General features: G+C 39.6%; 2 protein-coding genes and 1 long non-coding RNA gene across 23 annotated transcripts in view; 2 read left to right on the plus strand and 1 right to left on the minus strand.

The window, feature by feature from the left end:
- XRRA1 (X-ray radiation resistance associated 1) overlaps positions 1-4,180 on the plus strand; it is a 61,623-nt gene extending 57,443 nt beyond the window's left edge. For 17 of the 18 annotated variants that reach the window (XM_023239436.2, XM_045038726.1, XM_045038727.1 and 14 more), the window contains 4 exons: positions 1,912-2,110; positions 2,873-2,988; positions 3,202-3,307; positions 3,699-4,180. In XM_023239436.2, the coding sequence (XP_023095204.2) occupies positions 1,912-2,110; positions 2,873-2,988; positions 3,202-3,307; positions 3,699-3,952 (675 nt within the window). In that variant the 3' untranslated portion in view covers positions 3,953-4,180. The remainder of the gene's footprint in view (positions 1-1,911; positions 2,111-2,872; positions 2,989-3,201; positions 3,308-3,698) is intronic. The other variant, XM_006936933.5, reaches the window with a different exon arrangement.
- Positions 4,181-7,342: 3,162 nt separating this feature from the next.
- On the minus strand, positions 7,343-115,609 carry RNF169 (ring finger protein 169). Of its 4 annotated transcripts, none has more exons than XR_002736219.2 (7): positions 115,071-115,609; positions 81,459-81,532; positions 45,636-45,782; positions 41,258-41,376; positions 14,694-14,793; positions 10,319-14,122; positions 7,343-9,991 (listed from the first exon to the last, which is right to left on the minus strand). XR_002736219.2 is itself a non-coding variant. In XM_023239437.2 (6 exons), the coding sequence occupies exons 1-6, from the start codon at positions 115,570-115,572 to the stop codon at positions 12,941-12,943; spliced, it is 2,124 nt and encodes a 707-aa protein (XP_023095205.2). In that variant the 5' UTR covers positions 115,573-115,609; the 3' UTR covers positions 7,343-12,940. The 4 variants fall into 4 exon arrangements, 1 of the variants encoding a protein (XP_023095205.2); XR_002736220.2 differs by having other exon boundaries at positions 7,343-9,449; positions 9,709-14,122; XR_002736218.2 differs by having other exon boundaries at positions 7,343-9,595; positions 9,709-14,122.
- Positions 71,991-114,593, plus strand: LOC109491963. Its single transcript, XR_002145634.2, has 3 exons — positions 71,991-72,063; positions 88,085-88,188; positions 114,226-114,593. It is a non-coding gene; the product is annotated as an uncharacterized LOC109491963 (long non-coding RNA).
- Positions 115,610-129,671: the final 14,062 nt, after the last annotated feature.

Consider the following 129,671-nt stretch of genomic DNA (forward strand, 5'->3'; position numbering starts at 1 on the left):
CTCCTAACAGAGGTATATTGCAAAATGCAATTCTGAGCTTCCTAGGAGCCAAAGTAGGACAATTAACTGTGGGTCATCGTGACTGAAAAGGCTTTATTTTCCTTGTCAAATTGCCCAGGCTGTGACCTCCAGTGCAGTGTTGAATAGAAGTGGCAAGAGCAGACATGTCTTATTCCTGATCTTAAGGGGAAAAGTTTTCAGTCTTTCACCATTAATTCTGATGTTAGTTGTGGGATTTTCATAAATGTACTTTATCAGATTGAGGAAGCTTCGTTCTGTTCATAGTTTATCGAGTGTTTTGTTTTTGTTTTTTTAATCACAGAGGGGCATTAGATTTTACCAAATGCTTTTTCTGTGTCTATTGAAATGATTGTGTGGGTTTTGTCCTTTATCTATTGAAATGGTGAATCACATTAATTGATTTCCATTTGCCTAACCCTTGTAAACCAGGGGTAAATACCACTTGATCATGGCATATAGTCCTTTTTTATATGTTGCCAATTTGGGTTGCTAGTATTTTTTGAAGATTTTTGTGTTACATTCATAGGAATGTTGGTTTCTATCGTCCTTTTGTGATGTCTTTCCTTAGTTTTGGTTTTGGGGTAATATTGACCTCAGAGAATGAGCTGGGAGTATTCCCCTTTCTCCTAATTTTTGTAAGAGTTTGTGAAGGATTGGTGTTAATTCTTTAAATGTTTGGCACAGGAGCGCCTGGGTGGCTCGGTCGGTTAAGTGTCCAGTTCTTGATTTTGGCTCAGGTCACGATCCCAGGGTCATGGGATGGAGCCCTGTGTCAGGCTCTGAGTGGAGATTCTCTCTCTCCCTCTATGCTTCCCTCATTCGTGTGCGTGCGCGCTCTCTCTCTCTCTCAAATTAAAAAAAACAAACAAATGTTTGGTAGAATTCACTAGTGAAGACATCTGGTCCTTGGCTTTTCTTTGTGGTAATTGTTTCAATTACTAATTCAGTCTCTACTTGTTACAGGTCTGTTCAGATTTTCTATTTCTTTTCAGCCACAGGCTTTAATGAAGGGCATAAACTATATCCCAACATTAAATACAGGTTTCATTAATGTTTCTTATAAAACCATTAGGTTAGGCTAAAAATGGGAGTTCAGATAATGTTCCCTCACTCCCTTAAAACTCTTTTGTGGCTTGCCATAGTGAGGATAAAGAAAATAAAAACAAAAACAAGGGGCGCCTGGGTGGCTCAGTCACGTAAGCATACGACTTCGGCTCAGGTCGTGATCTCATGGTTCCTGGGTTTGAGCCCCACATCAGCCTCTCTGCTGTCAGCATGGAACTTGCTTCAGATTCTCTGTCCCCTCTCTCCCCTGCTTGCAAGCTCTCTCTCTCGAAATAAACATTTTTTAAAAATAGAAAAAACAAACCCCCTCAGGTTGGCTTTTAAAAGTCCTTCCTGATCCGAGGCCTGCTTATTGCTCCAGTTGCCCGTCTCTTCACAGTAACCCCAACAATACCAATGTGGAGCTCCCCCAAATACACCTTACAGCGTCTTATCGGTGGGTCTCGGCCCCCGCTATTCCTTGCCTACAACAGCCCTCTCTCCTCATCACCTGTAGCTCACCCCTCTCCCCACCCTGCCTGGGGATGGCTCTCCTGCTTCTTCAAGACTTAGCGCAGGTTAAGGCATCTCTTCTTCCAGGGAGCTTCCCAGTCACCCCCCACCCCAGACAGGGTTAGGGCTTCCTGTAGGCTCCCCCAGAACCTTTGTGCTCCATTCTCCTACTGCACTTACCAAGGTGCATGATCATTGCCTGCTTTTGTATCTGCCTGCTCTCACCCCAGTCTTGGTTCTTGCCCTTAACGGGGCCCAGCATGGGGACTCGCACAGAGCTAATGCTGGCGTCTGTTAATGGCATGAATGAGTACGTTTTTCTTTTGGTCACAGGTGAGTGGGTTGCCTTCCTCCATCCACCAGAAGGATGATTCAGCCGTGAAGGAGGAAGAGCAAAGACCACCCCGCACAGCCCCCAGAGAGGTAAAGAGGGCTTGGAGGAAGCTCCCATCTGCCTCCCTCCCCAGCAAGTATCGTGGCTATGAGGAGCTGCTGACAGCCAAGCCTGATCCAGCCTTTATTGAGCCAAAGGGTATGTGAGGAGAATGGCTCCAGGGCAAGGGGCCCTCTCTGCAGCCTGGAGCAAGTTGGGGCAAAGCTAATGCTTCATTTCAGGACCGGGATGCTGTCCCCTCCGTGTCTGTCAAAGGGCCCCTGAGGATATCCTGGTTTGGAGCCTTACATATCAAGACCCCTGGCCTGGGCCTTCATTGGATTTTCAGGAGCCACAGCTCTTCCAATTCTAGCCAGTCCAGGCCCAGCTGCTCTGGTTGGAGAAGTGTCTCCAGGAAGGGTTTGATGAACAGACACCCAGACTGGCCAGATTCCTGAGTTCCTTCCCAGCCCAGCTGAGTCCCAAATTGAACATCCAAAATCCTCTCTATGTGACTTGAGGCAAGGGGGTAGTGCTCCCTCGGAGCCCCTGATTTCACACTGATGTGTTAGTAGTATTTGTGCTCTCAGAGGAACTAGCACTTGACTGTGTGCTCTCTTGGGTGCCAGTCCCTATGGCATAACCCACTGTGTTTAACGACGTTATGTCAGGGTCATTCCTTCTCTCCATGCCAGTGCTACTTTTCCATGAGGATCTGTGCACACAGGGGACAGTTATTCGGGGAATGGATGATGGAGGTCCGGGCACTGCAGATCAGGGAGAGATGAAGCAGTGTGTTCTTGGGGCCTCTCCAATCCTTCCACCCAGGGCTGCTGTGAGACTGGGGAATGAAGAAGTTGGAGGAGGCATTCAGTAGGTGAAGGAGGAGTGCCTTGACCCAACCATGCCTTTTTGCCTTAGGAATCCAGAAGAACACACAGGCCCTGCAGTACGTGCTGAAGCACCCGCTGCTGTTCCGCTCCTCCAAGCCCAGGCTTGACACTCTTCAGAAACGCTACGTTCCCAAGGAGAAACGGGTAAATGCGTAACCACCACCTTGTTGTGTGTGCCAGTGGCTCCTCGGGACCCCCAGTTAGAGACGTGGCTGTCACCTCAGGACATTCTGAGGGCTCTGCTTTCCCAGTGCCCCCAGGTGCCCTCCTGCTTGTTGCTGCATCTGCATGAGGGGATGAGGCCAGGAGAGGCGGAGCACTGGACTGTGGTGACACGTTCCTCTTACCTTATGTTAGGCCCAGAGGATCCCCATTCCACCCCCACGGAAGACTCGAGCCCAGCTGTTGGATGACATTCTCATTCGCATGAGGGATCCCCGGAATATTACAGAGGCTCCACTAGGTATAGCTGTGCCCACCCGGTCCCCATCCTCGGTGGCCAGAAGTTTACTCATCTGCTGGTGGGAGGCAGCCGGCATGGACATGTCAGAGCAGGAAGGGCCCTTAGCATCTGCCCTGGCCCTTCCCCATGTGCAGATGGAGAAGCTGGGGCCTGGAGTCACACAGCACGTTACAGGCCAGAACTAAGGCTTGAGGTAGAATTCAGAGGGGACGCCACTGGCTGCCTAATGCCCCAAGCTGGGGAGGCCATTTTCAGTCCCCGTAGCATCCTCCTCTCACACCGTCCCACTCTCTGGGGTGGGGGGGGGGGGGCTCTGGACGCAGTCCCCACTGCTTCGGGCTAGCTGGGACCCAGAGCGAGTTTGGTGTCCCTCTGGCTTCTCTCCCTGCAGGAGCTGTCCTGCGCCAGCGGACTGAGCAGAGGCTGGTGAACCAGAAGCAATACCTGGAGGCCAAGAGGCTGCTGAAGGAGTTTCGGGCACGCTACCGGCAGCTGGTGCGCTGCTCACTGCGGACAGTGTTCAGGGCCACAGCGCCACCCCCAGGCCACCCAGCACTGAGCGAGGGCCAGCCTAGGTTTGGCCGCTTCCTCAAGTTCATGGATGAGTTCTGCCAGGGTCCCACGGCCAGTGACTCAAAAGACTAAGGTCTGCGCACGGGGCAGTGCCCAGCCTGTGCCCCATACCCTCCCTGAGGGCTCCGCACCCTGGACCGCGCCTTGGGGCTGGGTGCGCCAGGTGCAGGCCTCAAACCTTGGCTTGGCCTCGCTCGCTGGCCACAGAGAGTGGGGAACTAACTGGTAAGGACCTCCCTTCCCCGGGCCAGGCAGGACCCAGTGCCTGGCTCAGCAGCAATAAAGAGTGGGTGCACAGAGCAAGGTAGTCCACGTGCTTTCTTGTAGATGGCCAGGCTGCCACACTGGAGGAGCACCCGGCTGACACACGCATCCTTTAGGAAACCTGCTTGAGTCGCACATCTCCAACAGAGCTGCAATCGGCACTGGGCTGAAAAAACAAGGGGGCTGATGGAACAGAGCAGCAGCACGGACTCTGAGGCTCAGAGAAGTTAACTAACCCATCCACAGCCAACAAAGTGTATGTGTGTTGCTGGGGTAGGGGGCAAAACTGAGGCCTCCAGGCCCCAGAAAAGGTGCTTTTTTTTTATGGGGCAGCTTTTTTCAATTTTGAGGGCAAATGGAGAGGAAAGGGAAGAGGGTTGGGAATTCCCTTATTGGATGGCCATGGCCACAAAGTTGGGACAGGCTGAGGGCAGGACTTACATGGAATTTCCTAAGGTCCTCTCATCCAGGACACAAGCTGAAGTCCCATATGCAAACACCGTGGCTCTAAAACAGATCCTGCAAAGTCAGCCTGGGCTCACAGTAAGTAAACTGGTTCTGGCCACAGCAGCCTGTGGGGCTGCCCCATTCTTCTGAGTGCCCAGGAGTCACCATCTGCTCCACAGGTGGATCTAGCGAAGGCCACTGGCACTGAACTCCAGAGATGTGCATTTGGGAATGGACACCGAGTGTGACTGGTCTCCTGAGCAGCCTTCGCTGCTAAGGCACTCTCCTGAGGGTACCTACAGTTCAGACCTGGGGAGCAGGCATGTAGGTCCCAGGGTCCAGGAATTGGTGGCACGAGGATTAAGGCTCCTCAGCAAGGCACAAACTCCTACAACTTCAGTTGCAGGTAAGGTGATTATTGAGATCTAATCTTGTCTTGCCGCCACAGGTCTGACAGACGCGTGGTGGAGTGTCTGCTGTATTGTGACTGTGAGACTCTGTTAGGACACAGAAATAGCTTTACTATCCTACTTGGCCACACAGTCTCACTCACACACGTGGCCAGTTACACAATTACACCTAGCTGTGGTCCTACCAGATGCATACATCCGCGTTCACGAAAGTCACACGGTCACGTACACATATCTAGTTACAGAGGGTGTTACGTCACACTTGACACAGGCACCTGGACATATACATGTAATACAGGGTCACCCACGGTGGCACTCACCTGCAGAGTGTGTTGCTAACTCGCTGCCTTGGGTCTCCTGGGGCCCAAATCCCCTTCCCCTAATGTTAGGAAGGAGACTCTACCCCAGCATTTACACTGTAAGCCTTGCTACGTTCCAGTTCTAGAGAAACGGATTGCATCTTTCAGCCAGAAACACTATCAAACCATAGGCCCTCAGGCTTGAAAGGCTCCTAGGAATGTCCTACCCAGCCTCAAGACAGGAAGCATCTTGCGGTCCCCCTAACAGATTGTTCAGCTCCTTCCTGCACCCCTAGTGATGGGGAACTAACTCCCTCCAAAGGCTGTCGCTTCCTTTGTTGGGAAAGCTATCTGACAGTTCTAACCACTGAGCTAAGCTGTGTGCTGAAGTCCCCCGGGGCTCCTAGCTCTGATTTTTAGCCAGGCATATATCTGCTCTCTCTGCCCAGCCAGGCCAGAGCCCTTCACCAATGTGAGAGCATCCTGAAGAGGCTTCACCTATCCAGGTCAAATGCTCGTGAACTGTTTTTACACATAGGATACCATCTGAATAAATTAGTTGCCTCTCCTAGTGCCTGTTTTAGGTATGAGAGGCAGCGTATCACACTGTCTACTCAGCCTCCCGTGCAGGTGAATTGCTGCATCTCTGGAAGCCATACAACCGTCTACCAGTTGTGTTCAAGTGAGCAGACTTCAGTTGCTTGGTTTCCTGAGTTTTGACTTCTTTTGAAGAGATGTGAACTAGTTGTCTCAATGAGTAAAGCCTCTGACTAGAATTGTCAAATGAACAGGAATCCATAACTAATCAAGGAAGCCTTTTGGGTGGCACCAACCCTCCCTGTTACCAGCACACTCTCCCTGGCACATCTGATCTGCTGCTAGATGATTCAACCCCCTGGGCTGCTTTCACCCAGAGCCCCCTTCCTTTGCCATAAGCAGATGGGAGCTGGCTGCCTTCTGAGCCTTCTCCAAACTTCTAACAAGAGCAAACCAGAAGAAATAATTTCTCCTACCACTAATTCTCCAAAACTAGGTAGGCCCAGCCTGTTCTCCTCGTCACTTATCCAAGATGGCCAGTAACTACCTGGAACTGGATGTGGCCACAGGAAAGCGAACTGATTTAGATACAGACTCACAATCCTTGCTACTGTAGGATACCTCCCACCCCTACAGTGGGTGCAGAGGGAAGACTGATTTCTCTGGCCCTGGCAGGCCCAAGTCCAGAAGATCCAACCCAGAAAGCAGCTGGAGCCCTAGGGTTAGCCAAGACCAGTGGCGGAGGATGGCACTACCCTCAGTTGATTAAGCCAGGGCAACAGGAAAAGATTGAATAATCAGTGGCCTTGGAGTCAGAAGACCCAGCTTCCAGGCTATGTTAGGGCCAGAGTCTCCCATCCTTTCACCAGACCGGGCTATCAGGGAATCCGTGAGCGTGATATGTAGTACATTTCCTGTTAAGGGCCAAGGGACAAATTCCATTCTTCTACCTCCAAGCAGCTGCTCTTTTGGAAGAGTCTGGGCCAGATTTCAAAGGACCCTTACGTGCTGGTTTACCATGTATGGCATTTCTTACATCAGTCCTTCAAGTTGGCTTTACAAGTTTAGATGAAACAGGGATATGTTTGTTCTGTGTTTGATGAGAAACTGGCACCAAGGGTATTTTGATGAATTTCTGCTTCCAAAGCTGATTTTAAAATCAGATGTTTGGGGTACTGCCCCAGTATGCAAGGACAGTGTCATCCTGTACATCTGTTCTTTACTCAGACTCTTGTGCCTTCATTAGGAGTAAGAATGGTTGAATCGGAGAATGACAGTTATACATTGGAAATAACTCCAAACTCATGCTCCAGCAGCATGCCATGGAAACCCCATCTCGCCTCCTAATTTCTCCCATCCCAGTCTGAATGCCAAAGTGAGACATTCCAGTGTGGGGCATCTCCCAGAGCAAAGATAGCACCAAAAGTCAAACACACGTAGTCTATTAGCCCAGATTTGTCTGAGATTACACGCTAGAGGTTAAAACTTTAACTAGAAACAGAACATTCACTTTCATGAGTTTGCTTTACTGTATTCTCAACTTGGGCCTCTCCTTAAGCAGGCAAACACACACTGAAGAATGCACCCTGGTACTGTTTAAATAAACAACACATCACCCCATTTGATTCTGTGCCATTTCTTTGTGGTCAGAAGCATCCCTGACCAGGCATGCCCCGTTCTGAGTCTTTGTCAAAATGCTCTTTATGATGAGCTGGAGAGGAGGCAGCCCGCAGTGGCGGTCCACAAGGATCCAGGCCCCTTCTCCAATTCCAGTGAAGACAGCAGGTAGAAAACCAATATGCATCCCATTTTCTGTTTGTAGGTGGGAAGGGGAAGGGCCCTAAGGACAACAGTGTCTGTACAAATTGAGAGTAACAATAAAACCATTAGATGGCATTTAAGGTAATTTTTTTTCCCTCACACAGTTATACATTCTCTCCTTAGGAATTGAAGTGTTCTGCTGCAGGCTAAGGGCCAGACCCAGGGCCCAAAAGCTTCTCTTGAGCTCTAATAATTTAATCTTTGAGGAGTGCATTGCCTGTTTTTACCTCTTATTAAATAGGAGGGAAGGAAGATGAATAAGCCTGGCCTTAGCTCAGCTCTGTCCAACCAGTTGATTTAAGACACCAGAAAAGGTAGAGAGGGAGCCTGCCACGCTTATTAACAAGACATTAAGGAAGCATTTACTCACAAAGCAAAGTGTGTAAATATTTTTCTTAGGAAGAATAAAAATACTGATAATACATAGAACAATGTGCACATTCAGTCTTGGCACTTTTTCTTCATCCAATTTAACCGATCTCTAAACTGGTTGTGACCTCTGCTTATGTCTCTTTTTCCTATAGAACGATCTTCTTCAGAAAGCTACAGTGGGTAACAATCACGTGTAAAGATGCATTTTCTGTATCATCTTTGGAGCAAAATCTATTCAACAGCAGCTTTCCCTAGAATCTCCCTGACCCAAAAAAAACATACCTGCTTTGTCACTAACTCACAAGAATTTATAAGCAACTATGTTCACTTCTAAAAACCAGGCTGAATACCACTCTTTTGGTTGACAGGGGAAAAGGCTGGCTGAGAAAGATTTAAGTCCCCAAGGAGTTCTTGATTTTTTCAAAGAAAAATGAAGGGCTGGCATGGTTTTAACCCTTGGTGGTTAAAATGATGACCATTCCAATCAAAATATATCACTTCCCAAGATTCCATATTCACATTAGTCACATTATGGGGTTTCCCCTATCTGGGTATGTATTCAGGGGCAGAGGCATATTTTAATTCTGAAAAATTTTAGAAGAAAAAAAGCTATTAAAACAAAAAGCTTCCTATATCATTTGGGTGTCCTCCTCGTTAGCAAATTGTGTGTGTGTGTGTAACTTAAAAAGACTATTTAGATCCTAGGAAACTACAGTGTCAACAGGGCATAAAGCACTGGACCTCAAGTTCCTTATTAGGAAGAAAAAAAGGGGAAGCAGATGGGTGAGTTTGATCTGAGTTATTTCCATGCCCTTTCCAGCTACAGCATTTTATGATTATAATCCAGCCTTCAGTTTTTCTTTCCTTCCTCTCCTGTTGGCTTTCCATCTCAATGAAAAGCCAGGCAGGAAAAAGGAAAAGACTCCAAAGTTGCTGCCAGCTCTGGTGAGAGGTCTGGTTGGGAGAGAGGTTAGATCAGTAAGGTGGGATGTGGGCCTCCTCTGACCATGTCAATGATCCACACCCTGCCTCATTTCCTGGAGCTTATGTAAAAGCAGCTCCTGACGAGAAATTATTGTCCTGTATCACTGGAGGAGAAAATTCATTCTCCTCTGATAAAATTACTTAGGAAATGGAAAGCAGTGTTGCAATCAAATTGAGAAATACTGATGGGGGTGTCTAAAATGTTCAGTGCAGCCTGTCAGGTGCTGGACAGTATCTCAAATGACTCCATCCAAGATCATCACTATGAAGAAGTGGCCTTTCACACGAGCATGAACAAACTCTCCAGCCACATATACCTTCAAATACATTCCATTAGAGGCTGAGCTTCTTAGGAGCAGGGACTGTCCTTTCCATCCTTGTATCTCCATGACCCAGCACAGGGTTGGCACAAGTTCGAACGAAGCTCAGGAATGTCTGAATGGAACAGAAAGAATGAACGGCACAGCCTTCGGTCATCAGCTTCACCAGTCAAGCACAGTGGCAGTTTCCCATCTTAGTTTGTCACTTTGTAATCAGACAGCAATTAATTAAGCAGCTTTAATCCTTAAGGGCATTTTTTTCTTTTAGGAAAAATGAGAAAAAAACAAAACAAAAACAGAAGGCATTCATCACCAGTTCTTCCTCCAGACAAAAGTCTAAAAATTAAATTAAAAAAATAAATGAAGCCACTTACAAAGGGTTTTCCTGGGAAGCTTCAGCCAAGGCGAATTAACCTTTTAAAAAGAGGCAATTATACGAAAGGGGCCAAGGACTGGATGCCTAATCGCCTGATTTGACACCAACCCAACAGGCCCAGATGACTTCTTCCAGCAGATACAATCAACGGGTCATGAGCATGTTCCCAAAGTGTCTCTCCCACTCTATGGAAAAGGGCTGAGCTCCCCCTTCCCAGGGCACCGCATTTCTTGGACTTCCCATCAGAATGACCTTGATCCTCCAACCTCTCAGAACTTCCCCTTTAATAAAAAACACAGAATGCATATACACAAAGAACAGAGTTAGTAGGGCATGGGAAATTTGTAGGGTGAATCAGATTCCAATGATTCATGAGAAATGTTTGTTTTGTGAAATGGTATTTCTCTCATTCTAGCCCACAAACCCTCCCATCGCTCTATTTTCCTTTTCTTGTCTTTCTCCATCTCCAAATAATTCACATTGACAACTCCATTTGTGACAAACTTCACAAGCAAGCAAGCGAGCAACAGGACACAGAATTCTTTCAGAAGCAAAAAGTGTTCAGGTTTTAGTTAAGTAAGGGAAGCATTTTAAAATACAGATAATACCTTAGTGGTTTTTTCCTCCTCCAAAGCCGAGCAGATCAGAGGTGAAGCCTTGTCGCTCCTTAACCTAAACCACTTTGCCTCTGTGTGAAGGGCTACTGCTCAGCTGGAAGTTTGGAAAACAACAATTGTTGATACCATTCCAGGCACAACAGTAGGTGCAAAGGGGAAAGTCAGTAAGTTGGATCCAGCGTCTGGAATGTTCACTTAACAGGAAGTAGCTTTTCACTCTGCACCTGAAACTAAAATTTGTTGCTACTGCTATGCAATTTCTTAAAATGAAAGTAGTACTTTGGGGGAAATATTTAAAATATATATCTTTTTCTAGTAAAAATATTTATCTTTTTTCCAAAAACAAAAATCAGTTCCAACCAAAATGTTTTTCAAATTACTGGAGATATAGAAAAAGGTGGCAAGTGGAAAAATAAGTGTCTTTGCTACTACCAACGAGACTAGCCTTCCGATATTATGTACTCCGAACCAAGGGGAACTGTGTGAAATGGCAGGAACTGATGATTTCTCTAAGGGCATTAAGTCACCCTCCTCTTACTCCGCAGACCAGCACCAGCACCAGCTCTTCTGTCTTGGGTACCAACCCTCCAGCAGCCTTTGGAGACATATGTTGCTGGCAGGGCCTAGAACTGAAGTGGTGTGAATATAAAGTAATGAGATTGGTGCATGTTTAAACATACATTTGCATGTGTGCACGCACACAGACACACAGAACACATACATTCGAGTGACACTCCCACCAACGTAGTCACTGAGGAGCCTCCACATATCTCCATGATGACCAGAATGCTTAAGACATCTCTGGAACGTCTCTCTGGGAACTGTTTAGGAGCAGAAGAAAATAGCTGCTTTATGGCTGTACCTCATCTATGACTCCAAACCCTCTTGACCTACCTTCTCTTCCAGAGGCTTCAAATAGCCTCTGACTAGTTTCAAACTTAAAATTCTCCCTTCTATAACCACAAAAGATTAAAGATTTGTCCAGAGAAGAAGGGGCAAATCTCCCGGGAGGAATCAAAAGAAGGTGATGTAGTAAATCCCTAGTAATCAGTGAGTCACCATTCCAAATCTTAGCTTCTGCCTCAGTAAGAGGAGGAGGTTGGAATAGATGACCTTTAAGGTCCCTTCCAATTCTAACATTTTAGGAGTCTATATTTCTAGACGTTTCTAGACTTTGAGGAGAGTTCCAGAAATGTTTTTGCCAATGGCAACATCATTAGAAAACTATGTGGTATCTTGCTGGGGCCACTCAAGGGAGACAACATACACTGGGATATAGAAGCTCTAAAGCCTTTGTTAAAATGCCAGTCGCATGACTTTATAGTAACAGCTCATACATGCACAGGGAACGCCAGCCCATCTGAGATTCCCTAAAATCATACCTTAATCCCTATTCTCAATGAGCCCAGACGGGCAGAAGCACCAAGCACCACCAGGGATGCAAAAGACACATGGTGTCAGCTGCTAAGGAAAATAAACCCCAAAGGTCCATGGGACTGAATTTACCAGCTGCATCCAGCTAGATACCTTGTTTCCATAGTATGGAGTTACAGCATTGCTCTTACCTGACTTCTGGGCAATTGTTTTGGATTTTAGATCAACATTGCAGATAACTCTTGGACACGTAGAGAGTAGTAAGGAAGCTCAACTGTACTTTGTCTCCCCCGCCCCACCCCCAAGAAAACAAAAGGGTAAACTGTGCCGGGAGAAGGGAAGATAACTGCATAATATTTGTTTGTACTTCCCGTCAATCTCAATGATCTGCCTATGGATTTTGCACAATCAGTATTCACATGCCCAGCCAGCTTCCCTAGGCTCCTTGGGTCACAATCCATTACAGCAACCTGTCAGTGTGGAAAATCTATGGGATTTCTTGTCGGGAGACCCAACAGTCAGTCTGGGATGTTCCACCTAGTAAATGAGAGAATCTGAACACGTGCCCTGCAGCTCCATCATCTAAAATGGGGCTCACACCGCTTACACGTTAGCACTCCTGAGAAGACCAAATCCAACAGTGACTCAATGTGGTCTGTCAACTATATAGCATTAATCAAACGTTACTTTTTAAACAGGGAAGGTAAATTAACTTTTGTAGAAGGGAAAAACTCAACCAATTTCAGTAGGTACATTTACTTGTGGCATGGATAAGGAGAAGGGGGAACACAATCATTTTGGAATCTGCCAAAACGCAGATCCACTTCTACGACACAGATGGAAGTAATGTTTATCTGCAAGGCTGATTTAAAATAACACCCTGTTGAAAGAAGTCAGGAGGTCTGTCGGTTTAAGAAGGTATCCCCCCTCATTCCTCTACCATTTGTAACTCTGGCCACTGTGCTCCTGAATCTCATTCCAAGTGGGTGCTGCCCGATTTGGCCCAGGAGCCCTCAGGGACAGGTCACTTTGGGGTGAGGAGTGCTTCTGGCCTCGGTCGCAGGGAGGCAGAGACACAGTTCCCTTGGACATGGACTACGAAGGCCCCGGAACCTCCCAGAACTGTATCAGACAGTATTTTGCCATTGAAAGAAACCCAAAGTGAGAACACTCAGCTCTTCAGGATAAATGATCAAGCCCAAAGACCTCTTAAAAATAGGTAACACTGTTCATTAGGTGCTACTTGGCCCCGGCCACGTTGCTGGACCGTAAGAGATACTGATCCACGGTTCCTTTTCGCCGACTCACAGTCCGCCTCTCGTTGTCAAACATGCGCTGCAGCTGCAGAGCCAGCCGCCGGTCCTCTTCCTCTTGCTGCAGTTTCTGCTCCATCTCCCGCAGCACCGGCTCTGCCGGGGCCAGGACCACCTCACCACCGCTCTGTCGCAGTTTCTTAAGGGAGCCATTTTGTTCCAAGTGCTTGGTCTTACAGTGTCTTTTCCGGCCCCGACGCAAGGAAGGAAGCGGCTCCTCACCTCGGCTGTCTGCCAGCACACCATTAGGCAGATCAAAATGATTTGCTGTCTTCAGCTGCTTCTTTGTTTTGAGGACCCCACCCAGAACACTATTTTTGGGTAGCGCTGAATGAGCTGCCGAGATTTTCATGGTTGCGCTTATACAGGTTTTGTCTAACTTGGCATCTGGGGTTGGCCCCGGCCCTTCACTCTGCTCCGTCTCCAAAGTACCACTGGCTCCCACTCTAAGTTCTGAGGAACAGCAGGTTTCCAACGGGATCTCAGAGCTCCTTTTACTATCGCTGCCCTGTTCCACTTTTGTTTGGCTAACGGAGGGGAAAAAATCAAGGTCAGTGAGGGTGGGTCCTACACACTCAGAGAGTACTTGCCCACTGGCCAGTCTTGTATTTAAAGCCTGAGGTGGCTTCTCCTTGTTAGAATGGGTAACTTCAGAGACCAGTGAGTCTTCCCCTGTTTCTGGAGCCAGGGAGGTGAGGGTGGCTTTCGAAAGGGTCTTTTTGATCTGCCGCTCCTGAAAGATCTGTTCCCACTTCTTGAGGATCCTTGGACTAGCCTCATAAGAAGTCTGCTTCTGCAGGCTTCTGTTTAGGTTGCGGGGTGTTGATTTGATGATGAGGGGACTTAGCACTCGGCCATCAGGGAGTCTCTTGGGAGGAGTACATGGTGAGCAGACAATGGGCTTGAAATGGTTTAGTTCTTCGGAGATGCTGTCATTGCTCTCAGGACTGATGGAGCGCTCGGGCTTATGCAGGGAAGTCAAGGATGAGAGGGAGCTGAAGGGTAGACGCTTCTCAACGGTTAAGTCAGGGGCTGAGAGGCAGCGGTTGTTCTGAGTGGACAAGAGGACACCGATGATGGGGTTGGAGGCTGGGGTTATAGCTGTGACCTAAAAGAAGTTAAAAAGATTATACATACATGCGTATATATTTTTTTTCTTCATAACTCTTTTATGATGGTAGAAGGGCAGTGGGGGAAGGGTAAGAAAAGGGATGGAGGGTGATGTGAGCCTAAGAAATGGGGAAAATCCCTAACCTAGAATATGCACCATTTGCAGAAATTCCTACACACTTGAAACAATTAATAAAATTGAAAACCTACAGGGGAAAAAAAAACCTCATCTAGAACTTTTAAAAAAGTTCTTCTACTGGCCCTCATTCCACCCTTCTGGCTACTAATTCAATGCAAACTCTCTTCCTTTCCATCTATTCGCAAACTTCTCCAACATAATTAGTATACCCAGGACCCATTCTGCCTCTGCTTGTCTGGAATAGTTTCTGGGGTACCTGGCTGGCTCAAGAGCACATGACTCTTGATCTCAGGGTCATGAGTTCAAGCCCCACATTGGATGTGGAGCCTACTCAAAACAAATAGTGTGCGCAATAGTTTCTGTCGTGGCCATGTGCAGGGAGCTACAGGATGGGAGTAGAGAGCTCCAGAAGCCTGTGTCTGAAATGTACCTTGGTTTTGCTTGTTGGGGCTGCTCTGAGTCTGCTCTTCGCTCTGTCCTGAGCTGTGTCACTGCAGCTCTGACTCCTTTCCACCTTGGAATTTAGGTTCCTAAATAAATAAATAAAAGACAAATAGTCAAAAGGAGCCCATATGCTAACTAAGGAAAAAAGAATAACAACCTCTTCTGTGCCCTCAAAGCCATCTACCAAGAAAGACAATTCCCTTGGCAAGCTACAGATAGGAAATGAATTGATTTATTAACAGAACACATTCTAAGAACAAATCCTGTCAAAAGAGAAAGAGCTCTCCAGAGAGGACATTCAGTGTAAGACTTTGTTTCCAAACTAGATCCTGCTTAAATATGAAAGACCAATCAATGGCTGTTCTGCTCGAGCTTAGAGAGATGTAGGGATACTTCGCCTTCTTTAATAGGGTGGATAGAGTATTAAAATCACCTTTATGAAAGATAGATTTTTTCCTTTTATTAGGCCCAACCCTCTCCTCAAGCAATCTAAGTCAGCCAAGAAACAAATATTTAAGTACTTACAAAATACATAGCACTGCACTAAATTTTTATGCGGGGAGTCAAAATTAAATGTAGTCTCTTCCTTAATTTATTCCATTTGAGCTTCCAAAGGCCTAAATCGGTTATTCAAGAGATTTCATGAACACGTGATTTTTTTTTTGTCTGACGCATGCAACATTATGACTTTACAACCCAATCCAAAACCCAGAATACCTGTATTATAACATGAATCTTATTGTGTAAGGATTATATGCAGGTGACTGTCACCTATCCCACTGACAAGGGGGAACTATAAGTAGGAGTTTTTGATTATCTTATTACTCACCTTTGTTTCCTGATCTCCAATTTGTGCCTAATACATGTCCGGTGAGAATGATGCCTTTACAAATATGTGCAGCTGTTATTTTCCCTGTGCTACAACTCTATTCAACAAACAATTATCATACTTACTATATGCCAGTCACTGAGGAGCACATGTGGGCACTGGGAATACTGAGAAGAATGAGACACAGTCTAGGGTCTTCAAGGACTCAGAGTCCAGTGGGGCAGGCAAATAAATCATACAATACAGTGAAGTGGTACCCAAAAAAGTATGCCTCGAGGGAGTTATTAATTACCTGGATGGAGTGAGGACAGGGTGGAAAGCCTCCCTATGGCACAGGTAGTCTGAAGGATAAATAAGAATTTGCCAGAAGTCAAGGTGGATACATAGCCATGTAGACGATCCCAAACAGAAATTATTTCCTCGAATGATTCTATTTAGCTTTGGAATGAAATACATCATCACAGCTACTCTTTTGTAGCAAAAGATTTACTTTTTAAGTTTCACTGTGCCAGGATTAACTCAGAAAACTTACAAAGGAAGTAATAAGGTGCATTCCCACAATGCCTTTCCTCTCCCTATGTCTCTAGCAAAGGCTTCTTTTTTAATATTTATTTATTTTTGAGAGAGAGAGCGAGAGCGAGTGAGCGCAAGCTGGGTAGGGGCAGAGAGAGGGAGAAAGAGAATCCTAAGCAGGCTCCACACTGTCAGTCCACAGTCCAAAGTGAGGCTCGACCCCACAAACCACAAGATCATGACCTGAGCCAAAATTGAGAGTCGGCTGCTCAACAGACTGAACCTCCTAAGCGCCCCTACCCACAGTGGCCTCTATTCCAGCATTTCTGTGCTATTCCTCCCATTCAAAACCCTCTAATCCTATGTCTCATGGCCACATCACCTTGCTATATGGTTCCAGTCTGCAGAACTAATCTATGCTACCGTATTAATAGGAGAAAGTGGTGGCCAACCTGCATCTCATGCCTGCACTTGACCAAGAAAATTCAACACTGAACCTAAGCAAATAATGTGAGAGTTGTACCTTCTAGTAGGAAATGTATTTGGGAACAGGTAGGAAACTTAGACATCACCCTATAAAGGCAGCTGCTTAGAAATCAGCGTGTTTTGTATTTTGCCTGGCATCGTATTGAAATTCACTTGCATTCCCAGAACTCACACAAACTGTCAGTGGTGTAAGCCACCCATAAGTAAAATGGATGACAGATTAAAATGCTGGGGTGAACAACATATACTTTGGGTCAGGAGGAAAGAACATAGGGCTGAAAGAGAAGGCATTATTATTTCAAATACATGACTTGTTTGGCATCATTCCACTGGAGAAACAGTAGACACTTAGAGAAAAAGATGTTCTGCTCAACATAAGAAAGAACTTTGTAACCTTCAATACAGCAGTTCATTAATAGCTGCCTTGGTATTCAAACTGAGGCTGTACCTATATTTAGGGGTCCAAATACTCCATAATTAAGAATTTGTTTAATATAATTTTTAAAAACATGCTAGGAATCCAATTGTCAGCAGTAGCAGAGTCAAATTTAAAGACACTGGCTACATGCCCAAATTATCAGATCTACAAATGACAGGTACCTATTGCTGGGGGGAACCTCTTCATATGCCCCCTAAATTCCATTTTGGTGAAAGAAAAGGCCCAGGGAAGAAACCCATACCTGTGGCACTCAAGCACAACAAGGTCACCCAAAGTAGTTTCTGACTATCTAAAACCTTTTTGGTAAACTTCAGTATAGCTGAAACTGTCACTGTCTGTCTCTTCCGTTCCCTTAGTCTTCTGACTTTACTGAGTACCAACTTGGTGCAAGGCATGAAAGACAGATTGATGAAAGATAATCTTGACCCACAGACTCATCCAGTCACTGAAGTCCACCCTACCATATCACAAAAGTGCTATAAGAGCAGTAAATCTACAGTTAATCTCTGTTTCCTTCTTAGAGTTTATAGCTATAGCCCTTACATTTAGGTATCTGATTCAATTTGATTTATTTGGTGTGAGATTGGGGTCCAATTTCATTTTTTAGTATATGGATATCTAATTGTTGTCCCAACACCATACGTGAAGAAACTATTCTTTTTCCCCATAGAATAGCCTCGGTACCTTTACTGAAAATCAACTGACCATAAATATATGGGTTTATTTCTGGACTCCCAATTCTGTTCCACCAACTGACATATCTACTTCTATTTCAGTACCACACTTTCCACTTATTTGTATCTTCAATGTCTCTCATCAACGCCTTAATGTTTTCAGTATATAGATCTTTCACCTCTTTGATTAAATTTATTCCTAAGTATTTTATTTATTTTTTGATGCTATGGTGAATGAGGCTATTTTATTTCTTTTTCAGATATTCCACTGTGTGTAGAAACACAAGTGATTTCTGTATGCTAATTTTGTATCCAGCAACATTACTAAATTCACTGATTAGCTCTATAGTTTGTGTGTGTGTGTGTGTGTGTGTGTGTGTGTGTGTGTGTGTGTGTGGTCTTTAGGATTTTCTACATATAAGTTCATATTGTCTGCAAACAAAGACAATTATACTTCTTGCTTTCCAACTCAGATGCCTTGTTTTCTTCTTTTTCTTGCCTGACTGCTCTGGCTAGGACTCCAAGTACTATGTTGAATAGGAGTGCTGAGAGTGGGCACCCTTGTCTTGTTCCTGACCTTAGAGGAAAATCCTTCAATCTTTTTCACCATTGAGTATGTTGTTAGCTGTGGGCTTGTCTTATATAGCCTCTATTATGTTAAAGTATATTCCTTCTGTACCAAATTTGTTGAGAGTTTTTATCATAAAAGGATGTTGTATTTTGTCAAATGCTTTTTCTGCACCTTTTGAAATAATCATATGATTTTTACCTTTCTTTCAATTAATGTGGTGTATCACATTTATTGCTTTGCCTATGTTGAACCATCCTTGTACCCCAGAGATAAATTCCACTTAATCATGGTTATGAGCCTTTCCATGTGCTACTGAATTCAGTTCACAAATGTGTTGGTGAGATTTTTTGCATTGATATTCACAATCTGGGATATAAACCTGTAATTTTCTTTCCTGGTAGTGTCCTTGTCTGGCTTTGGCATCAGGGTAAAGCTGGCTTCATAAAACGATTTTGGGAGTGTTTCCACCTCTACAATCTTTTGGAAAAGTTTGAGAAGGATTAGCATTAATTCTTCTCTAAACGTTTGGGAGAATTCACCAGGCAAACCATCTGGTCCTGAGCTTTTCTTTGTTGGGAGGTATTTTATTACTGATTGAATCTCCTTATTTGTTATTGATCTGTTCAGATTTTCTATTTCTTCATAATTCAGTTTTGGTGGGTTGTATCCTTCTAGGAATTTATCCATTTCTTTTCTAGGTTATCCAGCTTGTTGGCATATAATTGTTCATAGTAGTCTCTTGCGATCCTTTGTATTTCTGTGATATCAGTTGTGGTATCTCCTCTTGCAGTTCCAATTTATTTCTTTGAGACTTCTTTTTTTTCTTAGTTAGCCTAGCTAAAGGTTTGTCAATTTTATCTTTAAGAAAAAAAAAACCCACCAACTCTTTGGTTCATTGATCTTTTCTATTGTTTTTCTGGTCTCCATTTATTTCTGCTCTAATCTTTGTTATTTCCTTCCTTCTGCAAACTTGGGCTTCTTCTAGTTCCTTGAGGTGTAAAGTTAGGTTGTTTATTTGAGATCTTTCTTTTTTCATAATGTAGGTGTTTATTGCTGTATACTCCCTTTTAGAATGGATTTGCTGTATCGGACAAGTTTTGGTATGTCATGCTTCCATTTTCACTTGTTTAAAGATATTTTTGATTTCACTTCTTTGATCCACTGGTTGTTCAGGTGCATGTTGTTCAATTTTGTTATATTTGTGAATTTTGCAGTTTTCCTCCTGTTATTGATTTCTAATTTTATACCACTGTGGTCAGAAAGACATCTGGAATGATTCCAATCTTCTTAAATTTTCTAAGGCTTGTTTTGTGACCCATATTATCTATCCTGGAGAATGTTCCATATGCACTTGAGAAGAATATGTATTTTGCGGCTGTTGGATGGAATGTTCTGTGTGTGCCTGTTAGTTTTATGTTGGTCTAAAGTACAGTTCAACTCCAACATTTCCTTATTAATTTCTTGTCTGAATGATCTAGGCACTGTTGAAAGTAGGTACTAGAGTCCTCCACACTATTATTATATTGCTGTCTATTTCTCCCTTCAGATCTGTATTTCCTTAATATATTTAGGTGCTCCCAAGTTGGGTGCATTTATGACTGTTATATCCTCTTGATGAATTGACCCTTTATCATCATATAATGACTTTCTTTGTCTCTTGTTACCATTTTGGCTTAAAGTCTACTTTGTGTGACATAAGAATAACTACTCTGTCTTTTGGTTTTCATTTGCATGCAGTATCTTTTCCATCCCTTCAATTTGGGCCTATATGTCCTTAAAGCTGAAGTGTGTCTCCTGTATGCAGCATATAGCTGGGTCTTGTATCCATCTAGGCTCTCTATGCCTTTTTTTTTTTTTTTAATTTTTATTTTTTGAGAGAGCATGAGTAAAAAAATTTTTATTTTTTGAGGAGAGGGGCAAAAGTAGAGGGAGGGACAGAATCATAAGCAGGCTCCATGCCCAGTGCAGAGCTTGACACACAGGGCTCAATCTCAAACCATGAGATTATGACCTGAGTCAAAATCAAGAGTTGGATGCTTCACTGACTGAGCCATCCAGGTGCCCCTATATGACTTTTGATTGGAGAATTTAACCCATTTACATTTAGAGTAATTACTGATAGATAGGAAGTGATTAGTGCCATCTTACTTGTTGTTTGTAGCTGTTTCATACTTCCCTTGATCCCTCCTCCCTCTCTTTCAGCATTCCTTTGTGAATTAATGATTTTCCATAGTACTATTGCTTTGCTTCCTTTCCCTTTTTTTTTTCGTGACTCTACTGTTGGCTTTTGCTTTGTGCTTTACCATGAGGCTTACATAAAATATTTTATAGATATAACACTCTATTTTACACCAGTAACACTTTAACTTCCATCACATACAAAAGATTTACCCCTTTACTTTTTTGATGTCACGAGACACTTCATATGTATTCATTAACAAATTGTTTTAGAGTTATTTTTAATACTCTTAAACTTTATACTAGAGTTAAGTGGTTAATGTACCACCATGTTACAGTATTAAAGAATTCTAATATTACTATACATTTACCTTTACCAGTATGTTGTGTATTTTCATATTTTCATGTTACTAGTTAGCATTATTTTGTTTCAGTCTGGAGAGTTCCTTTCAGCATTTTTGTAAGGCTGATCTAGTGGTGATGAACTCCCTCAGCTTTTATTTGTCTGGGAAAGTCTACCTCTCCATTTCTGAAAGGCAGCTTTATTGGATAGAGTACTCTTGGTTGGCAGGTTTTTTTCTTTCAACCCATGAATATATCACCCCATTCCCCTGGTCTGTAAGGTTTCTGCTGAGAATTCCGCTGAGGGCATATGGGGGTTCCTTTATTAAGTTACAATCCTCTTTTCTCTCACTGCTTTTAAGATTCTCACTCTGTCTTCGATTTTTTACAGCTTTATTATGTGTCTTGGTGAGATCTCTTTAAGTTGAGTTTGGTGACCTATGAGCTTCCCAAATTTAGATATCCAAACCTTTCCCCAGATTTGAACAGTTCTCAGCTCTTACTTCTTTAAATAACCTTTCTGCTCCCTTCTCCATCTCCCACCCTTCTCCTTCTGAAATTCCAATAGTTTGAAAATTATTATTATTTTTTTTTGACGGAATCCCACAGGTCATACTGGCTTTCTTCACTGTTTCCCATTCTTCTTTCTTCTGCTTAGTCCACCCTGCTATTAATGCTTTCCACTGCATTTTTCTTTTCATTCAACATTTTCTTCAGCTCCAGAATTTTTGTTGTGTTCTTATTATTTCTCTTTATTAAACTTCTTTTTCTTTTTTTACTGTACTGTTGTCCTGATTTAGTTGAATTGTCTTTCTGTGTTTTGTTGTAGCTCATTAAGCTTTCTGAAACAGCTATTTTGAGCTCTTTATTGGGTACATCACAGATCTTCATGTCTTTGGGATCCATTACTGGAAAATTATTGTGATCTTTTGATGGTGTCATATTTCCATGATTTTTCATGTTCCTTGAAGTTTTGCATTGCTGCCTTCACATTTAAAGTTGCAGTCACTGGAACCACAAAAGGCCCCGAATAGCCAAAGTAATTTTGAAGAAGAAGACCAAAGCAGGAGGCATCACAATCCCAGACTTTAGCCTCTACTACAAAGCTGTCATCATCAAGACAGCATGGTATTAGCACAAAAACAGACACATAGACCAATGGAATAGAATAGAAACCCCAGAACTAGACCCACAAACGTATGGCCAACTAATCTTCAACAAAGCAGGAAAGAACATCCAATGGAAAAAAGACAGTCTCTTTAACAAATGGTGCTGGGAGAACTGGACAGCAACATGCAGAAGGTTGAAACTAGACCACTTTCTCACACCATTCACAAAAATAAACTCAAAATGGATAAAGGACCTGAATGTGAGACAGGAAACCATCAAAACCCTAGAGGAGAAAGCAGGAAAAGACCTCTCTGACCTCAGCCGTAGCAATCTCTTATTCGACACATCCCCAAAGGCAAGGGAATTAAAAGCAAAAATGAATTACTGGGACCTTATGAAGATAAAAAGCTTCTGCACAGCAAAGGAAACAACCAACAAAACTAAAAGGCAACCAACGGAATGGGAAAAGATATTTGCAAATGACATATCGGAAGGGCTAGTATCCAAAATCTATAAAGAGCTCACCAAACTCCACACCCGAAAAACAAATAACCCAGTGAAGAAATGGGCAGAAAACATGAATAGACACTTCTCTAAAGAAGACATCCGGATGGCCAACAGGCACATGAAAAGATGCTCAACGTCACTCCTTATCAGGGAAATACAAATCAAAACCACACTCAGATATCACCTCACGCCAGTCAGAGTGGCCAAAATGAACAAATCAGGAGACTACAGATGCTGGAGAGGATGTGGAGAAACGGGAACCCTCTTGCACTGTTGGTGGGAATGCAAATTGGTGCAGCCACTCTGGAAAACAGTGTGGAGGTTCCTCAGAAAATTAAAAATAGACCTACCCTATGACCCAGCAATAGCACTGCTAGGAATTTACCCAAGGGATACAGGAGTACTGATGCATAGGGGCACTTGTACCCCAATGTTTATAGCAGCACTCAACAATAGCCAAATTATGGAAAGAGCCTAAATGTCCATCAACTGATGAATGGATAAAGCAATTGTGGTTTATATACACAATGGAGTACTACAGGGCAATGAGAAAGAACGAAATATGGCCCTTTGTAGCAACGTGGATGGAACTGGAGAGTGTGATACTAAGTGAAATAAGCCATACAGAGAAAGACAGATACCATATGTTTTCACTCTTATGTGGATCCTGAGAAACTTAACAGAAACCCATGGGGGAGGGGAAAGGAAAAAAAAAAAAGAGGTTAGAGTGGGAGAGAACCAAAGCATAAGAGACTTTTAAAAACTGAGAACTGAGGGTTGATGGGGGGTGGGAGGGAGGGGAGGGTGGGTGATGGGTATTGAGGAGGGCACCTTTTGGGATGAGCACTGGGTGTTGTATGGAAACCAATTTGACAATAAATTTCATATATTGAAAAAAATAAATAAAGTTGCAGTCACTTCCTCCAGTCTTTATTAACTGCCTTTGGGAAAGACATACTTTCCATCTGCCTTGGTAGGGATTCTGAGGCTTCCTCAGATCTTCTATGGACATATTTGCTCCTTGTTTCTTGCTCCCTCTTATGGCAGAATTCTTAAGCTTGTATGACTTCTCTTGATCCTGCAGCACACCAGGCCATGCACTGACACAAAAGCACCCTTTTGCTTTTCCAAAGGTGGCACTAAAACTGAAGTTTGTGGGGGCGCCTGGGTGGCACAGTCGGTTAAGCGTCCGACTTCAGCCAGGTCACGATCTCGCGGTCCGTGAGTTCGAGCCCCGCGTCGGGCTCTGGGCTGATGGCTCAGAGCCTGGAGCCTGTTTCCGATTCTGTGTCTCCCTCTCTCTCTGCCCCTCCCCCGTTCATGCTCTGTCTCTCTCTGTCCCAAAAATAAATAATAAAACAAAAAAAAATACTTTAAAAACTGAAGTTTGTGGTCTCTCCCTTGCCCACAGAGTTTGGCTGGCTTTCTACACATGCTCACTAGTCATGGGTAGAAATGTGCAAAGTGAGCCACAGGGTGGAGGTGTGAATGAAGTGTGTTTAGTGCTGGGAGTACCTGTGACTCAGGTGGGAGGATCCACAGATGAAGATCTGGTTATTTATTTGAGATTTTTCTTCATTTTAAATATAGAAATTAGAATTATAAATTTCCCTCTAAGCACTGCTTTTACAACTACATCCCAAGTTTTAGTATGTTGGGTTTCATTTTCATTCCTCTCAAGGTATTTTTTTAATTTCTCTTGTGATTTCTTTTTTATAATTTTTTTAATGTTTACTTATTTTGAGAGAAGCAGAGCATGAGTGAGGGAGGGGCAGAGAGAGAGGGAGACACAGAATGAGAAGCAGGCTTCAGGCTCTAAGCTGTCAGCACAGAGCCCAATGCAAGGCATGAACTCACAAACCACGAGATCATGACCTGAGCCAAAGTCGGGCGCTTAACCAACTCGGCCACCCAGGTACTCCTCTTGTGATTTATGTTTTGACCCATGTGTGTTTTTTTTTTTTAATGCATTGTTTAATGTCCACATATCTGTGAATTTTCCAGTTTTTCTTGTTATTGACTTACAGCTTCATTCTATTGTGATCAAAAAAGATTTTGTATTATTCCAATCTTTTAAAATTTATTGAGATTTATTTTATGGTATAACATATGGTCTACCCTGAAGAATTTTCCATGTGCACTATAGTTGAATGTGTGTTCTGCTGTTTTGGGGTGGAATGCTTTATATATAGTAAGTCTAATTGGTATCCAATATTGTGCAAGTCTTCTATATCCTTCTTTACCTTTCATCTATAATATTACATCCATTATTGAAATTGGGTGCCAAAGTCTCCAACTATTATCATTAAAGTGTTTACTGTTCCCTTCAATTCTGTCAGTTTTTGCTTCATATATTTTATGCATCCATTATTAGGTGTATATGTGTTTACAATGGGGTGTGTGTGTGTGTGTGTGTGTGTGTGTTTTAAGTAATCTCTACACCCAAAATGCAGCTCAAACTCACAACCCCAAGATCAAGAGTCGCATGCTCTACTAACTGAGCCAGCCAGGTACCCCATACAATGGTTATATCTTCTTAAAAGACTGACCTTTTTATCATTATACAATGTCCGTCTTGTCTCTTGTAATAATTTTTGTCCTTAAGTCTACATTGTCTGATATTAGTTTAGCTACTCCAGTTCTCTTTTGGTCACTATTTGCATAGAATATCTTTTTCTATCCTTTCACTTTCAACCTATTTTTGCCTTTGGATCTAAAGTGAGTCTCAGCCTATATCTGGAACATATTTTTAAAAAATCCATTCTACCAATATCTGTCTTCTATTTGGAGAGTTTTAATTCATTTATATTTAATGTAATTACTGATGAGGAAGGATTTACTTCTGCCATTTTGCTGTTTGTTTTCTATATACCTTATACCTTTTTTTGTTCATCAATTCTCTATTAACGCCTTCTTTTGTGTTAGATATTTCCTAGTATAGCATTTTGAGTCTCTTTTTATTCCTTTATTAAATATGTTTTAATTATTTCTTAGTGGTTGCTCTGGGGATTACAATAAACATCTTATTTTACAACAATCTATTTCAAAATTAATACCAATTCAATTTCAATAGCATAAAAAAGCTTTTTTGTTCATATATAACTCTATTATCACCCTTTTACATTGTTATTGCTACATGAAGAGCTACAAAAATTATTGTAAAAACATCTTATAAGTCATAAACATATTACTGTAGTATTTGCTCAAAATAAGAGGCTTCAAAATACTGGCTGAGGGGTGAGTGGATGACTTAGTCAGTTAAGCCTATGACTTGACTTTGGCTCAGGTCACAATCTCACAGTTCATGGGATCAAGCCCCCCTTTTGGGCTCTGTGCTGACAGCATGGAGCCTGCTTGGGATTCTCTCTCCCCCCTGTCCCTCCCCAACGTGCTCTTGCTCTCACTCTCTCTCTCTCTCTCTCTCTCTCTCTCTCTCTCAAAATAAATAAATAAACTTAAAAAAATTACAGGCTGAGAATAGTCAAGACCAGTGAACTTGATGATGTTCTTAGGACTGAAAGAACTTAAACAACATCTTCACTAAAAAAATAAGTGAAGTAACTACTCCCATTACTTTGTGTACATCCATTTCTGTACCCCTAAACACCACCACACAATGGATATATTTAATAAATTTCATATTAATGAATAAAAATATATACAGAAAGGCCTCTCTATTATGAAAAAAAGAGAAAACTTAAACATTGATTAGGAATGTAATATCTGTCAGGCACTATGCTACTTTAAGTATTCTGTATCTCATTTAATCCACACAGAAACTCTATGAGATAAGCATCATCATCCTCACTTACAGTCAAAGAACTGAGGGGGGTGATCTTCCAAGGTCACACAGCCGAAGCCAAGGTTTAAACCTGTATCTCTATGATTCTAAGGCTTGTGCTCTTTCTACCACAAGATATTGATCTTACATTCTACTCTGCTGTGGCATAAAACAGACCCAGCACATCTAGAGAAGCTCTCTCTTCCAAACACATAATGAAGTCATAAACAAGAGAAAGCAGCATTGTCTAAAAGGCAACTGGCTTAAAATTTCCATTGCCAAGAGACCAGATGGTTTCTGGGATGTAGAGTTAGGCTAAAAATACCCACCAACACAATGAGTCTGACTTACAAAGAAAGAAAGGAGGGGCAGCCAGTATAAACATGCAGCTGGAAAACTAGAAGATTTAATGCTTATAAAATACTGCTTAAAGGGTTTTCAAATGGTAATACATGATACAAAAGATTAGATAGCTCATGCTCTGAACTGTTCAATCACCACTCTCACATATCCAAACCATAGTAGCTTATTAATTAAACTCTCAGGTCTGGCAGACCTGAGTTCCACCTAGAAGCTAAAGGCTGGAGAGGAGCCTTCTTCCAGGCCCTAGCCTGGGTGTATGAGCCCTCCCAAACGTCACCACATACACACATATTGAATGAAACCAGAAACCTTCTTTTAAATTTTTTTTTTTCAACGTTTATTTATTTTTGGGACAGAGAGAGACAGAGCATGAATGGGGGAGGGGCAGAGAGAGAGAGGGAGACACAGAATCGGAAACAGGCTCCAGGCTCCGAGCCATCAGCCCAGAGCCTGACGCGGGGCTCGAACTCACGGACCGCAAGATCGTGACCTGGCTGAAGTCGGACGCTTAACCGACTGCACCACCCAGGCGCCCCGAAACCAGAAACCTTCTTAGGCCCAGTTGTAGCTGCTGTGCACCCAGAAATGGGTGAGATCTTGTTATAATCTTTCCCTTGTGTATTTATGACCTGGGTTATCTGCCTTGTGTACACTAGTATTATTTCTTTTTTTAAGTGTACAGTTTAATGGTTTTTAATTCGCATAGTTATTTAACCATTACCACAATCAATTTTAGAACATTTCCATCACCCATAAAGAAACCTCATGCCCTTTAGCTATCACCCCTAAGCTCCTGCTTCTCCCCAAGCCCTAAGCAACCACTGATCTATTTTCTGTCTCTACCTGTTTGGCTATTCTGGACACACATCAGTATTCATTTGGTGATAGATGGAGGAACACTGCTTTCACAGCTATATTCTAAAAGGACTAGTATCATGCAAAAGGACTTCAGTCCCCTCAAAAATGAGGAAAATTGGACAAGTTCTTATTTACCTCTGTAGCAACCCTTTATCTTTTTAGAACAAGGCAGGGTATAAATTAAACAAAGAGAAGGAAGGCAGTTTTCCCTTACAAAGGTAGATCATTTCAAGATGAGGTTCCAAGTGCAGAGCCTTTGGTCACAGGGTTCCTTCAGTAGTTTGATAGAAAGTGCATAGGTTTGGGATAAAGAGAGACCTGAGTTCTAGATCCATCTCTGTCATTATAATGCGGTGAGAAGCTCTTGGGTGAGTTACTTAACCTCTTTGAACTGCATTTTCCTTAGCTGAAAAATGGGAATAGTATAAAAAATCTTGTAGGATTAATGTGATAACTAAATGAAATGAGGTGTGTAAAGTACTCAACACGACCGGAAGCACCGGAGAAAAGCTAGTTCCCCTGCTACCACTCACCATCCCACCCTCTGAAAACTACCCTGGTGTGGCAGAGAAATTACTGGCACCTATAAAACCTGCTGCTCTCCTTATGTTCCACATCACTTCTCCTCAAGCTATGTTCCCTTTGCAACCACATCCCACTACTTTTAACACGATTTGTCCTCTTAATAACCAGTTCATCTGCTTGATTTGTTTCAATTCCTTTATCCCTCCCCAACACACACACAAACACAAACACACACACACACACACACACACACACACACACACACACACACACAATGTGCCCCAGACCATCATCAAGTCTTGTGGTTTCTTTTAACTCATTACCTCATCTTTCTCTCACAGCCTCCTCTCCCTTATGGTTACCATTTGACTATTCCCCACACACAAACTTGCTAAATCTAATCCTTAGATTTTTATGGAGTTTTCTAACTCCCCTCACCCCTTTCTTTTCATGCCATGGCCTCATTTTCTCCACTCTTAAGAAGTCTGCTTTAAGCCACTTCGAAATTTTTTTTAAATGTTTATTTATTTTTGAGACAGAGAGAGACAGAGCATGAATGAGGGAGGGTCAGAGAGAGAGGGAGACACAGAATCTGAAGCAGGTTCCAGGCTCTGAGCTGTCAGCACAGAGCCCGACATGGGGCTCGAACTCACAGACTGTGAGATCATGACCTGAGCCGAAGTTGGAAGCTCAACTGACTGAGCCACCCACATGGGGCTCGAACTCACAGACTGTGAGATCATGACCTGAGCCGAAGTTGGAAGCTCAACTGACTGAGCCACCCAGTAAGCCACTTCCAGAGGCTTTAGTTGAGAGGTGGAAAGAATCTTAAGAAATTATCCAGTAGGGATGCCTGGGTGGCTCAGTCAGTTGAGCATCCAACTTCAGCTCAGGTCATGATCACACAATTCGTGGGTTCGAGCCCTGCATCTGGCTTTTGGCTGCCAGTGTGGAGCCTGCTTCAGATCCTTTGTCTCCCTCTCTCTCTGCCTTTCCCCTGCTTGTGCTCTCTCTTCAGAAATAAATGAACATCAAAAAACAGTAATCACACAGTAAAAGACCCTGCCCAGCAAGCAGGTAGGCCTAACAACCTGTCTTTTGCATAGATGAGACAGAAGTGGGTCCAATGAGTTTACTCAAGCTCACACAACGTCCCTACCATCTCCCTAGACTATCCTCCCCATCTCCACCTCTTTGGCTGTGCCTCCTTTCATCAATTCTGCAGCTAGTCCTCCAATATCATACCGCTCGTGTCTCTATTTGGTATTTGAAAGCATATGTATTTTCATTTGTTCACTTTAAGGAAAAGGGACAGGTCTGCATATTTTAAGGAAGAGGGACAGGTCTGCAACACTGACTGGGCATGCATTTATTATTGCTGAGTCTGTTAGTTTCTGTCTCTATCTCCCCTCAAACACACCTTATAGTAAGCATCTTAGGTCTCATTTGATGTGCCCCACCCTGAGCCACTGACTCAGGCTTAAAGTATTTGGACATTAGAAAACAAAATATGTGGTTAATTTCTACTTAATAAAGGCTTAATTACTACTCAGTGGGAAACAGTTTTCTTTTATAGAATCTCTAAAAAAAGTACCATCATAAGCTATTGTTAATGCATTTGAAGGCTAAAATCAACTTTATAATATATACACTTTATCAGTGTGGTACTAGACACCCCCACCCCGTATTAATCATATGGAATCTAGTCTATAAAAACAACCACCAGCCAGTGTGTGCCTCTACAGCGACCTGAGCCCTCCCTCCTATGTTGCAAGTTTGATAAGTCTGACAATCGATTTTGACAAAGCTCCAGTTTAACCTACCACAGCACAAGACTTACTCAAACATTCCCTAAGTATTTATTGAGTGGAGGCTCGATATGCCAGACACTGTACTAAGCAGAGCAACCATAATGGTGAACAAGATGCTGTCCTTGATTGCAAGGGGTTTAAAGTCTAGTGGGGAGATGGGCAGAGGCAGTATAGGGGTCTATAAAAAGGTGATAGGGGACAATGAGGTAAAGTGGAAAGAACCAAGAAACCTCAGTTCTAACTCAGATTCCTACTATTCTAGCTATCTACGATTTGGCAAACCATGTTCTCTCTCTCCGGGCTTTAGTCTTCTCATCAATAAAAAAAGAATTAGGTAAGATAATATTTAAGATCCTTTTCAGAGGGAGGGGCCAACATGATAGAGAAGTAGAGGGATCTGAAGTTCCCTCGTCTCTCAAACACAGCAGTGTTGAGGCCAAAGGACTTTGAATTCCAAGAGTCCATGTGGCAAAGTGACAGAGACTTCTCCAGGGACCCACCAGGACAACCTGTCAGGCCATAGATGCGTGGCTGCGAATTGGGAGAGATAAAATGGGCAGACGGCAGAGGAACAGGGACGGAATCCCCTCTGCAGAGACAAAGGGAAGAGAAAGAGAGGCTGGGGAAGTGTAAGACTGTATCTGGACAAGAGAAAGATCGAATCTCTAACTGTGGGGCTTTCTCCAGACTGGGGCCGACTGCCCCGTTCACACACCTGGGGAGGAGGGGAGCCAGCCCTGTGCTCACTAACTAGTTCAGAGGCACAGTCCACAGTGGGAGAAAGCAATCCCCTCCCTGGAGTGCTGTGGGAAGAAGGTATATATCCTTTCAAAGGACAAAGATTGCTTGCGCCTGCCAGCCAGAGACCCTATATCCAGCGGCGCAGAGCAGCACTTTCCCCAAACCAGGACAGATGGAGTGGGAACCTTAAAGACATAGGGGTTTAAGTCCCAGAAGAGTGCCAGGGAGGCTCGGGAACTGGTGGAACAGGACAAACCACCTCGTCTGTGCCCACGGCACAGTGAGGATAGCTTGAACAGAGTGATTTGGGACACCTGGTCCGTGGAGGAGAGCCTGGGGTGTCACCATTTTTCTCCCCACCACCAAGGTGGGGCTTCAGGGAAGGGACAGTGGGCCTACATCAAACCACGCCCCTCCACACCTGGTAACTGCTATCTCCTGGAGAGGCATAGACGCTGAGGACCAGACAGCCCCTCCTCCAGACTGATTGAAATTGCCTGATTAAATTCTCGGACAATTATATATATATTCTTCCTTCCTTTTCTCCTTCTTATGTCTTTCCTCCTCTAGTCTGGTTAATGTGGTTGTTGGTTTGTTTAATCAGAAATATTTAATCTATTCTCTTTATACATGTTCTACACCTCCTTCTTTATTTTCCTTTCTCTCTGGATTAAGCCGTATAGTTTCTCTGGTCAATTTTCTTTTCTTTTTCCCTGCCTCCTTTTTTATTTTTCTTCCTCTCCCTCTCTGGATTAAGCCGTATAGTTTCTCTGTCTGGTCAATTGTTATTTTATTTTATTTTTCCCTGCCCTGTCATTTCTCTCTTTGTATGGGATAAGGCCTCATCCATCAGCACTGCCTCCACCCTGTTTACTTGTAGCTGGTGTTTCTGTTTTTTTGCTTTTTTTTTTTGTTTGTTTATTTGTTGTATGTTTGTTTTTGTTTTCTGTTTTTTGTTTGTTTCCTTTCCAGGGCTACTTCAATGAACAAATCAAAACACACCTGGTGGAGGGTCCAAAACATCACCACGAGTAGGGAGAAAAGTAACCAAAGTCACAACAACAGAGAGCAAGTAACACCTCCAAAAGCACCTCCTGAAGGATGAGGCCCTGGAGAGTGTATGACCCCTCTTTAATATAGTGCTCGCAGGTGTAGGGCACATAACAAGCTTGTAAAACACATAAGGGACAGAAAACTAGCCAAAATGCCAAATTGAAGAATTCTCCTCAAAAGAAATTCCAAGAAAAAAATGACAGCTTAAAGAATTGATCAAAACAGATGTAAACAATATAACTGAACAAGAATTTAGAATCATAGTCATAAGATTAATTGCTGGGCTTGAAAAAAGCATAGAAGACAGCAGAGAATCTATTGCTGCAGAGATCAAGGAACTAAAAAATAGTCATGAGAATTAAAAAATGCTGTAAATGAGGTGCAAAATAAACTAGAGGTGATGAGAGTGAGGACTGAAGAGTCAGAGGGGAGATTAAGTGAAATAGAAGATAAAATTATGGAAAAAGATGAAGCTGAGAAAAAGAAAGATAAAACAATTCTGTTCCATGAGGGGAGAATTAGAGAACTAAGTGATTCAATAAAACAGAACAATATCTGTATCGTAGGAGTTCCAGAAGAAGAAGAGAGAGAGAAAAGGGCCGAAGGAATATGTGAACAAATCATAGCTGAGAACTTCCCCAATCTGGGGAAGGAAACAAGACATTGAAATCCAGGAGGAAAAGAGAACTCCCTTCAGACGTAACTTGAATTGATCTTCTGCATGACATATCATAGCAAAACTGGCAAAATACAAAGATAAAGAGAGAATTCTGAAAGCAGTTAGGGATAAACAGGCCTTAACCTACAAGGGTAGACACAGAAGGGTAGTAGCAGACCTATCTACTGAAACTTGGCAGGCCAGAAAGGAGTGGCAGGAAATTTTCAATGTGCTGACTAGGAAAAATATGCAGCCCAAATCCTTTATCCAGCAAGTCTGTCATTCAGAATAGAAGGAGAGATAAAATGTTTTCGCAGAGAAACAAAAACTGAAGAAATTCATTACCACTAAACTAGCCCTACAAGAGATCCAAAGGGGGACTGTGAGTGGAATGTTGCAAAGACCACAAAGGATCAGTGGCATCATTACAAGCATGAAACCTACAGATAACACCATGACTCTAAATCAATATCTTTCAATAATAACACTGAATGTAAATGGACTAAATGCTCCAATCAAAAGACATAGGGTCTCAGAATAGATAAAAAAACAAGACCCATCTATTTGCTGCCTACAAGAAACCCATTTTAGACCTGAGGAACCTTCAGATTGAAAGTGAGGGGATGCAGAACCATCTATCATGCTACTGGAGGTCAAAAGAAAGCTGGAGTAGCCATACTTATATCAGACAAACTAGATTTTAAACTAAAGGCTGTAGCAAGAGGCGAAGAAGGACATTATATCATAATTACGGGGTCTATCCATCAAGAAGAGCTAACAATTATAAATGTTTATGCACAAAATTCAGAAGCACCCAAATATATAAAACAATCACAAACATAAGCAATCTTATTGATAAGAATGTGATTATTGCAGGGGACTTTAATACTCCACTTACAACAATGGATAGATCATCTAGACAGAAAATCAATAAAGAAACAATGGCCCTGAATGATACACTGGACCAGATGGACTTGACAGATATATTCAGAACTTTTCATCCTAAAGCAGCAGAATACACATTCTTCTGGAGTGCACATGGAACATTCACCTAGATCACATACTGGGTCACAAAACAGCCCTCACTAAATATAGAAGAATTGAGATCACACCATGCACACTTTCAGATCACAATGCTACAAAACTTGAAATCAACCACAAGAACAAGTTTGGTAAACCTCCAAATGCATGGAGGTTAAAGAACATCCTACTAAAGAAAAAATGGGTCAACCAGGCAATTAAAGAAGGAATTTAAAAATATATGGAAACAAATGAAAATGAAAATACAACAATCCAAAACCTTTGGGATGCAGCAAAGGCAGTCCTAAGAGGAAAATACAATGCAATCCAGGCCTATCTCAAGAAACAAGAAAAATCCCAAATACAAAATCTAACAGCACACCTAAAAGAACTAGAAGCAGAACAACAAAGAAACCCCAAAACCAGCAGAAGAAGAGAAATAATAAAGATCAGAGCAGAAATAAAGAATACAGAATTAAAAAAGAAACAACAGTAGAACAGATCAATGAAACTAAGAGATGGTTTTTTGAAAAAATAAACAAAATTGATAAACCCCCGAGCCAGACTTCTCAAAAAGAAAAGAGAGAGGACCCAAATAGATAAAATCACGAATGAAAATGGAGTTATCACAACCAATCCCTCATAAATACAAGCAATTATCAGAGAATACTATGAAAAAATATATGCCAACAAACTGAACAACCTGGAAGACATGGACAAATTCCTAGACACCCACACACTACCCAAACTCAAATGGGAAGAAACAAAAAAATTGAACAGACCCATAACTAGTGAAGAAATTGGATCAGTTACCAAAAATCTCCCAACAAGTAAGAGTCCTGGGACAGATGGTTTCCCAGGGGAATTCTACCAGACATTTAAAGCAGAGTTAATACCTATCCTTCTCAAGCTGTTCCAAAAAACAGAAATAGAAGGAAAACTTCCACACTCATTCTATGAAGCCAGCATTACCTTGATTCCCAAACCAGACAGAGACCCCACAAAAAAAAGGAGAATTACAGGCCCAAATGCCTGGTGAACATGGATGCAAAAATTCTCAACAAGATACTAGCAAATCAAATTCAAAAGCATATAAAAAGAATTATTCACCATGTTCAAGTGGGATTCACTCCTGGGCTTCAGGGCTGGTTCAATATTCACAACTCAACCAATGTGATATATCTCATTAATAAAAGAAAGCATAAGGACCATATAAACCTGTCTACAGATTCAGAAAAAGCATTTGACAAAATAAAGCATCCTTTCTTAATAAAAACCCTCAAGAAAGTCAGGATAGAAGGAACATACTTAAACATCATACAAGCCACTTATGAAAAGCCCACAGCTAACATCATCCTTAATGGGGAAAAACTGAGAGCTTTCCCACTGAGATCAGGAACATGATAGGGATGTCCACTCTCACCACTGTTGTTTAATATAGTGTTGGAAGTCCTAGCATCAGCAATCAGACAACAAAATGAAATAAGAGGCATCAAAATTGGCAAACAAGAAGTCAAACTTTCACTTTTTGCAGATGACATGATACTCTACATGGAAAACCTGAAAGACTTCACCAAAAGACTGCTAGAACTGATACATAAATTCAGCAAAGTGGCAGGGTACAACACCAATGTACAGAAACTGGTTGCATTTTTGTACACCAATCATGAAGCAACAGAAAGAGAAATCAAGAAACAGATCCCATTTACAATTGCACCAAGAACCATAAAACCCCTAGGAATAAACCTAACCAAAGATATAAGAGATCTGTATACTGAAAACTATAGAAAACTTATGAAGGAAATTGAAGACACAAAGAAATGGAAAAAACATTCCATGCTCATGGATAGGAAGAATAAATATTGTTAAAATGTCAATACTACCCAAAGCAATCTACACATTCAATACAATCCCAATCAAAATTGCACCAGCATTCTTCTTGAAGCTAGAACAAACAATCCTAAAATTTGTATGGAACCACAAAAGACCCCAAATAGCTAAAGTAATACTGAAGAAGAAAACCAAAGCAGGAGGCATCACAATCCCAGGCTTTAGCCTCTACTACAAAGCTGTAATCATCAAGACAGTATGGTATTGGCACAAAAACAGACACACAGATCAATGGAATAGAATAGAGAACCCAGAATTGGACCCATAAATGTATGGCCAACTAATCTTTGACAAAGCAGGAAAGAATATCCAATGGAAAAAAGACAGTCTCTTTAACAAATGGTGCTGGGAGAACCGGACAGCAACATGCAGAAGAATGAAACTAGACCACTTTCTTACACCATACACAAAAATACACTCAAAATGGGTGAAAGACCTAAATGTGAGACAGGAAACCATTAAAACCCTAGAGGAGAAAGCTGGAAAAAACCTCTTTGACCTCAGCTGCGGCAATTTCTTGCTCGACACATCTCCAAAGGTAAGGGAATTAAAAGCAAAAATGAATTATTGGGACCTCATCAAGATAAAAAGCTTCTGCACTGCAAAGGAAACAATCAACAAAACTAAAAGGCAACCGACGGAATGGGAAGATATTTGCAAATGACATATCAGATAAAGGGTTAGTATCCAAAATCTATAAAGAGTTTACCAAACTCAACACCTGAAAAACAAATAATCCAGTGAAGAAATGGGCAGAAGACATGAATAGACACTTTTCCAAAGAAGACATCCATATGGCCAACAGACACATGAAAAGATGCTCAACATCACTCCTCATCAGGGAAATACAAATCAAAACCACACTGAGATACCACCTCACACTGGTCAGAGTGGCTAAAATGAACAACTCAGGAAACTACAGATGCTGGTGAGCATATGGAGAAATGGGAACCCTCTCACACTGTTGGTGGGAATGCAAACTGGTGCAGCCGCTCTGGAAAACACTGTGGAGGTTCCTCAAAAAATTAAAAGTAGAACTACTCTATGACCCATCAATAGCACTAGGAGGAATTTACCCAAGGGATACCAGAGTGCTGATGCAGAGGGGCACAGGTACCCTCATGTGTATAGCAGCACTTTCAACAATAGCCAAACTATGGAAAGTGCCTAAATGTCCATCAACTGATGAATGGATAAAGAAGATATAGTTTATATATACAATGGAATACTACTTGGCAATGGGAAAGTATGAAATCATGCTATTTGCATCAACGTGGATGGAACTGGAAGGTATTATGCTGAGTGAAATAAGTCAGAGAAGGACTGATATATGTTTTCACTCATATGTGGATCTTGAGAAACTTAACAGAAGATCATGGGGGATGGGAAGGGGAAAAAATAGTTACAGAGAGGGAGGAAGGCAAACCAAAAGAGACTCTTAAATACAGAGAACAAACTGAGGGTGGATGGAGGGGGTGGGGAAGAGGGGAAAATAGGTGATGGGCATTGAGGAGGGCACTTGCTGGGATGAGCACTGGGTGTTGTATGTAAGCGATGAGCCATGGGAATCTACCCCAAAAACCAAGAGCACACTTTACACACTGTATGTTAGCCAATTTGACAATAAATTATATTAAAAAAATAATAACTAATAAAAACAATTGAAAAAATAAAAACAAACCCCCTCCCCCTCAAAAAAGATCCTTTTCAGATCTAAGAGTCTACATTCTAAAAGAATATAACAAAATAGCAGCAGTAACAGTCACTGAATTATCATGTGGCAGAAATCTTGCTGGGTACTATTTACTTAAGATACAATTTTATATGGAATGGCAGTACTGGCATTACTGCATCACTTTCTTTCTTCTTCTTCTTTTTTTTTTTTTTTTTCATTTTTTAAACTGGAAAGAGGATAGATGGTTAAATTATATCCTTTTTACGGTTAGGCCCTAGTTCCAAGAAGAATCCAAAGTGACTTACTGCAAAAATACATAAAAACTGAGCCTTAACAGAGGATATAGATCACATTAAGTAATAAATATGGAAAAAGTATGCCAAAAAAATTTTTTTTATTATAGGCTATGTTGAAAGTCATGACGATTGAATTGAAAACTCTGTCCTAATCCTAAACTTCCAGATAGCAAAAGCAAAGAGGAAAATGCAAGTGGACATGTAGCCTTTTGAAAAGATACTATCTCAACAGAGAAAGTTTTCCAGGCTGAGCTTTTAGAAGAATTTGCAATCAGGTTTGGTTTGATTCTAGTGGGGAAGAAGGGAATGAAGAGTGGAGGGAAATAAATTTAAACCAATTTTTCAGGTATTTAAAATAAAAGTTTAACTTTTCAGATATTTAAAATAAAAGTTTAACTTTACAACTATATATCTTATGGTTTAAGTTAATTAAAAAAATTTTCTTAATGTTTATTTTTCAGAGAGACAGAGTATGAGTGGGGGAGGGGCAAAGAGAGGAAGACACAGAATCTGAAGCAGGCTTCAGGATCCGAGCTGTCAGCACAGAGCCCAACACGGGGCTTGAACTCACGAACCACAAGATCCTGACCTGAGCTGAATTTAGACACTTAACTGGCTGAACCACCCAGGCACCCCTCAAGTTAATTTTTCTCAATTAACATATATTTTGTGATTAACTTAGAAATGATCTTGGATTAACTATTACTCTGCCTACTTGAAAGAAGTTTCATTTTCAATAAGGCTCTAGAATTTTATGAATAATACTCCAAAGCCCTCTTTGCTTTGAATTTTTCGAATAAATGGAGACAGAGCTGTTGGCAAGACTCATAGCCAGAATCAACCAATGGATTCCGTCCAAAATAGCTATCCTATCAGGCTTACTCACTCTTACCTCCATGCCTTTGGGCTTAAGACAGAAAACTTTACAAAGTAGGTAGGTAAAACAAATACAGATTGATTTCCTTTAAATACAGTTGTAAAAACTTTGAAAGCTTTGGGGCACCTGGGTGCCTCAGTTGGTTAAGTGTCTGACTTCAGCTTACTTAGGTCATGATCTCATGGTTCATGGGTTTGAGCCCCGTGTTGGGTTCCACACAGAATCCCTGCTTGGGATTCTCTCTCTCTCTCCCTTTCTGCCCCTCCCAGAGACTTGTGCTTTCTCTCTCTCAAAATAAATAAATAAACTTAAAAAAACAAAAAAAAAAAAAAACAAAAAAAACCTCTGAAAGCTTTTACTTATGACCTCTCTTTAAGAAAAGAACTTACAGAGAAGACCTATTCTCTTGTTGTTTGTTTTTAACACATGGAAAAAAAATGCATGTGAAATATCCAGAAACGATTAACGATGCTAATACGTTTTTTAATGTGGTAAAATATATATAACATGAAAGTTACCATTTTAACCATTTTAAGTTTACAGTCACATTGTTGTGCAACATCACCATGCTAATTATTTTTTAATATATCCATATGCTACATCTCATTGTGTTAGAGTAAGCAGTTAGTTAGGCTTTAACAGGATGCCTGGAGGCCAACAAAGGAGGTGGGGCTCGCTAGCCTAGCAGGGAAGTTAGAGACCTTTGCTGGCAGCACACCAAAAACAAACCCACAGAAGCCAGATCAAATCAAACAGGCCCAAGATAAAGAAGGCCAGATAGAGAGGCAGACCAAGTAAGGGAGAAAAGGTGTGAAATCCTGCTCCCAAGAAATCCCCTCCCCAAGTAATAAATATTCCACTCCCTAGTTAACAACTGTCAATAAAAGAAACCCAAACCCCAGGGTGAATAGCTCTCCCTTGAGCTTGCCTCCTCTCACATCTTGGAGAGCATACTCTCACTTTAATAAACTTTTCTACTTGCACTGCTCAGCTGTTGTGTCTGGTATATCCTTGAATTCTTTCTTGCAACAAGACCAAGAGCCTTCGGAGACATCTTTGAGATGAGGGTTCCAGGTCTCCCCAGTTCACCTGCGACAATTTCAGCATTAACATGTCCAAATTGTTTTTCTAAGTATCTTTTGGAACTGAAATTTAAATATTTTCTTATCTAAGGAAAAAAGTATGTTGACTAAATAAGACAGGCAATTCACAATATTATGGTAATAGATTTTCCAACCTAAGTTTTCCAGGACATCAGCAAACCATGTCCTAAAAAGATAAGCCTACCAACCAAATCCAATGAAATATTTTAGTAACTGTACTTCATTAATAACTGAACTCAGCCCACAACCTTGGACATTTGGAAAAAATGAATGCTGAAACCCAGAAATGTGTAAGACAAATCATAAGCGTTTCTTAACAGTAAGATGTTAAGTGAATGTTTTCCTATAAATTAGTCCCATTGTGGCTCAATGATATACAGTAAGGGCAAGGATGGGCTGAGGAGCAGGAAAATAAGATATGTTACAGATATTCCAGAGCCACACATAACTGAAAGCATACCTCTGCATAAGGGCTTTTTACATTTTACCCTTTAGAGAAGAATTTTCTAAGTTCCTTGCTAGGCATTTCTAAGTAATGACATATTAACCTGCTACCCTCTTTAAAAGAATGAATTACAAGAGTAGAGACTAGAATTGGTGATAAGTAATTCAATGGCACAACTGATCAATATCCACTCCAACTAATTGGGGCAATTTGACCTTGGCATATTTGGATTTCAAGACAAATTTCTCTTTTTTCCAAGTCATTTCAAATTTATGAGATATTAATTAACTTATCACAGACTGCCTAAAAGCAACATTTATTTGTTTCAGTAAGTATTTACTGTGACTTGACTAAAATGAATGACATGATCTGTTTCTCTTCTCAGTAGACCTCTTATAATCATTAAAATATGCCTGCTATAAATGGGGGCAATCCATATATATACAATCAGCAACTGAAAAATCCTTAGTCAAGCAGTCTTGAATTTTTTAACTTTAGGGGGCATCTATAGTTCAAGCTCATATGCACAATGCAAGCATTTCATCTTTACCATAAATGGAAAGTAAACTGGCTTATATCTCACTTATTGGGTTCTGATTACATCAAACCTAAGTGGTTACAATACAGTGGCCATTAAATGTCAAATGAATGAATAAATACTCTAGGAAAGAGCCTTCCTGGAAGGAGTTGCCATTACCTGCAGAAGGGGAGGCCTTTAAGGGAAGGGGAAGGGGGAGGGGGGAGGTTTAATTAATTCTATTCTCAGAAAGAACAAGAAAACCAGACTGCTCCAAAAGAACACACACAAAAAGGATTTAGATATAAACATTACATCAGGAATCATAATAGTACATGCATTATACATCTTAAACTTGGTAGTTTTGGGGGACATATTTATTAGTGATTAGCAATAAAAAAACTTAAAACGGAACCAAGTATATGTCCATAGGGGCAGCAAAAAAGAGAGATCTACTTCACAGTGCTGCTGGGAAGAAAGAGAGGAACCCTAGATATAAGGGTGAACAATGCTGGTTTTAACCAAAAACAGATAACAAAATGGCATAAAGATTGTGTCTTTTCGTCTTTATATTAAAACAGAGTGCATGGCATATAGTAGCTACTCACAAAATGTCTGTTGAATGAATGATTCCTTCTTACTTCCTTCCCCCATTTCTTCTTCCTTTCTTCCTATTTATCACTCCTTCCCCCTTCCTTTCTTCTCTCATTCTCTTTTCTTCCATCATTCCTCCTTCCTTCCTTTTCCTTCCATCTAGCGCTTCATTATTCCCTCCCTCATCCAACATCCATCCAATTTCTCCCTCCTTTCATCTCCACAGCCTGCAAAGTCTAAAGGATCAAGAGATTTCTTGACAAGGTCTTAAAAACTTTGCAGTTTGTCTTCTTGAAACCTATTCAAGATATATTTTAGTTCTAGGCAGTGAAAATAAAATCAACTGTGGCCTCACTTCCTACTAAGAGAAAAAACTCCAGAGAGAGAATCGACAGATGTTGTTAGCAGAAGCTGACATTGTTGTTCCTTCCCAAGATAGAAAGATCACACTTTGTAGCACAGAAAGTAGCATAATACTACTCTGAGGATACCAGAAACGAGTAAAAATTACTTTTAGATCAGCCCCTTGTTCCTAGTCCATATTTGAAAACCCAATTCCCACATCTTTCCCCCATTCCCACCTCTCCCTCCCCAAAGTAGCTACAACAAATACTTTTGCTCCCCCTACCCCATCCCTTTAGTCTCATACTCCAGAATGGAAGAACCTTGACTGACTTCAGTATCAGTCTCTTACCCTGCCAGGAAAGCTAAGGAGTAGGAGTTGTTCTTGGAAACAAATGCCGAGCGATGTGTCTGTGTCATCTTGCCTCGGGAAGGTTCTTCGTTCTCTGAATCTGAGAGGCGTGCAGGACACTGGCAGGAGACAAGGGAGACAACATTGTCTATTTGTGTTCCCATGGAATCTCCCATAGCTATTGTTCCACATCTATTATATGTCATTTCTCTCTAAGCACCAATGTTTCCAACCGCTTCTTGGAGATCCCAATCTGGATATCCCAAATAGTTCAAACTTAATATATCCAAAATTAAATTCAGTATTTTCCTCTCTAAGCCCCACTACCAACACAGCTAGAAGCCTCAATGTCATTATGACTCTTTCCTTTCCCTTTCTTCAAAGTCACAGAAACACTGCATAGAGGTTTTGAGTACCCCCAACACTTCTAAATATTTTATTTCATTTATGCTTTATATCGGTCCTATTAAGAAGGGATTACCTTTCTTCTACAGATGGCAAACTGAGGCCCAGAATAATTAATTTGCATAGGACTGTAGAGTTAATAAGTAGCTAACACTATTACTTAAATCCAGAGTGTCTGTCTCCAAGTGCCTTCATGCTAGTTCCACTCTACCCCATTCTACTCCTAAAATGCCTTTCAGACAGAACTCCTCCATGTATACTCATTGTCATTGCCTTTCCTTAGATTCTCATCCTCTTTTTCCTGGACTGTTGCAATCATCTACTTACTGGTCTTGTTCTCTCCAGCCTTTTTCCCTCTAATCCTACCATACTATTAAGCACACAAATATAATCCTGTTACTCCCCTGCTTAACTGTTGGTTAAAGGATAAAGTGGAAACACCTCAGTATGATACAATAATCTTCAAAAACTAGACCATACCTTCTTTCATAATTTTTCTCCCAGCAGGTCTCATAAAGGGAACTCCTTGAGCTCCAGTACAACCAAACTACTTTCTACTCTCCATGTACCATCAAAGACTTTCAAAGGCTCTATTCTGAACATGCTACTCCCTTTGCCTAAAACTCCTATTCCACATTCTCTGCCTAAAAGAAATACTCACTGGCCCTTCAGAGGCATCTGAAATGTCACTTTCTCTGCAAGGGGTTCTAAATACCTCTAGAATCAGATTTTTCCATCTTGTTGATACTCATTCAGTTACCTTCATTTTATTTTAGAGTCTTATTTTGAGTCTTTCAATTTACGTTTGAAGTTTCTTTACACGTACTTAGAAAAGAGGTCTGGAAGGTTATTTACCAAAATGTTTCTAAGAGTTACCTCTAAATTGTTAGATGACAAGCAGTTTTTCACTTTTTGCTTTATAATCTTTGATAAGACTAAATTGCTATACCAGATTGTTTTCCAACAATTCACATTATTATTGGTATTAACTATACCATAACAAATCATAGTAGATTGTCATGTCCATTTTATTTCCACTCCACATTGATAACAACAGATGGTAATATCTTCTAGAATAAGCACTTTCTTCCCTCCATTGAATTGAATTTGATAAACATGTACCCAACACCTATGATGTACAAGACAGTGTAGGAGATTTTAAAATAGCTAACTCAATTTTAAAGATTGAGTTAGATTTAAAAATAGATTTTAAAATAGCTTACTCAACAAACTTATAAATCTAGTAGAGAAACACAAATACACAACCATAATCTAAGGGAGAATGAAATAAATCCTGTAAAAGTTACAAAGTTGGGAGGGGAAAGAGTAGATGATAGGAGTAGAGAAACAAGTGAGGAATCCCTAATAGGTACAGGAAGGTGACAGCTTTGGAACTAGGCTTGGACAGATGAATAGCTTTCAAACAGGTAAGCAGGGTGGCATTTCAATTAGATGAAAATGCAAGAGCAAAAACTCTTAAGAAAGAAAAGCATAAAGCTATATATTTGGGGGGAAAGTAAACAGGTCTGTTCTCTAGAATTTGGGGGTATGAGCAAGGATGGAAGATAAGTTAGAATTACACTAAGGACTTGAATGTTAGAGTAAAGAATTCTCATTTACTTTCAGAGGAAATGAGGTGTCACCAAGTCTTTGGGGGCAGGAAAGCAAAATGATCTGTTCAGCTCTAATCATAATGTTCTCTCTATAAAAAACAATCCTTCAGCTGGCTTTCCACTGAGACCACTTGAGCTTCTCTTAGGTCCCCATTTGAACGTAGTCTTGGCTAAACTAAATGAAATTATTTTTTTAACACCAAAAACTCTTAAGACATATTTAAAGCAAAATCAGAGCCATGTAAAAGTCCTCAAAACAGACAAAAGCAAACAGAAAAAGAGGTAAAATAGCAAAAATCTAAAACTTTAAGTGTTCATAAGTGAGATTTTATTCAGTGTGTTTTTGTATATAAAATGTTTTGAAACTGGGGCGCCTGGGTGGCTCAGTCGGTTAAGTGTCCGACTTCAGCTCGGGTCATGATCTCACATTTTGTGAGTTTGAGCCCCATGTCAACCTCTGTGCTGACAGCTCGGAGCCTGGAGCCTGGAGCCTGCTTTGGATTCTGTGTCTCCTTCTCTCTGCCCCTCCCCCACTTATGCTCTGTCTCTATCAAAAATAAATAAATGTGGAAAAATTTTTTTTTTTTATGTTTTGAAACTGACTACTACCAATAAAAACAAGTCTGAGGATTTATACTTCTTGATTCCTTTTAAGATTACAATCAGGTTACAATTCCTTTTAAACTAACAAAATGCAGTTGATTTCTGTTTCAAAGTTGGTAGTGGCAAAAGAAAAAGCAATTAGAGCAATTTCCTGGCCTTGACATGAATTAATACTAGAGATCTTTTCCTGGATGAAACCTGAATCCGGCAAGGCCAAAAACAGCAGGTTCTTTCTATCAAAGGACCACAGTGAAGGGTAAGCTCTCTTTGTCAAGACTGGTTTGTCCTAAAGAGAAAGGTCCTTCTGGATCATTTTGCCTGAAGGCTCTAAAGGACAGTCCTGTTGGGGTAAAGAGGCAAAGGTTGCTGTCTAGAGATCACAGACCACAGTTGGGGCTACTAGTCAGAAAACATAATGTAGGCGCAAGACATGTTTTATTCTAGCCATCCTAGTTAAGCTGCATGCTGTCCAGTAGCAGTCTTTTTCCTTTTGTAGTTCCCAATGAACAGAGCATTAAGAGTACACAAGCATTTCTTATTTGTTAAATTGAATCTTATGGAAGAGTGAAACCCTCTAAAATGCAAGTGATTGGTTTTGATAAGAATTAAATAATAACGATTATTATTATAAATGGGATAAAAAATGCACATGCATGTTGACAGCAGCAATTACTATTGATCCAAGAAAGCTTAAGTAACTTCATTTCCTGAAGGTCAGGAAAAATACCTTTGCAAAGAGTAAAGCCAAAACACAGTGAAATTAAGTAACCTGGCCAAAGTCGTACAGTCCGTTACAATGCTGGGATCTGTTTAAGGAGCAGACTTCTGAAGGTGCAGAAAAATTTTTTTTCCTTCCATTCTATGTTCTCTGTATTAAATACAGTAAAGCTTTTATTAATTCCAGCTCATTGGGAAGCTAACCTGAAATACTAACAAGGCTAAATCACAAACTATTCTAAAAGATTATGACACTAAAGATATTGTAAGTACACACAGCAAGCAACAGAAAAAGGTCTGATCCAGTAAGACTTCACTAAAGAAAAAAAAACCAATTGTAATTATCCATTTGAGCATCCAGTAGGCCTGCCAAAAGTGCTTTCATACATACATTAAATATACCATTTACAAACTTTTTGAGTAATTTGCTTGGTAAAAAAGTGATGAAAACAATTCAGGCAAGATTTGCAAGATTAGAAGTCTAGAGTTAGTTTAAACTAAGGGTTAGCGTTAGTTTAAACTAAGTAACTTAGGGTTAGTTTAAACTAAGTAATCTGATATTGAAGTCCTACCTTATATCTAGCACTGTGTTGCTTAAGGCATTAAAAAGAATAAAAGGAAATCAAATACAAGCTTTAAGGAAACCTAGTTGAGAATATAAGATGTACAAAACTCAAAGGTCAAATCACAACACAGAAGTCAAAACGACAACACACATGTAAGTAGTATTGAATAGAACAGTATTGAATAGTAGTGAATAGTATAGAATACTCCACAAGTAGTATCCTGTACTAGGTTCTTCCCCTCACTCACCTTTTTTCCCCACTGTTCCTTAATCTTTTCACCCAAGTCTCAATTGTCTCATTCAGAATTATTTTCTCCAGCTGTCATCGAGGCACTAAGTTTTTCACTACTCTTAAACTGCATACTCAGCGACTCTTCTGGTCTCATAGCTCACAAACATAGGTTTGCAGATCCCCATCACCTGGGATAATTACTGATTTGGGGCCAGATGTCCATCAAAACGGTGATCTACTTACATGTTCCAGATTTGATTTCAGTACTAATGGCTCATCTCTCTTTTTCTGTTCATCCATTTTTCTTTTCCCTGTTTCTGTATCCTCTGATAACAGCTTGTGGATTTGATCTTCAGAGGTTTTCTCCTCTTGCAACTTTTCTTCTCTCAGCTAAAAATACAAATCACACCAAGAAGGAGAGTTTTAGGCAACTATAGACTTCAAAACATTTTTTACTCAGTAGTCTATCAGAACAAACATCACATGGAAGTTTGAGACTATTTTTCTTATTAGATATAGAGCCCTCTTAATTTTTAAGTAAGTCTGCTTTCACTTGACTTCTGCCAAACATACACTGCATGACTTAAGATTTAACTGCTCCGCATTCTTAAGCAATATGAAATGATAAAAGCTAAAATAATATGCGTAATCAAAAAATAAGATTTACTCACTTAGCCAAAAAAGGCTGAACCTAAAAACTTTCCACGTTCCCAGAAACTAGATAAAACTACATTAAGTGAGGAGAATAGCCAAGATGTAGGCCACAGAGGGCCAGGGGTCATTGGTCCTAGAGGCAATAGAAAAAATTATCACAGTTCCAATGTCCTGCAATTTATGCCGTTATCTTGTGGTCCAGAGGACAGGTCAAAATACATTGTTTACAAATAAATTTAAGGCAGAAGCCAATGCTCCTCATTTGGAGGTGGCAGGACATTATGAACATAAGATGAGCATTGGAATAAAAACTCGGGTTCCAGTGGGTCTGTACTTATTACCAGCTGTACCATCTTGGGCAAATGAAGCATCATATGCTCACCTACACAATAGGGATAGTGCTACTTACTTTGTAGATACTGTAGTAAGAAATGAATAATAATATAAAGGATTTAATGTAGTGTCTTGCTGTGTACTTACAGTACATTAAGAGTTTCCTTTTATTTTCCTTTCACTGCCCTAGGGTTTTCATAAAACTTAAATGACATAAGGTATATCAAGGCATTTACAGGCTACTAATTTTCAGTCATACTTGCAAAAAAAATAAAGCTAAAGAACAAATATTTTGCATTGGTTGTCGCCTCAGGGTTAAAAAGCAAAACCAACAATAAAAACAATTAAGATTTAGTCTTGGTCCCTGAAATGCAGCCAGATCAACACTAAACCAATCTTGCACAACTAGAAAACTGATTTGAGGATTAACACAACAATCTGCACAACCTGAACTACAGAACTTGGCAGGTGTGCAGCACAGAGAAGTGAACTGGGGGAGAGAGAAGCCGTGGAGGGGAGGAAACTATTTTTGCTTCTGGAGAGAGGATGGAGAAGGCAGGAAGAGTACAGGAAAGCATCCTTCCCCCAATCCCTGAAAGCAGCTGGAGAGAAAAGAAAGAGTATGCAAGGGACTGAACAAAAAAGGGAGAAAGGATAAAGAAAAGGGTTTAAATTCCATGAACACTTTATAAACAGGGGGAGTGCAGAGTCTCAAACTCCATAGCTAGATACCTGGTAGTGCTCTGGTGGGAAGGGCAAATCCCCAGGAGCAGAGAGTGAGGTCCAAGGGGTCCTCAGGCCACACGGGGAGAGCCGGTTCCCCGGCCGGGGGGACATTTCATAGAGGCTGTGAGACAACCCCACAGGCAAAGGTCCCAGAGGACCCTGGAGAAGAACCACATTCAACGGTGCTGGAACAAGGGCATTAAGGGGGAAGGCTGGTGCCAGATGTGTTGTGATTTACCATAATCCCTGAAACGCTGCTGCTACACAATCACATGAACTTTTTCTGCTGTGGGCTGGCACCCAGTTGCAGTCTCTGGGCATCAGCAGCAGCACAGTCCTGCGAATGTTCCTGGCAGGCGGGCACCCTATCATTGATTGGTGAGACCCTCCCCCAGAGGGTCAGAACAGGTCAAAGCTGCAGTCCCTCAGTAGTAAGGGGCCAGGAAACACAGCCACATCTGAGACAAAACTCAGGAGGGAAGTGCCTCCTGGCAGCCTGACAGCTTGGTCACAGTATAAAAGCAGAGAGTGGACGGAAGCCGGAGACAAAGGAGGGGTGCTTAACTGCCGGTCAGGGAGAGCACAGAGGTCTGATACTAGAGACTGGGTAGCTAGGTGATGCCATTTTCATCCCTCCCTCACATGCGCATACACACCTACTTGCACCACAACAACCCACCCTAGTAAGCTAAGAAGCGCCATCTAGTGGAGAATGGAGCCGTTACACTAAGCCCAGTCCAACTGGGCCAACCTCGCTCTTCAGGAACTCCTCAAGTCTCTCTACCTGCTTAGTTGACGGACTATAAAGCGCTTCATAGTTTGACTGCTAGGGGAAACAGTTTTAATTTCAATCCTATTTCAGTCTGTTTGCTAGTCCATCTATTCACTTTTTTTTCTTTTTCTTATTCCTGAATACAGAAAGAGAAAAAAATTATTTTTACTTTCCACAGTTCTTAAAAATATTTTTAATTTTTTTCTACTATATTTTTTACTTTTTTTGTAAATTTTTCAAATTCTATTTTGCTTCCATCATTTCATTTTATTCTATTCCGTTGTATTCATTTTTTCAACTTTTCAAACGTTTTCCTTTTTTTTCTTTCTTTTCTTTTCTTTCCTTTTTTTCTCTAATCTATCAAGGTCCTTTCAACAAAAAGACCAAAACACACCGAGGATCTAACTTCCATTATTTGATTTTTTTTTTTTTGGTGTTGTTTTTAATTCTTTAATTGTAATTTTTGTACCTTATTAATTCCTTTTCTTCTTTCAAAACGATGAAATGAAAGAATTCACCACAAAAGAAAGAACAGGAAGAAAGGACAGCCAGGGACTTAATCAACACAGATACAAGATGTCTGAACCAGAATTTAGAATCATAATATGAATACTAGCTGAGGTTGAAAATAGATTAGAATCCCTTTCTGCAGAGATGAAGTAAAAGCTAGTCAGGATGAAATAAAAATGCTGTAACTGAACTGCAAACTTGAATACATGCCATGGCAGCAAGGATGGATGAAGCAGAGCAGCGAATCAGCGATATAGAGGACAAACTTATGGAGAACAATGGAGCAGAAGACAAAGAAACTAAGGCAAAAGAGCATGATTTAAGAATTAGAGAACTCAGTGACTCATTATAAAGGAACAACATCAGAATCATAGGGGTCCCAGAAGATGAAGAGAGAAAAAGCGGTAGATTCGTGTGAGCAAATCATAGCAGAAAACTTTCCTAACCTGGGGAAAGACACAGACATCAAAATCCAGGAAGCACAGAGGACTCCCATTAGATTCCACAAAAACTGACCAACAAGGCATATCATAGTCAAATTCACAAAATAAGCAGGCATGGAAAGAATCATGAAAGCAGCAAGGGAAAATAAGTCCTTAATCTACAAGGGAAGACAGATTAGGTTTGCAGCAGACCTATCCACAAAAACTTGGCAGGCCGGAAAGGAGTGGCAGGATATAGTCAATGTGCTGAATCGGAAAAATATGCAGCCAAGAATTCTTTATCCAGCAAGGCTGTAATTCAAAATAGAAGAAGAGATTAAAAGTTTCCTAGACAAACAAAAATTAAAGGAGTTCATGACCACTAAACCAGCCCTGCAAGGAATTTTAAGGGGGACTCTCTGTGGGGAGAAAAGATGGAAAAAAAAAAAAAAACAAAACAAAAGCAACAAAGACTAGAAAGGACCAGAGAACACCACCACACCACCAGAAACCTCAACTCTACAGGCACCATAATGGCAATAAGTTCCTATCTTTCAGTACTCACTCTAAATATCAATGGACTAAATGCTCCAATCAAAAGACACAGGGTAACAGAATGGATAAGAAAACAAGATCATCTATATGCTGTTTACAAGAGACTCACTTTAGACCTAAAGACACCTTCAGCTTGAAAGTAAGGGGATGGAGAACTATCTATCATGCTAATGGTCAACAAAAAAAGCCAGAGTAGCCATACTTATGTCAGACAACCTAGACTTTAAAATAAAGACTGTAACAGAGATGAAGAAGGGCATTATATCATAATTAAGGGGTCTATCCACCAAGAAGATCTAACAACTGTAAACATTTATACTCCAAATGTGAAAGCACCCAAATATATAAATCAATTAATCACAAACATAAAGAAACTCATTCATAATAATACCATAATAGTAGGGGAATTCAACCCCACTTACACCAATGGACAGATCACCTAAACAGAAAATCAACAAAGAAACAATGGCTTTGAATGACACACTGGACCGTATGGCTTTAACAGATATATTCAGAACATTTCATCCTAAAGCAGCGGAATATACATTCCTCTCCAATACACATGGAATGTTCTGCAGAATAGATCACATACTGGGACACAAATCAGCCCTCAACAAGTACAAAAAGACTGAGACAATACCGTGCATATTTTCAGACCACAATGCTATGAAACTTGAAATCACCCACAAGAAAAAATGTGGAAAGATAACAAATGCTTGGAGACTAAAGACCATTTTACTAAACAATAAATGGACTAATCAAGAAGTTAAAGAGGAAATTAAACAGTCATGGAAGCCAATGAAAATGATAACACCACAGCCCAAAACTTCTGGGACGCAGCAAAGGCGGTCATAAGAGAGAAATATATAGCAATCCAGGCCTTCGTAAAGAAGGAAGAAAGGTCTCAGATACACAACCTAACCTTATGCCTTAAGGAGCTGGAAAAAGAACAGCAAATAAAACCCAAACCAGCAGAAGACAGGAAATAATAAAGATTAGAGCAGAAATCAATGCTATCAAAACCAAAACCAAACAAACAAAAAAATAATAGAACAGATCAATGAAACCAGAAGCTGGTTCTTTGAAAGAATTAACAAAATTGATAAACCCCTAGCCAGTTTGATCAAGAAAAAGGAAAGGACCCAAATAAATAAAATCAAGAATGAAAGAGGAGAGACCACAACCAACACAGCAGAAATAAAAACAATAGTAAAAGAATATTATGAGCAACTACACACCAATAAGATGGACAACCTGGAATAAATGGATAAATTCCTAGAAGCATATAAACTACCAAAATTGAGATAGGAAAAATAGAAAATTTGAACAGATCCATATCAGTAAAGAAATAGAATTGGTAATCAAAAATCTCCCAAAAAACAAGAGTCCAGGGCTGGATGGCTTTCCAGGGGAATTCTACCAAACATTTAAAGACGAGTTAACACCTATTCTCTTGAAGCTGTTCCAAAAAATAGAAATGCAAGGAAAACTTCCAAACTCTTGATTCCAAAACAAGACAAAGACCCTGCTAAAAAGGAGAATCATAGACCAATTTCCCTGATGGACATGGACACAAAACTCCTCAACAAGATACTAGCCAACTGGATCCAACAATACATTAAAAAAATTATTCACCACGACCAAGTGGGATTTACACCTGGGATGCAGAGCTGGTTCAACATCTGCAAAACAATCAATGTGATACATCACATCAATAAAACAAAGGACAAGAGCCACAGGATCCGATCAATAGATGCAGAGAAAGCGTCTGACAAAACACAGCATCCTTTCTTGATAAAAACCCCCAAGAAAGTAGGGATAGAAGGATCATACCTGAAGATCATAAAAGATCATATGAAAGACCCAACACTAATATCACCCTCAATGGGGAAAAACTGAGAGCTTTACCCCTAAAGTCAGGAACAAGACAGGGATGTCCACTCTCACCACTGCTATTCAACATAGTATTAGAAGTCTTAGCCTCAGCAATCAAACAACACAAAGCAATAAAAGGCATCTAAATCGGCTAGGAGGAGATCAAACTTTCACTCTTCACAGACGACGTGATACTCTATGTGGAAAACCCAAAAGACTCCACCAAAAAACTGCTAAAACTGATCCATGAATTCAGCAAAGTGGCAGGATGTAAAATCAATGCACAGAAATTGGCTGCATTCCTATACACCAACAATGAAGCAACAGAAAGAGAAACCAAGGAATCAATCCCACTGACACACCAAAAATCATAAAATACCTAGGAATAAATCTAACCAAAGAGGTGAAAAATCTATACACTGAAAACTATAGAAAGCTTATGAAAGAAATTGAAGACAACACACAAAAAAAATGGAAAAATATTCCATGCTCCTGAATAGGAAGAACAAATACTGTTTAAAATGTCAACACTACCCAGGCAGTCTACATATTCAATGCAATCCCTATCAAAATAACTTCAGCATTCTTCATAGAGCTAGAACAATCCTAATTTTGTATGGAACCACAAAAGACCCCGAATAGCCAAAGCAATCTTGAAAAAGAAAACCAAAGCTGGAGGCATCACAATCCCAGACTTCAAGCTGTACTACAAAGCTATAATCAGCAAGACAGTATAGTACTGGCACAAAAACAGACACTCAGATCATTGGAATGGAACAAAGAACCCAGGAATGGACGCACAAACACATGGCCCACTAATCTTTGACAAAGCAGGAAAGAATATCCAATGGAATAAGACAGTCTCTTCAGCAAGTGGTGCCGCGAAAACTGAACAGCGACATGTAGAAGAATGAACCTGGACCACTTTCTTACACCATTCATAAAAATAAACTCAAAACTCAAAATGAAAGTTCTAAATGTAAGACATGAAGCCATCAAAATCCTAGATGAGAAAGCAGGCAAAAACTTCTCTGACCTTGGCCGCAGCAACTTCTTACTCAACACATCTCCGAAGGCAAGGGAAATAAAAGCAAAAATGAACTATTGCGACCTCATCAAAATAAAAAGCTTCTGCACAGCGAAGGAAGCAATCAGCAAAACTAAAAGGCAACTGATGGAATAGGAGAAGATATTCGCAAATGACATATCAGATAAAGGGTTAGTATCCAAAATCCATAAGGAACTTATCAAACTCAATGCCCAAAAAACAAATAATCCCATGAAGAAATGGGTAAAAGACATGAATAGACATTTCTCCAAGGAAGACATCCAGATGGCCAACTGACACATGAAAAAATGCTCAACATCACTCATCATCAGGGAAATACAAATCAAAACCACAATGAGATACCACCTCAACACCTGTCAGAATGGCTAACATTAACAACTCAGGCAACAACAGATGTTGGTGAGGATGCATAGAAAGAGCATCTCTTTTGCACTGCTGGTGGAAATGCAAACTGGTGCAGTCACTCTGGAAAACAGTATGGAGGTTCCTCAAAAAATTAAAAATAGAACTACCCTACGACCCAGCAATTGCACTACTAGGCATTTATCCAAGGGATACAGGTGTGCCATTTCGAAGCGGCACATGCACCCCAATGTTTACAGCAGCGCTATCAACAATAGTCAAAGTATGGAAAGAGCCCAAATGTCCATCGATGGATGAATGGATAAAGAAGATGTGGTATGCATATACAATGGAGTATTACTCGACAATCAAAAAGAATGAAATCTTGCCATTTGCAGCTACGTTGATGTAACTAGAGGGTATTATGCTAAGTGAAATTAGTCAATCAGAGAAAGACAAATATCATATGACTTCACTCATATAAGGAATTTAAGATACAAAACAGAGGAACATATGGGAAGGGAAGCAAAACTAGTATAAAAACAGGGAAGGGGACAAAATATAAGAGACTCTTAAATACAGAGAACAAACAAAGGGTTACTGGAGGAGTTGTGGGAGGTGGGATGGGCTAAATGGGTAAGAGGCATTAAGAAATCTCCTGAAATCATTGTTGCACTATATGCTAACTAACTTGGATGTAAATTAAAAAATAATTTTTTAAAACTTTTAATAATTTTTTTCAAAGTACCAAGAAAAAAAAAGATTTAGTTTTATCTTTCCAATTTCTATACGTCTGATTGCTACAGGCTTGAACTAGTCTTTAATATGCTGAGTCTAATTCAAGAGGTTACAAATATTCAATGAACACCATACACAATGTTATGTCAGGAAGAGGCTCAAATGAAATAACGTACTCCTAACTCTGCCCAAGTCAAACAAAAAAACAAAAGGATGAAAAGCAAACCATGGCCAGGAAGAAAGTAAACCTAAAGCCTATATTAATTTCCCACATGAAAGCTCAATGTCTTTTGATGATATCAGATGAAAAATTCTTGTTCAACAGATTAACCACAGGCTACATAAAGGGGCAATTCATTTTTAGAGGATAAACAGGCAGAGTGGCAAAAAAGAGAACAAGCTTTAGCATCAAAGTAATTGCTATCATTTATTGAACTCCTGTGTGTCAGGTGCTAGGCTAAGCACTGTACATACATCATCTCATATAAGAAAACTAAGTTTTAGGAGTTAGGTATTGTGTTCAAATTCCCAGTGCCATAGTCCAGGAGCTAGAATTCCAATCTAGGCTTATCTCAGTTGTTCTCAAGCAAAGATGATTTTACATCCCAGGATACATCTAACAATGTCTGGAGACACTTTGAGTTGTCACAACTGAGGGTATGGGGGTGTGTAGGTGCTACAGGCAGACTGTGGGTGAGGCCAAGGATTGCTACTAAACCTCCTAAACGCATAAGATTGCCTCCAATAATGCCCCCCCCCCGCCACAGATGTTGCTATTAAAAAAAAAAAAAAACTGTTACATTTCCTATTTTATATATTTTAGTGTTATTTTGTTTACTTAACGGTGTTTATATACTATATCCTCTGGCTTTTCTAGTGTTTTAAAATGCATCCTTCTGCCTCCTACTGTTTATTATTGCTCTCAAAATTTTACAATGAACTTTGACATGGGCTGCTTCTGGCAAAACAACCTTTCTATTGTAATGTTGAGTCTCTAACACACTGTCATCTTAACACAGCTAAAAACTTACAAAATGGAAAAACCTACATGTGCATTTAAATCTTCACATGAATGATATTTGTGTCTTCTCCCTACTGGGTTCTGTAGCAGTTTTTTTTTTTAATGTTTATTTATTTTTGACAGAGAGAGAGAGACAGAGTATGAGCAGGGAGGGGGCAGAGAGAGGGAGACACAGAATCCGAAGCAGGCTCCAGGCTCTGAGCTGTCAGCACAGAGTCCGATGCAAGGCTCAAACTCACAGACCGCGAGATCATGACCTGAGCTGAAGTCAGAGGCTCAACTGACTGAGCCACCCAGGCGCCCCCTGAATAGTTTTTTATAAGGACTTGAGAACTTGGTGTCTAGGAAAGAGTTTTCACAGTCAGGGAAAATGACTTTGGGAGTGTCGGAAAGTAGCATATAAACTTGAAAAGGAAACATCAATAGCTGCCCTTTATTGAACTGTTCTTTGTGCCAGGCATTAAATTAGAGAGCTTACCTCGTTTAAACATTAAGGACTCCGTTTGATTCTATTATTATCATTTTATACACACAAAAATTAACACTCAGTGGTTATTCCCCAAAGTCGCAGAGACTGAATACTGAAGAGCAAACCGCTGGCTTCAGATAACAGGATTTCTCAACCTCAGCACTTTTAGGCCATGTAATTCTTTGTTATGGGGAGCTGAACAGAGTCTGAGAAGAAGGCTCATGCATGAATACTTTGGGAATAGGAGTTGAATACAGAGTAAACTTACCAAGGAAAGAAAGCCAATAAAAGTGGTATGGTGGTGGGTCCAATAATTGGCTACAAAGGCCAATATGAGAAACTGTATAAAATGCATGTCAAGACTGTCAGTCTGAAGTGAGAAAAAGGGAAGCATGGATCTATTGATTCCTACCTCCCACCGACCAAAGTTTGCTTCACGAGGCATGAAATACCCTTCACACTGGTTTGTACAACCTAAGGAAGTTCCCATGGTAGGCACTGGAGAGCGATTACAGAGAAGCCCTAATGCTAAAAGCAAGAGGCAAGCACTAGGAGCCTAAACAAGATCTCAGGCTGTACCAAAGTGAAGCTGCCCACTACTGTAAGTGGAATGGTTTTTACCACTTCCATTTCTGGATGCTAATTATTAAAGAAAAACTATTGACTTCTGTACATTAATCTCATATCCAGTCACACTACCAAAAAAACACCATGTAATCTTTTCCTGAAAATATCTTTACTTTGCCTTCACTAGTTTTTTAAAATAAAGTCTTTGGGTGCCCAGGTGGCTCAGTTGTTAAGCATCTGACTTTGGCTCAGGTCATGATCTTAGGGTTTGTGAGTTTGAGTCCCACGTCAGGTGAGCTCAAGCCCCGCTTCAGGTGAGCATCAGCCTCGCTAAGGGTGAACATAAGCCCCACATCGGGTGAGCATGAGTCTGCTTCAGGTGAGCCCTGCTTCTGTCTGTCTCTCTCTCTCTCTCTCTCTCTCTCTCTCTCTCTCTCTCTCTCTCTGTCTCTCTCTCTCTCTGCTCCTCACTCATTTCCACCCTCTCTCTCTCAAAAAAATTTTTAAATAAAAATAAACTCTTTAAAATCAAGGATTATAAACAGAGAAGTGTACAAATCATGAATGCAAAGTATGATCAATTATACAAAATAGGCATATCCATGTAACCACCACCCAGATCAAGAAACCAGTACTCCCGGTGCCTCTTTTTACCCAAAAGTAACCACAATTCCAGCTTCCAACACCAAAAACTCATTTTTACCTATTTGAATTTTATGTAAGTGGAATCTTTCATGGGTATTTTATCAGTCTTCCTTCAGTCAACATTCTATTTGTGAGATTCATCCATGTAGGTGCATAGAGTAGGTTGTACCTTCTCATTGTTTTATACTATTCCACTGTTTGACTACAAAACAATTTAACCATTCTACCATTAATGGATATTTGGGGAGTTACTAATTTGTGGCTATTCACAAATAAAATGCTATGAATATTTTTGAAGATGTATCCTGATACACATACTGTTCTGTGGTGTATATTGTAGAAGAGAAACTGTTTAGTCATAAGACATGGGTGCGCTGCCATAGCTTCCGAAATTGGTTGTACAGAGAACACTTCCACCCCCCAATGAGGCAGAATGACAGTTGCTCTCAGCCTTAACATTCAGTACCATTTGTCTACTTCAGTCATTGCAGTGAGTATATACTGGGACTGCATTATGACTAGATATGCGTTTCTCTGGTGACTAAAGATACACAGCAGCTTTTCATATGTTTATGGACTATTAGGAAATCTTCTTTTATGAGCTGCTTATTCACATTATTGTCCTTTTTTCATTTAGATATTTGGGGTTTTTTTCCCTAGTAATGAGTAGGAGTTATTTATACTTTTTGGATATGAAGCAATTTTCAAGAAAAAATATACATAGGACATATATATGTATATACATATACATTTTCATGTATATGAAAATCAGAAACTTTCAGACAAAAGTTTCAGGTTTTAAGGTAGTTTAACTTCAGTGGGTTTTTGTTTTTTGTTTTTTTTTGAAGCTTATTTACTTTGAGAGAAAGAGCATGTGAGCAGGGGAGAGGCAGAGAGAGAGGAGAGAGAATCCCAAACAGGTTCCGCACTGTCAGCGCAGAGCCCTGGCATGGGGCTTGATCTCATGAACTGTGAGATCATGACCTGAGCTGAAATCAAAAGTTGGACACTTAACCAACTCTTTGTGTATCCTGTTCAAGAAATTCTCCCATGTTCCCATTAAGAAAAAAAACTTTTTAATAAGCTGTATGCCCAACATGGGGCTTGAACTCATGACTCCAAGGTCAAGATTCACATGCTCCAGCCAATTTGAGCTGGCTCCAATTGAGCCAGCCAGGTGCCTCACCTCCCGTGTTATCTTTAAGGAGATTGTTATTTGACCTTTCATATTTATTTTATTTATTTTTTTAACTTACATTTAAGTTAGTTAGCATATAGTGCAATAATGATTTTAGGAATAGATTCCTTAATACCCCTTACCCATTTAGCCCATCTCCCCTCCCACAACCCCTCCAGTAACCCTTTGTTTGTTCTCCGTATTTAAGAGTCTCTTATGTTATGTCCCCCTCCCTGTTTTTATACTAGTTTTGCTTCCCTTCCCATATGTTCCTCTGTTTTGTATCTTAAATTCCTTATATGAGTGAAGTCATATGATATTTGTCTTTCTCTACTAACTTCGCTTAGCATAATACCCTCTAGTTCCATCCATGTAGTTGCAAATGGCAAGATTTCATTCTTTTTGATTTTCGAGTAATACTCCATTATATATGTATACCACATCTTCTTTATCCATTCATCCATTGATGGACATTTGGGCTCTTTCCACACTTTGCCTATTATCAATAACACTGCTATAACCATTGGGGTGCATGTGCCCCTTCGAAACAGCATACCTGTATCCCTTGGATAAATGCCTAGTAGTGCAATTGCTAGGTCGTAGGGTAATTCTATTTTTAATTTTTTGAGGAACCTCCATACTGTTTTCCAGAGTGGCTGCACCAGCTTGCATTCCCACCAGCAGTGCAAAAGAGATGCTCTTCCTCTGCATCCTCACCAACATCTGTTGTTGCCTGAGTTGTTAATGTTAGCCACTCTGACAGGTGTGAGGTGGTATCTCACTGTGGTTTTGATTTGTATTTCCCTGATGGTTGAGAATTTTTTCATGTGTCGGTTGGCCATCTGGATATCTTCTTTGGAGAACTGTCTATTTATGTCTTTTCCCCATTTCTTCACGGGATTATTTGTTTTTTGGGCATTGAATTTGATAAGTTCTTTATGGATTTTGGATAGTAACCCTTTATCTGGTATGTCATTTGCAAATATCTTCTCCTATTCCATCAGTTGCCTTTTAGTTTTGCTGATTGTTTCCTTTTCTGTGCAGAAGCTTTTTATTTTGATGAGGTCGCAATAGTTCATTTTTGCTTTTATTTCCCTTGCCTTCGGAGATGTGTTGAGTAAGAAGTTGCTGCGGCCAAGGTCAAAGAAGTTTTTGCCTGCTTTCTCATCTAGGATTTTGATGGCTTCCTGTCTTACGTTTAGGTCCTTCATCCATTTTGAGTTTATTTTTATGAATGGTGTAAGAAAGTGGTCCAGGTTCATTCTTCTGCATGTTGCTGTCCAGTTTTCCCAGCACCACTTCCTGAAGACTATCTTTATTCCATTGGATATTCTTTCCTGCTTTGTCAAAGATTAGTTGGCCATACATTTGTGTGTCTATTTCTGGGTTCTCTATTCTGTTCCATTGACCTGAGTGTCTGTTTTTGTGCCAGTATGAGCTTTCACATTTAGATCTACTTAGAACTGATTTTTTTTAAGTGAACTATGGTAAGGCATATCTACATCTAATAAAATGAACACTTACAGAATGTTTAGCTCAATGAGTTTTGACAAATGTATATGTCCATGTAATCATCACCCTGATCAAGATATAGAACATTTTTACCTCTGAAGAAAGTCCCTTCAAGCCCACTAGCAATCAATCCCCCTCCCTACTCAGTCCTAAGCAACCCCTAAATCTGATAACTGTGACTACAGATGAGTTTTGTCTGTTATAAAATCATACAGCATGTATTCCTTTGTGTCAGGCTTCATTCACTGAGCATATTTTTGAGATTTGTCCATGTTAATAAGTTTATTATTAAGACATTCCTTTTATGGATGAGTTACATTCATTCAGTTGTATGAATATACCAAAATGTGTTTATTCATATGTTGGATATTTGGGTTTTATTTAGTTTGGGGCTATTATGAATAAAGCTGCTAAGAACATTCATGTCTTTTTGTGGACAGATGTTTTATTTTGCCTGGCTAAGTGGCTACAAGCAGGTTCGCTGGGTTACACAGTAAGTATATGTTTAAATTTATAAAGCAATTGTCAAAATGTTTCCCATCATGGTCATACCATTTTATATTCCTACTAGCCTTGCATGAGAGTATCTGATGATTCACATTCTCCTATTCATTCTCATTCTTGGAATTGTTAGCCTTTTTAATTTGAGCCATTCTAAAAGATGTAAGGGATATCTCATTGTGGCTTTAATAACTATTTCCCTGCTGGCTATTTATGTTGAGCATCTTTTCATGTGTTTAGTAGCATATCTTCTTTTGTGAAGTGTCTGGTCAAACCTTTCACTCTCACATTTTTCTTTTTTTTTTAACTTATTGCTTGCTAAGTCCAAGAATTCTTTACAAATTCTGGATACAAGTCCATTGTTAGATACACATTTTGAGAATATTTTCTCCCACTATTTGTTTTGCCTTTTTATTTCCCTAGTATGTGAAATTTTTTAATTTTGATACCCATATATCAATTTTTTCTTCTGTGATTAGGATTTTTTGTGTTCCTGTCTAGGAAATCTTTGCCTACCTCAAGGCCAAAAATGTTTTCTTCTATGTTTTCTTCTGCATAGTTTTAGCTTGTAAGTTTAGTCTATGATCCATTTTGAATTAATTTTGTATATTGTATAGACATCAAGATTCACTTTTAGATACTCATAGGATATTCAGTTTGTTCTAGCACCACTGTTCAAAAGACTATACTGTTGCCACTGAATTACTTTTGTGCCTTTATGAACATCAGTTGACGATATATGAGTGGGTCTATCCCAGGTCTATATTCTACTCCATTGATCTATGTCTTTTCCTTATGCCAATACCATGTTGCCTTGATGACTAGCATTATAGCAATTCTTGAAATCTAGCAGTAAAGTCTCCCAGAAATAACATTATTCACAGACAACATAATCCTCCATGCAGAACATCCACTATAATCTACAAAAAAAACCTACTAGAATTACTAAATGAGTTTTAGCAACAGAATATCAAAATATAAAAATATAAAAATAAATTGTATTCCTATATACTTGCATGAACAATAAGAAATTGAAACTTTAAAATACCATTTACTATAACATCAAAAAATGTGAAATACTTTATATCTGACAAAAGATGTGGCAACTTAAAACCACAAATATTGTTGACAGAAATTTTAAAAGGTCTTAAAAAACTAATATATACCATGTTGATGGGTCTGAAGACTCAATATTATTAAGATGCCAATTCTCCTCAAATTGATCTATAGATTCAATGCGATCCCAATCAAAATCCCAGAAGCCTTTTTTTTTTTGTAGGAAATGGCAAGCTGATACTAAAATTCAGATGTGTATACTGAGAAGCAAGAATGCCTAAAATAACTTTGAAAAAGAACAATTTGAGGAATAACACTACCAGGTTTCAAGAGTTGTTATAAAGCTACAATAACCAAAGCAACATGGCATTGGTATAAAAATAAATAGATCAGTAGTACAGATAGAATATAGTTTAGAAATAAACCCAGAAATATATGGATAACTGATTTTTGACAAAGTTGCAAATGCAATCCAATGGAAAAAGGATAGTCTTTTCAACAGACAATACTCGAACAACTTAACACTCATATGCACGAAAAGGAACTTGGATCTATACTCACACCACATATAAAAATTAACTTAAGATGGATCACAGACCTAAATGTAAGGCCTAAAACTATAAAACTTCCAGAAGAAAACAGAGGAGAAAATCTCTGTGAACTTGGGCTGGGCAAAGAATTCTTAGATATAATACCAAAAGCACAATCTACAAAGAAAAAAGTTTATAAACTATTTTTCTTGAAAGATATCCAGTAATTCTACTCCTAGCAAAAAAAAAAGAAAACCTGAAAACAAAAACTCAAAACAAAAAATATCTTGCTCTTCAGAAGACTCTAAGAGAATGAAAACATGGACACAGACTGGGAGAAAAATATTTGCAAAGCATATGCCTGATCAAAGATTTGTATCCAGAATACACAAAGATCACTCAAAATTGAACAATAAGAAAATACATCACCCAATTTAAAAAGGCAAAATATTTGAACAGACATTAAACCAAAGAAAATATATAGAAGGCAAATAAACACATGAAATAAACACATGAAACACATGAAAAGATGCTCAACATCATTAGTCATTAGGGAAATGAAAATTTTTAAACCACAATGAGATAGATACCCCTACGCACCAATTAGAATTGCTAAAATTAAAAAGACTAATCATACCAAATGTTGGTGAAGATCAAGAAAAACCCGAACTTTCACACAGTTGGTAGGAATTAAAATAGTAAAACTACTTTGGAAAAGTTTGGCAATTTCTTAAAAAATGAAACACACACCTACCCTATGATCTAGCCATTTCACATCTAAACACTTACCTAAGAGAAAAAGAAATATATGTCCATACAAAGACATACATGAATGTTCATAGCAGATTTGTAATGGCCAAGAACTGGAAACAACCCAAATGTCTATTAAAAGGCATACAGGTAAACAGACTGTGACATATCCAGTCACAATGAAATACTACTCAGCAATCAAAAAATAAATTATTGATACATGCAACAAAGTGAATGAATCTTAACATAATTGTGCTTAATGAAAAAGTCAAACAGAAGCAACAAAAGAAAAAAGAGACAAATTGGTCTTCGTCCAAATTAAAAACTCTGTCCAAAGGATGTTTATCAATAAAGTATAAAGACAACCTACAGAGTAGGAGAAAATATGTGCAAATCATATATAAAGACTTAATATTCAGAATACATACATAAAGAGCTATTAGAAGTCAATAACAAAAAGACAGCCCAATTCAAAATTAAGCAAAGGACTTGAATAGATATTTCTCCAAAGAAGAGACACAAGATGGCCAATAAGTACACGACACAGTGCTCAACATCATTATTCACTAGGGAAATGCAAATCAAAATCATTATGAGATACCCACTAGAATGACTATAATAATTTTTTTTTTTTTAAGAAAAAGGAAAATAACAAGTGCTAACAAGAATGTGGAGGAATTGGAGCCCTCAGACATTGCTGGTAGGAACGTAAAATGGTGCAGCTGCTGTGAAAAAGTTTGACAATTTCTCAAAAAATTAAACATACAATTATCCGTATGACCCAGTAATTCTACTCCTACTCAAAAAAAACTGAAAACAATAACTCAAAACAAATACATGTACACCAGTGTTTATTGCAGCATTATTCACAATTGCCAAAAAGTGGGAACAACCCAGGTATTCGTCAAGAGATGAATGGATAAACAAAATGTGGTATGTCCATGCAATGGTATCCTATTCAGTCATAAAAAGAAATGAAGTACTAAAACATGTGACAGTGTAGATGAACCTTGAAAACATTATGCTATGTGAAATAAGCCAGACCAAAAGGACAAATACTGTATGATTCCACTTATATATCTAGAATAGGCAAATTTGTAAAAATAGGAAGTTAGTTAGAGGTTACCAGGGGCTGGGGGGATAGAGAAACGGGAAGATATTTATTAACGGGTACAGAGTTTCTGTTTGGAGTAATGAAAAATTTTTCAAAAAAACAGCAGTGATGGTTGCACAAAACTGTGAATGTACTTAAGGATACTAAGCTGTATACTTAAAAATAGTTAAAAAGGCAAATTTTTGTTATATATATTTTATAGCACTTAAAAAATTTTTGTGTCATATAGTATCATGAAGTTCCAGCTAGCTTTCCATCCTTTTAGATATTACAATAAATATCTTGCATGACAGTTCACTCAAGGCAATATTTTAGTAGCAGGATTCTGGTCAGAATCAGGTAAGTGAATTTTCCACTAACAGCTAAACACAGAGCCAAATAAAATTCCCAGCCACAGGGCAATGTTCCATAGAAGGAACAGGCTACAGAGCTCACTAGATTCTTAAATCCTATCATGCAAGGGCAGAAATGCCTGTAAAATATTTGTAGCTAAGCCACATCTTGAACAATACTCATTTCACCATGAAAAATTATTTATCTTCAAAATTGCAGAATCTGGGTAATCAGTATACAGGGGTTCATTTTATTGTTCTCTCCACTTTTATATTTGCTGGAATATTACAAAATTTAAAAATTTAGAAATTATTTCTAACATATGTTATGCTAGCTAATAAACCTTAGGTGCTGGATGATTATAGAAATAATTGAAGGGCTTATCAGAGCCTATACGGTGAAGGTTCTGACAATATAGTCTTTCAAGTGCTACATAACACTTCAAATGTTAACTAGCCATGCTTAGAGATTAAAATAAAAAACACATATACATACCACACTATTTCAAATGAAGTATTTTTTTTTAATGTTTATTTATTTATTTTGAGAGAGACAGAGAGCCTGAGTAGAGGAGGGACACAGAGAGAGACAGAGAATCTGAAGCATGCTCCAGGTTCTGAGCTGTCAGCACCCACCAACTGTGAGATCAAGACCTCAGCTGAAGTTGGATGTTTAATCGACTGAGCCACCCAGATGCCCCCCAAATGAAGTATTTTAAAGTATATTTCATACCATCCAGAGAGCACTTCTACCATGGATTTCTGAAATAAACTACTGGGGCGCCTGGGTGGCTCAGTTGGTTGAGCGTCCGACTTCGGCTCAAGTCATGATCTTCACAGTTCATGCGTTTGAGCCCCAGCTTGCTGCTGTCAGCATGGAGCCCGCTTTGGGTCCTCTGTCCCCTTCTCTCTCTGCCCCTCCCCTATTTGTTCTTTCTCTCTGTCTCAAAAGTAAATAAAACGCTAAAAAAATGAAATAGATTACTTGTGTCCAATTCCTTGTTTTCAAGTCTCTCTGCCCCCAGACACTATGAGCTTCTTTTGAAGGGGACCATGGAACTGTGTGTGTCCCATTGCTCCTTGATTTCCCCTCTCCTGCTTGAATTCTAGACTGGGATCTGTGTTCAGAAAGTTCAGTTCCACCAACAGCTACAGAACACTAGAGTCTATGTGTCAGGCATATTTTTGGTGCTGCGCATATACAGCCCTGATCAAAGATGACAAAGTTGTGCATGGAGCTTACTTTCTAGTAGAATACAGTTGAAGTGAGTAATAAGGTTGAGCTAAACAATTTTTAAAAGGTTCTTCCAACAAATATTCCCTGTGATACAAACCATACTGTTGTTGGTGACCGTACCCATCCCCATGCTTTGAGGGAGCTTCTCTCAATTCCACAGTAAAAAGTAACCAACCCTGATAGTACCATTTACACAGGGCTGGTGGGAGGAGTACTACCCCATGGCACTTTAAAGACAAGAAGCTCATTCATCTATAATTTTTCCATTTCCTTATCTGAGTTGGTAAAATGGTCCACTGCCCAATGATAGACTACAGAAATGGCTTGTGACAGCTGTAGGACCATACAGCATTATGGTGTTTCATTAATCTCTCCCCTCCACCAATAAGTAATAACAAATTTTTCCTATAAGAGGATGATATATGAAAACATTAAATAAATTCTATGAATTATACACATTTAACTCATTTTCTATATTTTCTAGTTATCTCTGGACCAAAAAGTCTCAAACTGGGACCCTAGACCCTTAAGATGTCCACAAAGCTGGTAATGGGAATCTTTAAGTTAATTTTCAATATATTTTTAACAATCTAACAAATCATACACTTAATAGCCCGTAGTTTGTACCCACTAAATACCACCATCTCAGTAAATAGGTTGAATACATTTTTGTTGATGTCTGGGCTTATTCTTTAATAGAGGACATTAAAAATATTTTAAACTCTTACAGAGGCTATGGAAGAACAGTACAGGCTGATAAAGTATATAATACCACTGCTTCAGAACCATTACTTCAAACATGATAAACCTGTTAATGAAATTAGTGTCAGAACATTTCAATTTACTATGGTATCTAGAGCAGTCAGTGCTTTGTATCTTCTATCTGGTTCCTAGACTCTCATTTGATACTAACAGTTACCACCTCTTTTGGTCTAATTGGTGATTATTGCTGATGCTGCCATAAAAAGAAAGTGTTTTGACTGGACTGGATGGACTTAACAGAAATATTTAGAACATTTCATCCTAAAGCAGCAGAATACACATTCTTCTTGAGTGCACATGGAACATTCTCCAGAACAGATCACATACTGGGTCACAAATCAGCCCTCAACAAGTACAAAAAGATTGATATCATACCATGCATATTTTCAGACCACAATGCTATGAAACTTGAAATCAACCACAAGAAAAAATTTGGAAAGATCACAAATGCTTGGAGACTAAAGAACATCCTACTAAAGAAAGTATGGGTTAACCAAGAAATTAAAGAGCAAATTGAAAAGTACATGGAAGCCAATGGAAATGAAAATACGACAGTCCAAAACCTTTGGGATACAGCAAAGGTGGACATAAGAGAGAAGTATACGGCAATCCAGGCCTTCCTAAAGAGGGAAGAAATGTCTCAAGTACACAACCTAACCTTACACCTAAAGGACCTACAAAAAGAACAGCAAAGAAAGCCCAAAACCAGCAGCAGAAGGGAAATACAGCAGAAACCAATGATACCGAAATCAGAAAAATAGAACAGATCAACAAAACTAGGAGCTAGTTCTTTGAAAGAATTAACAAAATTGATAAACCCCACACCAGATTGATCAAAAAGAAAAAGGAAAGGACCCAAATAAATAAAAGCATGAATGAAAAAGGAGAGATCACAACCAACACTGCAGAAATACAAACAATTATAAGAGAATATTATGAATAATTACATGCCAACAAATTGGGTGATCTAGAAGAAATGAATAAATTCCTAGAAACATAAAACTACCAAAACTGAAACAGGAAAAATAGAAAATTTGAACAGACCCATAACCAGTAAAGGAATTGAATCAGTAATCAAAAATCTCCCAAAAAGAGTCCAGGGCTGGATGTCTTCCCAGAGAAATTCTACCAAACATTTAAAGAAGAGTTAATACCTATTTTATCGAAGCTGTTCGAAAAATAGAAATCGAAGAAAAACTTCCAAACCCATTCTATGACATGACAAAGTAATCAAAAATCTCCTAAAAAAACAAGAGTCCAGAGCCAGATGGATTTCCAGAGATTCTACCAAACATTTAAAGAAGAGTTAACACCTATTCTCTTGAAGCTGTTCCAAAAAATAGAAATGCAAGGAAAACTTCCAAACTCTGTCTATGAAGCCAGCATTACATTGATTCCAAAACCAAAGACCCCCCCTAAAAAGGAGAATTACAGACCAACTTCCCTGATGAACATGGATGCAAAAATTCTCAACAAGATACTAACAAATCAAATCCAACAATATATTAAAATAATTATTCACCACGACTAAGTGGGATTTACTCCTGGGCTGCAGGGCTGGTTCAATATCCGCAAATCAGTCAATGTGATATGTCATATTAATAGAAGATAAGAAACACATGATTCTCTCCATAGATGCAGAAAAAGCATTTGACAAAATACAGCATCCTTTCTTGATTAAAAAAAAAAAAAAAAACCCTCAAGAAAGTTGGGAAAGAAGGAACATACCTCAACATCCTAAAGGCCATATATGAAAGACCCACAACTTATACCATCCTCAAAGGGGAAAAACTGAGAGGTCTTCTCCTAAGGTCAGGAACACAACAGAGATGTCCATTCTCACACTGTTGTTCAACATAGTACTAGAAGTCCTAGCCTCAGCAATCAGACAACAAAAAGAAATAAAAGGCATCAAAATCAGCAAGGAAGAAATCAAACTTTTATTCTTTGCAGATGACATGATACTTTACATGGAAAATCCAAAAGACTCCTCCAAAAAACTGCTCAAACTGATACATGAATTCAGCAAAGTCTCAGGATATAAAATCAATGTACAGGAATCAGTTGCATTTCTATACACTAATAGTGAAGCAGCAGAAAGAGATATCAAGGAATCAATCCCATGTACAATTGCATCAAAAAACATAAAATACCTAGGAATGAAACCTAACCTCAAAGAGATAAAAAGACCTGTACACTGAAAACTACAGAAGGCTTATGAAAGAAATTGAAGATGACACAAAGAAATGGGAAAACATTCCATGCTCATGGAATGGAAGAACAAATACTGTTAAAATGTCAATACTACCCAAAGCAATCTACATATTCAATGCAATCCCTATCAAAATAACCCCAGCATTCTTCACAGAGATAGAACAAACAATCCTAAAATTTGTATGGAACCAGAAAAGGCCCTGAATAGCCAAAGTAATGTTGAAAAAGAAAAACAAAGCTGGAGGCATCACAATTCCAGACTTCAAGCTGTATTACAAAGCTGTAATCACCAAGACAATATGGTACTGGCACAAAAAGAGACGCACAGATCAGTGGAACAGAGAACCCAGAAATGGACTCACAAATGTATGGCCAACTAATCTCTGACAAAGCAGGAAAGAATATCCAACGGAAAAAAGACAGTCCTTCAGCAAATGATGACAGGAAAACTGGACAACGACATGCGGAAGAATTAACCTCGACCGCTTTCTTACAATATACACAAAAATAAACTGAAAATAAATGAACGGCCTAAATATAAGACAGGAAACCATCAAAATTCTAGGGAAGAAAACATGCAACCACCTTTTTGACCTCGGCTGCAGCAACTTCTTACTAGACATGTCTCCAGAGGCAAGGGAAACAAAAGCAAAAATGAACTATCGGGACCTCATCAAGATAAAAATTTTCCGCACAGAGAAGGAAACAATCAACAAAACTAAAAGGCAACTGATGGAATGGGAAAAGATATTTGCAAATGACATATCAGATAAAGGGTTAGTATCCAAAATCCATAAAGAATTTATCAAACTCAACACCCAAAAAACAAACAATACAGTGAAGAAATGAATAAAAGACATGAACAGACACTTTTCCAAAGAAGACATCCAGATGGCTAACAGACCCATGAAAAAATGCTCAACATCCCTCAGCATCAGAGAAATACAAATGAAAACCACAATGAGATACCACCTCACACCTGTCAGAATGGCTGAAATGAACTCAGGAAACAAGATGTTGGCGAGGATACAGAAAAAGGGGAACACTTTTGCACTTTTAGTGGGAATGCAAACTGGTGTAGTCACTCTGGAGAACAGTATGAAGGTCCCTCAAAAAATTAAAAATAGAAATTACCCTATGGCCCAGAAATTGCACTACTAGGTATTTATCCAAAGAATACAAAAATGCTGATTCAAACAGGCACACGTACCCCAGTGTTCATAGGAGCACTACCACAATAGCCAAATTATGGGAAGAGCCCAAATGTCCATCAATGGATGAATGGATAAAAAAGATGTGGCATATACAAACAATTGAATATTACTTGGCAATCAAAATGAATGAAATCTTGCCATTTGCAATAATGTGGATGGAACTAGAATATACTATGCTAAGAAAAAGTCAGTCAGAGAAAGACAAATATCATATGATTTCACTTACATGTGGAATTTAAGAAACAAAACAGATGAACATAGGGGAAGGGAAGGAAAAAATAAGATAAAAACAGAGAGAGACAAACCAAAGAGACTCTTAAATACAGAGGGTTGCTGGAAGGGTGCTGGGTTGGGGAATGGGCTAAATGGGTGATGGGCATTAAGAAGGGCACTTGTTGGGATGAGCACTGGGTGTTACATGTAAGTGATGAATCACTAAATTCTACTCCTGAAACCATTATTACACTATATGTCAATTAAGATGGATTTAAATAAAATTTCTTTAAAAGTGTTTTGGGTAAACTAGGACTACTTACAGTTTCCATTTCATAGCATCCTGAATCATAGCAAATGATCTCTTGCATACAAAGTTAAAGCCATGATTTCTACTTGAGCAATCACATAAATAACACCAAAGCAATTGACTTGCTCTTATGATTCTTACTTAATTTTAAGGATATCATATTTATGATACTATGCTGTCTTCACTTTAATTCTCAAACACCTTTCAATTTAAATGTTACATTTAGAGCTAAGCATATATAAACTTTTATGTCAAGATAACATTTTACAAAATATCTCCTTTATGTAATAAGGTATTTAAAATTACTTTAATATAGGTTTTAAATTACATGCATTATGCAGAAATGCATATAAAATTAATCACAGGGATTCAAGTTTACACATAAATTGAACCAGCAGATGCTACAGAAGTCCTACATTTAATTGCCAAGCTAAAAGGCTGAATGAGGGGTGCCTGAGTGGCTCAGTTGGTTGAGCATCCAACATCAGCTCAGTCATATCTCACAGCTTGTGGATTTGAGCCCCGTGTCGGGCTCTGTGCTGACAGCTCAGAGCCTGGAGCCTGCTTTGGATTCTGGGTCTCTCTCTCTCAAAAATAAATAAACATTAAAAAAAATTTTTTAAATATATAAAATAAAAGGCTAAATGGACAGGAGGGAACTCACGTATCAGTAGAAAGAAAGATCTCTAAGTCATTGATTATGAAAAGGCAAATACAGGCCTTCTTCACTGTTGAAAGTTCAAGAAAATGGAGAATCCTTTGGTTCACACCACTAACTTTCCAACTTCCAGCTATGACTTTTTGAAGGTCAGCCATTTCTTACTCAAATGAACAAACAAATGGCAGCAATGGAGGAATTTATTTTGTGCTAGGTTCTTCAGGATTCCAAATTTTAGAGAATAATAATAATTCTTATATATGGATTACTATGTGCCAGGCACTATTTCACAATAGTGAAGGAAGATGACTGCATTCCTCTTAGAAAGAAAAGAAAAATGGTATCTGGAATTTATAAATAATTACTGAGTAGGTCTGAAGACCATCCTTGAGAAGGTTTGATTTATAAAGTGCCTGGCCCTCTGCTAAGGGTTGTATTTATGTTATCTTATGACTCTATAAGCCAGGTGCTATGGTGTTTATTTTACAGAGCCAGGATTTGAACTCAGACAGTGGCTCTTTCTCATTATAATAGAGTAAAATATCGACATCACACCTGTATTGTGATTTGAAGAACACCTGCATTTTTTTTAAGTTTAAGATAAATAAACAAAAAACTTCAGTCTCGGATGTAAGAAGCATGAGACTTTAACTCTCATTTGAATCCGGAAAAATATAACCAACCTTGCAATTCCACTGAAAGCAGATTACTTGTGAATTTTCACACAAATTTGGCTAGAGAGGAGAAATTTTAAAAATTTTCTTGTGGAATCTTTTTGAAATACTATATTTTTAGAAGTTATTTTTCATTCTTGAATGTTTTTGGCTTTTAAGGAAAATATTGGCATACATGTGATATATTACAATGATATTTTCTGTTATTCTATATAATCATTATAAATTTTGGCATGGATCTAAATTTATTGACATGGAAATTTCACATATGTTTAATTAAAAAATCAGTAAAAATGGTTTGTATAGTGTGATTCTTTATTCTGTAAAAAATCTTAAGCTTAAATTTATGATAAACATTTAAATTTGGCTATTAGATGACAAGATTACTGGTAATTTTCCTTTCTTCTTTAAATCTTTTCATTATCTGAACTTTTTTTTTCCTTTTTAGAATTCTGCTTACTTTTATAAGCAGGAAAAAATTTAATTTTTTAAAACCTTCACTAATCACATATTTCCACAAAATAAAATCGTTTTGTAAAAAGAGTTGCAACTGCTCTAAAAAAATTCCCTAGTTTGGCTTTCACGAGTAGCATTGAAATGATTTTATTTAAACTGTTCTCTAAACCATAAAAGGTACTATATTAATACAATAATCTTATAACTACTGATCCTCTCCTCTCATAAATCAGAGACAAGGAAAGATAGCACAATGCAGAAATAACTTGGAATAACCTTCTATTATAATTACATTTGATCAGGCTTTGAATTTCCCAAATGTGATATCTTTTTAATTTTTTTAATGTTTATTTACGTTTGAGAGAGAGAGAGAGAGAGAGAGACAGAGGGTGAGCAGAGGAGGGGCAGAGAGAGAGAGGGAGACACAGAATCCGAAGCAAGCTCCAGGCTCTGAGTTGTCAGTGCAGAGCCTGACCTGGGGCTCGAATCCACAAACCATGAGATCATGACCTGAGCTAAAGTCCGACACTTAACTGACTGAGCCACCCAGGCACTCCACCCCAAATGTTATTTTCTTTGAAAAGCCACTATATACTTGATAAAGCTGTTCCCCCTTGTCTGAATAGTTGTAAATAGCAAAAGAAGAAAACAACCAGGTTTAATATTTTTAGATTTTCAGCAACAGCTGTTTTTCCCTCAGGCAGTCAAAATTATAACTTACCATATAGCTTACTTTCTCTTAAAAATGTACTATGCGATTCTGTGTCTATTTTCTGGTTCTAGAAACAGGCACATCAGCACCTGCCAAAAAGCAGGCACTTCCTCCAAGATAACATGATAACATTACAGAGGAATAAGAAACAAAAATAACAAACATTGTAGCAAAAAGAACTCTAGAAATCTTAAAATATATCTAGCTTTATTGTGAGCCAGCTATACATCCTTACACCAGTCATTTATTTTAAAAGGAGGAGCTTTGAAACTAGACGATCAACCATTCAATCAGCATTCAGTGAATACCTATATGCAAGATACTACACTAAACTGTCTCCACTCCCTTCCCATCCATGATTTCGCTTTCTTCAGTGTCACTCAACTACAGTCTGGAAGCAAATGATCCTCCTCTAGACACATCATCAGGTCAACAGTAGCCTAGCACTACATCACAATGTCTACATCACTCGCCTCACCTCATCTCATTCACATAGGTATTTATTTTACCATCTCACATTATCATAAGAAGAGCGAGTACAGTACAATGAGGTATTTTAAGAGACCACATTCACATAACTTTTATTAGAGTATATTGTTATAATTACTCTATCTTATTATTAGTTAGCATTGTTACTCTCTTACTGTACCTAATTTAGAAATTAAGCTTTATCATAGGTATGTATGTGCAGGAAAAACCACAGTATATACAGCATTTGGAACTCTCCACAGTTTCAGGCATCTACTGGGGGGGGGGGTGGTCATAGAACATACACCCATGGATAAGTAGGGATGACTGTATCTTACATGCAGTAGAGAGTTGAAGAGACTAAATGAACAGATCCATCAGGAAAGATTTTACAATCTAATAGGAAAAAAAAAATTTAAACAAATAGTCTGCTGCTTCTGTGACAGAACATATTTTAAACTTTCTAGGTAAATAAGCTCCTTTTAAAATAAGTAAATTTTTTTAAAGGGAGGAGTGGGTAAGGCCAGCTCAACATTTGGTTCATGATGCATTGCATAGCCAAATAGATTTAAGTGAAATGTTCAAGTTTAAATAAAGTGCATTATATTTTAAGTTCATGGCATAAAGATAATAAAAGAGACTTTAAAGATTTATAATTTCAAAAACAATGAGGTCCTAAAAGTTTACTTACCTTCAAAACATTCCATCACAAAAGTTAGTGTCTGCCTCATAGAGACATTATTCACTTCAGTAACCCATTGACCATATCTGATTACACTGTGCTCTGGCTAAGGACTAAGAACTGCATGCTTACTACTTGAATAATTCAGCCAGCAATGGGGAGAAAATACTCCTCAAAAATGAGCCAGTAGGGAGAGAGTAAAAAGAAAATGGATAGGTCAGTAAACCAATTCAGAGAAAGCCTATACCACTCATGTGATCCACAGAATTACCGAAAGCAGTTCATCTTTCCCACTACAGGAACCAGGGAGATAAGCAGTCTAGAAGCAGAGGCTGTTTTTTTCTCCTACTTACGACCTTTCAGAGTCCAACTGATTGAAAGAAGTCAAACAAGAGCATGTGGATTATGTTTCTTAACTCTAACATAAAGCAACTATTTAACCTGGTGGTCAAAATTAAGCATCAAACAAACTGTAAGCAGAAGAAATAATGGTGTAAATAAAAAGCTTAATCCAACCAATAAATAGAACTTACAGAGATGAATCAATTATTTTAAAAGACAAAAATGACTAATAGTCTCATATAGCATAGAAACATAAAAAGATATCCATATTGAAATAATTTCTTGCTAAAATTATTTTATTTCAACAGACATTTACTGCAGACAAGACTATAACAATATTCTTATTTTACATAATATTGTTATAGTCTTGTCTACAGTAAATGTCTGTTGAAATAAAAAAATAATATATACATATATATATATTCTAAAATGAATACAACAAAATTATTTCCTCGGGCAATGTAACAAGATAGGAGACTGAGCACATGCTAATTTTCTCCTTCCAGTTAAAAACCCCATAAAATGTCAGGGAGAAAAAGAAGTTCGAAACTTTTTCAATAGAATACATCTACAAAGGCACAGGGGGAAAAAGCATCCTTTAGTAGTCAAGTTTACAAATGCTAAAAGATGGAACTGGTTTTCACATTCAAAGGTTGTGAACAAACAATGTACAGAAAACATATAAATTACTAGCTAGAGGAAGCATCTTAGGCTCACTGGTCATTTATATGTTTTCTGTACATTTTTTCTAGCTAGTAATCAGGTAAACGCAAAGTAAAACAATGAGATATTTTTATCTAACAGATTAGCAAAGTATTAAAAGTAATAAAAACTTGGCAAGGATTTAAAGAAAAGGGGCCTCCCTTTTACTGTTGGTGAAAGAGTAAGTTGAAAAAGTCTTTCTAAAAGGCAATTTGCTAATATCTACCAAAATACAAAGTGTTCATACCATTTGACCCTGAACTTTCATTTCCAGGAATCTAACCTAAAGGAAGTGTTTGCTTGCACATGTTCATGTGTATTCAGTGCAGCATCTCTTTAAAACTGGGAGAAATTGGGAAGAATTTAAATGACTAATGATAATGGAATAGTTAAGTGAATTATGCCTCATCCATATTATGAAATATCTTTCAGGATGAAAAAGTATCTATATGAAAGCCTTACCTCCCACAAAAAAAAAAAAAAAACACATATTGTTAGTGAAAGAAAGAGGAAGTTACAGAATAGATCAATTATTCCTCAAAAATCCTAGCTTCTTTGAAGTGTTTACTATAACCCCTCTTTGTGGTAGTCATCTACCTATCTCTCTGGCAATTCCCCTTATTCACAGAAAAACTCAGCACCTACGTTTCTCTCCAACTACTTCAATGATGATTCCTGAAGATTTCAACATCAGTATACTCTCTCAGTTCCTGTACCTCCTCCTAAATAAGTCTTTTTTTTTTCCATCGTACTTCAGTTATCTACTCCCTGATCATATTCTAAATCTCAACCTGTCCAATAACTAACCCACCTCCCAGTCTCACTTTTAAGCTTCTCACATTTAGACCAACACTTTCTAGCTTTCTAACATGACTTGCAGTCACTTGCTAGTGACCCTACTTTTACAGTTCTCTACCACCATCAAAACTTCTAGCCCACTGACCCTACCATTCTTTCACTGTCCATAATGTCCATCACCTTCTCAATTCCCTCCTTTAAATAACTTCAAAAACCATGGTCCAAAACTGTAACAACTTCCTTGTATACACTTGCCAGTTCATTGCATCTCTCCTTCTGTCATACTTCCAGCAAAACCCCAAGGCTGCTTAAACCCAAAAGTGCCTTAATTGGTCTTATTTTCATTCTTGTCCCATAAGTCACAGACTGCTAGCTACCTACCCAATATCCATTCTTTCTTTCCTTACCAAGAGAACCCATATTTTACTTGGGAGGTTAATGCACCTAGCTAAACCCCTGTACTTCCTAGCCTCCCTGACAGCTAGAGAGTGTCTATGACACTGGACCATAAAGCACAAGTGAAGTCACTGAATGAGCTTTGGAGAAAACCCTTAAAAAAAAAAATCAGCTGATATGTGCCTTTCTGCCTCTGACTTCTGTCTACATGTGATTCTAGAGAAGGATCAGCCATCTCACACAAGGAGACAAGCACACTTGAAGATGTCTAAACAGAAAGACAAAAGGAACCTGACTTCCTGATGTCACATAGCTGCTATATCAGCCCTAGGCTGCATACATCTGGTTTCGGTTACTAGAGAAAAATAAAACTCCTCATTTGTTTGGTCATTATTTTTGGGTCTCTACTATTTACAGTAAATACAATTCCTAACTTCTAGGCCCATTATAGTTTATTCCCTACACAGCAACCAGAGACCTTTTAAAAGTATAAATCAGATCACATTACTGGCTTCACATCACACTTAAAGTAAATTTAGGTTCTTTACCAGGTCAACTAGGCCTTCTTTGATCTGGCCCTTCTATTTCTTCCAATTCATCTCCTACCAAATCCCTATACCACCCTTTCACCCACCACTTGCACACTCAACTCCCGCCACACTGTTCCTTGAACAAGCCAAACTTGTTTCTATTTCAGGGACTTTGCATTTGCTGCTCCTCTGCCTAGAATACTCTTTCCTCATACTTTTACTTGGCTTGCTACCTCACTTAACCCACGTAACAACTCCAATGTTGCCTCTCTGACAGACCTTCCTGATTATCTAAAACAGTTTTTTTTTTGTGTCTCCTCAAGTTTCCTCTCTACCTCCCAGTAACTCTTCTGATCCTACTTTAGTAATATATATTAAGTATTTGTTTGCTAATTTACTGTCTTTGGCACTAGAATGGAATCTCCCTGGGCAAGGACCTCAGGTGTCTGCAGCACCATATCTCCAGTGCTTGGCACACAGTAGGAACACAAAAAATATCTGATGAGTAAATGACTATATAACATGAGCTCATTTATACTGAAAAAGACTAAAGTGTGTGTGTGTGTGTGTGTGTGTGTGTGTGTGTGTGTGTGTGAAAGTATATAAAGGACCTAAACTGATGTTACTAGTTGTTACTAGTTATCAAAGTTAACTATGGGGAGGATAATGAAAAATAAGGAAAAGAGGAATTTTCACATTTTGCTCTGCATATTTCTACATTATTTTTCTTTTCAAAAAAAACCCCAAAATTATATATGATACATGGCAGGAAGAAAGTTTTAAACATATTTGGAAATATAAATCCACTCACAGAATCATAAAATTTAGAAACTCAGAGTAACCTTAAGCATAATACTCCCCCCATAGGTAAGATAATCTATGATTACTAAGTAATAAGTATCTTCTAAAAGAACTAGAATTAGAAGAATAAAATTTCTTTAAAAAATTTTTTTTAATGTTTTTATTTATTTTTGAGACAGAGAGAGACAGAGCATGAGTAGGGGAGGGGCAGAGAGAGGGAGACACAAAATCCCAAGCAGGCTCCAGGCTCTGAGCTGTCAGCACAGAGCCCAACGCGGGGCTTGAACTCATGGACCGTGAGATCATGACCTGAGCTGAAGTCAGACGCTCAACCGACTGAGCCACCCAGGCACCCCAAGAATAAAATTTCTTATTAACTTTTCAAAGCCCTTATAAAATTTTTTACTATCCCTTAAACAAAATAAAATATACCAAATAAAAAGTATATCAGTAGCATGTTATGCATCAAATAGTAATGATGAGTTGTGTAGAACGAATTTCCACTTACCATCCCTTGCTGAGTGGAAACTTTTAAGGATCTTCCTTCTCTAGATATACATCCAAATAATTATATATTTACTTTGTTTTCTTTTAGAAAATAAAATATGCACTCTAAGAGACACCTTTTTCTCTATCAAATTCTCCATCCAGATGTCTAGCGCCTTTTAATTCTCCTTTACAACTTTATTAAGGCATATTTTACATGTTACATAATTTATCCACTTCAAGTGTATAATTTCAGTGAGTTTCAGTAAATTTACCAACTTGTGGAACACACCATAATCAATTGTAAAAATCTTCACCACTGCAATTAAATCACACAGGCCCATTTATTCTTACTCCCCATTCCCATCCCCTCCTCCAACAAACCATTTATCTACTGTCTGTCTCCATATATTTGCCTATCCTGGACATTTTTTGAAAATGGAATCATACAACGATGTGCATCCGTTATATCTGGCTCTTCCCACTTACCATCTTTCTGAGGTTCATCCAACTGGTAGCACGTTCCATTTTATTGCTGAATATTAGTCTACTGTACGGATATGCCATACTCGTGCCATTTGATTTTATGACTTGAATTTGCATTTTCCAGGTTGTACAATGGATGCCAGATAACTTGGGTACTTGCAGGTGGGTGGAGGGAGCTTTATATGTCATTTATTTAACCCAAAAGACATAGGTGAGCGTTTTTCAAGCCCAATCCAGTTTATATAGGGTGACACTGCCCTAGCTTCACTTAAAAACATTCTGCCATCAATCCCTTTTAAAACTGCTTTTCTGTCCCTCCTTCCTAATAAGAATAAAAGCATAGTTCCCCAAGGTTTCCTTCTCTCTCCCAAAGCTTATTAAAAACCTCAGCTCTTACTATGCATTGTTTAACCTTCTTTTTCTACCTCCAATCCTTGTTTTCTTTTTATCTTCAAGCTGATAGGTTTAAATTTTCCATATTCTTTGTAAAAAAAGTATATCAGAATTAAGTATCTGCAGATTCTGGAATTTTATTTAAAAAGAATCTGTGGTTCTTTTGATGTGGTCGCTAAAAATAATTTCTTCTTAAGTAGAAAAAAACTGTGTAAGTGATTTAAAAACAGAAACCCAAGTGGCAATCCCTATCAAAATAATACCAGCATTCTTCACAGAGCTAGAACAAACAATCCTAAAATTTGTATGGAATCAGAAAAGACCCCAAATAGCCAAAGCAATCTTGAAAAAGAAAACCAAAGCTGGAGGCATCACAATCCCAGACTTCAAGCTGTACTACAAAGCTATAATCAGCAAGACAGTATGATACTGGCACAAAAACAGACACTCAGATCAATGGAAGAGAATAAAGAACCCAGAAATGGACCCACAAACATATGGCCAACTAATCTTTGACAAAGCAGGAAAGAATATCCAGTGTAATAAAGACTGTCTCTGCAGCAAGAGGTGCTGGGAAAACTGGACAGCGACATGCAGAGGAATGAGCCTGGACCACTTTCTTACACCATACACAAAAATAAACTCAAAATGGATGAAAGACCTAAATGTAAGACAGGAAGCCATCAAAATCCTAGACGAGAAAGCAGGCAAAAACCTCTTTGACTTCAGCCACAGCAACTTCTTACTCAACACGTCTCTGAAGGCAAGGGAAATAAAAGCAAAAATGAACTATTGCGACCTCATCAAAATAAAAAGCTTCTGCACAGCGAAGGACACAATCAGCAAAACTAAAAGGAAACCAATGCAATGGGAGAAGTTATTTGCAAACGACATATCAGATAAAGGGTTAGTATCCAAAATCTATAAAGAACTTCTCAAACTGAATGCCCAAAAAACAAATAATCCCGTGAAGAAATGGGCAAAAGACATAGACACTTCTCCAAAGAAGATATCCAGATGGCCAACTGACACATGAAAAAATACTCAACATCACTCATCATCAGGGAAATACAAATCAAAACCACAATGAGATACCACCTCACACCTGTCAGAGTGGCTAACATTAACAACTCAGGCAACAACAGATGTTGGCGAGAATGCGGAGAAAGAGGATCTCTTTTGCGCTGCTGGTGGGAATGCAAACTGGTGCAGCCACTCTGGAAAACAGTATGGAGGTTCCTCAAAAAATTAAAAATAGAACTATCCTACGACCCAGCAATTGCACTAGTAGGTAGTTATCCAAGGGATACAGGCAGGCTGTTTCGGAGGGGCACATGCACCCCAATGTTTACAGCAGTGCTATCAACAATAGTCAAAGTATGGAAAGAGCCCAAATGTCCATCGATGGATGAGTGATAAAGGTGATATGGTGTATGTATGTGTGTTTGTGTGTATATATACATATATATATATATATATATATATGTATATATATATACATATGTATATATATGTGTATATATGTATATATACACACACACATACAATGGAGTATTACTCGAAAATCAAAAAGAATGAAATCTTGCCATTTGCAACTAACCACATGGATGCAACTAGAGGGTATTATGCTACGTGAAATTAGTCAATCAGAGAAAGACAAATATCATATGACTTCACTTATATGAGGAATTTAAGATACAAAACAGATGAACATAAGGGAAGGAAAGCAAAACTAATATAAAAACAGGGAGGGGGACAAAACACAACAGACTCTTAAATACAGACAACCAACAGAGGGTGGCTGGAGGGGTTGTGGGAGGCAGGATGGGCTAAATGGGTAAGGGACATTAAGGAATCTACTCCTGAAATCATTGTTGCACTATATCCTAACTTGGACGTAAATTTAAAAAAAAAAAAAAAAGGCAGAAACCAAAGTGCCCTCATAATACTAATATAAAAGAAGCATGAGGGGGGCGCCTGGGTGGCTCAATCAGTTGAGCATCTGACTTCAACTCAGGTCATGATCTCACAGTTTGTGAGTTCAAGCCCCGCATCAGGCTCTCTGCTGTCAGTACAGAGCCTGCTTCAGCTCCTCTGTCTCCCTCTCCCTCTACCCCTCGCTCACTCGCTCTCTCTCAAAAATAAATAAACATTAAAAAATAAATAATTAATTAATTAATAAAAAAAAAAAAAAAAAAAAAGAAGCATGAGGGGGTGCCTGGGTGGCTCAGTGGGTCAAGCATCTGAGTTTGGCTCAGGTAATGATCTTGTAGTCTGTGAGTTCGAGCCCAGTGATGGGCTCTGTGCTGACAGCTCAGAGTCTGGAGCCTGCTTCATATTCTATGTCTTCCTCTCTCTCTGCCCCTCCCCTGTTCACGCTCTGTCTCTCTCTTTCTAAAGGTAAATTTTAGGGGCGCCTGGGTGGCGCAGTCGGTTAAGCGTCCGACTTCAGCCAGGTCATGATCTCGCGGTCCGTGAGTTCAAGCCCCACGTCGGGCTCTGGGCTGATGGCTCAGAGCCTGGAGCCTGTTTCCGACTCTGTGTCTCCCTCTCTCTCTGCCCCTCCCCCGTTCATGCTCTGTCTCTCTCTGTCCCAAAAATAAATAAACGTTGAAAAAAAAATTTTTTTAAAGGTAAATTTTAAAGAACACTTACAAAAATTAAAAAAAAAAAGTTACTAGGTCATGATTTAAAAATAAATAAAAATAAAATAAAATAAAATAAAATAAAAGGGAGCATGAGGACCCAAGTCAACATTTGACACTCTCACTTAAAAGAGAAAGTCAAAAAATGTATAATAATTAAGCAGAGTTCTCTATTTTCTCCTTCATGTGACCTCCTTAAATACTGATTTTTCCATTCAATATAAAATGCCACAATAATGTTATTGTCTCACCTGTTTTATGATGATGTCTGATTCAGATTAGGTGGATTATTTACCTTTACAAAACATTAAATATCCACATGTAGAATCATTTATGGAGGTGTGTAAGGTATGGTGGTATAGGGAAAGGGCTGGGGAAGGATGATACAAATCTTGTAACATTCTTATTACCAGCCTTTTTGACATCTTAATTCTCTAAGTGATTCCCAGACAATTAGCTTGAGAACATCTAAAATAAGATGATGTGTTGGGGCGCCTGGGTGGCGCAGTCGGTTAAGCGTCCGACCTCAGCCAGGTCACGATCTCGCGGTCCGTGAGTTCGAGCCCCGCATCGGGCTCTGGGCTGATGGCTCAGAGCCTGGAGCCTGTTTCCGATTCTGTGTCTCCCTCTCTCTCTGCCCCTCCCCCGTTCATGCTCTGTCTCTCTCTGTCCCAAAAATAAATAAAAAACGTTGAAAAAAAATTAAAAAAAAAAAAAAAAGAAAAGAAAAAATAAAATAAGATGATGTGAACATCGCTAAAAGCTTTCCCAGTGGTAAACATTCTCCACCTAGGAAATTATTTCACTACCCTCTGAATGGCCTAAGTTACAGTTCTTCTGGAGTACATAACAGAGTAAAAGCAACAAAAGATAACACCAATTACACATAATTAGAGGAACTTTGCAAGATAAGGAAAAATAATACAAGCTATTATTATTAAAGCTTAAATGTTAACTTTTAACCAACATTTAAATGCCAAGAATACCCCCCTGTTGCAGGTGTAAGATAGGCTTGGTGAGCTACATTTTCATCTTTGAAAGGATAGCTAAAAAGAGGTTCTTAGTTAAGGTTTACTCTACTTCTATTATAGCTACGGTATAAGGTAATACAGAGAAAGGCTCTGCATTGTAAATTAAAAACCCACTAAGCATTCTTTAATGTCATTATTTCAATTTACTTTAAGAATATGAGTGATATGATAATGTGTGTACTATACCTTTCTCAGGCTTTCATATTCCTCACGAAGTTCCCCAGGCTTGCTTAATTTGATTGGTGCTCTGAATATAAACTCTGGAGAAAAGGGAAAAGAAACACTTTTTAACAGAAGTTTCTAGGAAAGAACCCCAAACCTTGTCCTACTGCTGTCCTCACATTATAAACCACATGAAAAATTGTAGTCATCTTAATTTGAATAGTCATTCATTCGTTAACAAATATTTATTAAAGGGTATAAATGAGGCAGAGTTCTAAGCACCAGTTCAGAAGCACTGAACACATAAAGCCCTTGCTCTTGTGGAGTTTAGGATCTTACAGACAGTAAACAAACAAGTGTGTACATAATACCACTGGTGGTACTGTTATGGAGGAAAATAAATGTAGGATGAAAGAAAAAGATTATTTTATATAGAATGGTCTGGAAGGGCCTGGTAAAATAACATGTTAAAGGACCTCAAGGAAAAACTATACTTAAAGGTCTTAGTTCAATGTTACTAAGTAACATTTTAAATGAGCTGAAGTTTTATTCATAACACTGTATCTTTCAATTTCTTTTTCAACATTGCCATTGCCAGCAGAGTATTTTCCTGTATCCAACCTGTAAATATTTTCAGTATATAACCTGATTTTTTTACCCTTAAAGCCTTTGTGGTTTTTATTGGCCTATAGAAGAAAGTCAAAACTCTTCGATCTGTCATTCAAGGCCCTCCAAAGGCAGATCACAACTTCATCTTTCTCCAGCATTGGATCTCTTAACCCTTGACTGTTTAGTTACAATAGATCCATGCCATATATTTTTAAACTTTCTACACTGTTTTCTTAGCTGAAATTCTGTTTTCTACCCTCATCTCTCTATATTTTTAAGTCCAAGCTATCCAGGACCACAGGAGACATACAGTACACACGGGTAATATAAATAGATGATAAAAATCCGAATTAAGAATAGGAATAAAAGATAGTTCTAGGGGCACCTGGGTTGCTCATTTGGTTAAGCATCCGAGTCTTGATTTTGGCTCAGGTCATGATCTCAGAGTTATGAGATCAAGCCCTGCATCAGGCGCCATGCTGGGCATGGAGCCTGCTTAAGATTCTCCCTCTGGAAAATGGGTGATTGGCACTGAGAAGGGCACTTGTTGGGATGAGCACTGGGTGTTGTATATAAGCGATGAATCACAGGAATCTACCCCCAAAACCAAGAGGACACTGTACACACTGTATGTTAGCCAACTTGACAATAAATTATATTAAAAAAAAAAAAATTCTCCTTCTCCCTTGTCTCTGCCCCTCCCCCGCTAACATGTGCGCTCACTCACACGCGCTTTCTCTCTCAAAATAAATAAATAAATAAGTTCTAAATGCTAACAAAAAGGAGCGGAAAAGTCCACATTTACACTCCTTAAATGTGACATTTCTATATAACTCTATGTATATGTAGTGGTCAAAATACAGTATTAATTTTAAGACTTTCTAAGAACTCTATATCCCACTAAGGTTGATAAATATTTGTTGTAGACAAGTAGGCTCCTCAAAAAAATTGACTTTTATCCTTTTTCAGTTGTCTCAACTATTCTGAAAGACTCTAGCATACCTAAGAAATATGGAAGATAGAAACACTGGATCTAATGCAGAAGCAGGGAACAGTAACTTAAAGGCCTACAAGTACTAGAGAACTGTTAGACTTTGCGTGTAGGAGGCAAACATTCCACCACCTTCACTCACTTAAAAAAAGTCCTGATGACTATTTTCATCATATCCCTTAAGCACATTTCTAATTATAGGCAAACAGTATTTAAAATCTGATGCTTTAATAGAGAAGGAGAAGCAGAGAGGTAAAAGAAAACCCTTAAGGCAATACAGTACTTTGAATCCATTTATGGAGAACCTATCACATGTAAAATACTTCATATATATTTTCTCAGTGAATCTTCACAGAAACTTTGTAAGGCAGGTATTATACCCATTTTACAAGAAGGAAAATGAGAGGTTAATGACTTGTCTAAGGCCACAAAACTAGTAAATGGCAAAACCAACAGAAAACTATTAATAGGAATAAAGAGGGAAATCAAATAATGATTAAAAAGGCAACCCATTCCGTTGGTTGCCTTTTAGTTTTGTTGGTTGTTTCCTTTGCTGTGCAGAAGCTTTTTATCTTCATAAGGTCCCAGTAATTCACTTTTGCTTTTAATTCCCTTGCCCTTGGGGATGCGTCGAGTAAGAGATTGCTACGGCTGAGGTCAGAGAGGTCTTTTCCTGCTTTCTCCTCTAAGGTTTTGATGGTTTCCTGTCTCACATTTAGGTCCTTTATCCATTTTGAGTTTATTTTTGTGAATGGTGTGAGAAAGTGGTCTAGTTTCAACCTTCTGCATGTTGCTGTCCAGTTCTTCCAGCACCATTTGTTAAAGAGGCTGTCTTTTTTCCATTGGATGTTCTTTCCTGCTTTGTCAAAGATGAGTTGGCCATACGTTTGTGGGTCTAGTTCTGGGGTTTCTATTCTATTCCATTGGTCTATGTGTCTGTTTTTGTGCCAATACCATGCTGTCTTGATGATGACAGCTTTGTAGTAGAGGCTAAGTGGGTGATGGGTATTGAGGAGGGCACCTTTTGAGATGAGCACTGGGTGTTGTATGGAAACCAATTTGTCAATAAATTTCATATAAAAAAATAAAAATAAAATAAATAAATAAATAAATAAATAAATAAATAAATAAATAAAGGCAACCCAACAAAGAAGATATAATAATCACGAACTTGTATGAACATATACCACAGCAAAAAAACTAATAACATTATAAGGAGGAATTAATAAATCCAAAATAATGGTAAGAAATTTTAACACACCACAACTAAAAACACATCAGGCAGTCAAAAAGGAAGTAAAAATGTAGAAAAACTGAACAAAAAAATTAACAAACTTTATCCTAATATATTTATATATATGTGTGCACTCAATGAATAGAATATATATTCCTTAAAGCAAACAAGGAACAATTAAAAATTCACTAGGTCACAAAGAACTTCCAAGGAATTCATATTATACAGACTTTGCTCTTGGATCCTAGCTGCTATTTTCCAAGCCAAGTTTTCTGGCTACTTGGCTGGTTATTCGGGATTACCCAATATTCTTTTTCAATAAATTCTTTTTCTGCTTAAATTTGCCAGAGTAGATTTCTGCTGATTAAAACAGACAACCGGCTGGTTGCATCTTTTAGGTGAAACTATGAAATGACCCATAAACCAAGCTCTAGTAAAACAGGTTAAGAAAAAAAAGAGAGAGAAGACAAAGTAATACCTAGAATAAAGAGAAGGACCAAAATACAGATATCAAGGTGGGGGGGGGGGGGGTGTTAAATCTCCAAAGGTTATCAAACAATGCTATAATGAATGATCTTGCATGCATATCATTTTGCAAGTATATTCATAGGTCCAAGTGTTGGAATTACAGTTACTGTGTCAAAGAATATGTACCTACGTGTTTTTGTAATTCTGACAGACAATACCAAGTCTTCCTTCCTTCCGGTAGCCTATACTGATTTAAGTCCCACCAGCAATGCATAAGAATGCCATTTCCTCATATCTTTTCCAACACAACAAGTGCTGAAACATTTTAGTTTTGCCAATCTAATAGGCGAAATTCTGTATCTTATATACATATTTTATGAGTGAAATTGAGTACTTTTCATGTTTGAGTAATTTGCATTTACTTTGATATGAAATGTTCTTTACTCCTTATATTAACTTTTTCTTCTTGATTTGTAAAAGCTCTCTTTCTATAAGGTAAATTAGCTTTATGTCACATAACTAGCAATACTTTTCCTAGTCTATCATTTGCCTTGACTTTGCTTATAGTGGTTATTTTTATGTAGTTATATTAATCAAACTTCTTTTATGGCTTCAGTATTTTTGTACAACTGGAAAGACCTTCCCCAGGTCAAAATATAATAGCAAATTCTATCATATTTTCTTCTGGTACAAAGTACCATTCTTCTCCTGTCTCCTTTTAAAAATTCCAAATCTTTATTTTCATTTGAGGAGCAACATGAGGAACACAGTCTTATTCAGGCTTATAAACTTACTATCTAACACAAGGGACCAAAAATATTTTAGTGGTGGCCTGGTGGAAATGATGACAATTTTTATTTACTGTTGGAGAATTTGTTTTCTTGAAAATGGTCTTGCTAACATTTAGAACAAAATGTCCAAAGAGCTTACCATCTTCATCACATAGTGTAAATAATACAAAGTTAAAAGCCTGATCCCCAACTTAGAAGTTTCCAGAGCTTTGGAGAACTCATCTCAACTACTTCCTCTTCTGTAAAATCAGAGTATTATGACCGGCCATTATGAGGATCAAATGAGTGTAATGAAAATGAAAACACTATAAACTATTTCAGCCAGTATAGTGGAATGCAATAAAATCTACTAACTACAAAATTGTCTCTGGTATTGGAGAGAGAAAGAAGTTGTGGTTTGGTCTGGTTTACTTGCAGTTACAACTTACAAGAAAAAAAATATAATTATTCAATTGCTTCGATAAGTATATTACATTGCAAGTTAAATTAACTTTCGGACACCTATTAATAGAAATCTCAAAGTTTATATATAAGGCCAAGTGGAACTCAGCATACTGACTGAAATCTGGGCCTTGACTTATTTGAGAGTAAAAGGTAATGGGTAGGGTAGAGGTGAAGTACCAATTTACATTCACCAAAATCAGTACTAATATAGATTAGCTTAATATCAGATTAAGATTAATAATGTTTAGGAGCAACTGGGTGGTGGCTCAGTCAGTTAAGCCTCTGACTTGGGCTCAGGTCATGATCTCATGGTTTGTGAGTTTGAGCATTACGTAGCACTCTGTGCTGACAGCTCAGAGCCTGGAACCTGTTTCAGATTCTGTGTCTCCCTCTCTGCCCCTCCCCCACTCACGCTCTGTCTCTCTCTCTCAAAAATAATAAACATTAAAAAAAATTTTTTTAAAGATTAATGATGTTTAATGCTTTAACAATACAAAATGCTAAATAGTCAAGATCATTTTTTGCCCCAACAGAACTGTGCTACATTAAATGGCATTGTGCCCCCAAATTCACAAATTACATAAATACAAAAAAACTGTGAATTGGTCCAACATGACACTAAATATTTAATCCTATTTCCCATTTTACTAATACCCTCTAGAAATGTCAACAAGGCAAAAAAAATCCCATCTTTATCCTATGGACTTGCAAAAAAAACCCCACATTAGATTCTAATACCTGCTCGGTCAATCAAGTGAAAGTATTTAGAAATGCCAAGGCTTCTCTTTGCCTTGGTCTCTTCATCTATCAAATAAAGATCAAAATACTGGCCAACCTACCTCCTAGGAATGCAGAAGATCACAATTAATAGAAGTAGGAGTAATCAATGAAGAATCCCTATAATAAATAAAAACAGCTAACATTTAATAAAAGTACACTATATACTAAATGTCGCACACACACACACACACGCACACACACACGCACACATACACACAATGTAGAAAAGAATTAACATAGCAGGCCTCACTGCCTATCTCAAAAGGCCCACTTACAAGGTTGGCCCTTGGCTGACTGGGGCCTAGGAACTTGGATTTCAGTAGAGTTTGCACCCCCACAACTGATTAGGTACAGGTTTACTACACCTAAATTATTTATAGAAACAATACAGTTATGGTGAATACCTTCTTTCAGGCTGGGAGTCTGTAATTTTGGCACATGCTAGGCAGAGGGTGCCCATCATCAGCCCCTAATAAAAACTCTAATGAGCTTCCCTAGTTGGCAACATTTCACATGTGTTGTAACAACTTGTTACTAGGGAAATTAAGCATGTCCTGTGTGACTTAACTGAAAGTGGACTCTGGAAGCTTTCATCTGGTTTCCCCTGAACTTTGTCTTATGTGCCTTTGCTGATTTTGAATTATATCCTTTCACTATAATAATTCATAGCCATGAGCATAACTATATGCAGTGTCCTATTAGTACTGCTGGTGAATCATCATAACTGGGTGGTCTTGGGCTTTCCTGAGACACACACACACACACACACACACACACACACACACACACACACACCATGGACTAAAATTAAAATCTCTTTAGATCTCATTTCTACCTGAGAGACAAGGGTGGCAACACACTAGATAACTTGTAAAGTTAATGATTCAGTAACAATATTTTTATTTCATTTTAATTTACTACTCAATAGGTTTCTCCAAATTCTGAAATACTCTATTAAAGTTTAACATGATGGTAAAAATGCTATTAGATTTTAAACTTACATAAGAGTAGCTATAATATCTAAATAATTTCTTTGAAGCTTTTTGAAATGTGGTGTTTCAATCTGCTTGAACTATTGAGAAATGGAACAGAAAAGGGCCAGAAAAATGAAAATCTCCCCTTTTAAATCACAATCTTTTACAATGTCTCTTAAAGCTGACTGGAAAACATGTATAAAATCAACATTATTAATTATACTAAGACATTTATCAATCATTATTAACCTTTCAGGTTCCCCACCTTTTAATAAAGAAAAAAACAATCACTTATAATACAAGAGCTGCTGTCTGCTGATGTGGGACTTTTTTCTCTTTATTTCCCTCTGCCTTTCTAGGGTCATAAGTCAGATTCCTCCACTCCAAAAGATGAAATTATGGCTGAAACACCTGCAATACTACCACTAGAGCAGAGCAACTGGAGAAAACCCAGATGACCCTGGTATGGTGATGCCTTTTCATATATAGTATCAAAAATATAATTCATAGACATCATTAAAATTAAAAATGTCTGCTCTGCAAAAGACAATGTCAAGAGAATGAGAAGATAAACCACAGACTGGACAAAATATTTGCAACAGACATAGCTGATATAAACATAAGACTATTACCTAAAATATACAAAGAATTAGGAGTGCCTGGCTGGCTCAGTCAGTAGAGCATGCAACTCTTGATCTTGGGGTTGTGAGTTCAAGCCCCATGCTAGATGCAGAGATTATTTCAAAAAAATTATAAGTTTTTTAAAAATATACAAAGAACTATTAAATTCAGAAGAAAACAATCTGATTTTTTTTTAATGGGTAAAAGACCTTAACAGACACCTCACCAAGGATATACACATGGCAAATAAGCACATAAAAAGATACTCCATATCATAGGTCATTAAGGAGTTATGAATTAAAACAAGATACCACTACACACCTATTAGAATAGCCAAAATCCAAAACATGGAGAAAACCAAATCCTGGCGAGGATGTGGAGCAACAGGAACTCATTCGCTGCTAGTGAGAATGCAAAATGGTACAGCCACTTTGGAAGACAGTCTGGCAGTTTCTTACAAAACTAAACAGTCTTACCATATGATCCACCAATTGTACTCCTTGATATTTACACAAAGGAGTTAAAAACTTATGTCCACACAAAAACCTGCACAAAGATATTTTTATCTGCTTTATTCATAATCACTAAAACTTGGAGACAACCAAGATATCCTTCAGTAAGTAAATGGATAAGTAAACTGTGGTACATCCAGAAAATGGAATATTATTTAGTGTTAAAAAGAAATGAGCTATTAAAGATATGAAATGACATGGAGGAAATTTAAATGCATATTACTAAGTGAAAGAAGCCACTCTGAAAAAGCTACATATTGAATGATTCTAACCACATGACATTCTAGAAAAGACAAAATTATGGAGACAAAAAAAAAAAAAAAAAAAAAAAAAAAAGACCAGGGTTTGCCATGAATGGAGGGGGGTAGGGATGAGGTGGCAGAGCACAGGGTGCTCTTACCCCAGTAAAAACACACTATACAGGGGCACCTGGGTAGCTCAGTTGGTTAAGCGTCTGACTTTAGCTCAAGTCATGATCTCACAGTTTGTGAGTTCAAACACCACCATGGCGCTCTGTGCTGATGCTCAGTCCAGAGCCTGGAGCCTGCTTCAGATTCTGGGTCTCCCTCTCTCTCTGCCCCTCCCCCGCTCCCACTCTGTCTCTGTCTCTCTCAAAAATAAATAAAACATAAAACATTAAAAAAAATTAATAAAAAAATACTCTGTACAATATTATAATGATGGATATATGTCATTATATATTTGTCCAAACCCAAAGAACATACAAGAGTGAACTCTAAAGCAAACTACAGACTGTGTGATTATAATGTGGCATTGTAGGCTCATCCTTGGTAACAAATCTAATATTTTGGTGAATGATATTGATAACGTGGGAGACTAAAAACACCACTACCCTCCTTAGTCCAGAGAAGTTAGTCCCAAGCCCAATTCCTCTACCAGCTTCTATAGGGATTTTCAAGTGTTTCCGTAGCATAGAAACAACCAGTCACCTTTCCTTCACTGCACAGAACAGACAAGCTAGAAACTACTTCAGGTGTCACTGAGGTGCTGAATATCTTGGTATTTGTAAATGAATCCAATGGTTGTAATGCTTTCTTAATGCCTGTCCTGCAACTACTACTACGTTTAACAGGAAGAGAAACTCTCTAAGGATATGATGCTTTAAGAATGACACATCCCTGTGGCTCGTGACCTAAACAGAGTATTGCATTCAGTCTAATGTGAACTGGAGGAGCAGCTATACTTCCTTGAAGGTCCTTCCTGAAAAGGGTTTTCTCTGGGGTGGGGTGACTGGGTTATTAATAAAGGCAAACAAACAAAACAAAATAGAAGACAGGCATTTTTCTAATTGTACCAAAACCTCAGGAATGAAGCATCACTGACAAATCATACTCAATACAAAATTAGAAAAAGAAACTCACTCAACTGTACTGGGAAGATGTTAACCCTAACAACTCCCAAATCCAAAGTTAATCATTGCTTGGTACCTGGCTGTGCTTGAGTTTTCACCCCTGTACATTCAAATTCTTATCAGTACATCAGAAAGAACAAGAACTTTGGACTCAGGTCCCAAGACCTAGATCCTAATTTGAATACTCAGACTTACTAGCTATTTATCCTTGGGCAAATAAAAAAAAAAAATTCTCTTTGGGTAATTTCCATCTCTATCACCACCTGCAGCACCATTATGATGGCCAGCAATTATGTAACACTTACATTATGCCAGGCTCATTTCTAAGCACTTTGTATTTATTAATTCATCTAATCATTATAATGACCCAAAGGGGACATACTATTATCCCAATTTTATAGAGCATTTAATTTGCCCAAGGCTATGCTGCTATCAGTGAAAGAGCTATGACTTGAACCCAAGCAATCTGGCTCCGGAATCTGTGCTCTTATCCACAATTCCTTATTACTTCTTTAATAATAATTTTTTTTAAAAAGCCTAAAATCCCTATAAAACAATAGGCAAACAACATGAACAGGTGGCTTATAGTAAAAATAAAGTCAGAGGTTGGCACCCAACTCTTGATTTCAGCTCAGGACATAGTCTTGTGGTTTGTGAGGTTGACCCCCTGAAGGAAGAAGCACGGAGCCTGCTTAGAATCCTCTCTCCCTCCATGCCCCTCCCCTGCTTGCATGTACTCTCTTTCTCTCTCTCAAAATAAATAAACATTTAAAAATAAATTCAGATGACTTATAAACATATTAAAATGTGTTCAATGTCACTCATATTTTAAGATACCAAGAACTTTTAAAACAAAACACTTCTTTTTATCAGATTGGCAAAAATCAAAGAGTTTGATAAAGACGAGTTAGCAAAGGTATCCTTTATCTTAAAGATATCTCACAGATGTGTACAAAGATGTTACGTATAAGAATGTTCACTGTGGGGGCGCCTGGGTGGCTCAGTCGGTTGAACGTCTGACTTTGTCTCAGGTCATGATCTCAGGTTGACGAGTTCGAGCCCTGTGTGGGGCTCTGTGCTGATGGCTTGGAGCCTGGAGCCTGCTTTGGATTCTGTATCTCCCTCTCTCTCTGCCCCTCCCCTGCCCATGCTCTGTCTCTCTCTGTCTCAAAAATAAACATTTAAAAAAAAATTTTTTTTAAATAATGTTCACTGTGGATCCTCACAATACTAAAAACTGAAAACAACCTAAATATCCTTCAATTAGAGACACTGAATAAATTATCAGATGACTGGGATACCATGAATCTATTACTATACTGTCTGCTTTAATTCCTGGTCTGGTTTCTTGGTTTACCCAGTAATTTTTATTAGAATGTCTTTCATTGTGTATGAAAAACTGTAGAAGCTCTGGATGATATTACATTCCTACAGAAGATTCATCATATTCTCCATAAGCATTTAGAATGAGGGCAGATCACCTCACAATACAATCAGGACAGGAGCTGATTCAAGGCTGGCTGCAGTCTTTGTAAAGCTTGTAAAGCTTACCCTGCTTTGTAGCCCTTCAGAGGTCCAACTGAGAGTCCGGGTGTTTACCAGGACTACTTCCCTTGGAAGGTCTTCAAATTTTCTCTCCACTCAAGAACTGCTACAAGAATCCTTTGCTTTTCAGTAGCTTTCTGTGAAGGTTCTTAGCCCTTTTTTTACCCTCCACAGTTTAAGAATCAACAAATCCTTAAGATAAAAAAGCAGGTAGAGGGAGAAAAGGGAGTGGGGAAATGTACTTCCCTTCTCTCTGGGATCTTGGCCTCTCAAGTTCTTGTTGCTCTGTCAGCCTTGAACTACAATTTTTGTATCCCCAGCCCCATGAAGAAAGCTTTGCTATCTTCCCACCTCTTAAAGTTACACTCTCCATTCGCCAAGAGACCACAAATGTCTGAAGTCCTGGCTGCTTTAGCAACGTATCAATGCCTTCATATAGATTTTTTTTTTTAATCAGGCTTTTCTAGTTATTCTCAACAGAAGTTTTGGTCTGCTACAATCTGCTCCATCATAGCCAGAATCAAAATCTACATTTTTCATAAGCAGTGGAAAAGACAAATTTTTATCATCAGACAACAGACCATTACTATAGAAGGAATGAGCAGTGAGGAAGAATACAAAAGTAGAGAATATTCCTTCAAGAAGATCAAGAAAGGGATACAGTAAAGGTAAAAACATTTGTGTTCCAAGTCCTAAAGAAACTTAAAATCTTTCTAGGGGAGGAAAACATACTTGGTTGGGTGAGACAATTATAGAATGTCAAAGAGTTATAAAACTAAACATTTAAGAGCTGCATAGAACAGGGGCACCTGGCTGGCTCAGTCAGTAGAGCATGTGACTCTTGATCTCAGCGTTATAAGTTTGAGTCCATATTGGATGTAGAGATTACTTAAAAACAAAATCTTAAAAAAAAAAAAAAAAAGAGCTGCATAGAACAGCAAGAGATAGAGGTGCACAAAAAGCAAAAGGAAGACAATGAATCCAAGTACATCTTCTATAACAAAACATATGTAAGTGCAGAGATCCACAGGATACAAGAGGGCATTATCCATATTAATTTCAAGGTTACCTGCTGGTACTATCCACCAAACAACCACTATCAAGTAGAGTAAGTGAAAAGAGAAATCTTAATGTTAAATTAAGCATATCATTTAGAATTAGGAAGGTGGAGACATGCAGAGTGAACCCCAAATCCATTCTAAAATGAAACTAAAGTGTTTTCTATTTTATCTACTATTTTTTGGTTTACTCCTTCTAACTCTAAGAGTTCAGATGACAGCCAAGTACTAACTGTCCAAGTACTAACTGTCTTAAACTAACGCAACTGTTCATTTCCCCACTTGCCCAAGACAAATAACAATTCATAGCAAGCAATATAAAGAGTGGTTACCTGGGGAAAAGAAGGGCAGAGAGAAAAAGTTAAAAGCTAATAAAATGTTAATACCAAGCTTTAAGACTGCTTACTTAAGTACTGTAATTAACACCACAGATTACCACTACATGAACTTATACTGCTTGTATTTTAAAACTATCCTTTGGCAAAGAACTAATCAAATCAAAATGTTACAGCTCACATACCAAGAACATATAAAATGCTTACAACTTTTGACCTAATAATTAATCTCCAGGAATCTAAGAAAATAATCTAAAATACATAAAAACTTTTACATAAAAAGATTTTCATTGCAACCTATTCATAATTGCAAAACAAAAACTGAGAATAACCTAAAAGTCCAATTTTGAGAGAATGGTTAGGCTAATTACAGACAGTCTATATAATGCATGATTATTCTGCCATTAAAATTTTATATAAAGACTTTTTAATAATGGGAGATATAAGAAAGAAATAATAAGAAAGATAGAAAACCATTTAGATTAAACGAGAGATGCAAGTTGCCAGACTCAATGCTTTATAATTTCAAACATAAAAAAAAAACAAAAAACATTAAGCAGGGGCATGTGACTGGCGCCACTGGTAGAGCAACAACTCTTGATCTAGGGGTCATGAGTTCAAGCCCCACACTGGGCACAGAGCCTGCTTAAAGAAAACAAACAAACACTAAGCATAGAAATAGCAATAAACAACTGGAAAAAGAAACAGCAATATAAATGTAGAAGTCACAAAAGGAACAAAAATATTAAGTTATCACGTAAAAAGTATGTAAGAATAATGAAAAAAGTTTCCAGAGATTAGGAAATTAAAGCAGGAATGACCAGTGAAGAAGAAGGGAGTTGCTGTGGGAAGAAAAAACACACAAAACAAGGCATGACACCTGAAATTAATACTACACTATATGTTAACTGGAATTTAAATAAAAACTTGAGGGGCGTCTAGTGGCTCAGTTGGTTGAGCATCCGACTCTTGATTTCGGCTCAGGTCATGACCTCACAGATATAAGATCCAGCCCCATATCGGGCTCCACACTGAGCATGGAGCTTACCTGGGACTGACTCTCTCTCTCTCTCTCTCTCTCTCTCTCTCTCTCTCTCTCTCTCTCTCTCTGTCTCTGTCTCTCTCCGTCTCTCTCTGTCTCTCCCCTGCTTGCATGCTCTCTCAAAATAAATAAACATTTTTTTTAAAACCCTCGAAAATAAAAAAAAAGTATGAGACCCTTTGCCCAAAGCATTTATAATATAGCTTATTAATGAAGACAAATTCATAAAGTTTTTAAAAAGATTTAAATAACAACAGAGATGATGACAGATGCAATATCACAAAATAAACAATTGCTTAGTGAAGCTTACAAGCCAATACTGCAATACTCATCCACCCACCCACAGGAGGAAGAGAACCAGGGCTGGGAAGGAGAGGCAAGACTTTAAGATGGGACGAAGCATGGGCGCCTGGGTGGCTCAGTCGGTTAAGCGCCCAACTTCGGTTCAGGTCATGATCTCACGGTCTGTGGGTTCGAGCCCCGCATCAGGCTCTGTGCTGACAGCTCAGAGCCTGGAGCCTGCTTCCGATTCTGTGTCTCCCTCTCTCTCTGCCCCTCCCCTGCTCATGCTCTGTCTCTCTCTGTTGCAAAAATAAATAAAAACATTAAAAAAAAAATTAAAAAAAAAAAAAAAGATGGGACGAAGCAGAGTCTAACCAGTAAAATTTAATTAAAAAGATGGGAGAAAAAGCAATTCATGCGAACAACAAAGCATGAAGTATAAAGGCTGGACAGTGAATAACTAAAACAGTGTTTAACTAAAACAGAAAGGTTGTACAGGCCAGAAAGGTAGGCTCGGGCTAGATTATGGAGAACCTTCAACAAGGTTCTCTATGAAGTTAAGCTAAGGAATCTAAACTTCACCCAGTTGGAAGCAATGATGATACTAACATATTTAATCTTATTAATATGGTACGACTATTAATAAACTATAAAACCTGTTATCCCACATGCTTGGGGAATAGGTTGTTCTTTACTTTTATGTGGTAACAATGCCAAATTTGGGCAGAATCCCCCCTACATACAGTATGAAGGAGGTACTTCTGTGATTCTATCAGCAGTGCTTGCCTGGGTTGGTCACTCAGTTAAATACTTTTTTTTAATATAGCACTTTACCAAACATATGAGTACACCTGATAACTTGTTAAGTACAAAATCCCGGGCTGTGGATACCACTCAGATACTCTCTGGGCACACCACAACATCTCTAGCCCTCAGTTTCCCCATTCCCAAAAGGGTAACAATAACTCCCTTAAATGAACTATTATGAATGATTAAATGTGATTTAATGTAATGTGTCTGGTACAGTGTTGGCTACATAACTGATATTGATTGAATGTAGAAACTTCCCTATAAGGATATAGGGATATATATCAGGGATATACATTTCTTGGAATTGTAGGAAAATATGAGAAATTCAATGAAAAAAAAAATGGCACCAAAGTGTTTTTTCATATATGTATTAGTGGGTCAACTTTAAAGTACTTACTAAATTAACTGCTAATAAAAATTAATAAATACTCAAATTTCAAGTTGCATCTTGCTCCCTTAGCTTAAAGAATTAACCTGATTTGTACCGTGATTTGGAAAGAATAATGAGTAGCCCAAGACTATAGGCTCGTGGCCAGAGAGTAAATATTTCAGGCTTTGCAGACCATAAGGTCTCTGTCCACTCTGCTACTGTAGCATGAAAGCAGCCATAGACAATAAGTATGGCTGTGCTCCAAGAGAAGCTTTATTTACAAAAATGAGCAGCAGGCTGGGTCTGGCCTTCTGGCTCTAGCTATCAATGCCTGGTGCTAAATGTTTGCATTACCACCTCTCCCCCCACCCCCGCCCCCCCCCCCAAATTCATATGTTGAAACCTAATCCCCAGTGTGATGGCATTTAGAGGTGGGGCCTTGCAAAGGCGATTAGGTCATGAGGGCTTTGCCCTCATGAATGGGATTAGTGCCCGTATGAAAGAGATGCTAGAGACCTCTGCCTTTCAACCAAGTGAGGACAAACGCAGCAAGAAAATGAGTCCGTGAACTAGGAGGTGGGCCCTCACAAGACACCAAATCTACTAGCATCTTGATCTTTGACTTCCCAGCCTCCAGGACCATGAGAAAATAATGACTGTTGTTTATAAGCCACCTAGTCCATGATATTCTGCTATAACAGCCCAAACTGACTAAGACACATGGATTGGAGAAAGACAAAGTAACAGAGATCAACAGAATTTGCAAACGCACATATTAAACAAAAGTAGAGTGAAAGCAGTAAGCTTCCTTGTTTAGTCCAGAAATGGCCCAAACAATTAGACATGGTTAGGCAGCCTGCATTGGATCAGCACAGTCAAATCAACAGGAGACACACAATAAAAGATGTCGTAGATGCAAATACAGGTATAGGAATGCTGCAGAGAGGGAGGCCCTGTAGATGTAGGCAGAACAAGACCACCATATGGTTGTCCCACTATATCCATCATCCTAGCACAAAATCCTTTGGATTTAATTTCTGCTCTGTTTGAGTCAAGGAATCATTCACACTAGTCCACAAGGTGGAATGATACCAAAATTAGAAAGAGTGCTGGATTTGGAGCTATACTACATGCGTTCGAAGCTACCACCCACAGGATAAATATTAATAGTCTTTACGCTCCCAAAGCCTGTGTTTCTTCGTCTGTAAAATGGGAGTACTACCTACCATAATAGGGTTGCTTTTCTCATCTAATCCTCCAATATCTAGGAGCGCCTGAGTGGTTCAGTTGGTTAAGCATCCAACTATGGCTCAGGTCATGATCTCACAGTTTGTGGGTTTGAGCCCCACATCAGGCTCTGTGCTGACAGCTCAGAGCCTGGAGCCTATCTAGGATTCTGTGTCTCCCTCTCTCTCTGCCTCTCCCCCCACACACAACTCTGTCTCTGTCTCTCTCTCTCTCTCAAAAATAAATAAACATTAAAAAAAATTTTTTTAATCCTCCAATATCTATTTGGTACAGATTCTGTGTTTATTAAATGGTAGCCTAATTGCTCTCTTGGACTCTTTGTCTTTCCATCTACCATCAACACTGCTTCTTTGGTTTTCTATAAAACACAGACCTTACCCTATCATCCTCCTGCCTTCTTTCTGCCTACAAGATTTATAAACAGTACCCAATCTACCACTCCAGCCACACTTTTCCATTCCCGCAATACCTCTCTCCTCCCCAGACTTAAGACATCTATTCCTGGATATGCCATACCCTGTCTCCTCTATGACTTTATATATGCCACTTCCTCTTTCCAGAATGGTTTTTCTCCTTCTCACTATACAGTGATTACTTCCAAAGCTGATCCATTGCTCTCTCCTTTGTGAAGCTTTTCCCGCTTAACCCAGAGAGAATTACATCAGCTTCCTGTAGGCCTCATAACATTCTGCACTTCTCTCAATGGTAGTAGCATTTATTACCCGTGTTATAATTATTTGTCGCTGCCTCTGCCTCCCCAAACTAGAAGATTTCCTTTAAGATAGGGATGGTCTCTAGGTATGTGTCTCAGTGTAAGACTCAGTGGCCTAAAACATTTTTGTAGAATGAACCAATGAGAAAGATCTTTAATACCATTAGCACCATTTTATACCAAAGTTTCAAATAATTTGTTGTCTGAAGGAAGCTGAAGTTAATAAAGCTTTTCTTTATAATTAAGGCAAAGGTAAACTTCAGTAAAGTCCAATCTTTTGTTGAAGTTTTACAGAACCAATCACAAGCAAAACACAAGAGAAATGGCAAAACAGAAGGGAGTCAAGGGAAAATAAGTCCACTGCTATTCAGAAAAATAAAAACCAAACCAAAATTGGAAATAAGTTATCTTCAAGCTTAAAAATTTTGTGGTAAATCATGTGATGAGGAAGATGTCTTGACAGTAATTCATGCCCCCCCCCAAAAAAAAAAACCAAAAAAAAAAAAAACAAAACAAGGAAAGAAACCAGTTTTATTGCTGACAAATTCAGTATGAGTAAGGCTACTGCAATCTTTAGCAGTATTAAGAATTTTACATCCAGGGGCATCTGGGTGGCTCAGTCATTTAAGCATACACTCTTGATTTCAGCTCAGGTCATAATCTCAGGGTCATGAGATGGAGCCCTGCCTCAGGTTCTGCACTGGGCGTGCAGCCTGCTTAAGATACTCTCTATCCCTCTCCCCCTCACTCTCTCTCGATCTAGAAAAAAAGAGAAGACAAGAGAAGAGAAGGAAAGGAAGAGAAAGAGAGACAGAGAAAGAAAAGAATTTAGCATCCAGAAGGAGGGACAGTAAGCCCCACCACACTTTGCATTAGTCAAGTATTATTTAAAGTATGAGAGTCATCTCTGAGTGGCATGTTTAAAGATGACCAACCAGAAGGAATCATAACATATAATCAAGAACTTTTAGGGATTTTTTTTTTTAGAAATCTTTTTCCTCCATTAAACATTTACTATGTATCTAATACATTCTAAGTACCATATGAAGTGCTGAATACATAAAGACATAATCTCTGACCTCAGAGAGTTCACGGCAGTGCCAGATACACAAATGAGGAACTGAAATCCAGTGACATGAGTGATGCATATGCTGTGTGGTGGCACAAAGGAAGATAACTGACTCCTGCATGAGTGTGAAAAAAATTTTACAGAGCACTTAATATTTCACCTGGGCCTGAGAAGATGAGTATAATTTGACGGGAAGATAGAGTCTTCCAGGTAGGATAATCATAGGGGACAAAAGGCCAAAAAGCATACTACATTACAAGAACTCTAAGTACTGTAGCATGATCAGAACATTTGGAAAGGGAGGAAGAAGACCAAAGAAATGAATTTGAGAAGTTTAACCTAAAAATTTAGATAGAAGTAATCATGGTCTTTAAATACTTGAATACTAAAACTAGGGAAGTAGATTTTAATTCACTAGAAAACTTAACTTTCAAACCATTAAAATTGTCCAATATAGAGACAGCAATGAGTAGTCCCCACAATGGGAGAAATATCCCTATTCACATATAAAATCAATCTCCCCTTGGTGTTCCAGGCCTCACCTTCTCTCACCTTAGCTCATCACTTTTCTCTACTCTCTCCAGCATCAATTTCTTCCTCTCTACTATGATAACACACAAATCTAATACACAAACATGACACAATATCAGCTATCTTAAAAAGAAACAACTCCTGAGCTCTTGCCCTCCAGCAAGTACTGGCCTGTTTCCCTGCCCCCCTTTACAGCAGACCCCTCCAAAGAGTAGTGTATATATTCACTGTTTCTCCTTTCTCACTTTAACTCATGCTATTAGGGCCTTAGTTTGTTCCACCGCTCTCCCAAAACTGCTCTTAATAAAGTCACCAAGAAGGACCTCCAAGGTTCCCCAGGGTCAGTTTACAATAGGCACGAAAGAGTTCAATGAATGGGGATAATCTGATAAACAAACAGAATCTTTACTTAGCCTAAGTACTAAGGATCTTTCAAATCAAAACAGCTAATAGCAGGCTTATGGAAAGTTATCAGTCTGGGATAAACCAGCTCAGCTTTTGCATACAACTATCTCCACAGTAATACTATCCATTTCTTCTAGAAAACCAGAAAGAAAAGTGAGATGTTGAAATTGGACAGTCTTGCACCATCTTTATCAGTATGACTAATCAGCACTCTTCTTCCCTTACATATCTTCATCACAATCGTCTGACACTTATTTTTAACCTAATCTTCTAAAATAGACTCAGGCACAGTTATTAAGTATGAAAGATAATTCTTCTTCCTTCAATGTTCCTCCTCTAAACATTCTTGCTCTCTTCAAGTCTACCCTTTTTAAGCACCTAGTTCAATGCCTTACACATCTAGATACTCTATAAATGTCTAGCAAGTAAACTATAAAACCTAACATATGGGACCTAATACAAAGTAAACTCCATAAATGCTATTTCCCTCTCCAAAACTATCCCAACTTTAAGAATGCATAAAATGATAAAACCTCCCTACCCTATATGAACAAGTTTATCTAGTTCTCTTTCTCAAAAGTACCTGCATTTTAAGAGAACCGCAAGAATAAGGGACCTAAAGAAAATATGTATTGAATTTCAGATACTACAGGATACATGTGAGTGATATCCTGAGGCAACAGAACCTTCCCTAGTCAATGAAGTGATTAAACATCAATTTGGCCCTTATATATCAAAAGAAAGTTAAACAATTTCTTTTTACTAATTCTTACCATTTTTAAAAAGCCATATATAATATTTAGGCATAGGTAAAAAGCTAGTAAAGTCTGGCAGGAAATGTATAATTATTAACAATAGTTCTCTCTAGAAAGATAAATAATAATTGCCTGAACCATAATTTATCCCTTTATCCCTTTTCCTATCAAGGACAGCTGTTACTACTCTTTCCAGTACTATAATGAGCATCATTTTTTAAAACTTTGTAATTGTGTATAGGTGTATATACATGAATGTATATCATAAATGTCATACACATTCATACATAGGGCAGACACCTATTAACGGAATTGCCACATGGCAAGAGATAAAGAATGTATCTCTTCAACCTTACTAGGTATGGCCAAACTGCTCTCCAAAATGGTTATACCGGGTTTTACTTCCCCAGCAGCATGTGGGTCCCCATTAATTATCATTAATTGATCATAAATTCTGCAGTCTGGTAGCCTCTCATCATTGGCTTAATTTGCTTTTCCCTAATTATCAATGATAGTGAGCATAACTCCAGATGTTTATTGGCTTTTCAGTTTTCCTCTTCCATGAAATGTCTATTCAAATAGACTATTTTTTCACTATTTTTCTGGTGAGGTGTCTGTCATAGCGATTTGTGGTTTCTCATATATTTTGGATATTAATCTTTAATCGGTTATTTCATTGAAAACATTTTCTTCCACCTTGTGATTTATCTTCTTACTTTACATTATCATACAGAAGTGTTTAATGTGTCCAAATTATCACTTTCCTTTATGCTGTTTATTTCTATGAAGAATCCTTCCCTACCTCATTTTCATAAAGATACTTCTAGTATTTTCTAAGTTTTGTGGTTTGACATTTAATCCATTTGGAATTAACTTTTTGTGTATAGTATGAGGTAAAGATCTATTTTTTTTCCTGGTTTTCTATAAGGTTAGCTAACTATCCACAACAATTGAAAATGGGTTCTTTGCGACACCGAATAGCCAGAGTAATATTGAAGAAGAAAACCAAAATGGGAGGCATCACAATCCCAGACATTAGCCTCTACTACAAAGCTGTAATCATCAAGACAGTATGGTACTGGCACAAAAACAGACACATAGACCAGTGGAATAGAGGCCCCTAGAATTAGACCCACAAATGTATGGCCAACTAATCTTTGACAAAGCAGGAAAGAACCATCCAATGGAAAAAAGTCTCTTTAACAAATGGTGCTGGAAGAACTGGACAGCAACATGCAGAAGAATGAAACTAGACCACTTTCTTACACCATTCACAAAAATAAACTCAAAATGGATAAAGGACCTGAATGTGAGACAGGAAACCATCAAAACCCTAGAGGAGAAAGCTGGAAAAAACCTCTCTGACCTCAGCTGCAGCAATTTCTTACTCGACACATCTCCAAAGGCAAGGGAATTAAAAGCAAAAATGAACTACTGGGACCTCATCAAGATAAAAAGCTTCTGTACTGCAAAGGAAACAATCAACAAAACTAAAAGGCAACCGATGGAATGGGAAAAGATATTTGCAAATGACATATGGGATAAAGGGCTAGTATCTAAAATCCATAAAGAACTCACCAAACTCTACACCCAAGAAATAATCCAGTGAAGAAATGGGAAGACATGAATAGACACTTTCCCAAAGAAAACATCCAGATGGCCAACAGACACACGAAAAGATGCTCAACGTCACTCCTCATCAGGGAAATACAAATCAAAACTACAATGAGATATCACCTCACGCTGGTCAGAGTGGCTAAAATGAACAAATCAGGAGACTACAGATGCTGGAGAGGATGTGGAGAAACGGGAACCCCCTTGCACTGCTGGTGGGAATGCAAACTGGTGCAGTCACTCTGGAAAACACTGTGGAGGTTCCTCAAAAAATTAAAAATAGAACTACCTTATGACCCAGAAATAGCACTGCCAGCAATCTACCCAAAGGATACAGGAGTGCTGATGCATAGGGGCCCATGTACCCCAATGTTTATAGCAGCACTTTCAATAGCCAAATTATGGAAAGAGCCTAAATGTCCATCAACTGATGAATGGATAAAGAAGATGTGGTTTATATATGCAATGGAATACTACTTGGCAATGAGAAAGAATGAAATCTGGCCATTTGCAGCAATGTGGATGGAACTGGAGGTTATTATGCTAAGTGAAATAAGCCAGGCAGAGAAAGACAGATACCATACTGTTTTCATTCATATGTGGATCTTGAGAAACTTAACAGAAGACCATGCGGGAGGGGGGAAAAAAGTTACAGAGAGGGAGGGAGGCAAACCATAAGAGATTCTTAAGGACTGAGAACAAACTAAGTGTAGAGGGGGGGTTGGGGGAGAGGGGAAAGTGGGAGATGGGCAGGGAGGAGGGCACTTGTTGGGATGAGCACTGGGTATTGTATGGGAACCAATTCGACAATAAATTATATTTAAAAAAAAAAAAGAAAAGAAAAAGAAAATCTTTGCCCCACTGATTTGTAATGCCATCTGTCATCTATCAAATTCAAATATATGAGGGCATGTTACTCAACTCTTTGTTTTTTGGACTTTTTAATTATTTTAATTTTTTTAATGTTTATTTATTTTTGAGAGAGAGAAAGACAGAGCACGAGCAGGGGAGGAGCAGAGAGAGAGGGAGACACGGAATTTGAAGCAGGCTCCAGGCTCTGAGCTGTCAGCACAGAGCCTGACGCGGGGCTCGAATCCACAAACCATGAGATCATGACCTGAGCCGACGCCGGACGCTCAACCGACTGAGCCACCCAGGTGCCCCTGGACTTTTTAATTATTTAACACTGGTTATCCAACTATCCTGACACCAGTACCTGTTTCAATTAATACGGCTTTATAATAGCTTAATATTTGATAAAGCAATGTGCTCCAAAATTGTCTTGAGTGTTCTTGGCCACTCACTAATCATCCTTATTGACAAGTTCCACTAAAAAAGAAAAAGTTCCCCTCTATTCCAGGTGTTCTAGCTTTTTAAATGAATGAATGGTAAATTCTTGTCAAATGCTCTTTTAAGAATCTATTGAGATGATCATATGGTTTTACTTTCCTTTAGTTCATTAATGCTGTATACTGAATTACATTAGATTCTTAATGTTAAACTGAACCCCTATTCCTGGAATAAATGCTACTTGGTTGTGAGGTTTTTTTTAATGCACTACTAGATTAGTGTATATTTCATTTTGGATTTCTTAAATCTACATTCATGAGATTGGTCTGTATTTTTCCTTTCTTATGCTGTCCTTGTATGATTTTGATATCAAGTTGTAAAAGCCTTCCAAAAGGAACCTGAAAAACACTTTTCTTTCCTGGAATAGTCTGCATCCTGCAATATTTGGGTAACCTGTAAAACCCTGTGCCTGGTGCATCCTAAGCAGATAGAATTTTTCTTCTGCCTTTTATTACAGAAAAGTCCCAAATATTACAGATACCTGTATAATAAACCCCAACCTATCCATCCCCCAGCCTCAACAATCAATTCATTGCCAATCATATTTCATCTATTCCCCCAATCATTACCTCTCCCCACTCCCCTTGAAGGAATGATTTTGAAGCAAATCCCAGACATCAAATCATCTTATCTGGGAACATTTTAGTATCTCTCTTGAAGGACTCTTACAAAATATGTAACTATTGTCACGTTGAACATTTCATAATCTTTAATATCAACAAACATCCAAACAGTGTTCAAATTCCTATCAAATGTTTTAACAGTTTTTCAAATCAGGATCCAAATAAATTCACGCACTTAAATTTGTTATGTCTTTTCATCTACAGGTTTCCCTTCTATTGCTCTTCCTCTTCCTCTTCTTCCTCTTCCTCCTTCTTCTTCACATTATTTGTGGTAATGGGCCATGTATCCTGCAGTTTCCCACATTCTGGATTTTGCTTATTTTATCTACATATTACTTAGTGGATAGATTTTACTATTCATTTTCTTTTTTAGTTACATTTCTGTTCATATTTTCTATTTATTCTTAAGCAATCTGTGACAGATTGCAGTTTTTAGTAAGTGAACTATTTTATGCAATATTTCAAATTCATGGCATAAAGCCCATATTCTATATTTACGGGATTTTTATATCTTTATCACATCTGTAGTTGTATTCCCTGTTGCATTCCTAATATCATTTATGCCTTCTTGTTTTTCTTCTTCTTTGACCAATCTTGCCAGAGATTTGTCCATAATATAAACCTTTTTTAAATTTTTTTAAATGTTTTTATTTATTTTTGAGACAGAGAGAGACAGAGCATGAGCAGGGGAGGGGCAGAGAGAGAGGGAGACACAGAATGCGAAGCAGGCTCCAGGCTCTGAGCTGTCAGCACAGAGCCTGACACGGGACTCAAACTCACACTGTGAGATCATGACCTGAGCTGAAGTTAAGACGCTCAACCGACTGAGCCACCCAGGCACCCCCATAATATAAATCTCATATTATGACCTTCAGTGAATTAGATTTTGGCTTTATTAATCCTCTTCACTGTTTATTTTTTATTCCATTAATTTCTGTTATTTTTATTCTTTCCTATCTCCTACTTCCTTTGGGTTTAATCTTTTTTTTTTTTTTAATATTTGTTTATTTATTTATTTAGGGAGTGAGACAGAGAGAGCATGAGCAGGGGAGGGGTAGAGACAGAGGGAGAAAGAGAATCCCAAGCAGGCTCTGCACTGACAGTGCAGGGCTGGAACTCATGAACGTGAGATCACGACCTGAGCCACCCAGGTGCCCCTCTGCTATTACTTCTCTAACTATTTCGGTTCACCACTTAACTCAATAATGTTTAGGCTTCCTTCAACTCAAATATCTTACAGGTTCTAGGACCTACATTTCTTCATATTAACATCTCTGAAACTGGGATGTTTCTTACAGTTGAAGTCTTATAATCAGTCAGCCAGGCAGCAGTGATGATGGCACTGTCATTGCTTATTTATGTATAAATGTACACAATTAAAGAGTAAGCTCACCAAAAAATGTATGATTTGGTGGTTATCCCTGGTGACTGGACAACTGTAACCTCAGTATTAGCCTATAAAGGCCATCTGAGGAAGAACTATAAATCTCATCTGAAAACATTTTGTTGATGCCATTTGGCAAGCTCAAAAAAGCATGAGCATCCAAACATGATGGGTGTCAGCAGTGCTAAAGAACAATGTAGATAATAGAAAACAAACTATGAATTTGACAGAGGGAGGGAGGTGGGAGATGGGCTAGATGGGTGATGTATACTAAGGAGGGCACTTGTTGTGATGAGCACTGAGTGTTAAATGTTAAGTGATGAATCACTGAATTCTACCCCTGAAACCAATATTGCACTGTGTTAACTAAAATTTAAATTAAAAAGTTCTTTTCCTTAAAAAGAAAAGAAAAATGTTAGAGCTGTGGAACACTCTTTTAAGAAATTCTGTATCACCAATGGTCTCAATGACACAGTAAACAATACTACATAGAAAAACACAACCTCTATGATTTAGAAGAATCAGGCTCTGAATATGAAGTCACAGGAATATTCTAATTTATCACTTCCTTTTATAAATATATGCTCAAGTGATACGTTAAATCTGTAATAAATTTATAAGAACTCTTTCAGTAAGTACAAAGTTAAAAAGTCTGAGTGACAGTAAAGCATTGTTTGGTAAATGACAGCACATGTTACAAATGATGGCATCTTAAGATTTAATGAAACATAATTCAGACACTTAAATTTTCCTTAGTTTTGCTTTAGTTATACTCCACAGATTCTGAGATAGTTGTTTACTATCTCATTGTTACTCAACTCTAAATACATTCCAATTTCCATGATTTTGTTCTTCACCATATATTATTTAGACGTTTGTTTCTGCTTTTTAAATTTCCAAACATGGACTGGGAGGGGGATTGGTTATATTTGTCACTGATTTCTAATTTTATTGTACTGGGATGAGATAACAGTTTATATAGCAATCTTTGGTATCTGTTAAAACTTTCTTTGTGCCTAATTATGTGCATGTTCTACATTTGTTTAAAAGAATGTAAAATCTTGGGGTGCCTAGGTGGCTCAGTCAGTTGGGCATCCAACTTTGGCACAGGTCATGATCTCACAGTTTGTGGGTTCGAGCCCCATGTCAGGCTCTGTGCTGACAGCTCAGAGCCTGGAGCCTGCTTCAGATTCTCTCTCTCTCTCTCTCTCTCTCTCTCTCTCTCGCTCGCTCTCGCTCTCGCTCTCACTCTCTCTCTCTGCCCTTCCCCTGCTCACACTCTGTCTCTCAAAAATAAATAAATGTTAAAAAAATTTTTTTAATAAAAAAATAAAAGAATGTATATTCTCTAATTTGGGAGGTGTATGGTTCTATATATATGCAGCAGATCAAATTTACATTCCATTTCTTTGGTGGTTACCCTTAAATTTTTAATATGCATCTGACCAAGAGCCTAAAGTTAATCAATATCTCTATCCTCCTGAACTATATATAGAACCTTAGAACTCTTCAATGCTGATCACCTTCCCTCCCAGCTTACATTTTATCCTTGTCTGATATTTTAGTCCCATTTTGGTTTTAACCGCCACATATTAGTCATAATTATTTTTGCTTTATAGAGTCAATATTCACTTCGTTTACCTACCCATTTCTTTGTTCACCATGTTTTCTTGTGTCCTATTTTCTCCCATTACATTTCTTTCTTGCTGATGTATATTCTTCAGTATAATAGTTCTTTCAGAAACAGCGTGGTAAATTCTCTGTATTTTTGTTTATCTGAAAATATTTTTATTTTGTCCTCACTCTTGAATTATAACTTAGCTGAATACAAAATTCAGATCTCTCAACACTGAGAAGACATTGTTCCATTTTCTTCTGGCCTCTCTTGGTTATAAGATGTCTGCTCTCAGTCTGTTGCTCCTTTGTTTTTCCTTTCTGGTTGCTTTTTAAAGTGCCTGTGGTGTTCTACAGTTTCATTGCAATGTGTTTAGTTGTGGGGGTTGTTTGCTTTGTTCATTTAATTCTTTCTAGGGCCTCATGACTCTAAAACCGAAGGATTCATGTCTTCTTATTAATTCCAAAATACTCTCAAGTCACCATCTCTTTAAATTCCATGTCTCCCACATTCTATTCTTCTCCTTCTGTAACTATTAGATGATGGGTCTTCTTGACCTTTCATTTCTCTTCACCTCTCTTTCAGATTTTCCTTTATCCTACTGTTCTGCATCCTCAGGATTTCCACATATCTAATTCCCAGCTTACTGATTTTCTCTTCATCCGTGTAAACTAGTGCTTACCTTATTCACTGAGCTTTTTTTAACCTCCCTGACTATATTTTTCATTATGTTTAGATCTTTTTTAAATGCACCTGTTTCAGGGGCGCCTGGGTGGCTCAGTCGGTTAAGCATCCGACTTGGGCTCAGGTCATGATCTCACGGTTCGTGGGTTCGAGCCCCATGTTGGGCTCTGTCTGACAGCTCGGAGCCCAGAGCCTGTTTCAGATTCTGTGTCTCCCTCTCTCTGCCCCTCCCCTGCTCATGCTCTGTCTCTCCCTGTCTCAAAAATAAATAAAATGTTAAAAAAAAAAAAATTAAAAAAAAAATAAATAAAAAAAATAAATGCACCTGTTTCATAATGTCCTTCTCACTTCTTGAGATTTCCATTAATTCTTTAATGTCTTTAGTCACTTAAAATGTGCCAATTTAAATTATCATTTAAGCTGCTATTCTACTATCCCAGTTCCTAGAGATAGAATCCCCTTGCTTGTTATATCTACTAAGCCTCATTTATGTTAGAAAATGGTTTCCTCGTGTGTCACATTCAATTATAAGTTCATCTTTGGTTGGGCTTATCTCTTCTTAAAGAATCTCTTCTGGAGCGAGTTGGGAGTACCTCTTAGAGTCTTTTTTTTCCTTTCTCCAGGTGATCCATGGGTATCACTAGTTTGGAGCCAGCTTTTATATTAATTTCTCAGCATGGTGATACTTAAAACCATATAATATAAAATCAGATCCCAAATATGAGCAAGGCACACATCGTGCGCTTCAACGTCTCAGGAAAGCTCTTTTCTCCATTTCCTCTCTGCATAGAGCCCAAGTAAATCAAGACAAAATTTCTTATTACTGGCTTGTACCAGTAGGAAGATTATTCTCTGCCCACCCCTTCACTCTGAATGCACATCAAGAATCCCAGTTTTATGCACAAGTCTTAGTTTTGGTTCCTTTTTCGGTGGTTAAAACTCAATCCACTAGGAATAGAAAACCAGAAATAGCCCCTCACTCCACCCCTTCACCCCCACTCTAGGGCAACATAGCAGGAGCTTACTAAAGTTTTGGGTTTTAGTTCCATTTTTATTTCTAGAACCTGGAGATTTTCCTGTCTTTCCTGCAAGCTCAGGAATTCTTTCAAAAGAATTGTTAGTTCAATATCATCTAGCTTTTCTGGATATCTGCAGCAGAAGCATCTTCTCATCTCAGCCCTCTTGCTAAAAGAGAATCTGGGCTCTCCAATCCATTTGCTACATTAACCCCACAGGAGTAATCACTCTAAAATGCAAAGATGGAACTCTTCTTTAAAATTCCTCAGTGGATCCTCACTCCTGAGCATGGCATTCAAAGTCCACTGTTATTCAGTAACTGCTTATTTCTGGAATTCCATCTCCTCCCACTCTCCCACATGTAGTCTATGCTCCAACCACTCCTACTTACAATCCCTGGAAGTCTCCTTGTTATTTCAGAGTCCTGTACTTCTGCATATACCGGTTTCCCTCATCTTCATCCTGCCCCCATCCACCTACTGAATACTCAGGGTCAAGTGTCTGCCTTTCACTGAAGCCATTTCTGACCCATCCAAGCTGGAAGCTCTTCATTGAGTTCTTTATATGACAAGCATTCTACTAATTATTTAGTCTTACCAACATTATGATTTTGCTATTACTATCCCCATTTGCAAATGAGGAAACTAAGGTACAGAGAGTTGAAGCAACCTACGCAATGGCACACAGCTATAAATGGCAGAGCTGGAATTCAAACACAGGCAATCTGTCTCCAGATCCTGCTCCATTAACTTGCCCCATTAACATATTCCTTACTGCCTTTTACAATGATATCTTGCATTACCATTATAATTGCATTTATTACACATTTCAGTTGCGTGTTTGTGCACCAATCTTCCCAACTACGCTGACTCAAAGAGAAAGAATCATGCTTTATTCTATATGCAGTTCCATTGCCTAGCACACAGAAGACCCTCAAATGATTACTAAATTAATGCATGACGGAAGGAAACATCCCCACAGACACTGCTTTAGTCCAGGCCCTCTTCATCTCTTGCCTGGACTACTAAAATAGTCCCCTAACTGGACTCCCTTCTTCATTTCTATTCATGTCTTTCCTCCATACCCCAACCAATATTCTTTCTAAAGCACATCATTATGATGATGTCATTACTTAAAAATCTGTAAGGGCTCTGTACTGTCTATAGGACAAAGTCCCAAATTATTTTATCATGACATACCATGCCCTTTGTGATCTAACTTCCCCAGTCCCTTCTCTTCTTTCCCACTTCAGTCCCACATTCCATCTATATTTAACTTCCTGTCAGTCCCTGAATGTGCCAAGAGACTTCATGCCTTTGTGCATGTAGGTTCTTCTGCCTGGAATGGCCATCCCCTCCTCTCTCACCTGATAAATTCCTACCTTTTCAGCATAGAGCTCAAATTCCTCAGCTCTCCTCCAGATGCTTAGTTATCCCATTCCTATACTCTGTTGGCTTTATGCATTTACCTCACTTACTACTTTGTAATATTTTTGATAAGGTGCTTCTCCAACCAGACTGTGGAATCTTGAACAGGGACCATGTCTTATTCCCCTTTTTTACTGTATTATCTTACGGAGCATGTGCCCCCAAAATGCTCATTGAATTAGTGGGATGACATTTGACAAACATATCCCGTATCCTACACTCAAAAAAAAAAAAAAAAAAAAAAAACCAAAAACAAAAACAAAAAGCAAAAAAAACCCTCAGATATAAATGAATTCAAGGGTAGGCAATTGTCCGGATTAACTGGAAGTTTGGAAGTGGATAAGAAGAAAACCAAATACCTCCTAAATTCTTGAGGCTCAACCCTGAATTCTATAGGATACAGATATTCCTTTAATGGTAATTAGTGTTTAGTTGGCGAGGTAATCTCATTCTGAATTGTTTCCTGCATTAGTAGAACACATAAGGACACTCTCAAATTCTGGAATATGTGTACGTGTCATTAAGGATAAAAAGTTGAGTCATTTTATACATTTTACAACAAATCCCTACAGTTGAGGGAAATTCTTATCCTTTTACACTACAATCACATGATTTCATTATTCATTAGTCCTAAATGCAATTTAGGCTGCACACATAGCAAACATTGTCTGCCAACTGAGTAATAAACCAGAACTACTTGTTTGTCACAGAAAGAGGATTTTTTTTAAATGTATAATGTTAACCCTAAGTGAACAGGGAGGTTGAGGGGTGATGAAAGGGATGGGATAAATGAGGTACTACTGAATTTTTGAAACGCGCTTTTAACACTAAAAAAATTTTTTTAAGTTTTAACTGCCAATTTAAAAGATTCATTGGTGGGGCTCCTGGGTGGCTTAGTCAGTTGAGAGTCTAACTCTTGATTTTGGCTTAGGTCATGATCGCAGGGTTGTGGGATCAAGACCTGTGTCAGAATTCTCTCTCTGTCCATCTGCCCCTCTCCCCGACTCGTGTTCTCTAGCTCTCTCCAAAAAATAAAAAAATAAAAAGGACTCATTGGCCTTTGTGTAGCTTTTCTCTTCAATTATTACCCAGGGTAGAAGAAAAAGAATTATCCTAAAAAGGTCTTGGTTTCAATTTCAGAAGCAGTATAATTTAGAATGGTCACTCTTGATTTCATATCAAAAGACTAAATTAATTCTTAAGATTCATTAATTATTATCAATGAGACTTAAGTATTGCTGTTGTATATACAGATGACCATTGAACAACACAGGGGTTAGGGGCACCGACCCTCAGCACTGTTGAAAATCTAGGGTAACTGCTGACTTTCCAAAAACTTGACTTGTAGCCCTTTGTTGACCAGATGCTTTACTAATAATATAAACTGCTGATTAACACATATTTTGTATGTTATATGCATTATATACTCTATTCTTACAATAAACTAAGCTAGAAAAAAGAAAATGTTAGGAAAATCATAAGAAAGAGAAAATACATTTACAGCACTGTAATGTATTCATTGAAAAAAATCCATGTATAAGTGGAACCCACACAGTTCAAACCCCTGTTGTTCAAGGGTCAAATGCAGTTGCAAAAGCACCTATATATGCCCATGTGCTACAGTTTTTATTTTTAATCAATGGACCAAGACTGCCTCTAAATTTAGTATATAAGCTCCAAGAAGAAGAAATCTTTGAACATTTCATTCACTAAGGTCTCCCAAGAACCTAGAACAGTGCCTGGCCCAGCACAAACATTCATTACATACTTGTGAATATTGCTCAAAATGGTTCAAATACTATGTCAATATACGCGATGAGCTATAACCTCAAGGAACATAAAGTTGAAGTAGACTTCACACAATGTTGCACAAGTCAACTGTGCAACAGTTTGCTATATCCAAAAGCAAACTGACAAGGCATAGAAGAATAAAACAAAACATGTTATACAGGAGTCCTTAAGGTTCTGAATTTTAAAGCTTGTCAGGAAACTGGTAAAAAACAAAAATGTCACCAACACAACCAAAATTTTCAACAAGCACAAACTCTTATACTTATTATAGACAATTCAATTCCAAAAGAGCCATGGGGCCTCAACAAAATTAAAAAAAAAAAAAAAAAAAAAAAAAAAAAAAAATATATATATATATATATATATATATATATATATATATAAGAATTTCACTTAAGCACCAGTGCATTTACTACAAAATTTAATTTCCAGTATTAAAAAGGAATTCTGACCTTTCTTTTTATCAATTAACCTAACTATGCCCCAAAAAAACTGCTAAGCAATATACTTCTGAATATACCTAAAATTGCTGGTTCTGTTGCTGTTTCCCACTCAAAAACACAATGTAAGTTTTTATAAAACTTTTCCCTATTTTTTAGTTTTCCCTATTACAAGTCATCATGAGCATTTGACTGTGAATTAAGCTATGTTTTAGCCCTTATTTATGGGTTATTGTTTTGGTCCTTGTTTATCTGCTACTAACTCATGATGACCATTAGCTGGTCACTTTCTACTCTCTTCTGGGCCTCAGTTCTCTCTTCTGTAGAATGAGAGACCTGGGTTAAAACAATGGTTCCTAGCTTTCTTTCTGCATCCCTTTGAGAATCTGGTGAAAGCTACAGGTGACCTCTCCATATGAATGCACATACACATGTATGTAACAATTTTATAACTGACTTTTTATAATAGCAAAAGATTGGAAACAACCTAAATGTCTACCGATAGACAGTTAATTGTTATAGCCATTCAATGAAATTCCTTGCAGCTGTAAGCAGAATAAAGAAACCTTCTATATACGGATATGAAAAGTTTTCCATCATGTATCTTTATATGGAAAAAAGCAAGTTACAGAACAATGTATACAATATACAACCTTTTGTGTAAAAAGATCAAAAACGAAAATAAGTATATTTGAATTTTTATGTAGAAGCATAAAGAAACTGTGGAAGAATAAATGAGAATCTTTGGTGGCAGTGGGAAATGAGTAAAGGGATAGGAGGAACCTTTCCATTGTACACTTTCTTACATTTGTGTTTGGATTATGTGAATGCACGGCATATTAAAATTCTAAATTAAAAAATTGTATATAACTCTAACAAGCCCAGACAACCCACTGAAGCTAGAAGATAATTCGCAAACCCTGTTCAGCAATATTCTCCTATAATGATTTGACTTAATAAGCCTGTAATTATATACACTCAATGATCCGACAAGAATATTTAAGGAAAAATATTTTTCATCACAGTCCTCATATAAACATATAAGTAATTGGTGGATACTCAGTAATTCAATAGATCCTAATTTGGAATCTCATTTTATATAATTTTCCTTAATCACTGATACACTTTATGACAAATTTCTTCATCAGAAAAAGTTTGCACAAATTATCAAGCCATACTCCTTCTCATGAATCAAAGTCCAGAACTGATATTTCACAGAGGAGTCCAGACTTTATAAATGAGAACAGACATCTCTATCTTATTTGACCATATAATCAATAGTACTAGTAGGAAGACCAGAGAAATTTTTACCATAATCTCAGAACTTGAAGCAAACTAAAGGGCATATGAGATCATCACTCAGCACCCACAAATTAGATGACGTTTGGGGAGGCCTCACCTACTCTGAACAAGGATCAGATAGAATTGGGGTTCACCCTTCGGCAAGTTACTTGACCTCTCTGGGCCTCAATTTCATCTCTAAAACGGAAATAAAAGTACCTCTCTCATAAGGATGTTGTGAAACTTACAAGGAAAAATAAGGAATATAGCCAAGTAAGACAAAGAAATAAAAGTAAGGTATCCTAGGACAGTGGCAGGTGTCTGCTTTAATCAAAACAGAACTGCATTCCGGAAACTGTAGTTTCTAGAGACTGCACTTTCATACACAAGCAACGCTTCCTTTTCCCTACTGAAAAAAAAAAAAAAAAAAAAAAAAATGGCAGAATTCCCAACACAAAAGGTGCAAATATCTGGCCTTTCCTAATTATGTTTCTTGGAAATCTCCTCCTAGGTAAGCATTTTTTTTATCAAAGAACATAGATGTTGTGTTGACTGGATGTGTCTCGGAGTCCTAAGTTACAAACAGTTCTGTTTTGTGTTTTTACAGGGCACTTTCAACGTCAAGCTCAGCACCAGAGGGGCAGGCTGTGGGAGGTATCGAAAGGCAAAGAAGTTGAAAGCAACAGTCCCGCAACTTTTAACTACCAGGACGATAGCAGGAAACCTACACAGCCATGGAGACAGAAGCAGCCCCTGCCAACCAATCTCCATTTACGAAACTTAACCCCCACCCAGTTTTGTGGTTGTTTTGTTTTGTTTTGTTTGTCGAGCACTACTGGACAGCTTATTCATTTTTGGAGTTATTACTTATAAATATAAATAACCCCGATGTGCGAGGCTCTGTCAAGATTTTGTGAAAATTGCGCTTGTGAGTTCATTCTCTCAACCCACTCCACACTCTAGTCTGAAAAGCTCTCTTCACATCCTCAAATTCAACCCGCCCCCTTAACTCCGGATACTCCATACCTCTCACTAATCCATTTAGGCCCAGGAGCCACTTCTCTACACGCAGTTCGACCCCAAGCTCTTCACCCAACACGAAACCAAGCACTTCTCTGATCCTCCAGGGCTCCTGCAAAGTTAGGAACCCTTCTCCCACACACCATTCCAACCTGGCCCTAACTTGTTCCAAGAATGCTGTTTCCCTCCAAACTTCTAACTTCCGTAAGGCGCGAGATCCCCTCACTGCCCCTCCAAATCCATCGTGCCCGTACTTCATTCTGAAGTTCAAAATTCAGAAACAGATGCGCCTGGACAGAGCCCAGTTCCAACCCCACGCGAACTCTACACAGCCGCTCGAGCACGGCCTGGGACCCTCCACCCCCCAACCAGGCCAGGCCGGGCGCGCTCGGCCTCGCTCCAGACCCCCAAAGGGAGGAGGGAAAGCTCCACCTGGCTCCGTGGCCGCGGCGCGCGGCTCCTGCTCCGGCCTGGACCCCGCGGCGGCCGCGCCCCCGTCCCGGCGCTGGCGGCAGCGCTCCGGCTGGCCGCGGCGGGCGCGCTCGCTCTGCACCTCCGCGTCGGCCTGGCCGTCGTCGCGGGCCCGACGGCGGGCCCAACCCGGGCCGCGGGCACGGCAGCGCGGGCAACCGGGGCCCGCTGCGTCGGCGGCGCGCTGGGCGCAGCCTCGGCACAGCGAGTGGCCGCACGGCAGGGCCGCAGCTTCGCCGAGGGTCTCCAGGCACCCGGCGCAGCCCGACTCCTCCGGCCGCGGCGGTGGCGGCGGTTGCAGCAGCGGCGGCGGCAACACCAGCAACGCGGGACCAGAGGCCGCGCCCGGGGCCCCAGTCTTGGCTGCCGCCATCTCGTCACAGCGGCCCCGTCGGCCCCGCCGACTCAGAGCTGCCGCTGCCGCCGCGGAAGAGGCCCGAGTACTCGGACCTGCCGCCGCCATCTTGTTTCCCGTTTGAAGGGAGAGTCCGTTGCGAGGGAGAAGAGTAGAGGGCGGGGCAGTGCGCGGCGGGCGGTACCGGCTACATATTTATGAGGGGGCGGGGCTCCAATGAGCCGGGAGAAGGTTCTCCCCGGGCCCGATTGGCGGGAGGCGAAACCTCATTAATATTTATTAGCTACCTTCTATGTCGTCCTCAGCCTCGCCTCCAGTTTTTGCAATTTCCTCTTATCGAACCTGGTGAAGTTGAGGACTGAGGGGATTTGGAAATTCTGAGCGATGTTAAACTTTATGAAGTAATTACATTTATCCTGCACTACCTTGATAACTAAGGCTAAAGTGAGTGGGGGGGGGGGGGGGGTATGTGAATTATCCAGAACCTTCCCTCAGTGCTTCATTTCATGAAAGGGTAGCTGTTGTGACCAGGCCTACTTAGTGACCAGCAACTAACTACCAAAAATAACAGCTTCTTGTCAGTTCTCATCTCCATATCTTCCCTATTCACGTCTCTTCCTGGAACTCCCCTCTCTTGGCTGGCAAAATCAGACTTTCCTGGTTTTTTCTCAACCCCTCAGCCCTTTCCCAGACTCCTTCGATCCCTCCCCCTTGTTGGGGGCTTAAGCCTGCGTTTTCTTCTAGGCTCAGTCCTCCTCTCTCTTTGGGTGTGCCCCCACTCTCACCTCACGCTTTCTTCCAGCTGAAACTCCCAAACTGATACCGGCCATCCAGACCTCCTGAGTCCAGCCCTGCACTTTCAACTGCCTGATGGAAACATCATATTGAATGTCTGCATCCCTCGTGTACAAAACCAAAGTCACTGTCTTCCACCCTCCTTCAAAAACAGCGTATTTCTTGTTTCCCTCATCCTGTTAAAGGTACTATCCTCCTAGTTCCTCAAGCTCTAAACCTAGGGTTCTTTACATTTCTCTCATCTACCACATCTGTCGGTTTGTTAATCCTGCCACTTCTCCCACCAAAGTGACTATTTTCCCACCTGACTTTTCCTATTCATTCCATTCCCACCACCCAATTCATGTCCCATCATCTCTCACCTAGATTGTTGCAGTAGGTTGTCTCCCTGCCCACAGCCTCTCTTCCTCCAATCCATGCTCCACAGCTCTTAGAGTTGCTTCCTAAAGGACAGCTCTTACCATGTCATTCCTACTTGGGCTAGTCACCAAGTGAGTGACTTTGATGCCAGCCCCCCTGGATGCAGAGGGTATGGGAGAAAGAATGGCTCCCTTCTGATAGATGGTTCTGCTATAGCAATTCTCCTACCCTTTGCTTTCTTTGCACTAAGGTAGATATGGAGCAGGAGGACATTAAGCAAATGGCATTTCCTGTTGGGAATCTTTATAAGAAAGCACAAGTTTTATAAGGAGAGCAAAATCAAAAAAAGCAACATAATGTAATGGAAGGCATCAGAGGCCCTGGGTTTCCATTGCCCAGAAACAGTGTCTGAACTGGTGGTAAAACAGTCCAAGGCAGAGTGATTGGTGGAAGTCAGAGAGCAGGAAAAAGAAAGAAGTAGATTCCCAAGATGAGAACCAGATGGCTAAAGAACAGTCAAGAATTGAAGAAGAGTCAATGAGTAATTGAAACAAGGTCTTGTGTGCACAGAGGCCCAGTCAGAATCCTGGCAAACACAGAAGTATGGCTTCAGCTGGACTGTCCTTTATCCAGGGATCCTCCTCATTTCACTCCCCACTTGAGGTTCTTGAGGGCGCTTTGCCCAGATTCTGACAAGGAGGCCTGTGGTCCAGAGATCAAACTAACTACCAGTAGGATTGGGGCTCTTGGTGTGGGCTCGTTCTCGACAGTTTGGGGCTCTTGATCTGAAGCCTGTTTACTGTTGGAAGAGCTGAACGAGAGACATGCAGCATGCTTCCTTAGATACAAATAAAGACGGGAAATTTCCTTTCACAGAGGGAAAAAACAAGAGGTCTGAGTAGCACTAGACCAAAAGCCAGGAAATCTGGGATTGGTCCTGGCCCCTTTACCTTTCTCGTTAACTCATTGTGTGATTTCAAACACCTAACTTCTCTCTGGGCCTCAGACTCCTCATCTTTAAGACAGGGTATTGGTGCAACACCTGGGTGGCTCAGTCAGTTAAGCATCTGACTCGATCTCGGATCAGGTCATGATCTCACAGTTCATTAGATGGAGCCCCCCTCCATGGAGCCCCATGTCCATTGAGCCCCACATCCATTGGGCTCCACACTGACAGTGCAGAACCTGCTTGGGATTCTGTCTGTCTGTCTGTCTGTCTCTCTCTCTCTCTTTCTCTGCCTCTCCCCTGCTCACACGTGCTTTCTCTCAAAATTAAAAAAAAAAAGGGGGGGGTATTGAAATTGAGCAGTTTGTGACCTGGAACACACCTCAGAAAGGTGCACACACACACACACACACACACACACACCAAAATCTCACCTCAGATCTACTGAAGGTGAGATACCAGCATGTGTATTTTATTAACGCCATAGGAATTCTAATGAATACTCCTAGATAAGACCACTATAACAGATAAGTTCAAAGGTCTCTTTTAGCTTTAACCTTCTAGGAATCTGACTCCCAATTTCTCCCAGTCTCTTCTCTCCTCTATGCTGTCGCCAGAGCAATCTTACTAAAGCCATAGCAGGGACAGAAGGTAAGGCAAACCTAAGAAATCTGGAGTTATTTACTGTGTGGGAAAATGAGAGCGATGGATGGTCCTAACATGTCAAGCCTAGGAACCCTACATGATGACCACAACTGACAACTGACAAAAACAGAAGTGGAAAGGAAAAGCAGTCTGAAAGATGAGGGCGTGGTGGATAATTTGTTTTATTTAGTTTACCATCAGCATCTGGAGTCCTTCTTACTTGGAGGAACGCCCCATTCTATGTTGTATTTGCAGTGTTGCTGAGACTAGGGAAGCTGAAGCAGGGAGGTATTCTACCTGCCCCCCAGCAGCTACAACGTGACTTATGACCCAGGCTTGGCCACCTGGCCACACTTCTCTGAACTTTGAATCTTCAGGAAATGAAATGTAACGTAGACAAGTTTAGAATTATTCAGAGCAACAGAAACAGTAGGTGTCCAATCACAGTGGGTCCCTGATGGAGCTTGGGGGTATGGGAGTCCCTACCATAGTGATGGTGGCCATTCCAGATCATTCCTGAGGCACAGACTTGGTTGTGGTGCCTGCTGCCTGGCTTTCCTAGGTTGAAACCCATTTTCCACGTCCAACTCTCCAGCTTCCCTGTCAACTCTGTATCCTGCCAGTAAATTCTCTTTTTTTTCTTAAATGTCTCGCAATTTCTGTTGTTCGCATCAAAGTACTCTGATTAAGATAATGGTTGTTTTTGAAGTGTCACCTGGAAACAGTTGTCAAGGGTGCTTTGTAAGTTACGAAACAGTCTAAGAAACTTAGCACAACAGCCTAGAGTAGAACGAGTCGGAGTTGTGTGTTTTTTCTAAGTCCCCACCTATACCACAGACCACTGAGGGAAGAGAGACTCACAGACTCACCTTAACGCAGTCATCAAAGACGCCAACTGGAGGGGCACCTGAGTGACTCAATTGGTTAAGCGTCTGACTTTGGCCCAGGTCATGGTCTTGCGGTTTGTGAATTCAAGCCCCGTGACAGGCTCTGTGCTGACAGTGTGGAACCTGCTTCAGATCCTCTGTGTCCCTCTCTCTCTTCCCCTACCCTGCTCGTTCTCTCTTTCTCTCTCTCTCTCTCACAAATAAATATTTCTTTAAAAAGATGCCAACTGGGACGAATAGCAGTGCGTCATATATACCAATACTCCCTCTCCAGCTGCTTTTGTTCTGTCACTCCTACCATATCTTCTGAGGATTGCGTTGCTGCCCAGATTACCTGCTATCTTTCTCATCGCGTGTCTATGGTTCCATACCACCACTAGCGCTTCAGAATCTCTCACGCACATCACTGCAAACCTTCCCTCTTCCTGGCATCTGGAGCCTCCCGCCTCTCCCAGCTGGACTGAAAGACTCCGATGTGAAGCAAGGCCATTCAGCCAAGTTCTGTGGGGCCAGGCTGTTTTGCCTCGCAGGCCCAAGAACCCCTTCTTGCTAAGCCAGCTGCTGAGTCCATCCTGAGACCTCACACATCTAGGAAGGAGAAGGATCAGACCATACCACTGCCCCCTCTCCTCTACCCTCCTCATCTCTTGGGATGACATCTTCTGCCTGTATTCTCTCTCCCTCAAGCCAGATTTCCCCCCCTTGAGATTTGGCCTCTTCCCTGTTGCTTTAAAGATTCTTGCTACATTCTTACTATTATTCATCTTCAGTTCCTTCCCTTTTGTGTCAGAGGAAGAAGCGATTTTTTTAAAGTTTTTACTTATTTTTAAGACAGAGAGAAAGCACCAGCTGGGGAGGGGCAGAGAGAGAGGGAGACAGGAACCGAAGCAGGCTCCACACTGACCGCTGAGAGCCCAATGCGGAGCTCAAACCCACAAGCAGGGAGATCATGACTGGGACCGAGGTCAGACACTTAGCCAACTGAGCCACCCGGGCACCCAAGAAGCAGTTCTTTTGCAAAGCTAATCCTTCTGTCATCTTTCCAGCCTCTCCCAGACTCTTTCTGAACACTCTACAAATACAAGTAAGACTTGGTCCCTGCACCTGTCAAGGTCACAGCCTAACAGAGAGGCAAAAGTATAAGTGAAAAAAAAAGTATAACAGAAACATGCTGTATGACTGAGACACATACAGGGTAATGAGGAAGCCCAAAGCAAGAGGGCATGGACAGAAGGTTTCACAGAAGAGGGGAACATTTGAGCTCTGTTCTGAAGGACAAGACGAGTTCACCAGGCAGACAGAGAGGATGGCCTTCCTGGCATTCCTGTGTGGTGGGACTGATAAGAAATTCAATATGGCTAGAACACTGGATTGGATATTAGGCTAGAAAATTGGAGAAGAAAAGGAACTAGAATTTATTGAGCAGCTACAACATGCTGGAACACGCTAAGCAATGATATGTTTATTTCATTTAGACCTAAAGTAACCCTGTGAGGGGTGTATATTATTGTCTCCATTTTACAGAGAAACTCAGGATATTGAGAGACTATTGAAAGATTTAACATTGGAACCAAAGGAGTTCTACATATGGATTTGTATTTTATAAGGATAACTCTCAATCCTATCATTATCAGTGAGGAATGAAGATCTAAGTAGACTTTCTCCTACCCTCATGGAATTGAGATATTACTGGACAAAGTACAGCGCAGCTATCATTCACTTATTCAACAAATCTCTTTTGAGCACCTGCTAGGTGGCAGCATAAGACAGGTGCTAAGAATTCAGCAGTGAACAGGCAGGCCAGGTATGGATGCTGGGTCCATTCAGGTGGGCCAGCTTTGGGTACAGTATTGGGCACATTCCAGATAATGTGGGATGAATGAGTGTTATCCCTGTAGTCATGCCTTTAATGTTTAGTAAGGTTCAAAGTACCGTGCACCGTCAGAAAAGAAAAAATTCTGTTTGCAAACAAGCACATTTGTGGAGAAAAAGAATTCTTGAGTTTCCTACAATTTCCCCTCTAGATACCTATAAATCCACATGGAATTAGTAGCAGCTCTCACTCTGTCTGTCTCTGCCGCACCTCCCTTCCCCTTGGTTTTTACTTCTCTCTTCCCTACCCTCAGAGTCCCTATTCTTTTTCCTCTATGCTCTGACCCAAGATTCCAAGTAACCAATTCCATCTTTGATTTAATTGTGGGGCTTTTTGGAGGAAATTGAGGTGACTTTAAGAAGTCCTTTGGGTTTGGGGCACCTGGGTGGCTGTCGGTTGGTTAAGTGCCAACTTCAGCTCAGGTAATGATCTCACAGTTGGTGAGTTCAAGCCCTGCGTGGGGGCTCTGTGCTGACAACTCAGAGCCTGGAACCTGCTTCCCATCCTGTGACTCCCTCTCTCCGCCCCTCCCCCGCTCATGCTCTGTCTCTCTCTCTCTCAAAAATGAAATAAACATTAAAAAAATATTTTAAAAAAAGAAGTCCTTTGGGTTCAACATATAGAGAATAAGGAAATAAATGGGCAAATGGCCTCCCCAATCCCACTTTGAATGAAACATCTAAAAGACAACCCTCTCTCTGCTAGTGTTATCTTAACAGTGTAAACCACATGCCTCATTCTAGCACAGTCTGTCTCTTCTCCCCACCCTACCAAAGAAAGCCTTTTACTACCTTCACTTTGGCTCATGGCCCTATTCCAGGAAGAGAGTGAGAGGGAGAGAAACCCTCATTTTGTCATAAATAAATGGATAGTTATACTGACCAGAATGAAGGATTTGCCTCAGAAGAGAGCACTGTGATGGGAGCAGAAGAAAAATTCAGGAGGACTACAAAGCAGCCTCCCAAAGATTGACTCCTTCTGGTTTGGAAAGAAACAGATATGAAATGGGTTCAGCTGGAGGCTGAGAACAGAGAGCACGATCTCCTAAATTCCTTTATTCTGAAGGAGTATAGGATTCCATACCCACCTACCAGTAACCAGGGGGAAGCCCGATTGGTTCTCTTCTAGAATGGTCATTGTCCCACTGTTCTTTGTTTATCAGGCTCTGAGCTCTGCTGTCTCCAGCCCTGGGAAAAGCCTACAGCTGTCACCCTGACTGTGATGTTGCCGAGTGACCAGCAGGGGGCAAACTGAGACTACTGAGCTCTAACCATGTCTCTTCCACCTAGTTTCCATGGAGCCAAACTCCGAATGTCAGAGCTGGAATCTGGCTTTAGAAATCATCCAAGCCTTCTGATCATCTTCGTTTACAGAGAAGAAAACCAAAGTCTAAAGAAGAGAAATAAGGTGTCAGGGCTACATAGTGAGTTAATGGTAAAGTAGGGACCAGAAACCAAGTCCAGTCCTCTACGTGTTCCAGCACACCAAGCTTTCTCCTTTCTCATATGTAATTCTAGAATACACTGTTTTTTAATGATATTTTTTCCTATGAAAAGGACTTGTGTCTCCAATTAGACTGTAAGCGTTCAGGGTCAGGGACTGTGTTTTGGACCAGCCTTGTATATCATCTCCTCCAGCACATAGCATGTGGCTCTGCACGTAGCCTATGTCTGATACCAGATTGATTTCTGTTGGTTTTTTTTTTTTTTTTTTTTTTTTAGTATTTTTTAACATTTATTTATTTTTGAGAGAGAGAGAGAAAGAGCGTGTGAGCAGGGGAGGGGCAGAGACAGAGACAGAGTCACATAATCCGAAGCAGTTCCAGGCTCTGAGCTGCCAGCACAGAGCCCGACACGGGGCCCAAACCCACAAACCATGAGATCATGACGTAGGCTAAAGTCCAACACTTAATCGACTGAGCCATCCAGGCGCCCCTGATATCAGACTGATTTCAACAAATACTGTGAAACTGCTATGTGACAGGCCCAGCAATGATTCCTGAGAACACAGAGAGGAAAATTTACTGTCCCTGCCCTCAAGGAGCTCTTTATCTGAGGGAATAGTCAGCTATGTCAACAAACAGCTATAATTCAGGACAGGAGATGGGTTTCTCAGTGGTGCAGGCGTAGTGAACTGGAAGGCCAGAAGCGAGAGTGACTAGCTAGATGGGATGCAAAATGGGGTCCTAAAGAAAGGATGAGAACTCACCAAACAAAGAATGGGAATTCCAAATACAAGGAATAGCAGAATAAGTCAACACACAGAAATGTGGAGACATAGTGTGGTAAGGGAAAATGATTGCTTCTGAGTAGCTGGAGCATAGTATATGTAAGAAGTTAGAATGGGGGAGGGGGAATAGTAAATAAGACTAGAAAGGTAGTTTGAGGCGAGCTGTAAAGTTGATGTCTGTCCATTCATTCATTCAGTCAGTCAGTCAATAAACAGAACCCCCGTGTGCAACGCAGCACTGTTGTTGATAATGATGATGGGGGGATGATGATGATATATGAGGTAATAATAACAGTGATGAAAATACTAATGTGGTTAAATTCCAAGGATTGGAGTCTTAAGTCTAGGGTTCACTTCTCACATGAATCAGATCATCCAGGTAAGTATTCTATCTTCCATTTATCTTCATTTATTTTAAAAAAACAGTCGGGGTTGGCTCCATCGGTGGAACATGCCACGGGGTCATGAGTTAAAACCCCGCGTTGGGTGTAGAGCTTACTTAAAATTAATTAATTAAATTTAAAAATTCAGTAAGACTCTACTATGGGCAGGCACTGTCTTAGGAGCCAGGAGTATAGCAGTGATCAAGAATTAAGGGGGCACCTGGGTGGCTCAGTTGGTCAAGCGTCTGACTCTCAGGTTTCAGCTCAGGTCATGATCTCGCGGTGGTGAGATTGTTCCCGGTGTAGGGCTCATTCTCAGTGTGGACCCTGCTTGGGATTCTTTCTCCCCCTTTCTCTCTGCACCTCCTCTGCTCCTGCGTGCACTCTCTCTCTCAAAATAAATAAATAAACATTAAAAAAAAAGATAACCCGGAAAAAAAACTTTAAACTCTGCATATTGCTGGAGAAAACACAGAGATAACTGGTGGCTCTTCGTTCCCATCTTTGGGTGGGTACAGTGCCTGCCACCGTCTGGCTGTGGGACCCAAGTTATACGGCACCATTCTCTGGCACTCTAGCTACATCTTCACAGACCTATAGACAGAAATCTCTGAGGACAAGCTGCTCTCCAAAGGTCCCCTGAACATGGAGGAGGAGTAGCATAAGTTCCTTTGGCTTGGCTGGTGATGGCACTTGCAGTAGGGAGGCCTCTGGCCGGTAGCAGAGCTTAGGGTCTGGATGAAGGATGATCCCACTCTACCTTCCGAAGACACTTGTTTCCCTCGTGAGGGCCCTGTGAAATTAAGGGCTATGCCTTCCCTCATCCTGGTTCCTTATACCTCTCTCCATCAGAATTTCTGTTTGCAGGCTGTTCTTGGAAGAGAGGAGGGCCCACTACGGTTAAACAAACAAACAAACAAAAAAAGACGTAGACATGTTCACGAAGCCACACTAAAAACCCAAACAAATAAATACTGGTGAGCTTCAAGTTCGTTCTACAAACATTTATTTAAGCCAACTATATGCACAATATCTGGAGATTCAAAGGAATATGTCCTGAAGCAATAATAGGTTTTAAGTAAATGTTTGTTACACAGATAGGTAACTCTAACCTGGCTGAAGGGTGGGAGTGGAGTGGGGATTGTTCAATTTACAAATAAATTAACTCTGACCGTTCCTTTAAATAAGACTTTCCTCCCGCTGTACCTAAACTGGACCCAGCTTTAAAGACTCAATTTGTTCACATCATCAGGACATCATCAAGTAAAGGCAGTGTACTAGAGCTGATTCTAAGGACTCAGGAGAGCTAGCTAAGTGTTAAATTCTCAGGAATTTTGCAAGCTGGTTGTTTAACACTATCATTCTGAACATTAAATCATATAAACTCACAAGTAAGTTATATTCAAAACATTCAAACTCTTCAACCCCTAATTATATTCCTGCACTTCACCGTCAATGTTCTTGAAATTATTTACATGTATTGGACCCGCTAATGGAAATACTACATAATGGTGTCCTATCGTCAACTCCACATTCAGTGATGTCACATTGCTAGCCTGAAATTGGCCACGGTGGGAGTATCTACACCATGGAAATTGGCAACTGCTATAAACCAGGGCTTTTTTCCCCCTAGAGAGCTGGTTGTTACACATTTACGAGCACACCGATGTAGAGTCTATTATGTAGTCCTCTTATATTCACTCTTAGGTCAATCTGCTTTTAGAATCTTACTTACAGAATTAAGTGGACTGGGTTAAGAAGTCTTTGCTTTATGCTAATCTCTCTGATCCTTATCATTATGCTAAGTTTTCATAATCAAGGGGCCTGTAGCCCAGGAGGAGGTCTTAGCCACAAATAATGTCACAAGAAGACTATTTGAAGGAACAAGGCTATTCTTCGACAAAACTTTATTTAGCACCTACTGTGTGCAAAGCTGTGTGTGAAGGCTAGGGAAGATAGTAGTCTGTGTCCTCTAGGAACTCACTTTAGAGGAGGTGACATGAAACCTTTGATGATACAAGGTGACAAGTGGCATGTGCTACAATGGAGACACAGAAGCATGGAGCAAAGAGAAGCTAACACAGACACCATGAAACAGACTTCAACGAGAACCTGGTCTACCAGCACCAGTGTCTCTCTTGTTCTCCACTGTGTCTCTAGCACCTAGCACAGTGCCAGGCACAGGGTTGGATGAATGAAGGAGGGAGCAGTTTTAATCCTGGAAAAAGTAAGGCTGCCAGATAAGAAAGGGTAGAGGGAGGGCATTAGAAAAACATAGCACATGCAGAGACATGGGAAGCAAAAGCACTCAGTGAGTTTGAAAAGAGAAAATATAATGTGGCATGACGGGTCCAAGAGCCAGAACTAGTAAAGATGCAAGTATGGAAGAGGAGTCCTCTGTCTCAAATCTCTAGAGAGTTCTCAAAAGACAAAAGGAGTTGGCTTACTCTCTGCATCCTTGGGGGCAGAGCTAGGGGCAGTGGGGGGAGTCACGGAGAATCAGATATCAGTTAAAGAACTTTTTTTTAAATGTTTATTTATTTTGAGAAAGAGAGAGAGAAAAAGAGAGCTTTGCTAGCAGGGCGTGGGAGTGGGGGGTGGCAGACAGCAAGAGGGGGAGAGAGAATCCCAAGCAGGCTCTGTGCTGTTAGCGCAGAGCTGGATGCAGGGCTTGAACTTAAGAACTGTGAGATCATGACCTGAGCCAAAATCTTGAGAGCTGGACACTTAACCGACTGAGCCACCAAGGCACCCCAGTTGAAATACTGTCCAACAGTGCATTGAATGGTCTGCCTTGGAAGGCAATGAGCAAGTTCCCTAAGAAGGAAGCAAACAGGTACCAAACTTGTAACAAATTGCTATGGGTAGATACTTTTTTTTTTTTTTTTTTTCTGAATAGAGTTTGGAAGAATTTATCAAGTCTCCTTTCTTCAAGGACAACCATCTTCCTGGAGAACTATCTTCAACAATTCTACAGAAGACCCAGAGATTTTCCTCAAATGCTTGCTTCTTATGTCAATCATTGATTAAAACCGAGGACAATAGGGGTGCTGAAGCCTCCCCCGTGAAAGAATAATATCTTTTCAAATCACTGAGGTCTTCACTCATCCACGAAGCAATCATTTATTCCATTTCTTTGTGTGTCAGGGGCCTTGCTAAGTGCTGGAAGTACAGATATAAATGAAAAAAGGCCCCTGCTCCCCACAGTACTGAGTGGAAATGCAAATATTTACTCCAAAATGCAAATAAATATTTACACGCCAGTAGCTACAATACAAAGTGCTCTGGGAAACACAAAGACCAAAAATTTGCTTTGCTTGGGGGACTCAGGGAAGGCCTTGGAGAAGAAAGTGACTCAGAGCTGACTTTTGAAAGTGAAAAGGAATTCACTAGATAGAGAAGGAGAAAGATGATGCAGGCAGGAGGAAAGCATATACAAACATGTGAAGGTGTGGGAAATCACAGCCAATTTGGGGAAGTGAGTAGTGAAGTGTAGGGTCGATGGGAGTGGTTAAGTAGGAGCCAAAATACCCACAGTCCTGAATCCAACGTTACCAGTTTTGGATTTTATTCTGTATATGATAGGAAACCAATAATTTTTTTCTGTTATTTATTTAATAAACTTTTCATTTTGGAAAGACTTTTTTTTTTAATTTTGGAAAGATTTTAGATTCATAGAAGAGTTACAAAGATAGTAGAGTCTTATCTAAGAACCCTATATCCTCTACCCTACTTCCCCCAATGCTAACATCTTACATAGCCAGGGAACCTTTGTCCAAACGAAGAAACCAAGATTGCTACATTACTATCAACTAAAGTATAGACTTTAGGGGCGCCTGGGTGGCGCAGTCGGTTAAGCGTCCGACTTCAGCCAGGTCACGATCTCGCGGTCCGTGAGGTCCGTGAGTTCGAGCCCCGCATCAGGCTCTGGGCTGATGGCTCGGAGCCTGGAGCCTGTTTCCGATTCTGTGTCTCCCTCTCTCTCTGCCCCTCCCCCGTTCATGCTCTGTCTCTCTTTGTCCCAAAAAATAAATTAAAAAAGTTGAAAAAAAATTAAAAAAAAATAAAGTATAGACTTTATTCACCAGTTTTTCCACTAATGTCCTTTTACTGTCCCAGAATCCAATCCAGGGTACCACACTGCATTTAATGTTATATATTTATCTATTTCCAATCATGGATTTTAAGGGGAAAGTGATGTGATCAGATTTGTCGGTCGAAATAATCAGAATAATTCTTAGGGCACATGGGAGGAACATAAATTGAAGGGGCCCAGGTTAGGGGTGGCAGCCTTGCTTAGAAGCTGTTGGCAAAATCCAGGTAAGGGATGACAATGGCCCCAACTCTGGGAGCAGTGAGGATGGACAGAAGGATTGAGACATTTTGGGGTTTCATGGTAGAGACCTTTCCTGAAGTAAAATGGGCAGGATATAGGACAGGCCAATCTTAATTCGTCTCTTACAACTAAGACACGGATATATATGTATAGCAGACTTTAAATAAAGATGGAGAGGGGCACCTGGGTGGCTCAGTCGCTTAAGTGTCTGACTCTTGATTTCAGCTCAGGTTATGATCTCATAGCTTGTGAGATCAAGCCCTGCGTCAGGCTCTGGGCTGACAGCACAGAGCCTGCTTGGGATTCTCTCTCCCTCCCTCTCTCTCTCTGCCCCTTCCCCATGCACACTCTCAAAATAAATAAACATCTAAAAATAAATAAATAAAGATGGAGAAAGGAAAAGATCTCTGACTCAGAACCTTGGGATGAGACTATTTCTGCAATTAAGCACTAAATTTAACTGCGCTTCCTGAAAGGCAAGGCAAAAAGGGAAGCACGATGACACGCATAGCTCTCATTATCTGTTAAAATAAGGTATACTCAAGAGAGAGAAAGAGACTGGCCGGATTGGAGTGGGAGAAATTAAGCCTGAAGGGCACCTTTGGGGCAGATCATGCTTGTCCCTGATTCGGAGAGCCCCGGGAAGTTCTGTCTCTGAGATCACTGGTTCCTCCCCCCTGCTCTCTGTTCTGGAGGGGATGGCCTGGCAGCACTTGGGAATGGGGAGCCCAGCCTTATCGCGGGAAGCTATCTTTTCAGAAGTGTGCAGAGCTAGAAATGATTCTCTACCAGAGTGGGATGTGGCTTGGCCTTCCATCTCACCTCTCACTCTTCTGGGTGCTCACTGGGCTTTCCAGTAGCTCTGCAAAAGAAGCTGGGCAGGAAGCTGAGATCCAAAGCAGGATGGATGAACTTCACCAAAATGGCCCAGCAAGCTAGGGAGAGAGCCGGGAGAGACCCAGGCTTTGGATTTCAGAGCCTGGGTGTTTCTTATCTGGAAAGCTCAAGCGTCCTACTAATTCATGCACTCATTCCACACAAGGTATGGAGCATTAATCATGGGTTTCAGGGCGGCACCCACAGGGAGCTCACGTTGGTGGGAAAGGTGACTGACAATCAGCTCTCACTGAAGAGGAATGAACGCGGTCATCACTCTCAGAGAGGTGGGAGCCTTACCTGCAGAGACAAAGGAGAGACCATGTCCTCCTTTGGGAGTGGGAGGGGGAAAGGTAGAGAAAGACTTCCAGAGGAAGGGCCAAGAATCCAGCTGGATTGGATTTCAACCTAGGCACCGAGCGTGTGGGTAGGAAGGGGAACCGGTAAGGGTATTCTAGGTGCATGGGATTACGACCCCTTCTTTTTGAGATGTGAGTACTTAGACGTTCATTACCTCATTTCATCTTCGCAAAAAGAAGTGGGGAGATATTAAGATCCGCATTTTAGATCCTGAGATGGCGTGTCCAAGACCACAAACAGAATTAAGAATGGCAAGTGTCCTGCCTGACTCCATCGAGAGTGATGTGCATGCACCGCCCAGAGCCCTACCCTGAGCGCCTCGCAGGTCCCGCAGCTCGCTTCGTCTCTCCCACCCGGACATCTCATCCTTCCCCGCCCCCAAGTTTCACCTGAAGCCTAACTGGGTTGCATCCTCCTGCTCTCTGGGCGCCGCGGGGAGTCAGGGGTTAAAGCCCGTGGCCCGGGTGGCCCCTTCCCCCTCCCCAGCCCTCTCGCCTCCTCTCGGCGCCGCGCCTGG

The sequence above is a fragment of the Felis catus genome, chromosome D1, assembly GCF_018350175.1.
Source record: "Felis catus isolate Fca126 chromosome D1, F.catus_Fca126_mat1.0, whole genome shotgun sequence".
NCBI classification, from domain to species: domain Eukaryota; kingdom Metazoa; phylum Chordata; class Mammalia; order Carnivora; family Felidae; genus Felis; species Felis catus.

Bases quoted from the DNA above. Each gene is read 5' to 3' on its own strand.
- RNF169 (XM_023239437.2), bottom strand. From the start codon at position 115,572: ATGGCGGCGGCAGGTCCGAGTACTCGGGCCTCTTCCGCGGCGGCAGCG. The intron at 41,377-45,635 runs GTAAGTAGATCA...GTCTCCTGCCAG, and splicing joins TGAAATCAAATCTGGAACAT to TGTCCTGCACGCCTCTCAGA. The intron at 14,794-41,257 runs GTAAGAGACTGA...TTATTTATTTAG, and splicing joins TCCTTAGCTTTCCTGGCAGG to GAACCTAAATTCCAAGGTGG.